The sequence below is a fragment of the Neofelis nebulosa genome, chromosome 17, assembly GCF_028018385.1.
Source record: "Neofelis nebulosa isolate mNeoNeb1 chromosome 17, mNeoNeb1.pri, whole genome shotgun sequence".
Classification (NCBI taxonomy): Eukaryota; Metazoa; Chordata; class Mammalia; order Carnivora; family Felidae; genus Neofelis; species Neofelis nebulosa.
In genome coordinates, this window is record NC_080798.1 from 1,062,949 (window position 1) to 1,172,265 (window position 109,317).

Consider the following 109,317-nt stretch of genomic DNA (forward strand, 5'->3'; position numbering starts at 1 on the left):
CAATGTGGAGATCCATCTCACGACTGTGGGATCATGACCTGAGCAAAAATCAAGAGTCAGATGCTTACCCGACTGAGCCACTCAGGCGCCCCAAGACCTTAGGGAAGATTCAGCATTTGTGTCTGAGAACAGGAATAATTAGGTTGAAAACATAACCAGAATGGTCACTCTGATGGTTCTCCAAAATGAACTCTTTCTTCATTCTTGAAAACATTGTACATTATCAGTGCAGGAAAGAAACAATGTAGACAGAGTAGACAGAATTGTAAAAATGAACAGAGAAGCTGAGGCTTACTGTATAGTGTTATCCTTTTAGAATTGTGTCCGCTCATATGTGTGTAATTCTGTTGGCATCCGTGGATTCAAAGTGGTTTCTATAAAAGGTGTTTGTTGTGGTAAAACTGAAAATATATTTTACAGTCAAATGCTCTACCCCTAAGCTACACCCCCCTAAAAACATATTTTGTGTACACATTTGCACTATGCTTTTCTCCCTTAACTAAATATCTTGGACAACCTAAAGCCACTTCCTCATTTGACACCCACTGCTTCTTATTTCCACATTTACTAGACCTAAGCCTGATTCTTTTTTTTTTAATGTTTCTTTATTTTTGACACACACACACACACACACACACACACACACACAGAGTGGGTGAGGGGCAGAGAAAGAGGGAGACACAGAACCCGAAGCAGACCCCAGGCTCTCAGCTGTCACCACAGAGCCCGACTCGGGGCTCAAACTCACAAACTGTGAGGTCACGCCCTAAGCTGAAGTCAGACGCTTAACCACCTGAGCCACCCAGGTGCCCTGTAAACCTGATTCTTTTTAAAGATTGCTGTGCACTTCATTGTCCTCCTGCTCCATGGCTGACTGGCTGGCCCAGCCTACAGATCTCTCCTATGTGCCCCCAGTGCCCTTTCTCCAAGCCCACAGAAAACTATAGAGACTTCTAGGGTAGTCCCTTGTCCACCCAGCCACTCTCAGGAGTCCCCTGTACTGAGAACTGGTCCCGGGCATTAAGGCCAGGAGGCTGGTGACACTGACACAGACTTAGGTTCCAGATCCCTGTGGTTGGGGTGCTCTGGGGTCTTGGCGCTCTCCTCAGAGTCCAGAAGGCAGAAGCAAGGGCCACATCATGCTGGCTGCCTCCTGTCCGTAAGAGGGTGTAGCTGAACCACGGGAGGGTTCGTCTGCCAGATGCACAGCAAGCCAGAGAGGACTAACACCCAGCTTTCAAAGTGAAGAAAGATGGGCTATTTATTGGTGTGGCAGTGCCCAGAAACACAGGAAGCTACTGCTCAAAGTCTTGCACTTCCTAATGGGGCAAGGGATCTCTGGAAAAGGTGGATGCTATTGATTGAAAGTCCACGAAGTCATGTTAACAGAGGTTACTTACTTCCGGTGCCCTTTCATCTGGTCTCACGGAGGCCTGTTCTATCTCATGAGATTTAAAATCTAGAAAATGGATTCATTTCTTACGTTACAGATTTCATCAGGTACATCAGGTGATTACGTGTTTAGGATAGTGCTGATCAGCTGCTCATACTTGCCTGAACTAACTACTTGTACGTGCATAAGCTAGTGTGGTTGCATCCCCTTGTGTTCCTTTGAATGGTAAGCAGACATTCCTATGTCTTGGGCCTGCATCTATGTGTTCCATGGCCAGTCCAGCTGTGCATGGGGACAATATGAGCTGCACCATTCCTTCTTTCATCAGAAAGATGGTTACTGACTTCAACCAAGATTGTCCCCCTACATGCAGGGTCATTGTCCAGGTGGCAAAGGTTGGGAGTTAGACTCCAGAGTGAGAAGTCAGGACTCAGCCTCTGGAAGAGGAACATGGGATTCAGTGGATCGTATCACCCTGTCTGCACCTGACCTCTGCTGGGAAAGAGTGATGCTCTCTGCTTCTGGGGTGAGGGGGACCTAAAGAGCCCAGACTGAGGCCATAGATCAGCCTTGTCCAGGGAGATCCCCTCCCCTAAGGTCTAAGCAGCAGGATTTCCTGTTGCCTTCATATCCTTCAGCCTAGATCTCTGTTTCCTCCACCCTCTGCTCTCTGGGCTCTACATCCATGTGTAGCTTTGGGTAGTGCCCTGAAAGGAAGATGGAAGGATGTGCAACCTCATGTTCCATGCTTTCCCTCTGCCAGAGCCCTCTCTTTTAATTACATTTTAGCTATTACACATAGCAATAAACAAGGGATTGCATATTTTTATTTTTTTTTAATTTGTTTCCACTTTTTTATACATCTACAAAACCAAGTTTCCAAGAGTTGGATCCTTTTTTTTAAAACATTTATATATTTTTGAGAGACAGAGATAGAGCACAAGTCTCTGTGCAGAGAGAGGGAGACACAGAACCCGAATCAGCCTTCAGGCTCTGAGCCGTCAGCACAGAGCCCGACGTGGAGCTCGAACTCACAAACTATGAGATCATGACCTGAGCCAAAGTTGGACGCTTAAGTGACTGAGCCACCCAGGCACCCCTAGAGTTGGATCCATTTGTCAATTCCACTGGGAGCTTTTACCCTTAGTTATTGAGCAGAACACAGCTGCTGCTCCATACCACGGGTAACCAGGTGGCCCCTAGGAATCAGTTTCCTGACCTTTGCCCTTACATCTTTGATTTCCCCAAGCCACATGTCTCTGTGAGCCAGAGCTATTCTCACAAATCCCACTTCTCTAGCAACAAGGAATGACCCTAAGTGCCTGCATAAAGTTTTCCATGGCCTTTGAGGAGGGACTTTGGAAGGACCAAGGGGCGATCAGTAGGTAGGCCCAGCTCCTCCAGTGCAGCTGGCCAGCCACGGAGCGTGCAGACAATGAAAGGCAACCAGTTTTTTAAGAGGCAGCTTCAGGTCTACTAAGTGTGGCCTTTAGGAGGTATCAGGTATAAAAGCCTGAGTAGCTTTAGGTTGTCCAAGATACATTGTTTTTGTTTTTTGTGTTTTTTTTAGCGATTATTTTTTTTTAACTTTTTAAATGTTTTTATTATTTTTGAGACAGAGAGAGACTGAGCATGAGCAGCGGAGGGGCAGAGAGAGGGGGAGACACACAGAATGTGAACTGGGCTCCAGGCTCTGAGCTGTCAGCACAGAGCCCGACGCAGGGCTTGAACTCACAGAGGGTGAGATCATGACCTGAGCTGAAGTCAGACGCTCAACCGACTAAGCCACCCAGGCACCCTAAAAGCAATTATTTTTTTAATGTTTATTTATTTTTGAGAGAGACAGACCATGAGCAAGTGAAGGGCAGAGAGAGAGGGAGACACAGAATCCAAAGCAGTCTCCAGGCTCTGAGCTGTCAGCACAGAGCCAGACACGGGACTCAAATTCACAGACTGTGAGATCATGACCTGAGCCGAAGTCGGACCCTTCACCGACTAAGCAACCCAGGCGCCCCAATCCAAGATACATTGTTAAGGGAGACAACAAAGTACTGATCTATCACAAAACATGACTTTATTTTTACTAAGGAAAGCAGCTTGTACATATTTTAACATACAGACATACACAGAGGAATCCATGTGCACAAGCCATTCTAAAAGGATACTATACTTCAAACATTTTTCGCTCCGGAAGATTTAATTATCTGAGACTTTTGACACACTACTTTATAATTATATATGGTATAGGGCTCCTTCAATAAAAGATAGAAAATATTTTATACTTTCTTGTATTAGGAAAACAAATATGTACATATCCGGTTTTTTGTTTTTTTTCTCTTTGTTTTTGCCAACTTCAGTTTCTTTTTTTAAAGTTTTTGTAATGTTTACTTATTTTGAGAAAGACAGAGAGAGACTGTGCATGACTGGGGGAGGGGCAGAGAGAGGGACACAGAGGATCCAAAGCAGGCTCTTTGCACTGTCAGCGCAGAGCCCGATGTGGGGCTTGAATTCATGAACCATGAGATCATGGCCTGTGCCTAAGTCAGATGCTTTACAGACTGAGCCATCCAGGCACCCCACCAACTTCAGTTTAAAAGGCCTACAGATGTAGACAGAATGTCTGTTAATGAGGAGAAATGTAGGTACATATTCTGGCAGAACACACAGCAGAATGGTGGAAATGTCTTCAATATGTATCAGAATCACTTGGAAGCTTGTTAAAACACACATTCCTAGGGCACCTGGGTGCCTCTGTCGGTAAAGCATCCAACTCTTGGTTTCCGCTCAGGTCATGATCTCGTGGTTTCGTGAGTTCAAGCCCAAGCTGCTTGGGATTCTCTCTCTCTCCCCCTCTCTATTCTCCCCACTTCTGCTTTTGCTATTTCTCACAAAATAAATAAATAAACTTAAAAAAAAAACCCATCAACACACACACACACACACACTCTTGAGCCTGATCCACAGTGTGCCTGATTCAGTAGATGTGGGTTCAGGATTCGGAATGTGCATTTCAAACGAGATCGTAGGTGACACTGTGGGTGAAGTCCAGGGATCAAACTCTGAAAACCAGAGGTCTAGGAAAAGTGGCATTGACTGGTTCCAGGCCCCAGTCCACCACAATGGAGATTTGCAGGTTCGGACAGGGAGAGCCAAGATTTCTCACCCACACGCCCTGAGTGTGTCTGTAGTGAGCCAAGTAAAGGAATGGCCAGCTGGGCATGAGTCCCAGGCCCTCCACTGCTGAGATCTACGAAGCCTGCACTGACTGAATTATCCAACAACTGCTTATTCTGCCTAGAACTTATCGCAAACATATCCATACAGTTCATCCCTCACAATTCCAAGTGTTTTCTCCTCTTATTAAGGAAGCCTCCCTCACTGGGCTGAGTAATATTACATTCTACATTCTAACGTAGTACCTATTTCCAAAGTTACTCGTTTTGTTCCTGGTCTGTCTTTCTTGAATACAACACGGCTCCCGTGACTGCAAGGGTCTTTATGTATCTTACGACGTAGTATCTCCCATGAAACTAAAATAAGTGCCTAAAACCAAATATTTGTTCACAGATCACGAAGGAGACAAGGGAATAAACATGACATCTCAATTTCCCTGTATATTTGGTACAGTTCTGGTTACTCTAAATGCCCCCCTTTAACTTTTTCCATGCTTGGTACTGCTCAAATTTTTCAAGAGTGGAGATTTGTATTTTGGAGACAAAATTTCAGAGTGGCCATTCTGGTCCCATGCTCAGCTTGATTTGTTCAGTTTTGAGACATCACTGCTAAAATTTCTCTGAGACATTACCTTTTCTGACCTTCAACGGATGTTTCAACAGGGCTATTTCTGCCACCCCTGTTGAGTCACTACACACACATTAATAATAGCTCTTTGTAATTTGAATTTTATAAATGTTCTCCTGAGATCATATCAATTCTTCAATCAAAACAGTCCTCGCATCACAAAAGATATGATAACACTTTTCAGCAGTGAAATAATGGATTTAGATACTCCCAGTATCTTCAGGTAGATATTGCATACAAGCTTTGCATACAGGCTCCAGCTTGGAATACTGCAGCCACTGACCAAATCAAAGTAGCATTTTCTCTCATGGATCTCTGTTTGAGATTGATGCTAGACTCCTAAACGGAAGTGAATGTATTCAGGATATCAAATAAGACATATGAAGTGGATAAAAGTGTTTCTCAGTGAATGGGACAGAACAGTTGATTCTACAGGCAGGAGAGATGTTTTCTTGGGAATACACAGATCTGTTAAAGAAGAATTATTCAGACACTTGTTGAAACAGTAATACAAACTTCAGTCAGGACAATTCCCACAGGTGTAGGGACAATGGGAACTTGCAGTAAAGGCAAGAGAGATTGGACTCAACTTCACATTTTTTTAAAAGTTGGTATCTATGCCAAAGAGCACGGTTCAGGTGTGTGTGGGAGGGTGAGTGATAGAAAATCACTAGATTAAGGGGCGCCTTGGTGGCTCAGTCAATTAAGCGCCTGACTTTGGCTCAGGTCATGATCTCGTGGTCCATGAGTTCGAGCCCCGCGTCGGGCTCTGTGCTGACAGCTCAGAGCCTGGAGCCTGTTCAGATTCTGTGTCTCCCTCTCTCTCTGACCCTCCCCCGTTCATGCTCTGTCTCTCTCCATCTCAAAAATAAAATAAACATTAAAAAAAAATCACTAGATTAGGGAAATTCCTCCTAAACTGACCTAAAAGATACTAGCTGAAAGCAGGTCACTATGATGAGAGATCACCTGTGTGATGCCGAGGATCGAGGAAATTTAATCAGGTATCAATGGTGATCAGATATTCAGGAGGGGAGATTCTTGCCAAACCAACTGAAAAGGATTCTCGTTCCTACCAAGGCCTGGATCTAGTCAAAAAAAAGTGTACAGTGTCCTAATTAAATACTATGCAAGGAGAGACAGTCACATCTGTGTACTTGGGATTCTGGCAGCTCAACATCCTTCCTCTTATCTTTACTAATGTGGCACAATCTGGAGTATTTTCTCTCTTGACCAAGGGAACTTAATGCTCTGGATTGCACAAATTGAACTGAAATAAGATACTCTTTATTACCTTCCACTAGGCGTGGACACATTTTGTGCCTAAAACACTCAATAGAACGATGTGTTTCTTTGCTTTGTAGCCTTTGGGAGCATCACCAACAATATTCTCAGCCTCAGGGAGCATGCTACCCTTTTCTGGTCTGAAATAAGTCTCCAAGCACTTGGGTGATCAGCGGCAGAGAGCCATGCACTCGTACATGGTTACATTCTGTCAAACGGGAGGGAAGCCTGCCCGTGTGTGCCTTTTTCCTTCGCCCCTCCAAGCAGACCTTGGCTCCTTACTGCAAGAGGCCCCTGTCCGCTGCAACGGAATTGTGGAGACCACTTGATCCAGAAAGCCCTGAGCCGAGGTGCTGCGTCGTCCTCTAGTGAGAGCTAGAGGAGAGACTTCCGTGTAGGCAATACCAAGGGGCGGCACGTGGCGACTGTCTCCTGAGAGGGGACATGTTGGCGCTCTTAGTTTTGCTCACCTGGTAACAGGTTCCGGAGTTCCGCTTCCACAGTGACATAACCGGACCAAGAAGGTGCGAGAGGAGGCGCCAACCCTGCTGAACCGTTAGGGGTTGGGGTCGCCACTTCTCCCGAGCTACCCCGACCCGAGAGGGACAGGGACCGCCCGCCCGGGTGACCACCGCCCACCCACAGAGTCCGATGGCGGTGGCCGCGCCCAGGGACCCGGCTGAGGTAACCGCGCGGCCCCAAGGGCCCTCCCCGCCCTCCCCCACCCAGACCCTCGAGGCCCGAACGCGGGGCGCCTGCTCGCGTCCCTGCGGCCCAGGTCCGGTGTCCAGGCCGGGAAGGCACTCGCGGCCAGGGGCCCGGTGTCTCAGCGCCGGCGTGACGGGGTGCGGGAGGGGGCTGCAGGGGAGGGACGCGTGGTGAGGGGCGATGCAGAGCACTGAGGCACAGAGGCTGAACTGCCAGCCGAGTCGAGTCGTAGTTTTCAGGGCCGGCAAGAGTTCGGGGAGCCTCGATCCCTGGAACCCGCCGTGGCCTCCCGCGTCCAAGACTGGACACGCCCCCATTTCCCGGGGCTGCAGGGGCGTTTTTGGAACCTACACGAACAGGTGGGCGGGGCCCCAGTCCCTGATTGGCCCCGAACCCCTTATCCTGGATTGTTGTGTCCCCTGGACTCTTAGGTGCCATTCCGCAAGTTAGGGATCTGGAGACCCTGGAGAAACCCCAGGCCCGTGCCAGGAGTTACATGAAGGTGTTTCCGTTTGTGGTAATTGGTGTGGGGACGGTTGTCCCAGGACCTGGTAGCGAGGTGTGCACACGCTGGAGTTAACACCCAGCCGGAACTATTCAGGAAACGAACGGTCCCTTTGTTTCGGTTGGGAACAAGGAGCAGGGGCACAGGAGTCAGGACCGGAACGACTGCCTGAGAAGTTGGGTGCCTCTTGTGGTGGGAATGGGAAGCTTGGATGTGAGCAGGGACGTGACATTACCAAGGGCCTCATGGGATCCACCCCGCTATAGCATGAAGTGTAGACTGCGAGTTCAGGGAGGAGGCTACTGTCATAGTCTCGGTGAGGGTTATTGGACCAGGGCCCTGGCTTACAGGTCGTTGGAGTCGGGATGTGTGTTTCAAGTGACAACTCTATTTTCTAATGTTTCACCCTGTCACGGGGTGAAACAAGGATTCAGGGATACTTCCAGGGTTTTGTTCACATGGACATGGGGATGAGGCTGTCAATGGAGATGAGGAAGTTGGTAGTTTGAGTGATGTGTGGGCAGGAGATGTTTTGGGAGCACTGAGTGGACGCATTAAGTAGGCAGCCAACACACAGCACCGGAAATCTGGGGGGCGGGGGGTTCATAAGGGAGACCTCTAAAAATATCGTGGCTGCTGTGTGGCCCCAGGCGAGTGAGCTGGGGGTCACATCTGTGAGGAGCAGTCTTCTGGTTATGCAGGTAAAGCGATTATGGTGCCAGGAAGAAGGGGGGAGAAAGGGAGTTCGGGCTCGATACTTGGGTGATGGTGTGACTTGAGAGATGAGGGATGTAATGGCCATGAAGGGAGAGTGTGTGGGGACAGGATGCGCGGGCAGGTGGCCACGGTTTCTGGCAGAAGAGTAGACGCGAGAGGGATGCAGAGGCTGAGGAGTGACAAGAGCAAGAGGACGACAGTCAGGCCTGAGCCTGTGGAGCTTCTCCACTCTGCGAACTCTGCCAGGATGTGTGAGGACTTTGGTGCAGCTGGGGCGAGGGGGGAGTGTTCGTTCATGCTGGAGGGTAAGGTTGCCTGTGACCTGCTGACCTGGTCACCTGTGACGGACACTAGGTCCTGCCGGTCTGAGGCAGGGTGGCCTGCCCAGAAGGATCTTGGGGCTGCCACCACTAGTGGAAACCACGGCAGGTCTAGAGTGGCGTTGGATCCTGTTTGTCTCTACCGAGCACACTCTGGAAGCTGGTGCTCACTGTGGTGTGAGGCCTAGAGCGAAGACCCCTGTGATGCCCTATCTCTGTGTGTGCTGAAAGGCGGAGGGACTCACTTGGCCTGAGGGGAAGTTCTCCTCCTCCCTCTTCTGCTGCCGGTGAGGTTTCCGGGCCACACAGCCTTCTCCTCGAAGGTGCGTGTGCTGCTTAGCCCTTCGTGTGGGTTTCAGTTCCCTGCCAGCCCGTGGAGTGACTCAGACGGGCCGATAACGTCCTCTGACAGTGCAGGAGACACCCCACCCTCTCTGTCCAATGAAGCCTGCATCCTCCGGCTCCTGGTTGTTCGCTCTTTTTTCTTTTTTAAGTTTTTTTTAACGTTTTTTATTTATTTTTGAGACAGGGAGGGACAGAGCATGAACAGGGGAGGGTCAGAGAGAGGGAGACACAGAATCTGAAACCGGCTCCAGACTCTGAGCTGTCAGCACAGAGCCCGACGCGGGGCTCGAACTCAGGGACCGCGAGATCATGACCTGAGCCGAAGTCGGCCGCTCACCTGACTGAGCCACCCAGGCGCCCCATGTTCGCTCTTTCAGAACACAACAACCACGCTCTGGGCCCATCTGGGTGCAGTGTCCTCCTCTCCCAGGCGGTGAATACCTGTGGGTAATAAAGTGCTGTCCGTCTCCTCTGTACGGGGTCGGGTGCCGTGTGTTTAGTCATCCCATTGCCCTAAGATGGGACGCCCGCCCTCACCAGTGGGGTGAAGAGGAAGTGATTACAATACAAGTCACATATGGGGAGGCCGGAGACCTTTCTACAGCGTGGGACAGTGAGGCGGTGTTGACCATAGGCATGTGGTTGTGAGATCCAGTTTCCAGGATTGTGTGTAGTTAGGGAGGGAATGTGCCTGATGGCCTGGGGACCTGGTATTGAGACTTATGTGACCGTGGCCACCACAGAAGAATGGCCTGGTATGAGTGGGTGGATCCTCTGTGCCAGGTCCACAACTTGGGTACGTACTTGTCCACGAGCCTCTTGTGTCGGCAGAACCCTGTGATCAGTGGGCCCATGAGGAGGGAAGAGGGCCGTGGCTCCCAGCACTGGGGCCTGGTTTCTCCTCTGAGTTGGGAGAATGGGGGAGGATGGGCATGGATTAGGGGTGGGTGGGGGAAGGGATTGTGGATCTTGGGAAAGGTTCATCTGTCCCCATCATGCCAGGGCAGGGTGACCTTTGAAGACGTGGCCGTGTACTTCTCCGGGGAGGAATGGGGCCTCCTGGATGAGGCTCAGAGATGTCTGTACCAGGATGTGATGCTGGAGACCTTGGCACATATAACCTCCTTGGGTAAGACCCTCAAACCCACCCCTGTGCCCTGGGCTAGTCTCTGCCCTCCCCATGTCCCCAGCAGCAATCTGTCTTTACTTTGGGACCACGAGCACTGCTTCCTTCCCCAGTTCCCTGGGTGGGTGCTGTAGTAGGTAAGGCTGGGGTCTGTGCACTGCCCTCCTTCCTGGAGTGGGACCGGCTTTCGTGCTGACGTGCAGGGAAGAGGGTGGAGTCTTGCGGTGGACCTAACGGACACCAGCTTCACTACCCTCTTCCTGCCTGGGTGACTTCGTCCACGTGCAAGGCATCTGCATGCTCCAGGTCAGCTGCCTTCTCTAGCTGACGCTTCGCCGTGCCTGCCTGTGCCCGCAATTGCTTTCTCCGCCAGAGTTACTGCTTCCACGGACCATGGGCTGTTCTCACGAGACCCCCTTCCAGAGTTGTCCGGGGACTCTTTAGTTCTCTTTCCCATAGGCTGTCATGCGCTGGGCTGTTCTAGGCTGCTGGTGGCCACTCATCTGTCCGCTCCTTCTCCTTAGTACCTGTATCACGAAGGTGCCATATCCTTGCTCGTGGTGGGAGTGGGGCTGGATCGGGGAGCCTGTGGTGGTTCACAGTAGGTCCGGTGACCCACCCACAGGATGGCTCAGAGGCAGCCAGGCCCTGCAGAGTGGCGCCTGGAGGAAGACGACGTCAGTGTTGGGTTCAGATTGCCCCCAAAGCCTATTCTCTTTGACTAGTACTTTGAAGCCAGTGGCCGTACTTCATTTCTGTCCTTCCTTGCCCTTTTATGGCTCTTTGCCGAATGTCATCCCTGTTACTTGTCAGTTCTACTCTAACTTCCAGCCCGGGGTGAGCGTCACAGCTCTGGGCTCCATATGGCACCGGTTTTTCTCACCACTCCACCTGCAGCACTCTGCACAGTGGCCGCTGTGTATTCTGTCATGAGGTGTGGCCGTGTTCTTAAGCCGTCCCTGAACTCCACCTGCCCTGTCACAGTCCTGTTTCCTTGAGCCTTGACACACCCTTCTGCACGGCATTGGTGTCATCACGATAAGTTCCTTTGGAAAGTTGTTTGCAGAGGACTGAATTGTAGACCTTTTGCCTCCTCTCTGTCCCGCCACATGCCTGGCCTTCATCTCAGAAGGCCTCTCTCATTCAGTGTTCTTTGTACCCCACTACTGCTGAGCAGCCCCATCCTCAACCTCAGCCAACTCTGTGGTCCTGCAGACAGGCCCGTGCATGGGTTCCCGGGTTTGTTGGCCACACATTCGTAGCTCGTGTACTAGCCTCCCTCCCGTCAAAGTCAGCCCGCGCTTCACCAGCATTTCCTGCTTTCAGGCTGCTGGCATGGAGCAGGGGACGAGGAGGCACCCGAGCAGAGCGTTTCTGTACAAGGAGTGTCACGGGGCAGGACTTCCAAGGCGGCTGTGGCCTCCCAGAAGGCCCCCCCTCGTGAGGTGTGTGTCCCGGACTTGGGGGAACTTTTACAGTCGACCGAGCACCACGCGACACCTGGTGGACAGAAAGTGCACAAGATGGGGGCGTGTGACACACAGGTGTATTTCGACACAGACCTGGGGCACCAGCAGCAGCGCACTGGAGAGAAATGCTTCGGGAGCAACAGGGGCGGAGCCTCTTCTTGGAAGGACTACACATTCTGTGTGTCCGGGAAGCCCTTTTCCTGTGGCGAGGTTGTGAGGGACTTGTTGACGAGCTCGAGATTCCTCCAGGATCGGGCCACACACACCAGGGAGAAGTCAGACAGGAGAGCTGAGTGCGGGGCGGCCTCTCACGGAAGGAGAACTCCGTGCACCTCGGGAGAGGGCGCCAAGGACCTCACTTGCAGACACACCCTTGTTCGTCACCAGAGACACCTCAGCAGAGAAAGATGCTTCATGTGCAGTGAATGTGGGAAATCTTTTAGCAAAAGCTACAGCCTCAGTGACCACTGGAGAGTGCACACTGGGGAAAAGCCTTATGAGTGTGGGCAATGTGGGAAGTCCTTTAGGCAAAGCTCCAGCCTCATTCAACACCGGAGGGTTCACACTGGAGCAAGGCCTCACGAGTGTGACGAATGTGGGAAATTATTTAGCAACAAGTCCAACCTCATTAAACATCGGAGAATTCACACTGGAGAACGGCCGTACGAGTGCAGCGAATGCGGGAAGTCCTTCAGCGAAAGCTCTGCGCTCCTTCAGCACCGGAGTGTGCACACTGGAGAGAGGCCTTATGAGTGCAGCGAATGCGGGAAGTTCTTTACCTACCACTCCAGCCTCATAAAACACCAGAGAGTTCACTCAGGATCAAGGCCCTACGAGTGCAGCGAATGCGGAAAATCCTTTACTCAGAATTCCAGACTCATCGAACACCGAAGAGTCCACAGCGGAGAAAGGCCTTATAAGTGCAGCGAATGTGAGAAATCCTTTAGCCAAAGCTCTGCGCTTCTTCAACATCGGAGAGTTCACACTGGAGAGAGGCCTTATGAGTGCAGCGAATGTGGGAAATTCTTTACTTACAGTTCCAGTCTCCTAAAACACCAGAGAGTACACACTGGATCGAGGCCTTACGAGTGCGCTGAATGTGGAAAATCCTTTACTCAGAACTCTAGCCTCATTAAACACAGGAGAGTTCACACTGGAGAAAGGCCTTATGAGTGCAGCGAATGTGGGAAGTCCTTTAGCCATAGCTCCAGCCTCATTAAGCACCGGAAAGTGCACACCGGGTAAGGGCTTGAGGAGTACGGTGAATTTGGGAAACGTTTACCCGTGTCTTCCATTTCCGTGACCGTTCAAATATTCACACCAGAAGAAAGGCTTTATGAGTTTTGAAGGTGGGAAATATTTACGTCCGTGTCCAAGCTCCTAGAACATCACAATGTCCCATCAGATGAAGGCCCGGGAATGTGGCCGATGGGAGAAGGGGCTGACTGAAGTCTAGCCTCGGTGCACTCCAGAGAACTCACACTGAAGAATGGCCTTAGAAATGCAGTGACTGTGAGAAAGCCTTCAGCCAAAGGACTTAGCTCATCGGAGATGACAAATTTCAAATGGGAGACCTACCTGAAATGTGCAGGTATACAGCATTTAGGTGTTCAGTGTGACAGCGCTGGAGGAGAGCCTTTCGGAAGGTGCCATTTGCCTGTGTTGAACCTCATACATCTAAACATCCACAGGAACCCCAGGCATGTGGCAGCTGCAGTGCACTTTGTTAACCTGCCCAGGGCCATGCTCCAATGTCAGGGCAGGTCCCAGATGACCATGAACTGCCCCAGCATTGCTCCTTCCCCACTTCTCCTCTCTGAGGAGGTAGGGCATGGATCTCACCCAGTTTTGGCCTAGAGGACTGTTGGTGCATTGAAAAGGTGGACTGCATGTCTCAGGGCTGTTATTGTCCTCGTGACTCTAGAGATGGAAATCCCAGCCTCCCAAGTCACCAACCCAGCAGTCACCCTCCCATTGCTCTTGTTTGTACCATAATAAAGGTCTTACTGTTAAATCACTGTTAATCGTGGGGATTCCATTCACTGTGTGCGTGTATGAAGTTAACTGTGTTTGCTAGCATGAGCATGTGAACAGATTCGTGTGCCTTAGAAGGGACAGTGTGACGGCAGAAGATAGCTCTCCAGTCAGAGTTTAGTTTGTATGGCTGCTTGAAGACTTTCAGGGAAGGCTGAAAGGCTCTGTGATCCTAATTTATACTTGGATGCCAGGGTATTTTGTAGGGTCAGAGTTTCAATCCGAAGAGTGGCAGTTGTTGGCTGTTAGGACAACCTGCAGGGCTTCTAAGCAACATAAAGTTGTTGTCTTGTTCACAAGGGATATTGATGGTATAGTGAGTGCCCGGTGCTCTTGAAGGAAATCTATTCCCCAGGCCTGGCAGCACAGCCACAGGCCTTGATGTCCTGAATTCTGTAGGTAGCATCACTGGTTTTAAGACTATGAGGGCCATGGGCATGATCACTGTGACACAAATTGGATTAATAGAGAGTGCAGGAGACCAACAAACTGGAGTGATCCTCTCTGAAAAGGGCACCCACAGTATTTAGGCACTATGACCTTGAAGGATGAGCAGGTACAGAAAATCTCAGGACCTCCAGAAGGGTCTGTCTTGTGGAGCTGAGGGCCTGTCAGAAAAAATAATCTCAAGGTTTTGTGGATTCCTGTGTCCCCTCTGGGCTGTTCAGCAAAGTCTGTTATAGATGGCAGCAAAATGAGGACAGAGACAGGAGAGAGCTCTTAGTTCAACAGTGAGGCCTTTTTGACCCAGCCAGTGTCTTTGTTGAATGACACGGAAACACCTTCATTGCTCACCTAATGTTCCTGCCGCTGACACCTATGTCTTCTGATGAGGACACACATGGTGGAGTCAGTATGGTGGCCCAACTTGATATCTGAAGTGTAGGCAATCCAGACTTTTTTTTCCTTTTCTTTCCTCTACTTTATTTTATTTTTTTAATTTAATTTTTATTTTTAAAAACTTACATCCAAATTAGTTAGCACATAGTGCAACAATGATTTCAGGAGTGGATTCCTTAGTGCCCCTTACCCATCTAGCCCATCCCCCCTCCCACAACCTCTCCAGCAACCCTCAGTTTGTTCTCCATATTTAGGAGTCTCTTCTGTTTTGCCCCCCTCCCTGTTTTTATATTATTGTTGTTTCCCTTCCCTTATGTTCATGTGTTTTGTCTCTTAAAGTTCTCATATGAGTGAACTCATATGATTTTTGTCTTTCTGACTAATTTCACTTACCATAATACCTTCCAGTTTCATCCACGTAGTTGCAAATGGCAAGATTTCATTCCTTTTGATTGCCAAGTAATACTCCATTGTATATATACACCACATCTTCTTTATCCACTCATCCGTCGATGGACATTTGGGCTCTTTCCATACTTTGGCTGTTGTTGATAGTGATGCTATAAACCATGGGGTGTATGTGCCCCTTCGAAACAGCACACCCGTATCCCGTGGATAAATGCCTAGTAGGGCAATTGCTGGGTCACAGGGTAGTTCTATTTTTAGTTTTTTGAGGAACCTCCATACTGTTTTCCAGAGTGGCTGCACCCGTTTGCATTCCCACCAGCAGTGTAAAAGAGATCCTCTCTCTCTGCATCCTCGCCAGCATCTGTCGTTGCCTGAGTTGTTAATGTTAGCCATTCTGACAGGTGTGAGGTGGTATCTCATGGTGGTTTTGCTTTGTATTTCCCTGATGATGAGTGATGTTGAGCATTTTTTTCATGTGTCGGTTGGCCATCTGGATGTCTTCCTTGGAGAAGTGTCTATTCATGTCTTTAGCCCATTTCTTCACTGGATTACTTGTTTTTTGGGTGTTGAGTTTGATAAGTTCTTTGTAGATTTTGGATACTAACCCTTTATCTGATATGTCATTTCCAAATATCTTCTCCCATTCTGTCAGTTGCCTTTCAGTTTTGCTGACTGTTTCCTTCACTGTGCAGAAGCTTTTTATTTTCATGAGGTCCCAGTAGTTCATGGCAATCCAGACTTTTAATGTGAACCTTATTGTTAAAGCTTCAGTAAGGTACAAATGACATGCAGGGGCGCCTGGGTGGCGCAGTCGGTTAAGCGTCCGACTTCAGCCAGGTCACGATCTCGCGGTCCGTGAGTTCGAGCCCCGCGTCAGGCTCTGGGCTGATGGCTCGGAGCCTGGAGCCTGCTTCCGGTTCTGTGTCTCCCTCTCTCTCTGCCCCTCCCCCATTCATGCTCTGTCTCTCTCTGTCCCAAAAATAAATTAAAAACGTTGAAAAAAAATTAAAAAAAAAAACAAATGACATGCAGTTTCCATCATTAAATTATGCAGTTTGATGTTTTGACATTCACGTAACCCATGAAGCCATCGATCATGACCATAAACCTTCCCACACCCCCATATTTATTTGTGTTCCCTGATAATCCATCCTCGAGGCAGCCATTGACTTGTCATTATCAGAGATGAGTTTGCATTTTCTAGAATTTGTATGATTGAAGTCTTAAAGTCTTTAGTCCATTTCCTCGGGTGCCCTCACGTGGCACTTATTTTGGAATTCATCAGTGGTGCCTGTACGAGCAGTTCATTTTTATATCGCTGAGAAGAGTGTCCTGTCGATACGACGCTATTTACTTATTTATTCCTGTGAGTGGATATTTGTTTCCAGGTTCAGCTGCTGCAAGTAAAAATGCTGCAGAAATTGGATACAGTTCTTCATACTGACAGGGTCCTCTCTGTTGTGTTAATCCTGGAGTCAGCGTGTGGGTGAATGTAGGGCCTCTAAGGGACCCCAGATTGTCATCTAAAATGATTCTTCCTCTTGTATTCCCACTAGCAGTGGATGAGAGTTCCATTTCTCTGGTATCTCTGCTAGGAGTGGGTACGGTTAGTCTTTTTATTTTTATTTATTTATTTATTTTTTTAATTTTTTTTTCAACATTTTTTATTTATTTTTGGGACAGAGAGAGACAGAGCATGAACGGGGGAGGGGCAGAGAGAGAGGGAGACACAGAATCGGAAACAGGCTCCAGGCTCCGAGCCATCAGCCCAGAGCCTGACGCGGGGCTCGAACTCACGGACCGCGAGATCGTGACCTGGCTGAAGTCGGACGCTCAACCGACTGCGCCACCCAGGCGCCCCCGGTTAGTCTTTTTAAATGTGAACCCAGTTGGTACACGTGTAGCAGTATCTCACCGTGGTATAGGTGCGTTTCCCTCATGTTGCATGATGTTGAGCAAAGCTCTTGGACTCAAAATACAAAATACGGGAGGAGGCTGGGCATGGAGTCAAGAAGCCGCATCTACACTGTAGCAAATTCGAATAGACATAAGGCCGAGCACTTTATCAAGTGAACAATAAAAGTTAACAAATGGTCAGTGGTACATACAGGTTAGAAGCCTTGCAGATACTTGCCTAAGGCTAAATTTTCCATCCTGATTGGAACCAATCTGCATTAAATAAGGAGCACAACTGACAAACCCCAGCACTTAAAATGATATATCGTAGGTTCAAATATTTTGATTGTGTGTAATAAAGTTTTTGGAGTCATACAAGAGCATTTCCATCTTAGAAACACATTCTGAAGGGGTTAGGTGAGTAACGACATCACGTCTGGGATCAAATTTAAACTCCTAAGTGGATGGGGGTAGATGAGTGAAGAATGACCATAAAATGATAGCCTTCTCCGTTTGGGGAATATACTTGGAAATGCCATTATAATGGGTAGAATATGTCATGTTATGAGTAATATCATATGGTGAGGAGGATAAACTCAAAAGGACAGAAGGAAGCTTTTCATACCGTAAGCATGAAAAGGACAAAACATACATTCTAGATATGAACAGTTGAGGACAGTTATGCCTAAATTAAATTGTTTAAAAGATATTTAAAACGTAAAACTTTCTTGTCTTTTTAAGTAGCCATTATTAATGTGTGTGTTATTCCATTTTATTTGATGTAGTAGACAAATCCTACAAAGATTGAGATAGCCCTTTGTAGCTTTAAAGTAGAAACAATTAGTATTACCACAGAAAGGGGGAATGCAAAAAAGCCTTACAAAACACAAGGCCCACTTCCTTCCTTTGCAGATAATTAAATTAGGGCCCAAGAAGCAGAAGTGACTTGCAAGATGGGAAGTAAAATCCAGGCTACTAACTCTCACTTCAATGTTTTGTTTCATGTTACTTGTTTTTGTTTTTAATTTAAAAACTTTAGGGGCACCTGGATGGCTCAGTGACTTAACTGTCTGACTCTTGATTTCTGCTCCAGTCATGATCACTGTCGTGAGACTGAGCCTTGCATCCGGCTCCATGCTCGGGGTGGAGCCTGCTTAAGATTCTCTCCCTCTGTCCCTCTCCCCTGCTCACGTGCTCTTTCTCTTAAAATAAGTAAATGCAAACGCATAACTGTATTTTTGCTGGTGCCTGGCTGGCTCAGTTGGAAGAGCACGTGACTAGATTTCAGGTTCCTGTATTTGAGCCTCACACTGAGTGTAGAGATTACTTAAAAACATGACTAACTTCAAAAAAAGTTTTAATTTATTTAGAGCGCTTCTAGGTTTATAGGAAAATTAGGAGGAGGGTAGGCATCTCCTGCGTATCCCCTGCCCCCATGCATGCAGTGCCTTTCCTCCTCCATTATCAAGGTCCCCCACCAGAGTGATACATTTGTGATCTTTGATTATCATTATCACCCAGAGTCCATTGTGCATATGAGGGTTCACTCTTGGTGTGTACATTAGAGTCCGAACAACTCGTAATATATAACACAGTATCACATAGAATATTTTCACTGCCCTAAAAATTCTCTGATTCCATCTATCCATCCCTCTCTTGCTCACGCATTGCCCAGGAACCACTGATCCTTTATTCTCTCAATAATTTTGCCCTTTTCAGAATGCCTTATAGCTGGAATCCTACAGTATGAATCCTCTTTAATTATTTTTAATGTTTTTCAAATTTATTTTTGAGAGAGAGAGAGAGAGAGAGAGAGAGAGAGAGAGCGCGCGCATGCGTGAACAGGGGAGGGGCAGAGAGAGAGAGTGAGACACCGAATCTGAAGCAGGCTCCAGGCTCCGAGCTGTCAGCACAGAGCCTCACAGTGGGGCTTGAACCCACGAACTGTGAGATCATGACCTGAGCTGAAATCAGACTCTCAATCAACTCAGCCCCCCAGGCGCCCCCCAGTATGAAGCCTCTTCAGATGTCTGTTTTCACTTACGCACTTAATATGCACTTTAAGATCCCTCCGTGTCTTTTCATGGCATGATAGTTCATTGCTTTTCAGAACTAGATAATATCCTTGTCTGCACATATCAATGTGATCCATTCACCCACTAAGGAGACATCTTGGTTGCTTCCAAGTTTTAGCAATTTTGAATAAGATGCTAGGAACCATTACTGGCAGATATTTGAGTGGCCCTGTTTTCTTTCTTTTTTTTTTTTAATTTTCTTTAATGTTTATTTATTTTTGAGACAGAGAGAGACAGAGCATGAACGGGGGAGGGGCAGAGAGGGAGGGAGACAGAATCCGAAGCAACTCCAGGCTCTGAGCTGTCAGCACAGAGCCCCAGGCGGGGCCCGAACTCACAGACTGCGAGATCATGACCTGAGCCGAAGTCGGAAGCTCAACCGACTGAGCCACCCAGGCGCCCCGAGTGGTCCTGTTCTCAACTCCATTGGGTAAATACGAAGGAGCACAGTTGCCAGGTTGTATGGTAAGAGTAACTTTAGTTCTGAAGGAAACCACCCAAGCGTCTTCCAAAATGGCTGTGCTGTTGTCACCAGCAAGGAATGAGAGTTCACGCTGTCCCCCATCCTCACCGGCATGTGCTGTCTTCAGCATTCCCGTTCCTCACTCTAACAGGTATGTGGTGGCATCCCGGTGAGGATTTTTGCATCTGTCTTCATGAGAGACTGGGTCTATAGTTTTCTTCGTTGTCACGGCTTTGTTTGATTTGGGTACTGGGGCAATGCTAGCATCGTAGGAGTTGGGGCTTATTCCCTCTGCTTCTCCCTCTGAAGAGATTGTAGAGAATTGGTACAATTTCTTCTTTAAATACTGAGGAGAGAGCATCAGTGAAGCCATTTTAGGGTGCTACGTTCTGTTTTGGAAAGCATTCCAAAAAGAGACTGATTCAGTTTCAAGACTGATGCAATTTGGATTTAGTTGAAATTCTTGATTCAGTTTCTTCTGTCCTGTATCTCTTTGTTCTATTATTCCTGGAACTGGTAATTGACAGCTTCTGTGGTTGTCCTACAGCTGTGTCATCTGTTTCTCTTCCAAGCTTTTCTGTTTGTTTTTTCCCAGTTTTAGAGGTTATTCTGGGATATCTTCAGGTCAGATTCTTTGCTTAGCTACGTGTAGTCTACTGATAAGCCCACCCGAGCATTCTTCATTTCGGTGACACTTTTGATCTCCAGTATTTGTTTTTTGGGGTGGGGGTGGGAGGGTTGTTCGTTTGGAATTTCCATCTCAGTTTACATAACCCGTCTGTTCTTGCATGCTGTCTAATTTATCCAGTACAGCCCTTAGCATCTTAATCACAATTGTTTTAAATTCCTAACCTCCTGGGGAGCCTGGGTGGCTCAGTCGGTTAAGTGTCCAACTTCGGCTCAGGTCATGATCTCGCGGTTTGTGAGTTTGGGTCCCTCGTCGGGCTCTGTGCTGACAGCTCAGAGCCTGGAGCCTGCTTCGGATTCTGTGTGTCCCTCTCTCTCTGCCCCTCCCCTGCTCTTGCTCTGTCTCTCTCTGTCTCAACAACAACAACAACAACATTAAATTCCTAGTCTCCCTCTTCCACATCCCTGTCTAGTGTGAGCCTGGTTCGAAGGCTTGCTTGGTCTCTGCAGACTTTTTGATTCATCATGCCTTGTGATACTGTCTTGAGGTCTATGTGTGAAGTACTCCATGAACGGGACTGATGTAGACAGGAGCGGCGTTAGTGTGGGGAGAAGGGGACTATTACGTCGTCTGTGACTAGGGGTCTGTTTGGTTTTGTCTTGTTTTATGCCTGGAACAGTGTTATGATTTGTTTGGCACAGAAATTTCCTCTTTAACCTTTGAGTTCCTTATGAGTGGATCTTCACAGTTTCTGAGATTAAGAGGTTTTGTTTGTAGGTTAAAGATTTATTTTATTATTTTTTAAAAAATTTTAATGTTTATTTATTTTTGAGAAACAGAGAGACACAGCATGAGCATGGAACGAGCAGAGAGAGCGTAGAAGCAGTCTCCAGGCTCTGAGCTGTCAGCCCAGAGCCTGACGTGGGGCTCGAACTCACAAGCCATGAGATACTGACCTGAGCCGAAGTCAGAGGCTTAACAACTGAGCCACCCAAGTGCCCCAAAGATTTATTTTCTTTTATGGAATGAATTTACTGACATAAAATAGAGGTCTCAAGTCTTATAGTGAGTTTGTGCTTCTGCACTGTGCCTTGTCAGTGTCCCCCCACACCTTGGTTGGGACAGGGTGGATCGAGTGGCCTGGAGGTAGGTATATTTCTCTTCCCTCTGTTCACCTAGGCTCTGGTAAATCCTGAGCAACTTAGGCTCTGCTCAAATAGTGTGCATATTGGTTTGGTATGATTTAGAGCCATTCGTTGATGACGAAAATGAATCTGCCTTTAGAAGTAATGTGTTTTGACAAAAGAATGAGGTTTCTTGCATCAAGACGTCATCAACTCATCTGTTCTCACCAATAATAACTCAGTAGCCCAGGTGCTGAGGGTTCCTGCCGGGACTTTGCAATAAAAACATAGGAAGGAGCAAATATGGCTACGGGCCATTTAGACCAAAACTCCTGAGAGTTGGTGAAGACCATCCCAGAGTGCTGGGTTGGGCAAGGCTAACTGCTCATCTGAATAGCTCTCCAAAGACCTTAGGGCATTAGCTCCTGCCATAGTAAAGGCCACTCTTTTACACCAGTGGGGAAGACCACAGTGGCCCTGGAAGGAGATCCACTAGCCCATCAACACTGGCATCATCGTTCCCTAGCAACATGTTCTAGGAACAGGGGACTTCCCTTTGCGCTGGCGGCTGGACATCAGCTATGGGTTTGCCGTCTCTCCATAGTACTAACTCAGAACAAGTTTTGCCTCCACTACATGTGGACGTTACTCCTTTCATCTCCTTCTGCCTGCTACAATAGTGTGATTAGTTGACTATTGATTTGGATATGTTATTTTCTTCCTTGGCTTATTAAGAGATTACCTCGTAGGTCACTAGCTTGTGAAATTCCCACCGTGAACCTCTGTTAAATAAAGACAAATTCAGTCTCAGAGCATTAATTTGCCTCAAATCAAAACAAACAGTTTTTTCTGCAAGCAGACTTTGCAGAGAACCATGCCTTGGCATATTTGAAAATGGTTTCTTTGGGGGAATCTGCCTGGCTTCGTCAGTAGAGCACGTGGCTCTCGATCTCAGGCTCATGAGCTCAAGCCCCACCTGGGACACAGAGCTTACTTAAAAAAGCAAACAAACAAAGAAACAAAGAAAACAGGTAACATTCAAAGAAAAAGAAGAAGAAAATGGTTTCTTTTCCTTTCTGCTGTTGGAGCACAGGATTTTCTCCTGTTGCAGAAGATCACAGAACATCACGGGATACTCACTGCGAGAATCAGGTAGAACTCTACAAGTGTGTGGGAGCTCTCCACAGGGCTGGGTTCCCCAGGAAGTTTTCTCTCTCAGGCTCATTTCCACTGAGACTCCAGCAATTGGGCAAGTACATTTCAGTCTCCCTACCCCTGCACGGGCTCCCACTGATTCCACATGTGCATTTCTGCTTCAGTATATTGTGATCTCTGTATCTGCTGGTCTCAACCGGGGCACAGCAGTTTTCCCTGTGACCGCAGTTATTTTTGGAATCGGAGAAGAGTTTGTTGGTTTGTTCAGCTTTTTCCTTGTTAGGATGGAGAGGCGACTTCCAGTTTCTTACACGCTAGGCCAAATCCACAAGTACCCTGTTAGCCTTTTGATTTCTTCCTTCTGAAAAGATAAAATTACCGACAAAATGGTACTGCTATGGGTTTGAATCCTTGTGTTCCCCCAAATTTCATATGCTGAAATCCTACATCATAGAAAGGTGATGGTCTTAGGGGGTGAGGCTTTGGGGAGGTGCTTAAGTCATGAGGGTGGAGCCCTCCTGAATGGGATCACTGCTCTATGGGAGGCTGCAGAGAGACCCATGGCCCCTTCCACCATGTTGAGGACGCAGAGAACGTCAGCACCCCGATGAGAGCCCTGGCCCCACCATGCTGGCACCGTGGTCTCCAACATCCAGTCTCCAAGACTGTGAGAATTAATTATGTATAAGCTACCCCGTCTGTGAAAATTTCTTACAGCAGTCTGAACAGACCAAGCCACATTTTATCATTTCTTCTGGCGATATGCAACCATACACCAAACAGGAAAACACTGTGTAATGAAGCAAAATGAAGCTTCCCCAGTCTTCCAACATTACTTATCATTTCATAGCCATTTTTGTATGATCTGTCCTCACATATACCGGTACGTTACTTAGACATTACACTTAATGCAGAAGAACTCATGGAGGATATATTTTCAACAGGTTCACAGTCCCAATAGCCATCAGACAACACATTTTTTAAATCTGGCAAATATGTTCTTGGGGCGCCTGGGTGGGTCGGTCAGTTAAGCGTCTGACTTTGGCTCAGGTCATGATCTCACAGTTCATGAGTTCAAGCCCCACATCAAGCTCTGTGCTGACAGCTCAGAGCCAGAGCCTGCTTCGGATTCTGTGTGTGTGTCTCTCTCCCTGCCCCTCCCCCGCTCACACTCTCTCTCTCTCTCTCAAAAATAAATAAAACATTTTAAAAAATCTGACATATTCCTAATGTTCAATTTCCTCAATTGCATCACAAATGTTGTTTCTTAAGCCATATTTATTGCAGCTAGGACCCAGAACGTATGCTGATGCCCTACAGTTGCTCTCTCACAAGTTATGTTAACCCACAGGTCCCACTTGCCTTCTTATTAATTGTTGAAGTTGCTGAGGGGTTTGTTCATTAGAGTTTGCCATCTCCTGGGTGTAGCCTAGTGAGTCTCTGACACTGTCCAACTGGTCACACTGGCCCATAATCCTGCACACTAGATAGCGGTGACACAAGTGATGAGGCTTTTCTCCTGCAGGCATGTGTGATGGTGACCAGTGGGGACATACAACAATCTTCCCCCGCCTACAGATCCACTCCGCACTCGTATTTGATATGTGTATTCATCAACACTGCCAAGGAATTAATTCTGTCTCTATCTAGCTGAAGATTTTACCAGATCCCACAGGACTGTGCCTTTCAGATGCCAGTCTCAAATCCAGGTTGTCACCTGTGCTTCACAGTGACTGGCTGTAAATGAGCAGATCCCCTGACCCCTCCTCTTGCTGGATTGTCTTGCCAGGGTGGCTCACAGAACTCAGGGAAATATGTTTAGAGGCAGATGAAGTACATAGGGGGACCCAGAATGTATCCCGATGTCCTATAGTCGCTCTAGGGGGACTCATAGGGGAGGTGCAGTAGGGTCCCCAGTGCAGGAGCTTTTGTCCTCATGGAACTGAGGTGTGCCCCCCTCCAGGCATGTTTACAGACCTGGAGGCTCCTCACGTCTCCTTTTCAAGAGTTTTTACAGACCTCTACATCTAAAAGGATATATAGATCTTTTTTATCCTCCAGCACACTCTCCTGGAGATTGGTGGGTGGGGCTCCAAGTTCTAACCCTCTAATTCTCGTTTCTGATGACCATTCCCCATCCTGACTGTATTTAGGGCCTCCACCCCAACACAAGTCTTTAGCATAAATTAAGGGGTGCTAAAAAATGGGCTCCTTATGACAACACACAAGATATTACTATCACTCAGGAGATAACAAGTGTTGTAGGAGCTCTGTGGCAGGAACAGTGCACAATGGAGAAAGACCAAATAAATTTCTTCATATACCACATTACTGAGTAATGTGTTTAATACTTTAAACTGGAATGTGATGTGCACCAGGAGTAATCAGCTACGAAATTTGCAAAGACTTGCAGAAAAAATCTCAATGTCATACAGAGAAGCAGACAGAACCCATTACATACATGTTTTCAAGGTAAATAGAACTCGTCTTCACGTAAGGGCACTTGACAGCATCATTTGTTACATATAGTTTGTCCTAACTTTACCTTTGTAGTTGGGGTAAACTTGTGTTTGTTTCTTGACTTCACCAGAGGAAAAACAAACTTGTTTGTATGACAGGAAGTTCTTTTTGAAATTAAATAATATAAGTCAGGAATGCAGGTATGAGGGAGCCCAGGTGGTAAAAGGCCTGTGTGGTCCTCAAAGGGATGGGTTGTTGGGATGATGTAGTTCTGACAAGTTCTCTAAGCTAGATGCTATGAGAAAAGGGAAGGGGAGAGTGTCTCCACATTTTCAACAGGGAGAATTATGCCTCTTCTATCTAATCTGTATTTGAGACACCTGAAGTCACAAGAATATAGATGACATTCTAGCAACTGATGGATCTACCTAAAAAAGATACCGTACCTAAATAATCATTCAGGGAGGCAACATAAGAGTCTAAATTGTACTAGGATATTTGTTCATAATAAGTATAGAAAGGTTATTCGTTAACCAATATTTTATTTCCTTTCTGTCCTGTATATAAACAGTTTTGAAAGGTCCCCTTTGAACTCTGACATTAGGTACTTTATGATAAGCTTAAAACTTCCTCCCTGGCATATCCTTCTCAACCCTGTCCCTCAGTATCCTATTTGTAGACCTCCTTTCTTTACTTTTTCTTCCATCGGCAGAATTCTAAGCTGGCTAAAATTCCTCAGTGTTCCTGGAGTTTATAGATTTTTGTGCAGGAGATACACTTCTGGAAAATAGACATTCAACCTGGCTTTGTTAAAGTCTGTGGCACTGTCAGGGCGCCTGGGTGGCTCAGTCAGTTGAGCCTCTGACTTCGGCTCAGGTCATGATCTCACAGTTCATAAGTTCGAGCCTGACACTGGGCTCGCTGCTGTCAGCACCAAAGGTGTCAGTGTGGAGCCAGCTTCAGATCCTCTGTTCCCCCCGCCCCCCTGCAAAATAAACGAACATTAGGAGAAAGGGGAACCCTACTGAAGTGTTGGTTGGAATGAAAACTAGTGCAGCCACTCTGAAAACTGTGGATGTTCCTCAAAAAATAAAACCAGAACCACCCTACGACCCAGAAACTGCGCTACTAGGGATTTATCCAAAGGATATAAAAATGCTGATTTGAAGGGGCACATACACTATATCCTTTATAGCAGCAGTATCAACAACAGCCAAAGTATGGAAACAGCCCAGCTGTCCATCAACCGATGACAGTTTTGTCTACTCTGTGACAAAAAAGAAAGAAATCTTGCCATTTGCAACGTGGATGGAAGTGGAGGGTATTATGCGAAGTGAAATAAGTTAATCAGAGAAAGACAAATATCATATGACTTCACTCATGTAGAATTTGAGAAACTTAACAGATGAACATAAGGGAAGGGAAGGGAAGGGAAGGGAAGGGAAGGGAAGGGAAGGGAAGGGAAGGAAAAATAAAAACAGAGGGAGGCAAACCATAAAACTCTTAAATACAGAGAAGAAACTGAGGGGTGATGGGGTGGGTGGACTGGATTAAATGGGTAATGAGCATTAAGAAGGGCACTTGCTGGGATGAGCACTGGGTGTTACATGTAAGTGTTGAATCACTGGTTTCTACTCCTGAAGCCAAAACTACACTGTATGTTAACTAACTTGAGAATAAAAAATAAATAGGGGTGCCTGGGAAGTGGACGACATCAGCTCAGGTCATGATCTCGCAGTTCACGTGTTCAAGCCCTGTGCTAACAGCTCAGAGCCTGGAGCCCACTTCGGATTCTGTGTCTCCCTCTCTCTCTGCCCCTCCCCTGCTTGTGCTGTGTCTCTCTTACTCTCAAAAATAATTAAAACATTTTAAAATAATAATAATAATAAAACATTAAAAGAAATCTGTGGCATTGTCAATGACTTCTCAAATCCCATGTGGGAAAACTTTGTAAATCATTCATTCTTGTGCTCTACACGCATATTACAGAATCAATCTCTCCATCTTTGATTGAACCAAGAGATGCAAAAACATGGTTGGAATAAATGTAAAGACCTGATCTGAAAAGGATATAAAAATATGGAAAATTTAAGGCTTAAGAAGAAATGAAGACTATAATACATTTCAAAAGTCTGCTTACTGATACTATAGGATATAAAAGAAATGATTTGTCTTAACATAGCGTAACAGAAAGGGAAGTATTAATTTTGTCATGCTTTACAAGGGATGAGCTCTTTACCCTGACAAACAGAATCATGCTTATAGTTGTTTTACCAAAAACCAACCAACCAACAAACAAACAAAACTCCAAAATTGTTAAACTGTGATTCTGAACCATGGCCTTGACTTCTAGGTCTAGACAAGCATGATCCCTTCTCACCTACTTTCTCTTTGGAATATTCTTCCCATCACTCTATACTTAGTAAGTCACTGCACAGTATTCATTCCAGACATAAAAATATATTCTCAAGGAATGTTTCCTTGAGCTTTGAGACCTGGTCTTCCACTGGGTGTACTTTATCATATTCACCCAGTCGACCTTCCAGCAGTTACATTAATTTACATTTTGTAATAATTTGTATAGATGTATGCTTACAGGCTCTGTACTAGATAAACTATTTTTTTAAAATTATGCCAAAGCTACGATGTATTTGGGATAGATTTTTCAATTTTTTAACGTTTATTTATTTTTGAGAGACAGAGAGTGACAGAGAACGAGCAGGGGAGGGGCAGAGAGAGAGGGAGACACAGAATCTAAAGCATGCTCGAGGCTCTGAGCTGTCAGCACAGAGCCTGACACGGGGCTTGACCCCATGAACTGTGAGATCATGACCTGGGCCAAAGTTGGACGCTTAACCGAGTCACCCAAGTGCCCCTTATCTTTTTTTTTTTTTAAATGTTTATTTACTTTTGAGAGGACAGAGACAGAGTGCGAGTGGGGGAGGGGCAGAGAGAGAGGGAGACACAGAATCCGAAACAGGCTCCAGGCTCCAAGCTGTCAGCATAGAGCCTGGCACAGGGCTCGAACTCATGAACCAGGAGATCATGACCTGAGCTGAAGTCAGAGGCTTAGCCGACTGAGTCACCCAGGTGTCCCTACAATATGCACTTTTTTTAATGTAGTGATATTCTGTATTTTGTGACTGGGATTCCAGTAGGAACTGGCATAACTTCAGTGAATGTATTCATTGGTGAAGCTGAGTTAGCAGGAAATCCAAAAGGCTGTATTATAACACTGGCAATAGTTTAACCCATCAAGATGAATGACCCACTTTCTTTGATGGTCATGAAAATTATGAAAAGACAATGGCTACACTTCAAATTAAGGCCAAAAGGGTTGGACTATAGTTAAAAGAGCTGGTAAGATTAGTGTGTCCCTGATGGTCCCTGGCAGCAATATCTGACCCTTATATTCTAAAGGAATATAGAAACTCACAATAATCTTTTATGTCTCCAAACACAAAGTGTGTTGTCTTCAGAGAAAAATTAATAAACATATTCTGTATTTTTGTTCCATGTGATGAATTAAAAGATCCTCTTCCATTGCTCTATTTCTCAATGTTAGTTCAGATAAGGCTTTTTGCATGATTTCAATCTTTTATTTTTTTTTTTTACCTGTATAGAAGTACAACTGGCAAATAAAATTATATTTAAAGTGATGATCTGATATATGTACACACTGACAAGGGAAGACAGGCTTTTGATTTGCAGATTTCAACTTCCTATTAGAAAAGTTTAAAATTTTTAAAAACAGAGACATGTGAATTTGTAAACTGCTGAAGAAATAACTTTGAAACAATGTTTTGACAGATGGAAGTTAGAGAAGTCTAATTGTGTTAAGCATCAAGAAGTATAGTTTATGTACATGTCTGTACTGTACACATCTGGATTATTCAAGGGCAACTCATGATTTTTAATTATAGAAGTAATATTAAACTATATAAAAATATTAACACCGTGACTAATTTTTCAGCAAACAAAATAAAAGAGGTTAAGTGAATAGACTTAAAAAAACACATGTAATAAAAGCCATAATATCCTAACTGCATTCAAACTGCCTTCAATAACTAACTCAATTAATAAAATTCAGCATTAACATATATATTCAAAAATATGTTTTGTGTATTCAAGTTATCAGAGTCATGAGAGTCCTTAGATTTGGGAAATTCTTAAGAGGTTATGCACTGACTTGTTAGGATTACAAGTAAAATAACCCACTAGTATGCATGGGGATAAATAGAAGAACGACCATGAAAATGATAAATAATGATGGAGGATTGTGACAGGTTTAATGGGACTTAACATGGGTCTTATCCATGGACATATTATAAACAGCCATTTACAATGGGATGTAAGTAGGTATGAAAATATCAAAATGTACATTTAAAATATGTGCAGTTTAAGTTAATCATACTTAAACTCTTTTTGCAAAACATGTGTTTAAAAGTTGCCACTTACTAGTCATTCTTATTGTTTTATTACCTATGTTCCTGAAGAGATTAGTGGGTACTGTATCAGTACTTTGGGAACAGAATATAATGAAAGGTTACTAGGAATATCTTACCAACTCCATGTTCAGTGACACCACTTTGGCGATTTGCATTTACCATGAGGGGAGTGTCTATGCCAGGGATTGCCAAAGACTAAAACCTAGGCTTGATTTAATGTGTCACTGAGTTAAGAAAGCAGAGATGTATTAATGCAGATTAAACGTATAAATCTAGTGCATGTGGCTTTTCAATTATGAGGACAAAAAGTTGAGGGAGAAAAATCTGGTATTCAAAAACAATTGTTCCATGTAATAAATACATAAGTACATAAAAAGAAAATAGGTTAAGAGGTTACAAGCACACATTTTACCAAAGAAGATAAACAGATGATAAGAAGATAAACTGATGATAAAAAGAATGCATGACAAATGTTCAACATCATGAAATACTTTGGGAAATGGAATTAAAACCAACATGGCTTATGGCTACACACTTATCTCAAGGGCTAAAATTTAAAAAGATAGACCACATCTAGTGTCAAGGTTCCCAGAGAACTAGAATTCTCATGTACTACTGGCGGGAAGGCAAAAGAGAGTAACCATTATAGAACACGGTTTCACATTTCTTAAAACACGAAGCGTTCACCTACATGGTAACAGTTTTAGTTACTATAACAAGAGTTATAACAAGAGAAATAAAACATATATCCACATAAAGAACTGAATGTAAATATTCATAGCAGCGTTTTTTGTAAACACCCCACGCCCAGAAATAACCTATCTGTCCTGAACAGATAAATGGATAAAGTCATTATTCATAGAACAGAATGCTACTCAGCAATAAAAATAAGCATCATTGTTGAATTTCAATAAGTATGCAGAATGAAGGAAACTAGTACAAAAAATATGCATATACTTAATAATGCCTATTTAAATTATAGAAAATACAAACTAACCTAATGTAAAGGAAAGAGAATTGATGGTTGCCTGGAAGGCTGGATAAGGCAGGGAGAGACACTATATGAGCACAAAGTAAATATATCATGACAAATATGTGCATTTTCATGAGTAATATGGTTTCATTACTTTATACATATGTCAGGGTTTACCAAATTGATAACATTAGATAAGTGTATTTTTTTGAGTGTCAACTATACAAATTATACCTTAACAGAGCTTTAAGAAGTGGTCCAAAATACAAGCCCAGATATCCTTTTTTAGGAAATTAGGTTGGCAACCCTATATGGACTCCACCATCTGTACCCTCATGCCCGGGGAGGGGCAGCCTTCCCTCAGTGGTAGCAAATATTGGCAGCATGAAGACTGCTCCCACCTGAATCTACAAGAATGATGGCTGGGTCACGAAAGACACATCCTTGGACAGTAGGCTCAGCCTTCTCTCTATCCTTGTTTTCCTGACTCCAGAGCAATGACCGGTTGAACAGCCCAGAGAGGCTATGAGAATCCACAAAACCTTTAGAATATTTAGTTCATCAATGACCTTGGCTACAAGAAATAGTTATGGAGGTCCTGAGAATTTCTGTACACATCAATCATATAAGTCACAGTTCTAGAATGTTTAGAAATGAACTTTTAGGTAAGGCACATTCCATCTAATTTACTGCAGTCTCCTTTATGCCCTATGAATCCATGTTTTTGTTCCAATTACAGTTCCACCTGTATTTCTAGTCTTACAGCAAATGACACTGAAATTTTGTACATCGTGGTACATGGCTCCTTTGCAGGACCTGGGGAAGAAGTCCCCTGAATATTCGTGGGAATTATGTGATATATACAGCAAACAAGAGAATATAATTTATGTTGTTCAAAGAAGCACAGGGAGGTTGTTACCACAAAGGTCTCCTCTTTCGGGTGACCCCTGACCTCCCCCCAAATCTCGGCACCAAGTTGCTAAGCACCACAAAGTCCTGCAGTCTTTCTTTCGAAGCACTGGGCACCAATGCAAACTAGACCAATATTGGACAACTGCTATTTTCCACCATCATACCGTCCTTCCTGAAACACAGGAAGTATGGGATCCCCACAAAATTTGCTGGTCTCTACCTGCTGATAGATCACAATTCTGCTTTCAAATCACCTCACAGAGTGACTACAACCACCAAAATCAAAGGTGCAGAAACAAAGACCTTGACCAAAAGAACATAAACCAACCAATGTGTAGCAAGCAGTTCCCATGCTGGTGAATTAGAACCGGGAAGAATTCATCACAAGCATAATGTGAGAACAGCGTTCCTGAAAAGAAATAGGTCCTTCTTAGCAAGGTGAGGATGGGTCCTCTGGACCAAAACTGGGTCAGGTCTGCTCCTTAAAGTCAGAGAGAAAGGAATGAGGCTCTCCCTAAGCGCTCAGGCTATTCACAGTTTCCTCAGGCAAATGGGAAAACAGAAGAAGCTAGCTTCTCTGCGTACTCTGGGTGATGACTGACCTACATTGTGCAGATGGGCCAGGTAGCAGAGGTGAATGCCCTCGGCCACAGAAGCTGGCGGTGACATAAATACGGCAATAGCGCTGGACAGGTGAAACCATACAATGCATCCTCCTAAAGTCTTGCATGTACCTCAGACTTAGGAGGAATCTCACAAAGTTTATGTTGAGATAAAAGATGTTTAAATTCAGGAAAATGTCTCTCACACACAGTCTCCTTTAGTGTTGTACACTGAATGAAGAAATAAAACATAACCAGCACAATTAAGGGTTTTCTCCAGTATGCACTCTCCGGTGTCTAAGGAGGTTAGATTTGCGGCTAAATGATTTCCCACATTCATTGCATTCATAAGGCCTTTCTCCAGTGTGAACTCTCTGATGTTGAATGAGGTCAGATTTGTGGGTAAAGGGTTTCCTACATTCATTGCACTCATAAGGCCTTTCACCAGTGTGACCTCTCTGGTGTTGAATGAGGCTAGAGCTTTGGCTAAAGGTTTTCCCACATTCGATACACACATAAGGCTTCTCTCCAGTGTGAACTCTCTGGTGCTGAATAAGGCTTGCACTTTGGCTAAAGGATTTCCCACATTCCCCACACTCATATGGCTTTTCTCCAGAATGAACTCTCCGGTGTTGAATAAGACCAGAGCGTTGCCTAAAAGATTTCTCACATTCATTGCACTCGTAAGGTCTTGTGCCAGTATGAATCCTCTGATGTTGAATGAGGTCAGATTTGCGGGTAAAGGATTTTCCACATTCACTGCACTCATAAGGTCTTTCTCCAGTGTGAACTCTCTGATGTTGAATAAGGATAAATTTGCGGCTAAAGTATTTCCCACAAACACTGCACCCATAAGGCCTTTCTCCAGTATGAACACTCCGGTGGCGAATGAGGTTAGAAAACTGTCTAAAGGACTTCCCACATTCACTGCACTCATAAGGTCTTTCTCCACTGTGAATTCTCTGATGTTGAACGAGTTCAGATTTGCAGCTAAAAGATTTCCCACAGTCACTACACTCATAAGGCATTTCTCTAGTGTGAACTCTCCCATGCCGAATGAGGTTAAAGATTTGTCTAAAGGATTTCCCGCATTTGCTGCAATTATATGGCTTTTCTCCAGTGTGAACTCTCTGGTGTCGGAAAAGGCTAGAGCTTTGTCTAAAGGATTTCCCACATTCGCTGCATTTATAAGGCCTTTCTCTAGTGTGAACTCTATGGTGCTCGATGAAGTTGGATTTGTAACTAAACGATTTCCCACATTCACCACACCCATAATGTATTCCTCTAGTGTGTAGTCTCTGGTGGTGAATGAGTTTGGATTTGTGGATAAAGACTTTTCCACATTCACTGCATTCATAAGTCCTTTCTCCAGTGTGAATTCTCCAGTGTTTTCTGAGACTGAAGCTATGGGTAATTAGTTGTCCACATTCTCTGCATCCATAAGGCTTTGTACCACTGTGAATTCTCCAGTCTTTAATGAGGTCAGAAGTCTGGCTAAAGCATTTCCCACATTCACCACACTCATACGGCCTTTGTCCACTGTCAATTTGTTGGTGCCACACCAATCTGTAGTTGCAGCTGAAGGTTTTCCCACATCTGCCACACTCATACAGCTCTTCTCCAGAGCAGACACTCTGATGCTGATCCAGTGCATGGTTGTGGCGGACAGCTTTTTCACATTCACAACAGCTGTAGTGACTTTTTCCACTGTGAAAGGCCTGCCCACTCTGGTTGCCCCTGTGTGGCTCCTCGCTGTTGGGAGTGGTCTGGTGCTGCAGAAGTCCCCAGGTGGCTGGGAAGTCCTCGCCAACCTTCCTACAGGTGAAAGGCTGTCCTGACACAAAGATGTTGCAGCTCTTCAAACACGAGGCTCTGTCCACATCCCTTTTCCAGGGCTTCTCCCCACTGCCATGCCTCTGTTGCTGGTGAAGGTCTGCATGGAAAGAGAAACATCTCACACACGTGCCACCCAAGCATGGCTTCTGCCAAGGACATCTGGCTTGGGGCTCAGCATGGTGCAAGATATCCTTCGAGGCTGGGATACACATCTCACAGGGGTGGATCTTCTGGGTGGATGGACCTGCCTGAGAAGCCCTGAACTGGGACTCTCCTACAGACACAGTCTGCTCAGAAGGGGCCCCTTCATCTTCCGTCCCATGCCGACAACCTGAAAGCACAGAGGTGCTGACGAGATGCTGACTTGGTGAGAGGAGAGAGCTCCATTACCAAGGTGTACCAGACACAAGTTGGGTCCATGAAATTGCTGTGAGAACAAGGGAGCTGGAGGCAGGCTGAGGTAGGGGCGGCTTGACAGTACTGGGCCTCTGAAGAAACCTGAACAGAAGAAACCTCAACAGACAAAGCACAGAAGCATAGGGTGCACCACATGGAGGAGAAATTCCTGCCTCCTCACTCCTCCTTCAGTAGGACCTTGTCTGCTGGAGACGTGGGCATGCTGTGTGGGAAGGCTGGTTGTGTCCTGTCCCCCCCCAAATTCAACTGGAACTAAGCAGCTGGTTCAAGGACTATGAAAGGATATGTGCACACCTCATGACACCATGTGCAGGTCAGTGTTGGAGAATACTGTAGAGGGAGCAGTGCAGAGGAACTGGTGGCCCATGGAGGCCACAAAGGTGGAAGGAGCCAGGAGCCAGAAGTCTCAGATGAAATGACAAGTCAGCAAAGTGTTAAGTATGTAGAAGAAAAGGTAGAAACAATACGTGGCTAGTGGTACTTGCACCAAAATACCATTGAACACATGGCAGGTTCCTGGTATGATCTGAACACAGCCCTGAGGTCATGCCCACCCCCGGTTGCCACACACCGGGGCCAGGCCTCTTGTGAGACCATCTTGCCATGTCCACCCTGTGAAACAAGCAGTGTTTTTCCTGCACTCTCCACTGTGTAACTCCTTAGAACCTGAATGATGCAAGTCTTAATGAAAGACGCACAGTGAGTGGCCACCACTGGCCCCAGGCAACTTGTCATGCAGTAATATTCAGGAGATAAATACTACAAAATACAGCTCAAGGAGGGTCTTAGCCCATGGTTCATGTAACCAAGAATAGCCCATGGTTCACGTTATGGCCATGACCTGGCACAGGCAGTCACACAGAACTCTTAGCTAGAGAAAGGGGGCAAAACTGGAGGCCATGGATCTGGAAACAGTCACCTGCCAGGGACAGGACAAGCAAGGTGGGATCCATTAAGTTGACTGCAAGACTCCAGACTCCCAGACCCTCCTCTGCACTTTCTGAGGCAACAGGTGTGAGGGATGATTAGGGAGTCCATTGCTCTGGTCACTATACACAGCTCAGCGCTGGCACCCACCACACACATTAACAAGAAAGTGTGGAAATCAGATCCCATGATCCAGCTGTGGGAAAGACAGAGCTAACTCGGGGGGTGGGGGGGGAGGGGGAGGCACGACATCACCTCAGAACACCAGGAGCAATGTAACAGTCTTACCCAGAGATGCTACAAGTGCAAAGGTCTCCAGCATCACGTCGCAGTACAGGAGTCTCTGAGTCTCGTCAAGGAGCCCCCATTCCTCCTGGGAGAAGTCAATGGCCACATCCTCAAAGTTCACATCCTGTCATAATGTGGACAGTTCACTCAGTGATCAACATCTCTCCTAGGAGTCCAAGTTCATCATGCCCCCCACCCTCCACATCCATCCTTGGCTCACTCTACTCCACGCCTCAGAGGAAATATCAGGCCTCTCCTCACGTTCCCACTGATACTATGTCTTCTCACGACAACAGGCAGATGGGCAGAGAGAGGATATCTGAACTGTGGACCTGGCATGGTAGCCATCTTGCCTCTTGTCAAAGTAGTTGGTGTCAAATGAACACAGGTTAGGGAGAGAAGTTGGCTATACAAGGAGGGTGTGAATGCTGTGACTCTGGTCTTATCAGGCAATACCGCTGAAGTCCTCTGGATCATCCCTCCAAGACAGAAAACTTGTGGCATTATCCTTCATCCTTACGACTTCAATTCCAGGCCCTGGGGTCATGCGTCCACACTCCCTCTCCATGTGCACGTCACTCTTGGCACACCTCTCACAACGGCACTCCCACAACTCCTACCCATCACTATAGTCATCTCCTTGGCCTCTACTTGTCACTCAGCATATGTGGCCCAGTTTCAAACAGGATCAAATACTACTGCAGACTCTGATGGTCCCCACTGACAGACACAGCCTTGAGTCCTACTGCAAAGGCCTCCCTCCCTGTTCCTTGCTCCAACCCCATTACCTAAAAATGAAAGCAGATTTCAGATACCCATGGCTCTCCCCCACTTGTCCTGCATGCGCTTTATGTCCCCTCTCCAGTCACATGTTTCTTCTCTCCGTCTAACCTGCGTTCAAGACTCAGCTGCCCAGTGAGTCTCATAAATGACCACCTGTGCTCCTAAGCAAATACACCAGCCTCACCTGAACACCTAAGCCCCCACCAGACACAACGAAATCCTGGTGAGTCTGCAGACGTGAATAAGCACCAGCCCCCATCTCAATGTCACCTTGTTTGAATTACTCCTATGCCTCCACATCTGTCTCATGTCCACTTTTCCCGTGGAGTCCCTGGCCACATCCCAAACCATGCAGTCTCCCCTGCCCTCTCTATGATCACTTCTCTCCCCAATCTGTGTTGTGGCACCCACAACCCACAACCAGGGAGCCAGGCAGGAAACCTGGTCCTCAGGCCTACCCTCTTCTTCCTGGGCCACTATTACCACTGTCATCCTGACCAGGAATCCCCATATTTTTTTTTAATGATTTTTAAATTTATTTATTTTTTTTAATTTTTTTTTCAACGTTTTTTATTTATTTTTGGGACAGAGAGAGACAGAGCATGAACGGGGGAGGGGCAGAGAGAGAGGGAGACACAGAATCGGAAACAGGCTCCAGGCTCCGAGCCATCAGCCCAGAGCCCGACGCGGGGCTCGAACTCACGGACCGCGAGATCGTGACCTGGCTGAAGTCGGACGCTTAACTGACTGAGCCACCCAGGCGCCCCTTAAATTTATTTTTGAGAGAGAGACAGAGACAGAACGCTGTGGGGGGAGGGGCAGAGAGAGAGGGAGAGAGACACAGAATGCGAAGCAGGCTCCAGGCTCTGAGCCATCAGCACAGAGCCTGACGTGGGGCTGGAACTCGTGAACCGTGAGATCATGACCTGAGCCTAAGTCTGGTGCTTAACCGACTGAGTCACCCAGGTGCCCCAGGATTCCTCCTATTAAGTAACCTACAGCTCCTCCCTGGTCCGCACTCTCCACCACCTTTTGGAGAAGCCTACATCCTGACCTGTCCTGAAACATCTCATACCCTTAACAGACCAAAAAGAAATCTTCTGATGTCCCCAATGAAAATTACTCTTACTAGCTTCCCCATCTCAGCTGATGGAGCTTCCACTCTCCCAGCTGCCAAAGCCAAAACTTCGTCACCTCTGAGCCCTCCCTCTCTGTCCGTACCTCAAAATTAGAAAACCCAGGCAGCCACACCTCAAACACTGACACAGAATCCAGCCACTTCTCCCACCTCCACAGCCACCACCCTGCTCTGGCTACCATCACACCGGCCCAGACTACTGCAGTAGCCTCCTCCCTTACCTTCCCAGCACCACCATCACAACTGCACTCCTCTCCATGCTGTAGCCACAGGGAGATCACCTACCTTCACTGCTCCAATCCCTCCCACAGCACCGGACACCTGGGTGTCCAGACCTGACTCCTCCCAGCTCCCATGAGAAACAAAGGTTACCCGCAGGTTCCCGAACTCTCCAAGCCTTTGCACGTCCTAGTACCTATGCCTGGGACCCCTTCCATATCTCACTGCACTGGTTGCCAAAAATAGGAACCACTCTGTAACTCTGGGCCTGGAGTTAGGACCCTGCGTGCGCTTGATGTCTCCTCCAAGTTCCCAGACCCGGCGACTGGAGGACTGGCAGAAGAGTCACAGCACACCATTATCCCAAAGCACGTGCGGGGGTGGGGTCTAGGGACGCCCTAGAATAAGCTCCACAACCCAGCACCCCTAAGCCAGGATCCACGGGCTCAGGTGGCTAAGTACCTTAGCCCAGCGCAGGATCCGGAGACAAGACGAGCGCGCTACTTCTGGGCTCCTGTTCTCAGTGCACTGTCGCCACTTAGGCGATCTTTACAGAACTCAACTTTCCTGCTCCTATCATCACCCCTCTTCCCGTCTGTCCCTCCTGTGAGCAGCTGCAGGAAACCTGTTAGAACCCGATCTCGGACACCGTCCCTCTATTGTCCCCAACTCTTCGTGGCTCCCAGCGTCCCGAGAAAGAAGGTACAACTCCTAAGGCCTTCGCCTCACACTCTGTTGCCTGTAGACACAAAACAGAGCCTGGGCTTCCCCAGTGCTCCCGGCCCGGCCGCACCTCTAAGTCTCTGCAACCGAGCGACCCCTCCCCTTCAGCCCGCTCCCGCACCCCGTCACGCCGGCGCTCAGACACGGGGTCCCCGCCCGCGAGAGCCTCCCGGGCCGGACACCGGGACCTGGGCCGCTGGGCCGCGACCAGGCGCCCCGCGCTCGGGCCTGGAAGGTCTGGGTGGGGGAGGGCGGAGAGGGTCCGGGGGTCGCGCGTTTACCTCAGCCGGGTCCCTACACGCGGCCGCCGCCATCGGACTCTGTAGGCGGAGCGCAGCTGTGGGGCGCGGAGATCACGATCCCAGGCCGTTGCGGGTCACCCCGAGGCCGCCGCCTCCAAGGCTCAGAGCCGCGTCTCTGCAGCCGGGAGAACGTCTACCTTGCCTTATGGGGCGCCAACCCAGTTCTCCGGAGCCTCTGAGCGAACAGACTCGAAGGAAGCCAAAATGACCGCCAAGAGGCAGACGCCGGAAGTCCCGCCCTAATCTGATGCGTCGCACGGAAATGCAACTGTTCTGGGCTTTCATTGGGTCAACTCCGCAACTCTTACGCGCATTGCCGTTTGGGTAATGGAGTTTCCTCAGCTAGAGTGTCTAGTTCTTGACCTCCGCCAGTGAAGTTTTCCCGGTACCACGAGTGTCTCAGAAATAAGAGGACTTTAGCCTTCAGGGAACGGAAGCTGTTTATTCCTTTAAATTTTTGTTTTGTTTTGTTGTTTGCTTCTTTTGAGAGAGAGCAGAAGAGGGGCAGAGAGAGGTTAAGAGAGAATCCCAAGGAGGCTCTGCACTGTGAGGGCAGAGCCCGAGAAGAGGCTTCAACCCACCAACCCTGAGATCCTGACCTGATCTCAACCTTTCAATTATTCTCAAATGCTACAGATTTAAATATACACAGTCTCTTTCAGACTCAAAATGCATCCACTCTTAGCAACAATGTAATAAACATTTTCTTGCTATTCAAACGCATGTAGTCAGAAGGATAAGTCGATTTTGTAACTATGTATCTATTAGTCAGGGCCATGACTTAGAAAGAAACAGTGATGTTTAGGCCGCCCTGGAAGTAGGGGACAAGGAGTTATTTCTGCAACTGGTTCCCACAGAGAACATCTTTCCTGCCTGCATTTTCAGTGATTGTGTCCAAATCACAAAGCAACAGTGTTTATCCATTTAGTATTTCTTCATTTCTTAAGATATAGTCAAATCCTTTACTACTCTGACATCTATCTCAAAGGGAGTGTAACTTATTAAATTCTGTTTTGTTATGTGACAGTTGTTATAGCATTCTCAGAGTGCATATGCAAAGGAAGGATCTGATTTAAAAAAAAAAAAAAAAGAGTTAAGCTGAACCCAATCTTGGCATCATGATTCTTTTTAATCAGTTTTGTCTTGGTGGACTGTAGTCTTTCTCATTGTAGTTTTAAATTATAATTTCATAATGACTAGAGTTGCATAACTTTTCTAGGCTTAATGACCATTGATATATGTTCTTTAATGAATATTTTGTTCAAATATGTTGCCTATTTTATTTTTTGTCTTTTTTTCTAATTGATTTCTATGATTTCTTTTGTGTATAATCCTTCAGGTTAGATATTCACAAACTTGTTTCTACCATTCTGTGTTGCATTTTTTAAATTTGCATCCAAGTTAGTTAGCATATGGTGCAATAATGATTTTAGGAGTAGAATCCAATGATTCATCCCCTACATACAACACCCAGTGCTCATCCGGACAAGTGTCTTCCTTAATGCCCCTTGGCCATTTAGCCCATCCCTCCACCCACAATCCCTCCAGCAACCCTCAGTTTGTTGTCTATATTTAAGAGTCTCTTATATTTTGTTCCCCTCCCTGTTTTTTTATATATATATTTGCTTCCTTTCTCTTCTGTTCATTTGTTTTGTATCTTAAATTCCACATATAAGTCATATGATATTTGTCTTTCTCTAATTTTGTTTTGCATAATACACTCTAGTTCCATCCACATTTTTGCAAATGGCAAAATTTCATTCTTTTTGATTGCTGAGTAATACTCCATTGTGTATATACACTACATCTTCTTTATCCATTCATCTGTCAATGGACATTTGGGCTCTTTCCATACTTTGGCTATTGTTGATAGTGCTACCATAAACATTGGGGTGCATGTGCCCCTTTGAAACAGCATTCCTGTATCCTTTGGGTAAATACCTAGTAGTGCAATTACTGGGATGTAGGGTAGTTCTATTTTTAATTATTTGAGGAAGTTCCATACTGTTTTCCAGAGTGACTGCACCAGTTTGAATTCTCACAAGCAATGCAAAAGGGTTCCTCTTTGGCGCGCCTGGGCAGCTTAGTCGGTTAAGCATTCAACTTTGGCTCAGGTCATGATCTTGCAGTTCATGAGTTCGGGCCCTGCCTCGGGCTCTGTGCTGATGGCTCAGAGCCTGGAGCCTGCTTCAGATTGTGTCTCCCTTTCTCTCTGCCCCTCCCCAGCTCACTCTCTCTCAAAAATAAATAAACATTAAAAAAAAAAAAAAAGGTTCCTCTTTCTCTGCATCCTCACCAGCATCTCTCATTACCTGTGTTGTTAATGTTAGCCGTTCTGACAGCTGTGAGGTCGTATCTAACTGTGGTTTTGATTTGTATTTCCCTGATGATGAGTGATGTTGAGCATTTTTATTTTGAATTATTCCAGTGTTTTTAGGGTTGTCTTTATTTTTCCTAGCAATTCCTCAATACTCCAATGTCTTGATTAATAATCCTTTTATTAAATTTTCCCTATTCAAATTAATGTGGAGGTTATTTCCCTTGATTGAATCCTAACTATTAATGAATTGGTTCTGTCAGTAGCCCTAGTAGATAAACCCATGAGGATGCAATCTGGGAGTTGGTTTGGCCAAGCCCTTGGGCTTCAATGAAGTGCTGAACACCTAGGCAGTAGGAAATGGGATGCTAATGACCCGTGGCGTGCAGTGACATCATCATGAATCCATTACCTAGTGTTGATTATGACGAAGAGGCAGCACATGCCTTGCAGCACATGCCTTGAGATCAAGTGGGTGTTGCAATGAGTATTAAGGCAGTGATCGTAACTACAAAGACTATGGTCTGGAAAGGATTCAAGTTCATGTTATTGCTTACAAAGAGAAAATGGTAAGCTCAAGACCATTATCTCTCAACTCATCCCCAATATGAGAAAGAGAAAATTTTTAGGGTAGCCTGAAAAGAAGCCCCGATTTCTGTAGCTGCAGCATTCCTATTGCTGAAAATCAAAGTATTAAATTAAGGGCTTGCTGAATTACAATGACTTTTGAATACACAGTCTCACAATGTTTCTCATGTGAAAGTTATGTCATTGATTGATAAAGTGGGATTCTGACTCTTGGAACGGGGCCATCTGGTTGGATGCAAAGCAACTGACAATTTGGAACCCTAAGTCAATCTGAGTCTCTTTTACCAAGTGTGTGAAGAGACTAGCCTTCCTCTGTTAATATCACCTGGGCAGATGCCTATAAAGGAATGCCAAATCTCTACAAGACTCACCACAACAACCTAAAACTAGTATCAACTGAGCATGATCCAGGGAAATAAGAGGAAATAATGGACCAAGATGGATTGTGATATTTTGCTAGTATATACTATCAGAAACCTGGGGATCAAGTGTGGGTATGGGTTCTAGGACTATTTGACCAAGGGGGGTGGAATATATGAACAGATTGGACCAAAGTCATTGATATGGTGCAGTTACTAGAGATTCTGGATTTAGTGTGCTACCTCTTGCAGCTGGAGGTGACTCTAATATCCTACTTGTTGGATTGACTGGCTTGGATTCAATGGTAGCCTATAGTTAAGGAGGCTGAGATGCCTGAGTTAGTCTGGCATGATATACAGGACAAAATTGAAAGGCTTAGGGATAGGACTGGATAGATCATGTGGAAGATGTACATCTACATCTATATTAATCATGTTCTTTTTATTTTCTGTGTTTTATAATGTTGACAACTTAAGAGCCCTACACACTTGGAAGAGACTGCCTCTCCTATGGATAGCTAATTCCTAGAGACACGAAACAACCTGTTCGAGAGCATGCCTTTCATATGCAAACCAACCAGTCCGAAGTCTTAGCCCCAACCACTTCCTTTATATAACTCTCAAACATCACACCAATACTTCCCTTGCTCTGTATCAATGCAAGGCCAGGTAACAGACAATTAGGGACTACCCTTGTGCCCCAAAGCCTGATAGAATTATTCAAACTAGCCAATCCTAAGTGATTCACCCTATCCTGCCTTGCCTTTCGCATGGAAACCAAATGAGAGGTTTGCGCCCATGTTCTGTCTTCACGCCTTTGTTCCTTTTGACCAACACTGTTGCTACCCCATGTGGCCATGTGTGGCATGGCATGTTCCTGCTCTTGAGAATTTCTTTTTCAAGTAGGCTTCAGGCCCAGCGCGGAGCCCAATGTGGGGCTTGAACTCATGACCCTGAGATAATGACATGAGCTGAGATCAACAGCCGTACGCTTAATCGACTGAGCCACCCAAGGGCCCCTCCTGCTCTTGAGAATTATAATAACTTCTTACAGAGGCATTAACCTATGTGTGTCACCATCCCATCACCTCTATAAATGAAAACCCTGTGGGTATAATGGAACAGTGTGGGGAGAGTGGTGACTGATTCAGTGTTTCACAGAGGAGCACACCAAGGAGTAATTGTCCTTGGGTTACTAACTGGACCATCAAATAGCCTGCAGTGCCTGGAAAGGAATGTCTGGCTGGTGACCCACTTGCACTTTGGCTGCCAGTTCTTTTTTTCATCATAATACTCTCAAATTTGATTAATGCTTTAGTTTGTGCATCATTGGAAACAGTATATAATTTAATTTTTTCTTTCGTTTTAAAAAAATGTTTATTTTTGAGAAAGAGAGTGAAGGAGCAGGGGAGGGGAAGATACAGAGGGGGACAGAGGATCTGAAGTGGGCTCTGAGCTAACAGCAGAGAGCCTGATGTGGGGCTCGAGCCCACGAACTGTGAGATCATGACCTGAGCCGAAATCAAGAGTCAGATACTCAACCCACTGAACCACCCAGGCGCTCCCCTTCCTTCCTTCTTTTAAATCTGTTTTGCTGGAACTTTTTGTAAAGAATTTTAGATTGGAATTTTAATAGCCTTTCTAAAGCCAAGAACCAAGCCAAATATTTGCCATCAGATTCACCTGCAATACCTGTAGATTTGGGTGAATTCCTCTCTTCTTGAGGTCACCCAAATTTCTTGAGGTCCCTGCATCTGCCAGGAAGTGGCATTCTTTACTCATCTGGTAAGGCTGTTAGGAATTCTATAAGCAAGATATCAGGCCAACATTCCCAAGAGGCTTCATTGGCTCCATAAGGCCAATCTGAGTTTCTTAAACCTGTCTGGTCATACTTGAGTCTATGTGTGTCTCTCTTAAAGATGACATTCCTGGAGCACCTGGCTGGTTCAGTCAGTAGAGCACACCAGTCTTGATCTCGGGGTTATGAGTGCGAACCCCACGTTGGTTGTAGAGATGACTTAAAAACAATAGCTTAAAAAACTGACATTCCAGTCAAGGCTTTGACATTCCAGTCCAAGCCTTGGTAATATAACCAATCTTTCCAATGGTGTCTTGTTGCAAGAACAGATTCTCATTAAACTTACACAAATAATTTATAATTGCCATAAAGGAAAGAATACTCACTGAGAGCTTCTGAATTCTGGTGGGTTACAGGTAGGGAGGAAAAGATAAATATGCTAATTTGATTACAAATTTCTGTAAGTTGTGGATCTCTTAAGAGAAAAAGTTTCCTTAAATCTGGGAAAGCAAACATTAGAGAACCAGCAATGCTTTGAGCAAGAGTCATTAAAAAAGATCATCATTTTCCTTAATTGATTAAGTTCCATGCTGTTACTTTTTGTTCTGTTTAAATGTAGCTTTTTCATTAGTTCTGGAAATTCATAGTTCAGTCTGATGATCTTAAGGTTACCAGAAACCTGTATTTCTCAAAAGTCCTTTTCCTGAATCTCCTTGAAACTGAAACATATTTTGCAAGAGCGTCAGAACAATAACTGTAAATGACATGAGGCAAAAATGGACATGACTAAAGACCTGATGAGAGCTCAGGTATAACATAGTTGATAAGAAATTTTGATTATTTTTGTGACACACAGCATTTTAACAATTTGAACGTCAGGTGATGACAATGTACCAAGACATATTAAAACTTTAGGAATTGCCTATAACTTCCTTGAACACTTACAGTTATATTACCCACATAATATTATCTAAAGAGGTTTATCATTAGTTGTTTGACAATGCTTATAAACCAAATAAACCAAATAAACTAGATTAGTCAGTCAAAACACTTTATTTGGGATTTGAATTTCTGAGAATCTGTTAAAAATAAATGAATGAAGGAATGAACACACAGAAAGCCCCAGGATTGTCTTTCCTCAGCATGTGGGAACCATTTCTTTAAAATGGAAAGATCTTGGAGCTTCTGGCTGGCTCAGTCAGTAGAGCGTGCAACTCTTAATCTGAGGGTCATGAGTTTGGGCCCCACCTTGGGCATGGAGCCTACTTAAAAAAAAAAATTGAAAGATCTTGAGAGCTGTCATTTTGAAATACAGACATCAAGGGAGATATTTGCCCTATCTCTCAGTTCCCGGGAAAAAGAGGACCCTAACCTTGGTGGGTGCCTTGTTACATTTCAAAAACTACTTCTTGTCATACAGATAAAACAAAGTTTGTTTCTCCTCTGCATAAACTCAACAAACTAACATACACGGTCACTCAAACTACAAAGGCAAAGTTGGGATAAACTATGGGCCAAATGATGCTGTCAAGTGCCCTTACTTGAGGACCAGAACTGTTTATCTTGAAAACATGCATGTGATGACAATATGCAATGATCAGAGGGGTTCTGTCTGCTTGTCGCTATAACAGAGTAAGATTTTTTCTACATGTCTTTGCAATTCTTAAGCTGATTTCTTGTGGTGCACATCACATTCCAGTTTAATACTTATTCAATAATGTGGTATATGAAGAAATTTATTTGGTCTTTCTCCATTGTGCACTGTTCCTGCCACAGAGCTCCTACAACACTTGTTATCTCCTGAGTGATAGTAATATCTTGTGTGTTGTCATAAGGAGCCCATTTTTTAGCACCCCTTAATTTATGCTAAAGACTTGTGTTGGGGTGGAGGCCCTAAATACAGTCAGGATGGGGAATGGTCATCAGAAACGAGAATTAGAGGGTTAGAACTTGGAGCCCCACCCACCAATCTCCAGGAGAGTGTGCTGGAGGATAAAAAAGATCTATATATCCTTTTAGATGTAGAGGTCTGTAAAAACTCTTGAAAAGGAGACGTGAGGAGCCTCCAGGTCTGTAAACATGCCTGGAGGGGGGCACACCTCAGTTCCATGAGGACAAAAGCTCCTGCACTGGGGACCCTACTGCACCTCCCCTATGAGTCCCCCTAGAGCGACTATAGGACATCGGGATATATTCTGGGTCCCCCTATGTACTTCATCTGCCTCTAAACATATTTCCCTGAGTTCTGTGAGCCACCCTGGCAAGACAATCCAGCAAGAGGAGGGGTCAGGGTATCTGCTCATTTACAGCCAGTCACTGTGAAGCACAGGTGACAACCTGGATTTGAGACTGGCATCTGAAAGGCACAGTCCTGTGGGATCTGGTAAAATCTTCAGCTAGATAGAGACAGAATTAATTCCTTGGCAGTGTTGATGAATACACATATCAAATACGAGTGCGGAGTGGATCTGTAGGCGGGGGAAGATTGTTGTATGTCCCCACCAGTCACCATCACACATGCCTGCAGGAGAAAAGCCTTATCACCTGTGTCACCGCTATCTAGTGTGCAGGATTATGGGCCAGAGTGACCGGTTGGACAGTGTCAGAGACTCACTAGGCTGCACCCAGGAGATGGCAAACTCTAATGAACAAACCCCTCAGCAACTTCAACAATTAATAAGAAGGCAAGTGGGACCTGTGGGTTAACATAACTTTTGAGAGAGCAACTGTAGGGCATCAGCATACGTTCTGGGTCCTAGCTGCAATAAATATGGCTTAAGAAACAACATTTGTGACGCAATTGAGGAAATTAAGCATTAGGAATATGTCAGATTTTTAAAAATGTCTTATTTATTTTTGAGAGAGACAGAGAGAGAGAGAGACAGAGTGTGAGCGGGAGAGGGCAGGGAGAGAGACACACACACACAGAATCCGAAGCAGGCTCTGGTTCTGAGCTGTCAGCACAGAGCTCGATGTGGGGCTTGAACTCATGAACTGTGAGATCATGACCTGAGCCAAAGTCAGACGCTTAACTGACCGACCCACCCAGGCGCCCCAAGAACATATTTGCCAGATTTAAAAAATGTGTTGTCTGATGGCTATTGGGACTGTGAACCTGTTGAAAATATATCCTCCATGAGTTCTTCTGCATTAAGTGTAATGTCTAAGTAACGTACCGGCATATGTGAGGACAGATCATACAAAAATGGCTATGAAATGATAAGTAATGTTGGAAGACTGGGGAAGCTTCATTTTGCTTCATTACACAGTGTTTTCCTGTTTGGTGTATGGTTGCATATCGCCAGAAGAAATGATAAAATGTGGCTTGGTCTGTTCAGACTGCTGTAAGAAATTTTCACAGACGGGGTAGCTTATACACAACATAATTAATTCTCACAGTCTTGGAGACTGGATGTTGGGAGACCACGGTACCAGCATGGTGGGGCCAGGGCTCTCCTTGGGGTGCTGACGTTCTCTGCGTCCTCAACATGGTGGAAGGGGCCATGGGTCTCTCTGCAGCCTCCCATAGAGCAGTGATCCCATTCAGGAGGGCTCCACCCTCATGACTTAAGCACCTCCCCAAAGCCTCACCCCCTAAGACCATCACCTTTCTATGATGTAGGATTTCAGCATATGAAATTTGGGGGAACACAAGGATTCAAACCCATAGCAGTACCATTGTGTCAGTAATTTTATCTTTTCAGAAGGAAGAAATCAAAAGGCTAACAGGGTACTTGTGGATTTGGCCTAGCGTGTAAGAAACTGGAAGTCGCCTCTCCATCCTAACAAGGAAAAAGCTGAACAAACCAACAAACTCTTCTCCGATTCCAAAAATAACTGCGGTCACAGGGAAAACTGCTGTGCCCCGGTTGAGACCAGCAGATACAGAGATCACAATATACTGAAGCAGAAATGCACATGTGGAATCAGTGGGAGCCCGTGCAGGGGTAGGGAGACTGAAATGTACTTGCCCAATTGCTGGAGTCTCAGTGGAAATGAGCCTGAGAGAGAAAACTTCCTGGGGAACCCAGCCCTGTGGAGAGCTCCCACACACTTGTAGAGTTCTACCTGATTCTCGCAGTGAGTATCCCGTGATGTTCTGTGATCTTCTGCGACAGGAGAAAATCCTGTGCTCCAACAGCAGAAAGGAAAAGAAACCATTTTCTTCTTCTTTTTCTTTGAATGTTACCTGTTTTCTTTGTTTCTTTGTTTGTTTGTTTGCTTTTTTAAGTAAGCTCTGTGTCCCAGGTGGGGCTTGAGCTCATGAGCCTGAGATCGAGAGCCACGTGCTCTACTGACGAAGCCAGGCAGATTCCCCCAAAGAAACCATTTTCAAATATGCCAAGGCATGGTTCTCTGCAAAGTCTGCTTGCAGAAAAAACTGTTTGTTTTGATTTGAGGCAAATTAATGCTCTGAGACTGAATTTGTCTTTATTTAACAGAGGTTCACGGTGGGAATTTCACAAGCTAGTGACCTACGAGGTAATCTCTTAATAAGCCAAGGAAGAAAATAACATATCCAAATCAATAGTCAACTAATCACACTATTGTAGCAGGCAGAAGGAGATGAAAGGAGTAACGTCCACATGTAGTGGAGGCAAAACTTGTTCTGAGTTAGTACTATGGAGAGACGGCAAACCCATAGCTGATGTCCAGCCGCCAGCGCAAAGGGAAGTCCCCTGTTCCTAGAACATGTTGCTAGGGAACGATGATGCCAGTGTTGATGGGCTAGTGGATCTCCTTCCAGGGCCACTGTGGTCTTCCCCACTGGTGTAAAAGAGTGGCCTTTACTATGGCAGGAGCTAATGCCCTAAGGTCTTTGGAGAGCTATTCAGATGAGCAGTTAGCCTTGCCCAACCCAGCACTCTGGGATGGTCTTCACCAACTCTCAGGAGTTTTGGTCTAAATGGCCCGTAGCCATATTTGCTCCTTCCTATGTTTTTATTGCAAAGTCCCGGCAGGAACCCTCAGCACCTGGGCTACTGAGTTATTATTGGTGAGAACAGATGAGTTGATGACGTCTTGATGCAAGAAACCTCATTCTTTTGTCAAAACACATTACTTCTAAAGGCAGATTCATTTTCGTCATCAACGAATGGCTCTAAATCATACCAAACCAATATGCACACTATTTGAGCAGAGCCTAAGTTGCTCAGGATTTACCAGAGCCTAGGTGAACAGAGGGAAGAGAAATATACCTACCTCCAGGCCACTCGATCCACCCTGTCCCAACCAAGGTGTGGGGGGACACTGACAAGGCACAGTGCAGAAGCACAAACTCACTATAAGACTTGAGACCTCTATTTTATGTCAGTAAATTCATTCCATAAAAGAAAATAAATCTTTGGGGCACTTGGGTGGCTCAGTTGTTAAGCCTCTGACTTCGGCTCAGGTCAGTATCTCATGGCTTGTGAGTTCGAGCCCCACGTCAGGCTCTGGGCTGACAGCTCAGAGCCTGGAGACTGCTTCTACGCTCTCTCTGCTCGTTCCATGCTCATGCTGTGTCTCTCTGTTTCTCAAAAATAAATAAACATTAAAATTTTTTAAAAAATAATAAAATAAATCTTTAACCTACAAACAAAACCTCTTAATCTCAGAAACTGTGAAGATCCACTCATAAGGAACTCAAAGGTTAAAGAGGAAATTTCTGTGCCAAACAAATCATAACACTGTTCCAGGCATAAAACAAGACAAAACCAAACAGACCCCTAGTCACAGACGCCGTAATAGTCCCCTTCTCCCCACACTAACGCCGCTCCTGTCTACACCAGTCCCGTTCATGGAGTACTTCACACATAGACCTCAAGACAATATCACAAGGCGTGATGAATGTAAAAAGTCTGCAGAGACCAAGCAAGCCTTCGAACCAGGCTCACACTAGACAGGGATGTGGAAGTGGGACACTAGGAATAATGTTGTTGTTGTTGTTGTTGTTGTTGTTGTTGTTGTTGAGACAGAGCAAGAGCAGGGGAGGGGCAGAGAGAGAGGGACACACAGAATCCGAAGCAGGCTCCAGGCTCTGAGCTGTCAGCACAGAGCCCGACGAGGGACCCAAACTCACAAACCGCGAGATCATGACCTGAGCCGAAGTTGGACACTTAACCGACTGAGCCACCCAGGCTCCCCAGGAGGTTAGGAATTTAAAACAATTGTGATTAAGATGCTAAGGGCTGTACTGGATAAATTAGACAGCATGCAAGAACAGACGGGTTATGTAAACTGAGATGGAAATTCCAAACGAACAACCCTCCCACCCCCACCCCAAAAAACAAATACTGGAGATCAAAAGTGTCACCGAAATGAAGAATGCTCGGGTGGGCTTATCAGTAGACTACACGTAGCTAAGCAAAGAATCTGACCTGAAGATATCCCAGAATAACCTCTAAAACTGGGAAAAAACAAACAGAAAAGCTTGGAAGAGAAACAGATGACACAGCTGTAGGACAACCACAGAAGCTGTCAATTACCAGTTCCAGGAATAATAGAACAAAGAGATACAGGACAGAAGAAACTGAATCAAGAATTTCAACTAAATCCAAATTGCATCAGTCTTGAAACTGAATCAGTCTCTTTTTGGAATGCTTTCCAAAACAGAACGTAGCACCCTAAAATGGCTTCACTGATGCTCTCTCCTCAGTATTTAAAGAAGAAATTGTACCAATTCTCTACAATCTCTTCAGAGGGAGAAGCAGAGGGAATAAGCCCCAACTCCTACGATGCTAGCATTGCCCCAGTACCCAAATCAAACAAAGCCGTGACAACGAAGAAAACTATAGACCCAGTCTCTCATGAAGACAGATGCAAAAATCCTCACCGGGATGCCACCACATACCTGTTAGAGTGAGGAACGGGAATGCTGAAGACAGCACATGCCGGTGAGGATGGGGGACAGCGTGAACTCTCATTCCTTGCTGGTGACAACAGCACAGCCATTTTGGAAGACGCTTGGGTGGTTTCCTTCAGAACTAAAGTTACTCTTACCATACAACCTGGCAACTGTGCTCCTTCGTATTTACCCAATGGAGTTGAGAACAGGACCACTCGGGGCGCCTGGGTGGCTCAGTCGGTTGAGCTTCCGACTTCGGCTCAGGTCATGATCTCGCAGTCTGTGAGTTCGGGCCCCGCCTGGGGCTCTGTGCTGACAGCTCAGAGCCTGGAGTTGCTTCGGATTCTGTCTCCCTCCCTCTCTGCCCCTCCCCCGTTCATGCTCTGTCTCTCTCTGTCTCAAAAATAAATAAACATTAAAGAAAATTAAAAAAAAAAAAGAAAGAAAACAGGGCCACTCAAATATCTGCCAGTAATGGTTCCTAGCATCTTATTCAAAATTGCTAAAACTTGGAAGCAACCAAGATGTCTCCTTAGTGGGTGAATGGATCACATTGATATGTGCAGACAAGGATATTATCTAGTTCTGAAAAGCAATGAACTATCATGCCATGAAAAGACACGGAGGGATCTTAAAGTGCATATTAAGTGCGTAAGTGAAAACAGACATCTGAAGAGGCTTCATACTGGGGGGCGCCTGGGGGGCTGAGTTGATTGAGAGTCTGATTTCAGCTCAGGTCATGATCTCACAGTTCGTGGGTTCAAGCCCCACTGTGAGGCTCTGTGCTGACAGCTCGGAGCCTGGAGCCTGCTTCAGATTCGGTGTCTCACTCTCTCTCTCTGCCCCTCCCCTGTTCACGCATGCGCGCGCTCTCTCTCTCTCTCTCTCTCTCTCTCTCTCTCAAAAATAAATTTGAAAAACATTAAAAATAATTAAAGAGGATTCATACTGTAGGATTCCAGCTATAAGGCATTCTGAAAAGGGCAAAATTATTGAGAGAATAAAGGATCAGTGGTTCCTGGGCAATGCGTGAGCAAGAGAGGGATGGATAGATGGAATCAGAGAATTTTTAGGGCAGTGAAAATATTCTATGTGATACTGTGTTATATATTACGAGTTGTTCGGACTCTAATGTACACACCAAGAGTGAACCCTCATATGCACAATGGACTCTGGGTGATAATGATAATCAAAGATCACAAATGTATCACTCTGGTGGGGGACCTTGATAATGGAGGAGGAAAGGCACTGCATGCATGGGGGCAGGGGATACGCAGGAGATGCCTACCCTCCTCCTAATTTTCCTATAAACCTAGAAGCGCTCTAAATAAATTAAAACTTTTTTTGAAGTTAGTCATGTTTTTAAGTAATCTCTACACTCAGTGTGAGGCTCAAATACAGGAACCTGAAATCTAGTCACGTGCTCTTCCAACTGAGCCAGCCAGGCACCAGCAAAAATACAGTTATGCGTTTGCATTTACTTATTTTAAGAGAAAGAGCACGTGAGCAGGGGAGAGGGACAGAGGGAGAGAATCTTAAGCAGGCTCCACCCCGAGCATGGAGCCGGATGCAAGGCTCAGTCTCACGACAGTGATCATGACTGGAGCAGAAATCAAGAGTCAGACAGTTAAGTCACTGAGCCATCCAGGTGCCCCTAAAGTTTTTAAATTAAAAACAAAAACAAGTAACATGAAACAAAACATTGAAGTGAGAGTTAGTAGCCTGGATTTTACTTCCCATCTTGCAAGTCACTTCTGCTTCTTGGGCCCTAATTTAATTATCTGCAAAGGAAGGAAGTGGGCCTTGTGTTTTGTAAGGCTTTTTTGCATTCCCCCTTTCTGTGGTAATACTAATTGTTTCTACTTTAAAGCTACAAAGGGCTATCTCAATCTTTGTAGGATTTGTCTACTACATCAAATAAAATGGAATAACACACACATTAATAATGGCTACTTAAAAAGACAAGAAAGTTTTACGTTTTAAATATCTTTTAAACAATTTAATTTAGGCATAACTGTCCTCAACTGTTCATATCTAGAACGTATGTTTTGTCCTTTTCATGCTTACGGTATGAAAAGCTTCCTTCTGTCCTTTTGAGTTTATCCTCCTCACCATATGATATTACTCATAACATGACATATTCTACCCATTATAATGGCATTTCCAAGTATATTCCCCAAACGGAGAAGGCTATCATTTTATGGTCATTCTTCACTCATCTACCCCCATCCACTTAGGAGTTTAAATTTGATCCCAGACGTGATGTCGTTACTCACCTAACCCCTTCAGAATGTGTTTCTAAGATGGAAATGCTCTTGTATGACTCCAAAAACTTTATTACACACAATCAAAATATTTGAACCTACGATATATCATTTTAAGTGCTGGGGTTTGTCAGTTGTGCTCCTTATTTAATGCAGATTGGTTCCAATCAGGATGGAAAATTTAGCCTTAGGCAAGTATCTGCAAGGCTTCTAACCTGTATGTACCACTGACCATTTGTTAACTTTTATTGTTCACTTGATAAAGTGCTCGGCCTTATGTCTATTCGAATTTGCTACAGTGTAGATGCGGCTTCTTGACTCCATGCCCAGCCTCCTCCCGTATTTTGTATTTTGAGTCCAAGAGCTTTGCTCAACATCATGCAACATGAGGGAAACGCACCTATACCACGGTGAGATACTGCTACACGTGTACCAACTGGGTTCACATTTAAAAAGACTAACCGGGGGCGCCTGGGTGGCGCAGTCGGTTGAGCGTCCGACTTCAGCCAGGTCACGATCTCGCGGTCCGTGAGTTCGAGCCCCGCGTCAGGCTCTGGGCTGATGGCTCGGAGCCTGGAGCCTGTTTCCGATTCTGTGTCTCCCTCTCTCTCTGCCCCTCCCCCGTTCATGCTCTGTCTCTCTCTGTCCCAAAAATAAATAAAAAATGTTGAAAAAAAAAATTAAAAAAATAAATAAATAAATAAAAATAAAAAGACTAACCGTACCCACTCCTAGCAGAGATACCAGAGAAATGGAACTCTCATCCACTGCTAGTGGGAATACAAGAGGAAGAATCATTTTAGATGACAATCTGGGGTCCCTTAGAGGCCCTACATTCACCCACACGCTGACTCCAGGATTAACACAACAGAGAGGACCCTGTCAGTATGAAGAACTGTATCCAATTTCTGCAGCATTTTTACTTGCAGCAGCTGAACCTGGAAACAAATATCCACTCACAGGAATAAATAAGTAAATAGCGTCGTATCGACAGGACACTCTTCTCAGCGATATAAAAATGAACTGCTCGTACAGGCACCACTGATGAATTCCAAAATAAGTGCCACGTGAGGGCACCCGAGGAAATGGACTAAAGACTTTAAGACTTCAATCATACAAATTCTAGAAAATGCAAACTCATCTCTGATAATGACAAGTCAATGGCTGCCTCGAGGATGGATTATCAGGGAACACAAATAAATATGGGGGTGTGGGAAGGTTTATGGTCATGATCGATGGCTTCATGGGTTACGTGAATGTCAAAACATCAAACTGCATAATTTAATGATGGAAACTGCATGTCATTTGTTTTTTTTTTTAATTTTTTTTCAACGTTTTTAATTTATTTTTGGGACAGAGAGAGACAGAGCATGAACGGGGGAGGGGCAGAGAGAGAGGGAGACACAGAACCGGAAGCAGGCTCCAGGCTCCGAGCCATCAGCCCAGAGCCTGACGCGGGGCTCGAACTCACGGACCGCGAGATCGTGACCTGGCTGAAGTCGGACGCTTAACCGACTGCGCCACCCAGGCGCCCCTGCATGTCATTTGTACCTTACTGAAGCTTTAACAATAAGGTTCACATTAAAAGTCTGGATTGCCATGAACTACTGGGACCTCATGAAAATAAACAGCTTCTGCACAGTGAAGGAAACAGTCAGCAAAACTGAAAGGCAACTGACAGAATGGGAGAAGATATTTGGAAATGACATATCAGATAAAGGGTTAGTATCCAAAATCTACAAAGAACTTATCAAACTCAACACCCAAAAAACAAGTAATCCAGTGAAGAAATGGGCTAAAGACATGAATAGACACTTCTCCAAGGAAGACATCCAGATGGCCAACCGACACATGAAAAAAATGCTCAACATCACTCATCATCAGGGAAATACAAAGCAAAACCACCATGAGATACCACCTCACACCTGTCAGAATGGCTAACATTAACAACTCAGGCAACGACAGATGCTGGCGAGGATGCAGAGAGAGAGGATCTCTTTTACACTGCTGGTGGGAATGCAAACGGGTGCAGCCACTCTGGAAAACAGTATGGAGGTTCCTCAAAAAACTAAAAATAGAACTACCCTGTGACCCAGCAATTGCCCTACTAGGCATTTATCCACGGGATACGGGTGTGCTGTTTCGAAGGGGCACATACACCCCATGGTTTATAGCATCACTATCAACAACAGCCAAAGTATGGAAAGAGCCCAAATGTCCATCGACGGATGAGTGGATAAAGAAGATGTGGTGTATATATACAATGGAGTATTACTTGGCAATCAAAAGGAATGAAATCTTGCCATTTGCAACTACGTGGATGAAACTGGAAGGTATTATGGTAAGTGAAATTAGTCAGAAAGACAAAAATCATATGAGTTCACTCATATGAGAACTTTAAGAGACAAAACACATGAACATAAGGGAAGGGAAACAACAATAATATAAAAACAGGGAGGGGGGCAAAACAGAAGAGACTCCTAAATATGGAGAACAAACTGAGGGTTGCTGGAGAGGTTGTGGGAGGGGGGATGGGCTAGATGGGTAAGGGGCACTAAGGAATCCACTCCTGAAATCATTGTTGCACTATGTGCTAACTAATTTGGATGTAAGTTTTTAAAAATAAAAATTAAATTAAAAAAATAAAATAAAGTAGAGGAAAGAAAAGGAAAAAAAAGTCTGGATTGCCTACACTTCAGATATCAAGTTGGGCCACCATACTGACTCCACCATGTGTGTCCTCATCAGAAGACATAGGTGTCAGCGGCAGGAACATTAGGTGAGCAATGAAGGTGTTTCCGTGTCATTCAACAAAGACACTGGCTGGGTCAAAAAGGCCTCACTGTTGAACTAAGAGCTCTCTCCTGTCTCTGTCCTCATTTTGCTGCCATCTATAACAGACTTTGCTGAACAGCCCAGAGGGGACACAGGAATCCACAAAACCTTGAGATTATTTTTTCTGACAGGCCCTCAGCTCCACAAGACAGACCCTTCTGGAGGTCCTGAGATTTTCTGTACCTGCTCATCCTTCAAGGTCATAGTGCCTAAATACTGTGGGTGCCCTTTTCAGAGAGGATCACTCCAGTTTGTTGGTCTCCTGCACTCTCTATTAATCCAATTTGTGTCACAGTGATCATGCCCATGGCCCTCATAGTCTTAAAACCAGTGATGCTACCTACAGAATTCAGGACATCAAGGCCTGTGGCTGTGCTGCCAGGCCTGGGGAATAGATTTCCTTCAAGAGCACCGGGCACTCACTATACCATCAATATCCCTTGTGAACAAGACAACAACTTTATGTTGCTTAGAAGCCCTGCAGGTTGTCCTAACAGCCAACAACTGCCACTCTTCGGATTGAAACTCTGACCCTACAAAATACCCTGGCATCCAAGTATAAATTAGGATCACAGAGCCTTTCAGCCTTCCCTGAAAGTCTTCAAGCAGCCATACAAACTAAACTCTGACTGGAGAGCTATCTTCTGCCGTCACACTGTCCCTTCTAAGGCACACGAATCTGTTCACATGCTCATGCTAGCAAACACAGTTAACTTCATACACGCACACAGTGAATGGAATCCCCACGATTAACAGTGATTTAACAGTAAGACCTTTATTATGGTACAAACAAGAGCAATGGGAGGGTGACTGCTGGGTTGGTGACTTGGGAGGCTGGGATTTCCATCTCTAGAGTCACGAGGACAATAACAGCCCTGAGACATGCAGTCCACCTTTTCAATGCACCAACAGTCCTCTAGGCCAAAACTGGGTGAGATCCATGCCCTACCTCCTCAGAGAGGAGAAGTGGGGAAGGAGCAATGCTGGGGCAGTTCATGGTCATCTGGGACCTGCCCTGACATTGGAGCATGGCCCTGGGCAGGTTAACAAAGTGCACTGCAGCTGCCACATGCCTGGGGTTCCTGTGGATGTTTAGATGTATGAGGTTCAACACAGGCAAATGGCACCTTCCGAAAGGCTCTCCTCCAGCGCTGTCACACTGAACACCTAAATGCTGTATACCTGCACATTTCAGGTAGGTCTCCCATTTGAAATTTGTCATCTCCGATGAGCTAAGTCCTTTGGCTGAAGGCTTTCTCACAGTCACTGCATTTCTAAGGCCATTCTTCAGTGTGAGTTCTCTGGAGTGCACCGAGGCTAGACTTCAGTCAGCCCCTTCTCCCATCGGCCACATTCCCGGGCCTTCATCTGATGGGACATTGTGATGTTCTAGGAGCTTGGACACGGACGTAAATATTTCCCACCTTCAAAACTCATAAAGCCTTTCTTCTGGTGTGAATATTTGAACGGTCACGGAAATGGAAGACACGGGTAAACGTTTCCCAAATTCACCGTACTCCTCAAGCCCTTACCCGGTGTGCACTTTCCGGTGCTTAATGAGGCTGGAGCTATGGCTAAAGGACTTCCCACATTCGCTGCACTCATAAGGCCTTTCTCCAGTGTGAACTCTCCTGTGTTTAATGAGGCTAGAGTTCTGAGTAAAGGATTTTCCACATTCAGCGCACTCGTAAGGCCTCGATCCAGTGTGTACTCTCTGGTGTTTTAGGAGACTGGAACTGTAAGTAAAGAATTTCCCACATTCGCTGCACTCATAAGGCCTCTCTCCAGTGTGAACTCTCCGATGTTGAAGAAGCGCAGAGCTTTGGCTAAAGGATTTCTCACATTCGCTGCACTTATAAGGCCTTTCTCCGCTGTGGACTCTTCGGTGTTCGATGAGGCTGGAATTCTGAGTAAAGGATTTTCCGCATTCGCTGCACTCGTAGGGCCTTGATCCTGAGTGAACTCTCTGGTGTTTTATGAGGCTGGAGTGGTAGGTAAAGAACTTCCCGCATTCGCTGCACTCATAAGGCCTCTCTCCAGTGTGCACACTCCGGTGCTGAAGGAGCGCAGAGCTTTCGCTGAAGGACTTCCCGCATTCGCTGCACTCGTACGGCCGTTCTCCAGTGTGAATTCTCCGATGTTTAATGAGGTTGGACTTGTTGCTAAATAATTTCCCACATTCGTCACACTCGTGAGGCCTTGCTCCAGTGTGAACCCTCCGGTGTTGAATGAGGCTGGAGCTTTGCCTAAAGGACTTCCCACATTGCCCACACTCATAAGGCTTTTCCCCAGTGTGCACTCTCCAGTGGTCACTGAGGCTGTAGCTTTTGCTAAAAGATTTCCCACATTCACTGCACATGAAGCATCTTTCTCTGCTGAGGTGTCTCTGGTGACGAACAAGGGTGTGTCTGCAAGTGAGGTCCTTGGCGCCCTCTCCCGAGGTGCACGGAGTTCTCCTTCCGTGAGAGGCCGCCCCGCACTCAGCTCTCCTGTCTGACTTCTCCCTGGTGTGTGTGGCCCGATCCTGGAGGAATCTCGAGCTCGTCAACAAGTCCCTCACAACCTCGCCACAGGAAAAGGGCTTCCCGGACACACAGAATGTGTAGTCCTTCCAAGAAGAGGCTCCGCCCCTGTTGCTCCCGAAGCATTTCTCTCCAGTGCGCTGCTGCTGGTGCCCCAGGTCTGTGTCGAAATACACCTGTGTGTCACACGCCCCCATCTTGTGCACTTTCTGTCCACCAGGTGTCGCGTGGTGCTCGGTCGACTGTAAAAGTTCCCCCAAGTCCGGGACACACACCTCACGAGGGGGGGCCTTCTGGGAGGCCACAGCCGCCTTGGAAGTCCTGCCCCGTGACACTCCTTGTACAGAAACGCTCTGCTCGGGTGCCTCCTCGTCCCCTGCTCCATGCCAGCAGCCTGAAAGCAGGAAATGCTGGTGAAGCGCGGGCTGACTTTGACGGGAGGGAGGCTAGTACACGAGCTACGAATGTGTGGCCAACAAACCCGGGAACCCATGCACGGGCCTGTCTGCAGGACCACAGAGTTGGCTGAGGTTGAGGATGGGGCTGCTCAGCAGTAGTGGGGTACAAAGAACACTGAATGAGAGAGGCCTTCTGAGATGAAGGCCAGGCATGTGGCGGGACAGAGAGGAGGCAAAAGGTCTACAATTCAGTCCTCTGCAAACAACTTTCCAAAGGAACTTATCGTGATGACACCAATGCCGTGCAGAAGGGTGTGTCAAGGCTCAAGGAAACAGGACTGTGACAGGGCAGGTGGAGTTCAGGGACGGCTTAAGAACACGGCCACACCTCATGACAGAATACACAGCGGCCACTGTGCAGAGTGCTGCAGGTGGAGTGGTGAGAAAAACCGGTGCCATATGGAGCCCAGAGCTGTGACGCTCACCCCGGGCTGGAAGTTAGAGTAGAACTGACAAGTAACAGGGATGACATTCGGCAAAGAGCCATAAAAGGGCAAGGAAGGACAGAAATGAAGTACGGCCACTGGCTTCAAAGTACTAGTCAAAGAGAATAGGCTTTGGGGGCAATCTGAACCCAACACTGACGTCGTCTTCCTCCAGGCGCCACTCTGCAGGGCCTGGCTGCCTCTGAGCCATCCTGTGGGTGGGTCACCGGACCTACTGTGAACCACCACAGGCTCCCCGATCCAGCCCCACTCCCACCACGAGCAAGGATATGGCACCTTCGTGATACAGGTACTAAGGAGAAGGAGCGGACAGATGAGTGGCCACCAGCAGCCTAGAACAGCCCAGCGCATGACAGCCTATGGGAAAGAGAACTAAAGAGTCCCCGGACAACTCTGGAAGGGGGTCTCGTGAGAACAGCCCATGGTCCGTGGAAGCAGTAACTCTGGCGGAGAAAGCAATTGCGGGCACAGGCAGGCACGGCGAAGCGTCAGCTAGAGAAGGCAGCTGACCTGGAGCATGCAGATGCCTTGCACGTGGACGAAGTCACCCAGGCAGGAAGAGGGTAGTGAAGCTGGTGTCCGTTAGGTCCACCGCAAGACTCCACCCTCTTCCCTGCACGTCAGCACGAAAGCCGGTCCCACTCCAGGAAGGAGGGCAGTGCACAGACCCCAGCCTTACCTACTACAGCACCCACCCAGGGAACTGGGGAAGGAAGCAGTGCTCGTGGTCCCAAAGTAAAGACAGATTGCTGCTGGGGACATGGGGAGGGCAGAGACTAGCCCAGGGCACAGGGGTGGGTTTGAGGGTCTTACCCAAGGAGGTTATATGTGCCAAGGTCTCCAGCATCACATCCTGGTACAGACATCTCTGAGCCTCGTCCAGGAGGCCCCATTCCTCCCCGGAGAAGTACACGGCCACGTCTTCAAAGGTCACCCTGCCCTGGCATGATGGGGACAGATGAACCTTTCCCAAGATCCACAATCCCTTCCCCCACCCACCCCTAATCCATGCCCATCCTCCCCCATTCTCCCAACTCAGAGGAGAAACCAGGCCCCAGTGCTGGGAGCCACGGCCCTCTTCCCTCCTCATGGGCCCACTGATCACAGGGTTCTGCCGACACAAGAGGCTCGTGGACAAGTACGTACCCAAGTTGTGGACCTGGCACAGAGGATCCACCCACTCATACCAGGCCATTCTTCTGTGGTGGCCACGGTCACATAAGTCTCAATACCAGGTCCCCAGGCCATCAGGCACATTCCCTCCCTAACTACACACAATCCTGGAAACTGGATCTCACAACCACATGCCTATGGTCAACACCGCCTCACTGTCCCACGCTGTAGAAAGGTCTCCGGCCTCCCCATATGTGACTTGTATTGTAATCACTTCCTCTTCACCCCACTGGTGAGGGCGGGCGTCCCATCTTAGGGCAATGGGATGACTAAACACACGGCACCCGACCCCGTACAGAGGAGACGGACAGCACTTTATTACCCACAGGTATTCACCGCCTGGGAGAGGAGGACACTGCACCCAGATGGGCCCAGAGCGTGGTTGTTGTGTTCTGAAAGAGCGAACATGGGGCGCCTGGGTGGCTCAGTCAGGTGAGCGGCCGACTTCGGCTCAGGTCATGATCTCGCGGTCCCTGAGTTCGAGCCCCGCGTCGGGCTCTGTGCTGACAGCTCAGAGTCTGGAGCCGGTTTCAGATTCTGTGTCTCCCTCTCTCTGACCCTCCCCTGTTCATGCTCTGTCCCTCCCTGTCTCAAAAATAAATAAAAAACGTTAAAAAAAACTTAAAAAAGAAAAAAGAGCGAACAACCAGGAGCCGGAGGATGCAGGCTTCATTGGACAGAGAGGGTGGGGTGTCTCCTGCACTGTCAGAGGACGTTATCGGCCCGTCTGAGTCACTCCACGGGCTGGCAGGGAACTGAAACCCACACGAAGGGCTAAGCAGCACACGCACCTTCGAGGAGAAGGCTGTGTGGCCCGGAAACCTCACCGGCAGCAGAAGAGGGAGGAGGAGAACTTCCCCTCAGGCCAAGTGAGTCCCTCCGCCTTTCAGCACACACAGAGATAGGGCATCACAGGGGTCTTCGCTCTAGGCCTCACACCACAGTGAGCACCAGCTTCCAGAGTGTGCTCGGTAGAGACAAACAGGATCCAACGCCACTCTAGACCTGCCGTGGTTTCCACTAGTGGTGGCAGCCCCAAGATCCTTCTGGGCAGCCCACCCTGCCTCAGACCGGCAGGACCTAGTGTCCGTCACAGGTGACCAGGTCAGCAGGTCACAGGCAACCTTACCCTCCAGCATGAACGAACACTCCCCCCTCGCCCCAGCTGCACCAAAGTCCTCACACATCCTGGCAGAGTTCGCAGAGTGGAGAAGCTCCACAGGCTCAGGCCTGACTGTCGTCCTCTTGCTCTTGTCACTCCTCAGCCTCTGCATCCCTCTCGCGTCTACTCTTCTGCCAGAAACCGTGGCCACCTGCCCGCGCATCCTGTCCCCACACACTCTCCCTTCATGGCCATTACATCCCTCATCTCTCAAGTCACACCATCACCCAAGTATCGAGCCCGAACTCCCTTTCTCCCCCCTTCTTCCTGGCACCATAATCGCTTTACCTGCATAACCAGAAGACTGCTCCTCACAGATGTGACCCCCAGCTCACTCGCCTGGGGCCACACAGCAGCCACGATATTTTTAGAGGTCTCCCTTATGAACCCCCCGCCCCCCAGATTTCCGGTGCTGTGTGTTGGCTGCCTACTTAATGCGTCCACTCAGTGCTCCCAAAACATCTCCTGCCCACACATCACTCAAACTACCAACTTCCTCATCTCCATTGACAGCCTCATCCCCATGTCCATGTGAACAAAACCCTGGAAGTATCCCTGAATCCTTGTTTCACCCCGTGACAGGGTGAAACATTAGAAAATAGAGTTGTCACTTGAAACACACATCCCGACTCCAACGACCTGTAAGCCAGGGCCCTGGTCCAATAACCCTCACCGAGACTATGACAGTAGCCTCCTCCCTGAACTCGCAGTCTACACTTCATGCTATAGCGGGGTGGATCCCATGAGGCCCTTGGTAATGTCACGTCCCTGCTCACATCCAAGCTTCCCATTCCCACCACAAGAGGCACCCAACTTCTCAGGCAGTCGTTCCGGTCCTGACTCCTGTGCCCCTGCTCCTTGTTCCCAACCGAAACAAAGGGACCGTTCGTTTCCTGAATAGTTCCGGCTGGGTGTTAACTCCAGCGTGTGCACACCTCGCTACCAGGTCCTGGGACAACCGTCCCCACACCAATTACCACAAACGGAAACACCTTCATGTAACTCCTGGCATGGGCCTGGGGTTTCTCCAGGGTCTCCAGATCCCTAACTTGCGGAATGGCACCTAAGAGTCCAGGGGACACAACAATCCAGGATAAGGGGTTCGGGGCCAATCAGGGACTGGGGCCCCGCCCACCTGTTCGTGTAGGTTCCAAAAACGCCCCTGCAGCCCCGGGAAATGGGGGCGTGTCCAGTCTTGGACGCGGGAGGCCACGGCGGGTTCCAGGGATCGAGGCTCCCCGAACTCTTGCCGGCCCTGAAGACTACGACTCGACTCGGCTGGCAGTTCAGCCTCTGTGCCTCAGTGCTCTGCATCGCCCCTCACCACGCGTCCCTCCCCTGCAGCCCCCTCCCGCACCCCGTCACGCCGGCGCTGAGACACCGGGCCCCTGGCCGCGAGTGCCTTCCCGGCCCGGACACCGGACCTGGGCCGCAGGGACGCGAGCAGGCGCCCCGCGTTCGGGCCTCGAGGGTCTGGGTGGGGGAGGGCGGGGAGGGCCCTTGGGGCCGCGCGGTTACCTCAGCCGGGTCCCTGGGCGCGGCCACCGCCATCGGACTCTGTGGGTGGGCGGTGGTCACCCGGGCGGGCGGTCCCTGTCCCTCTCGGGTCGGGGTAGCTCGGGAGAAGTGGCGACCCCAACCCCTAACGGTTCAGCAGGGTTGGCGCCTCCTCTCGCACCTTCTTGGTCCGGTTATGTCACTGTGGAAGCGGAACTCCGGAACCTGTTACCAGGTGAGCAAAACTAAGAGTGCCAACATGGCCGCCCTCAGCGACAGCCGGAAGTCCCGCCCCGCCGAACGGGCTACACGGGAAGTCTCCTGTATTGAAGCTCTCATTGGAGAGCGACGCTGCCGCTTAGGCTCTGGGCTTTCTGGGTAAAGTAGTCTCCACAATTCCGAGGCCGCGGATCAAAGGGCCTCTTAGGGAAAGAGCCACCAAGGTCTCTGCTTGGAGGGCCTAAGGGAAAAGGCATATTCTGGTCGGCTTCTCTTCTCCTTTGAGAGAATGTAATCGTATATTTGCATAGGGCTCTCTGCCGCTGATCACCTAAGTGTCTGGACACAATTTTCACACCCAGGGAAGCTCAGCCTGCTCCCGGAGCCTAATACATCGTTGCTGATGTTTCGAGGGCTACAAGGAAAATAAACAAGTTGTTCCATGGAGTCTTTGAGATGAAAGATGTGTGCATGACCAGTGGAAGCTAATAAACATTATCCTATTTCAATTCACTGTCTCATAATGGTCCCACTGTTCGTTGTATTACCCCTGAACAATAGGCACGTGAGCAGACAGCCCCTAAGCTCTTGACCTGCCATGCATGGCCACAACAACCCATGACCATGAAGTTGCTCAGATCACTTCTACGAGACACTACCATACATGGCTCAGTCTTACTCTTATGAAGGCCCTGGGGTCATGCGTTCCACACTCCCTCTCCATGTGCACATCACTCTTTTTGCCACATGTCTCACAACTGTGCTGCCACACTACAGCCCCATCCTACCCATTACCATAGTCATCTTCTTGGCCTCTGTACTTGTTACTCAGCATATGTGGCCCAGAAAATGCTTGGCAGTTTGAAAGAGGATCCCAGACTATTATGGTCCCCGCTGACAGAGGCAGCCTTGAGTCCTATTATGAAGGCCTCCCTCCATGTTCCTTGCTTCAACCTTATTACCAACAGTTAAATCAGAGTTCAGATACCCGTGGTTCTCCTCCAGTTGCACTGCACTCGATGTCAGCGCAGATCCCCACAGGGGGCTCAGGGCTCAATCTCATGAACCACGAGATCATGACCAGAGCTGAAATCAAGAGTCAGAAGCCCAAGTGAGCCATCCAGGCCCCCCTCTCGTTTTTGCTGCTTCTTAATTGCCTTAGTTCAAAATAATTTCATGTTGAGTGATTTTGTGGAGTGATGGGAAGAGGACCTCTAGTTCCACTGGTGGAGTCAGAGCTCCACAAAAGAACTACACAAATGGTGAAGAGAATGTCAAAGAGCCCTAGGGACCCTGAAAACAAAAAGCAGAGGGAAGACACTAGGATTTGGGGCAACTTTAGATTGGGCAACCCAGAAAGGGCTCTAAGAGGAGGGGATAATGCAGTGAATCTGGAATAAACTTCAGGAGTGGCCATGTGGACAACAAATGAATAAAACATTCAAATCTTGACAGTGATTAGCGCCACAATGAGAGAAAACACAGGGCCTCTTGGGTATTTACATCCAAAAGGACACCTCATTTCTGCAATTATCATGGCCAAACAGTTTAATGGATGCACTTTCCAAAATTAACTAATTGCCTTAACCAGAGAAATGGATTGTCATGTACTGGTTTGGTGCAATTTCAAATCCAACTGCTTTTGACTAAGTGAAGTTGCTGCACCAGCCCTGGCTCGCCTGTGTACAAAGACCTAGTCATATTGAAATCAGGCTGTGCCTGCGCATAATTGTTACCTTAGAGTACGTGCAATGATACGTAGAGTTTTTGGAAATCCACGCATATTCCCAGAACCTCACTTGAATATTTAGTGCCCAAATTATAACCACCTTTCAGAATCAGAGCCCCATATACACCCGGTGGGACTCCGGTCCTCCTGACTGCACATGCTCTCCCTCGTCCTTGAGGTGGTACTTTTCACCTTGCAATAAAACTTTTTCTGTTGTTTACTCTGACTCACCCTTGAATTCTTTCTTGCCAGGAAGTCAAGAGCCCGGCACCAGCTGGTGCATGAGGTTTTAGGGCCCGAGAACTCTCCTAGTTTACAATATGACACCCAGGGAGGGAGATTGCTAGCATTCCCAATAAAATAGACAGCAAGGGCAGTGAGGGGACCTGCTTCAGGTCACAGCCCTGGTGAAGGGCTCAGGTGGATTGCACACTGAGGTCTCTGATCTCTGCAGCTGTGCGCTTCTCTGCGGTTCCCTCCATGCAGATGACACAGGGACAGTGGGATTGGGAGAAACTGCACTTCATACTTCCACACTGTGTCCCATTGGACTCCTCACTGGGAACTTAGCATATGATCTCTGGCCTGGATTCAGGACTTTAGGTTGGGAGAGACCCTCCAGGGCCCTCAGACTTAACATAATGGTTAGAGGAAGATGAAGTTTCCAGGAAAAACCCTCCTCTATATTAGGACACTAAATACATGAGGGTAGGGTTGGGGGTCTAGTGGAAGATGGCCCTGGAAACCCTCCACTTGCCTGCCCCGATGTATCAGTGCCACTGCAGCCACAGGAACTAGTGGTCAGAGGGGCCAACCAGAACGGGTGGCACAGCCTGAGCAGAATCCAACCCAGGTCCTACAAAGGGATAGAGACTGGTTTGTTCTTCCTCACTCTCCTTTCCAGCTCACTCTCAAAGAGCATCCTCATTGGGTCACAATACAACAGGAGATGGGATGACTCAAAAATTTTGTCCCAAGCAGCCAGAAGGATGGATTTGCTCTTGGCTGAGATGTTGAGACTGAGTATAGAGGAGGTTTGGAGGAACTATCAGAACTTTAGAAAAATATATATTCCCTTTTATATATCTATTAGACCATGGGTTAAATTTCAATACAATTAAGAAATAGAGGGGGGCATCTGGGTGGCTCAGTCGGTTAAGCATTTGGCTTCATCTCAGGTCATGATCTCATGGTTCCTGGGTTCCAGCCCTGTAACAGTCTCAGTGCTGTCAGCACAGAACCTGCTTCGGATCTTCTGTGCCCCTCCTTAGTCTCCCACTGCTCGCTCTCTCTCTCTCTCTCAACTAAATAAATAAATAAATAACTTAAAAAAAGTTTTAAAAAGAAATGGAGGGGCACTAGGAATTGATATCAGATATCAGATATCAAATCAGGAATTGATATCAGTTATTAATTAGTTGGGGAAAATTTTTTTTCATAAGAGTATTACAATATTTGGAGATTTCACTGAAAACATTAAAGGAAAATTTCAGCTCCCATCTTAGAGCTTAATATAAAGTAGAAACATTTTTAGCTCTTAGAACTAGTAAATAATGATTCAAATGTGAGGAAAAACAAATCTCCAATATAAATGTATTATAGTAGGTTTTTATAATCTTGGACTGGACAAATCATCAGTAAGTGTGAATAGGAATAGGGGCACCTGGGTGACTCAGTCAGTTAAGCTTCCAACTTTGGCTCAGGTCATAATCTCAAGGCTCATGAGTTTGGGCCTGAGTTGGGCTCTGTGCTGACAGCCCAGCCTGGAGCCTGCTTCGGATTCTGTGTCTCCCTCTCTCTCTGCCCCTCCCTGCTCATAGTCTTTCTCTCTCTCTCAAAAATAAACATTAAAATTTTTCTAAGTGTGAATAGGAAGACATAATAATAATTGGCATATTCAAATCCATAAAAGTAAAAATATGCTTAAAAGTGGAATATAACAAAACATAACAAAAACAAATTAAAAATAAAAATGTAAAAAAAATTATGTGTGAGATCACCTGGGTAGCTCAGTCATTACACATCCCACTCTTGATTTCTGCCAAGGTCATTATCTCACTGCTTGTGAGATAGAGCCACTTGTTGGGTTCCTTGCGCTGACAGTGTGGAACCTGCTTGGGATTCTCTCTCCCTCTCTCTCTGCCCCTGCCCTCCTCATGCTCTCTCTCTCTCTCTCTCTCGGTCTCTCTCTCTCTCTCACTCTCTCTCAAAATAAATAAATAAAATGTATGTGTGAGAGGTCATAACAGACTGTGTTATCTCAGAGCTGTAACTAATCACATTGGTAAAACACCAAATAAGACTGGCAATGTATGTGGATGGTAAATCTTTTTTCTTTTTCTTTTTCTTTCTTTTCTTTTTTTTTTTTTTTTGAGAGAGAGAGAGTGAGCAAGAGTGTGAGCAGGGGAGAGGGGTAGAGGAAGAGAGAGAATCTTAAGCAGTCTCCACGCCCAGAATAGAGCCCAACTCAGGGCTGGATCCCACAATCCTAGGAATAACGAATGACCTGAGCTGAAATCAAGAGTCAGAGGCTTGGGGTGCCTGGGTGGCTCAGTCAGTTAAGTGTCTGACTCTTGATAGTAGCTCAGGTGGTGATCTTAAAGTTGTGGGATTGAGCCCAGTATCAGGCTGTGCACTGAGTGGAGCCTGCTTGGGATTCTCTCTCTCTCTCTCTCTCTCTCTCTCTCTCTCTCTCTCTCTCTCTCTCTCCTTTCCCCACCCCCCAATAAAGAAACAAACTTAAAAAAAAATCAGAGGCTCAACCTGATGGGGTTTGGGGGTGATGGTGGGGCTCAGAGCCGATGGCCAAGAAAGAATTCTTGAAAACGTCCTTGGTGCAAAAAGGTGATTTTATTAAAACACGGGGACAGGACCCGTGGGCCAGAAGAGCTGCACTGGGACTGTGCAGAGTGCTTATATACTGTGGAGTTGGGAGAGGTAAAGCCAAGAGGGAGTTTCTTAAAGGTATTTCCATATGCTAAAGAGGATTTACAGATTGGGGGAAGCCCAGCTATTGTCAAGCTAAGAATGTTTTCCCCTCTAGCAAAGCATTATCATTAAGACAGTAGGGAGTTCCTAGAGATTAGGCCATTGATGAGATATTTGTAAACTGATGAAGACTCTATCGGTTTAAGCGTTTGTTTTGTGTTCTTTCCTTTCTTCTTGGGCAGCCAGGAGGGCCTGAGGAATGTCACACATATCCCACCTGCGAGTGGGGGTGGGGTTGTGCTAGCTTGTACTTGGCCTTCAGCTTGCCTTATGGTCCCTCATCAAACCGACCAAGCCATCCAGGTGTGCCCTGTGAATGGTAATGCTTAGAGGAAAAATAATGATAAACACATGAAAAATGTCAAAGAAATGCTAACTAGAGTTAAAATAACATTGTATGTTTTATTTTTTTTTCCTTTTTTTAAAAAAATTTTTTAACGTTTATTTATTTTTGAGACAGAGAGAGACAGAGCATGAACGGGGGAGGGTCAGAGAAAGAGGGAGACACAGAATCTGAAACAGGCTCCAGGCTCTGAGCTGTCAGCACAGAGCCTGACGCGGGGCTTGAACTCACGGACCGCAAGATCATGACCTGAGCCGATGTTGGACGCTCAACCGACTGAGCCACCCAGGCACCCCAGACTCGGTAACATTTTAAACATGTTTTTCCAGGATATTAAATTTAGAAATAATTGAAACAAAGCACTAGGGGTTTCTTGAACTTATATTTCAATTATTTTCAGTATATTATATGTAATAAATAACCAAAATAAAGAGACTGTGTCTTTTGATAAGTAACCATGGGAACAGAATTGTAAATATGGCAGAACATATCCCACTAGCAATGACCTTCCATATACTGTGCATATTGACTAGTAAGATTTTTATTTTTTTTATTTTTATTTTTTTTTTATTTTTATTTTTTTTTTTTTAATTTTTTTTTTTTTCAACGTTTTTTATTTACCTTTGGGACAGAGAGAGACAGAGCATGAACGGGGAAGGGGCAGAGAGAGAGGGAGACACAGAATCGGAAACAGGCTCCAGGCTCCGAGCCATCAACCCAGAGCCTGACGCGGGGCTCGAACTCACGGACCGCGAGATCGTGACCTGGCTGAAGTCGGACGCTCAACCGACTGCGCCACCCAGGCGCCCCTGACTAGTAAGATTTTTAAAACAAATGGAACCAATAATCAATCCAGCAAACAGGTTAGATAAAGGCAAGTCAATGGATATTTCACTGAATATTTTTTTTTAAAGAGTTGATGTTTTTTAAAGTTTATTTCTTTATTTTGAGAGAAAGAGAGAGAGAGAGAGAGCAAGCAGGGGAGGGGCAGAGAGAGAGAGGGAGAGAATCTCAAGCAGGCTCTGTGCTTTCAGTGCAGAGCCCCACTCAGGGCTCCATCCTGAGAACTGTGAGATCATGACCTGAGCCGAGATCAAGAGTTGTAGTCTTAACTGACTGAGCCAGCCAGGAGCCCCAATTTTACTGAATATTTACAAATATTTATAAATTTATAACTGAGGGTGAAATGTGTCTTGTGGATCCTTATGAATTTAGAAGTGTCCATTCCCTTGGGTTGGAAGGTTGAAGGGAGGAGTGGGTGAGTATACCAGAGGGAACTGTTAAGAAAAGAGACAAGGAGCCCCAAATAGAGTCACTTGTCCTAAGCCCGTGTCATCAAACTAACACTTAATACCTAACTCAATTTTGGTTTCAACCTCTCCCAGGTGTGGAATCTTAAGCTGGTCAATCTGGAATTACCTGGTCGGCACTAGTGAGGTAATCTGCCTGATAGAGCTCTACTGTCCCCCAAAGGAAGGTCACCTTGCCTGAAACAATCTACTTTTTGTTAGTAACTTCCTTGTCCTATCCTTTCTGCCTATAAAAGTCTTCCAGTTTGTACAGCTCCTTGGAGCTCCTTTCTGTTTACTGGATGGGATCCTGCCTGACTCATGAATCATTGAATAAAGCCAGTAAGATCTTTAAAACTTACTCAGTTGAATTTTGTTATGTAACAGATCAAAACCTCAAAGCTATACACGAATGAATTTGTCTAACATTTTATAAACCCACTTAAGGTTGAAATGAGACATTGAAGAAATCATGAGTGGAATGAGATATGTAACAGACTAGAAGAGTGAAGCAAAATAAAAGAAGGGGAGAGGGAAATTGGAGGACCAAGTTGGAAATGAAATCATAGAATGAATTGAAATAAAGAGAGAAATCGGCAGATGTGGTATGGAAATTATGGAAGTTCATTTGGTTCAGAGAGCACATTATGATGTTGCCAGACTGGGGTCCTTGGACACAGCAATGGTAGAAACAAAGCTGGACCCACAATTTAAAAGCACAGAGAGGGTTCCTGGGCAGCTCCGTCGGTTAAGCATTACACCCTTGATTTCAGCTCAGGTCGTGATGTCACGTGTTGCGAGTTCCAGCCCTGGTCAGGCTCTGTGCTGGCGGAGCAGAGCCTGCTTGAGACGCTTTCCACCTGAGGCTTTCCAGGTCATCGGTGTCCCCACGGGCCGTCTTGCCCCCTCACCACCATCAGTAACGATTTCTCCCCTCGGAGGGAGAAAGCGTAAATATGGCTTCTGGGTGACACTTCCACTCTGTGCCCCCATATGAGCTGTCACCCGGTTATCATTGTCAGTATTGTGGAGGTTGTGAGGCCTTGAAGGACTGAGAACCGCCTTCACACCTCCCTGCCCGTAGCTCTTGCTGGAGACCTTAGCCCTGATAGCTCCTCCTCACCATTGTTAGTAAATTGCAAATAGTCCAAACGATGACTGCTGACCCGCTAGAAAGTTCCCACCCCTCCTGTAAAGCCCGCAACTCTCCCACCTTCCTGTCCCAGCTGGAGTGAGGCTTCTCGGCCCTGGGGGCAAGCATTTCTGTGTAAAGACTTCTAGGCCCCAGCTGGTTTCTCCCTGACCACCTGTGAGTCTTCACGCCTGTGTGGGACTCTGGGCTGTACCAAGGTGTGCACCCAACTTTCTGTTCTTCCACCAGTGCATCGTCACATCTGCAGAGATGGGATGGGTTGTTTTCTCGAAGCCAGACTCTCTTCACACCCATCCCCCTCATCACACTCGGTCCTGGGGGACCGTGCAGTCCTGTATGTTGTTTGGGCGTCCCTAGGACATGCCTGTCTCTTGAGTCTCTGTGAGTACTGGTGCATCTGTAAGCTGCCAGGCTGTGGCGAGATCTAGAAGGGTCCCCAGCACAGGAGGTCCCGACCCCATGGACTTGGGGGTGCACCAGCTTCCTGGCACGTGGCTGTTCACCAAGTTCCCCAAACTTTGTGTGGCACGATTGATCATTAACTCAATCTCTAGCCCCTCTCCACGTCTGGAGGATGGGGTAGAAAGTTCCAAGCTTCTACACATGGCTTGGTCTTTTTGGTGACCACGCCCCATCCTGAAGCTACTCAGGAGTTGCATCACTGAAATGAAAGACACTCCTATCACCAAGGAAATTCCACAGGATTTAGGGGTTCTGTATCAGGAACCAGGGTCAAAGACCAAATATGAGAACAAAAGGTGCTTCTAGTGCTGTCATCACTTAAGAAATTACAAGGATGGGGCACCTGGGTGACTCAGTCGGTTAAGTATCCAACTTGGGCTCAGGTCACGATCTCATGGTTCGTGAGTTCGAACCCCTCATTGGCCTCTCTGCTGTCAGTGTAGACCCTGCTTCAGACCCTCTGCCCCCCTCTCTCTTCCCCTCCCCCCTTCTCATGTGCACGCTCTCTCTCAAAAATAAATGGAAACATTTTAAAAATTAAAGACAAAAAATAAATAACAAGGGTTTTAGGAGCTCTGTGCCAGGAACTGGGGGGCAGAGACAAACATATATATTTTCAATATTCTTTTTTTTAAACATAGGTTCTTCTTTTTTTAATGTTTATTTATTTTGAGAGAGAGAGAGAGAACATGTACACCCGAGTGGGAGAGGGGCAGAGAGGGAAGGGAAAAGAGAGAGAATCCCGAGCAGGCCCCACGCTGTCAGCACAGAACCTGACAGTGGGCTTGATTTTACGAACTGTGAAACCATGAGCTGAAATCAAGAGTTGGCCACGTAACCCAGGCACCCCCCAGCACATACATTTTGTATTATTTCATAACCCGCCTCACAGAGGTCTTCCCGAACAAAAGCTTTCCCTTGCACCAAGAGGTATGTGCAAGAATATTGACAATAGCAGACCCATGGAGACAGCCCGGGAAAGAGGATGGGTGAATGGGGTTCCCACACAGCGGACCACTATCTGTGGCCGCGTAGCTTTCTGTGCTATAGATGCACCGAGAGAAATGTCACAGTTTACCCCACAGAGTACCCCCTTCCATGATTCAAGCCCTTTCTACATGTACCTTCTGGTTTCTCAGTGCGATGGAGCCCCAATACCTGGTCGAAACCGCCTCACGAGTGTATTCCAAATAACCAGTAAATGTGCTTTTGCCTCAGCTGTGCCCGGAATCTTTTCTTCTCCCCAGACTGCCCTTTCAAACTAGTTCTGCAAACAGACTCCCCATCCTCCCCATACCTTCCATCTCTGGAAGAAAGGAATGCAAAGTAGTTGACTTTTTTGGTAATGATTCGTCAATAAAAGAGCATTCGGCAACTTTCCATCACCAATCATATCAGGTCAGCTTAGCTGTTAATGTTCCCAGTGAATTAAAGGAATCTATCATTTGAACATAAAGTTTCCCTTTCAAAGCTTCAGTTCGATTTCTGAGTTTCTACCTCTGCTCTCCACCTTTTTAGGTACGTGCGGCCCACTGAAGGTGAAGGGTGTGGATAGAGGACAGGGGAGCAGAAGAAAAGCCTCACATGACCTCTGGGAACTGCCGTTTGTGTCATAGGGCTGGATGTTCCTGGATTTTAAGGAATAAACACCAACATTTCACCTTTATTAATTAAGTCAACAGATTACTTATTGGTCATTTGAAATGTGGCAGCCATTTTTCTAGGTACCAGAAATACTTCAGTGAACAAACAAATTCCCTGACCTCCTTAAAGTTATATTTTAATGCAGTAAGACAGGAAATGGAGGATACGATCAGGAAATTAGGAGTTATCTTCCAAACAGAGAAGTACGATGGAAATATACATACTTGCATATACATTTGTGTACATTACATTGGGGCTGCAGCTGAGGAAGCTTCTGGTGTGGAAGGAGCACTTTTGAAGGCCATTTTCTGGTGAGTCCTCAGGTGGCGGTGGTAGGTGGATGACTGGCGGTAGCTTCTCCGGCAAAGGGAACACGTGTAGGGCTTCTCTCCCGTGTGGATTCTCTCATGAGCCTGGAGGTTGGTTTTGTGGCTGAAGGACTTTTCACACGTGCTGCACGTGAAAGGCTTCTCTCTTGCATGAGTCATCTGGTGCACGCGTAGGTCTGATGCTTGGAAGAAGCCTTTGTTACACTCAGCACAAATAAATGTCCTCTCATTATTGTGTCTTCTCTGATGGGCTTTTAGCTGAGAGAAATACCTAAAGATCTTGGGACACTTTTCACATCTATATGGTTTGGGGGCTTCATGGGATCTTTCTTGGAGTCCCTCACATGTGGAGATTCCCTCATTCTGGTGGGTAGGAACAGGCTCAGGGGTGACCTTGACTGGCTGAGAGAGAAACCCTGGTCCCACCTCCATAAGGATATCTTGACAAGGGGGTCCTTTTGGGCACCCCTCCTGGGACCCGGAGATAGCTAGACCTGTTCTTCCAGAGCTGACTGGATTCTTCAAAGAAACACTGTCGTCTTCAGGCCTAGGACAGCCCTCTTCCCGGATAATGAGCAGGGAAGGGATTTCATTGCCTTGACTAGTAATACCGTCATTTACTTGGTCAATGTTGCCACCATTTTCTTTATCTTCGTCTCCTGTGAGGGGAAAAATGTGACTCAGTGAAGTTGTAGCCAGGAAGAAGTCCACATAGAATATCCCTCCGGTACCTTGGCCTGCCCACTCACCTCGTCCCGTTGCCAGAGAAGTATCCTGGGGAGTACAGGACGGTGTCCCCATGTTCTCTCCTGTTGGGGTTCCTGCTGACAACTGTTTGGTGAGATGAACAATGACTTCTCTTAAGGGCATATTCTCAGAAAAGAGGGCTTCCTGTCCCTGCATGTGGACGTGGACCTATAAACAAAGCCTGATTACTGTGGGGAAATAGATCTCATGGAAGACCTGCACTCATCAAGTTTCCCAGGATCCCTCTACTGTGTGCTGCCACACCCACTGCTCTGCTCTTATGTCTGCCGGCCTTAAATTTCATGGTAATTTCTTGGTACTGTGCCTTTCCCAATGAGAAAAGCCTAATACTAAGGCTTTCTGAGGGGAGAGCAAGCTTGTGTTAAGGTACTTCTCCCCATTCTTGAGGTTTCTGCTCTGTCGTCAACTTCTTAGTGAGCCTTCCTACCATCTCACTGGCTCTAATCAATTTAGATAGTGGCTCTTATATGTCCTCCTGACTAGATGCCTATAAAACATCTGCTTTCACTTTTGCTTTCTTAGCAACGGTAAAGCGTCTCTTTGGTGAGAACTAGTAAGTGGGTCTACAATGACTCTCCTGTCTCTACTTCCAGGCAACTCCAACAGGTTGTACTTAATCCTTACACACCTCTGCCCCTCACCCCAGGAGTCAAAACCCTTTACTCACTAATCCAGGTGGTTTCATGCCATCGTCAGTTAGATTTTCCATGAATTTCTCCATGTTTCTGCCACTTGTATTCCATTTCTCTTTCAACACGGACCTGTCACTGCAGTGGCCATTGATCATAAACTGTTCCAGGACCAAACGAGAAATAATTTCATCCTTGCTGTGTTTTTCTGGCTGCAGCCATGAGTGAAATAAGTTGTAGAGATTTTGTAGTTCCTCCCTTGCGCATGAGTTACTACTGTTTTGAAATAAACTGAGCTGAGTGTTGGGGAACTCATAGATCTCTTCCCCCTGAATGGCTGGTCCTTGGCTGGGCTTATGCTCTAGGTTTTCTGACCCAGGGACATTCCTAGATGGTTCTCCCTGACATGAAATTCTGAGATCTAAAGCCATTCTTAACAAGAATTCTCAGAGAGATTCAACTTTGGATATTCAATTCGTACTGACTTGTTTATCTGAAGATCTGTTTCACCAACTGGTAGATACTCGAAGAGTGCCAGCTAGAAATAGAAGAGGTATATAATTAATTTCAGCACCGCCATAATTAAAAAAAAATTCAGTTTCAGAAGAGTTTATGGATGAATTTTACTAGACATTTAAGAGAGAAAGAAGTCTAATCCTACACAGACTCTCCCAGAGCATAAAAAAGTGAGAACACTCCCCTTTTAGTTAATAAGTTCAGCAGCTCCCTGATAACAAAATTTTATAAGTGCATTAAAGAAAACTACACTACAGATCAGGATATCTCACGGAAAACAAAGTTTGTAAATCAAATTCAGTGACATATAAAGAGAATAATAGATCACAAAACAAGTGGGGTTAACTTTCTAAACGAAAAGTTGGGTTAAACTAAAAAAATATTGATGTAACTTACCACATGAAGAGAATTTAGGAAAATACAATATAATCATCTTCTTGGGTACATTAAAAGTGCCTCATAAAAGTCAGTGCTCATTACCAAAAAAGACATTTAGTAAGCTAGGAAGGAAGAGAACATCCCTGATATCATAAAGTTCTACAAAACACAGCAAAAATTATCCTTAAAAGTTTTTTTCCTTGAAATTGAGAGGTGGAGGGCCACTTTCAACTCTATGCAACATTGGAATACTCTTTTACCAGTAAAAAAGGCAAGAAAATGTATCAAATATCATTATTTATACATTTCCTGATTTTGTTTCCAACAAAGGATCAAATATTCTACAAATCTTAGACAATTTTTGCAAAATGAATTTTTGCAAAATGTCTGATACAAGACCAATTTACCAAAATCGATTGGATTGTATAATAACACAAGCAGCTTAAAATAAAAAAAAAAAACCTCAATGATATATATTACCATTAAACATGAAATATCTAAGAAAAACTCCAGTGAAAATGTACAAGTTCTCTAAAGAAATACACAATATCAATAAATATCATAGGCATAAAGGACAACTATGTTCACGGATGGCAAGACCCAATTCCAATTGGGAAACATCAATGATCCCCAAGTTTCTCTGTGAACTCAATGCTATACCATTGGAAATCCAGCAAGTGGCTTGTGTTTGTGTGTATGTGTGAGAAAATTGACAGCTGATTCTAAAATTAGACATAAACAGGCTAAAAATAGCCCAGACAATTCTGAAGAAGAATAATATTTCAGGATCTACATAACCACAAAACAAAACTGATTATGAGATTATATTCATTAAGACCATGATCATGGCACAAAGATAGACAGATAAGGAAACAGAACAGAATGTTATCCTGATATGATCGACATCTATACTGTCACTTGCTTTCTATACAACACGACACTGAAATGCATGTGCAGAGAGGAAAGCCTTTTTTTTCTTCAATAAATGGTGTTAGGTCAACTGAATATTCAGAAAGGGGAAAATTAATCCTGACCCCCATCCTACCCCATTTACAAAAATTAGTTCTAGATGAGTTTTTTAAATCTCTGAAATGTAAAATAAAGCTTCTAGAAGAGCACCTGGAAGAATATATTTAAGAACCTGTAGTAAAAAAATATTTTTAATACAATACAGTAAGAACTCAGCAGGAAAGCTTGGGATTCTCTCTCTTCCTCTCCCTCTGCCCCTCCCCACCTCACACACATGCTGTCTCTCAAAAACAAATAAACTTAAAAAAAAAAAAACTACAATAACACTCTAAGAAATATCTGCCAGAATGAGAAAAATCATTCTGTCAGCATGGACAGGAATGCCTAGAAGTCTCAATCTCTACTGGTGAGTACTCACTGTGGACATGTTTTGACTGGTATCTACAAAATGTGCATTTATGTATTCTCCATGATATAGCTCACCAGTATTACTCCAGGGCATATATTCAACAGAAAAATCTACTCGTGTGCATCAAAGACATAAATGAGAGTGTTTATGTCATCATAATTCACAATATTCCCATGTTGTGAACAATCTAAATGTCCAACATTAAAGAGGATAGATTATTATTAAATCACAGAGTTATATTTGATAGCGATGTAAATGAATGCAACAGAATAACCACAACCATAATGTTGAATGAAATAATGCAGAAACGAAAAAATTCATTTTGTTTATTCCCATTTATGTTATTTCAAAAGCATACAAGGGGTGCCTAGCTGGCTCAGTCAGTAGAGTATGAAGCCCTTGATCTCAGGGTCATGAGTTCAAGCCCCACATTGAGTGTAGAGTTTACTTTAAAAAACAAAACAAGGGGCGCCTGGGTGGCGCAGTCGGTTAAGCGTCCGACTTCAGCCAGGTCACGATCTCGCGGTCCGTGAGTTCGAGCCCCGCGTCAGGCTCTGGGCTGATGGCTCGGAGCCTGGAGTCTGTTTCCGATTCTGTGTCTCCCTCTCTCTCTGCCCCTCCCCCGTTCATGCTCTGTCTCTCTCTGTCCCAAAAATAAATAAAAAACGTTGAAAAAAAAAATAAAAAAAAAAAATAAAAAACAAAACAAAACAAAACAATTGGTGCCCTGGGTGGCTCAGTGGGTTAAGTTGCCAATTTCGGCTCAGGTCACGATCTCACAGTTTGTGGGTTTAAGCACCGCATCAGGCTGTGTGCCGACAGCTCAGAGCCTGGAGCCTGCTTTGGATTCTGTGTCTCCCTCTCTCACTGCTCCTCTCCTGCTTGCACTCTGCCTCTCTCTCACTCTCTCAAAAATAAATAAACATTAAAAAAAAAAACCCCACAAAGGGCGCCTGGTTGGCTCAGTCGGTTTAAGCATCCAGCTTGGGCTCAGGTCATGATCTCACGGTTTGTGAGTTCAAACCCGGTGTCTGGCTCTGCACTTGGAGTCCGGACCCTGCTTGGGATTCTTTCTCTTTCTCCTTCTTTGTCTGCATCTTCCCTGCTCTCTCTCTCTCTCTCTCTCTCTCTCTCTCTCTCAAAAAAGCATAATACTGTCAATATTATTTAAGATGTTGGTTACTTTGGGGAACCACAGTAGATACTGGGATAGGGACACACATGGAGGGCTGCATAGGAGGACCCCACCCCAGAACTAAACAGAATTGTGAGATGTTCTACTCGCAGTTTCCGCTGGCAGTATTCCACCTCTTGGTCTGTTTTTTTTTTTTTTTTTTTTTTTTAAGTAGGCTCCAAACCCTACTTGGGGCTTGAACTCATGACCCTGAAATCAGGGTCACACATTCTACCGACTGAACCAGGCAGGCGCCCCTCCACCTCTTGATCTTGGAGGTCGTTTATGCAGGAGAGTTTCTCTGTAAAAATCCACCAAGCTACCTACTTCCACTTTTTCATTTTTCTGAATGTGCATTACACTTCAATAAAAATGTTCAATTTTAGGGGCACCTGGACGGCTCAGTCAGTTAAGCATCCAACCTGATTTCAGCTCAGGTCATGATCTCACGGTTTGTGGGATCGATCCCTCCTCGGGCTCTACACTGACAGCACAGAGCCTGCTTGGGATTCTCCCTCTCCCTCTCTCTCTGCTCCTCCTCTGCCTGTTCTCTCTCTCAGAATAAATAACAAAATATTAGAAAAAGTTGAGAATAAAGCGAATGAAATAGAAGAGATAGGAATCCATACAAATGATCTCATCCTGTGTTGGAAACTCTGACATCACACACAGACATTTGCACAACCCACTCACCCACCCTCTCCACCTCCTTCCCTCCAGGTATCCCCTCTGTGTCAGTCCAAAGATACATTCCTTAGGAAACTTTCTCTTTACTGTTTTTTTCCCCTATCAATGATTCCCCTTCCTTATGAAAAACATTCCTTCCTTCGCTGCTTTTCTCAGAGCTACAATTTTATGTTGATCTATTTCTGATTCCTGTTCTCTTCCACCCAAGGGTAGGATCCAGCAGAGATGAAATTGAGTTTGCATTTCTCCATATTGATTTCTGGCTACAAATCACATTATCTGGGTAACTGTAGCCACACCATTGGGATGCTGAATGAATGAAAGATTTAATTCTACGTCCATATTGTTGCTCTATTTTTGTGTCCTCCCATTTTATGGATGGTTAAAATTTCAAAGACTTGTATTTTTATAGTTTTTAAAAAGTTTACTTATTTATTTTGAGAGAGACAGAGACAGTGCAGGTGAGGGAGGGGCAGAGAGAGGGGCAGAGAGAGAAAATCCCAAGCAGGTTCTGTGCTGCCAGCTCAGAACTCAATCTCACAAAACCTTGAGATCATCACCGGAAAGGAAGTCGGACGCTTAACCGACCAGGCAACCAGTCCGACCAGTCGGACGCTTAGCCACCAGGCGACCCCCCCCCCCAATTTGTATTTTTTTATTTAAAAAAATTTTTTTTTAATGTTTATTTATTTTTGAGACAGAGAGAGACAGAGCATGAATGGGGGAGGGTCAGACAGAGAGGGAGACACAGAATCTGAAACAGGCTCCAGGCTCTGAGCTGTCAGCACAGAGCCCGACGAGGGGCTCGAACTCACGGACCGTGAGATCATGACCTGAGCGAAGTCGGACGCTTAACCGACTGAGCCACCCAGGCGCCCCTCCAAATTTGTATTTTTTTAAAACAGCAAATTTCACACCACAAATTCAGAAAATGAGTGGTAGGGTTGGTATGTGGGCACACAAAGACCTGATTAATTTCTGTTCGTTGATGCCATTTTGTGCTTTTGTGTCAAGCTCTAATCACACTAGCCACCCTGATCCTGTCAGTTAATGAGGCCAGGAGGATTCTGGGGAAAACCCCACAGAACGGTGAATACATTCTTGTCTTTTCTTAATCCGTTTATCACAAAGCTTCTAGACAACTTTTATTAAATGCCCATATGCTCAGGTCACACTCCACCTGACTCCTTCTATGCCTACCTGTTGCATTCAAGAAAAGTACCAAGTCCTTCCTGGTCTCAGGAGGCCTTGCCTGGGCCATCTCACCCTCCAGCCCCACCTTAGGTGTGGTGGCTGGTTCTCTGTACCCAGGTACACTGGCCTCCCTCCCTCTCTCTTTTTTTTCCCTGTAGAATCCATGCCCCCTTCTTCTTCTGGGCCTCCCCACAAGTTTCATTTCCGGATTATCCCAGGCGCACACGGACCACACGCTCACACTTGTAGACATGCACTCAATCCTGCACAGACACAGCTGTGGAACACTACTATGGCTAAGACTTTGGAGTTAAAACCCCAACTGCCATGTTAAAAGTTCTCATCATAAGAGGAAAAAAAGGACACTATGGAAGGGGATGGATGTTAACAAGACTTAGTGTGGTGATCATTTTGCAGTGTATGCAAATATCGAATCATATGTTGTACACCTGAAACTAACATAATGTTATACATCAATTATATCTCAAAACAAAACAAACTCCAGCCTTCCAGGGGTCTTTTTTTTTTTTCTTAATGTTTTCTTTGTTTTTGAGAGAGAGAGAGAGAGAGAGAGAGAGAGAGAGCGAGCATGAGCGGTGGGGAGGGGCAGACAGAGAGGGAAACACAGAATCCGGAGCAGGCTCCAGGCTCTGAGCTGTCAGCACAGAGGGGCTTCAATTCACAAACCGGGAGATCATGACCTGAGCTGAAGTCAGATGCTTAACTGACTGAGCCACGCAGGTGCTCATCCTGCCAGGGTTCTTAATCTGGAATCAGGCATTTACAAGCTGTGTGACCCCAGACATATTAGCCATCAGGTTCTTGTCTGTGTCATGAGGACTCTGATCTCTGATAATACCCAGCACCCAGACTTGCCATGGGAGCTAAAAGAGTTAATACATAATAGAGCATTTGCTGGCATATGATAAGCACTCAGTAAAAGTCTGCTAAATACCTAGTACCCACACTTTACTTTTTTTTTAAGTAGGTGCCACGCCCAGTGTGGAGCCCAACTCAGGGCTCAGACTCGTGACCCTGAGATCAAGACCTGAGCGGAGATCAAGAGGTGGCCACTTAACTGACTGAGCCACCCAGGCACCCTATGACACCCATCCTTTAAATTTCAGCTCCAACCTATTCATCCCAATCTGCCATGAGCCAACACGTTCACAAGACGTAATAAAAGTAAATTACCAAGAAACATAAAATTAACAAGATAACAGAGCCACACAAAAAGACTTTCCCATGAGGGGCGCCTGGGTGGCTCCCCATCAGTTAAGCATCCAACTCTCGATTTTGGTGCAGGTCATGATCTCAAGATTTGTGGGTTCGAGCCCCTCAGCAGGCTCTGCATTGACAGCATGGAGCCTACTTGGGATTCTCTCTCTCCCAGTCTCTCTCTGTCTCTCTGCCCTTCCCCCGCTCATGCTTGAGCTTTTCCTCTCTCTCTCTCAAAAATAAATAAACTTAAGCTTTTCCTCTCTCTCTCTCAAAAATAAATAAACTTAAAAAAAAAAAAAAAGACTTTCCCAGGAGAAGTCTCCTGCAATCCACCCAGGTTTTTTTTTTTGTTTGTTTTTGTTTTTATTGTTTATTTTTGAGAGCGAGAGAGACAGAGCACGAGTGGGGGACGGGCAGAGAGAGAGATACAGACAGACAGACAGACAGAATCCGAAGCAGCTCCAGAGTCTGAGCTGTCAGCACAGAGCCGGACAAGGGGCTCGAACTCAGTCAACCACAAGATCATGACCTGAGCCGAAGTCACATGCCCAACCGACTGAGCCACCCAGGCGCCCCAATCCACCCAGGTTTTTACACAGAACTGTTGAAACAATAGACCATCCCTCACACTTGAGGGACCCCCATAACTTTGCACCTAGGAATGTTCCCCCCACCCCCCGAGCTATGCCTACGTACACATACGTGCACACACACACACAAAATCAGAAAATTTCCTTCTGTTCTGAAAACTCACCTCAGGAAGACTGAACTTCAAACCGGGCGAGCCTGGGCTAAACACCAAGCTGCGGTGTGACTCACACTCTGCACAGGGCTCATCTGATGGGCCTTCCGGAGGCTCCTCCCTCTTATAGGGTCTGGGGTCAGGGATCCATTTACAGATGTGATTGGATAAAATCTGCCTGCCGATGGAATCCCGCCCCAGCTCCAGCTCTCTGATACGTTATTAGGTTACGCCCCTGGGGCTGGGACAACCAGCCACAATCAAATCCTAGTATTTCTGCAGTGAAATGTAACAACACACACTGAGTGGGGGATGCAAAGATTAACGTTAGTCTCACATAAATTCCCGCCAAGTTTTGTCTTAAGCGAGTCTCACACAAAGTTGCTGGTGCTAATTGTCTAGATTTGTGGATTGCAAGTGTGGCAGAGAACAAGGTTAATGTTCTCTCTTCCTGTGTCAATCCCAGGCAGTGAGTTGGAGGGTGCCCCAGGACCCCAGAGGAGAGGTTCCTAGTTCAGCAAAAAGACCACAGGGACTGAAACAAACATTATTTTAGCGGGAAGGGAGCTGGGTTCTTATTTAATGTTGAGAAAGCACAGCATGGCTGAGACTCACCGTCAGGGAGGGCGGAGTTAACAATAGTGACAGGCCCCTGGTTTGAAATGTGGCTGGGAAGGCCACCGTGTACCCACTGGGGGGCAGGGGGAGGGGAGAGTGGCAGCAATAGATTTTGGGAAACTGGGCTCTTCTGTGTCCCAACTCTTTGTAGAGGAAGCAACCACCCCGGACAAGATGAGAGAGACTCGGGGAAGCAGATGGAACGGATTTTTGACGGAAGGTACCTGTCAGGCAGTCCAAACATCGTCCGTCTGTCCTCCACTTTCAAGTCATTTCCGGAGTCAAACCACTTCGACTGCTGCACAGCCCCCATCACACCTCACTGGTGGGGATCGGCTCCTGTCTGGCTTCCTCTCCACCTGCCAGTTTTCTCTCCTCAAAGCAGCCGTTCCGGGGACCCTCTATAACCACCTGACCACGTCCCCCCTCTGCTGAAGCTCCCCGATGGCTTCCAGAATCAATCTGCCAGGGTGCAGACCGCCCTTGGTGAAGGTAAAAGACCTCCCTACGCCCCAACATGTCACAGACCCACCGTTTCACAAAATGCAAGAAAAATGAATTAACAGAGATGCGAAACCAACACGAAAACAAAGGCACACGAAATACAGGGGCTTTTACGTCATCAGATTCAACAGACAGAAAACGTGTGTCACCTCGCCCTGAGTTTATACACTTACTCTCTGCATAGACAGGAGCCCAAGACAGGAGTCAGTGTGGAGGACGGCGGCACCCTCAGACCGCATTCTGAGGGTCACGGACACAGTGTGACCGGCGTCCTGACAGTGGCCTGGAGACCCTGTCGCTCTGGCTCCAGTGGCCTGTCTGCCCCTTTGCTTGCTCTGCCAAAGCCTCACAGGCCCCCACAGTTCCAGGACCTGGTGGCCTCACTCCCACGGTGGGTCTTTCATTGTCCCCTCCCTCTGCCCCTTGGGGGAGGGACCCACAGCTCTCTGCTCTTCTCTCCTAGGCTGCGCTGGACACGTTTCCTCGCGTCTCAGGACCCCCTCCCACCAGGAGGTCTTTGGTCACCCTCTGCTTCAGTTTTCTCCATAGCGACGATCTCCAGCAGACACACTATACTCTTCCCACTTGTCTTCTTATCTGTCACTCTGGAATTGAACCAACTCACAGACAGAATTTTTTTTTTTCCTGCACTGCATCCTGAGTGGTTTATGTACAGCTGGACACTTGTAAGTTCTCATTAATTATGCATCTGTTTGAAATGAATATTCCAGGTGAGAGAGGGTGTGAGCTAAACTGACCCGGCAGCCGCAGGGGGGACAGAGTCAAATGAACCACAGAAGGGTTTATAGAGCAGAAACATCAAGACAGCCTCAGGGGCCAGGAGAGGTAGGGACCTTGCAAGGGCTGCTGCCCTCCCCCCAAATCGAGGTAGAGAAATGAGAAGTTAGAGGGAAGCACAGAGAACAGCAACTTTCAGAGTCCTGTTCCACAACATGGGGAGATCAAGCACAGAGATGCAGGGATGACAAGTTAAAGAAAAGTGTTTTTGGGGTGCCTGGGTTAATGAAATCAACAATATATATGAAATAAAGTGTCTTTAGGGGTGCCTGGGGGGCTCAGTCAGTTAAGCATCTGACTTCAGCTCAGATCATGATCTCACGGTTCATGGGTTCAAGCCCCACATTGGGCTCTGCGCTGACAGCATGGAGCCTGCTTGGGATTCTCTCTCTCCTTCTCTCTCTCTGCCCCTCCCCTGCTCTCTCTCTCTCAAAAATAAACATTAAAAAAAAACAGAAACAAAAGTGGTTTCCTTTCCCACCTTCATGGCCTCGGGATAGCCATTACCTTCCTGTACCAGCTTCCCTCTGTGGTGCTGGAATAGGCACTGATACCAGGCAAGAGGATTTAAGGAGCCGTCAGTCAGGCTGGCCAGCTGTCCCTGCGCTGTTGTCCATCCTCTCTCATTCCCCTAACCTTTGGGATGACAGTTTGGATGATGCCTCCACCCTGACCGGGTTGAGATGCAAACTCCTGGTTGCCTAGTGTAGCGGGAGCTGGGCTCCCTTCCCTGCCCCCCTCCCCTTGTTTCATACTCCCTGCATCAGCACACGGACCTTGGCCTTTCCTCCAGACACACGTGAGACAGGGCAATGCACACATCCTGGGAAAAGTAATTAGATATGGAAAAATCACAAAAATCACAAAGATCGTAGTCAACGACATATGACATCTGGAAAACAGTGATGGAAGAGAAGTACAAAGAAATTCAAATAAGAAGGTAAAATAATCAAGGAGATGAGAAAAGACAAAGGTCACAGGAAGAAGATATGCTAACAAAAATTGGGAAAATATCAGTCATGGAAAATGTTTATAAAGATAGGACTGGGTAGAATAAATAGGAGAATGAGATATTGAAAGAATTAGTGAGTCAGATGACAGACTGAAGATGACATCTGAAAGACAAAGGATCCAAGAATGCAGTAGGAAGCATAAAAGAGCTGAGGTCGTGACCCGCCTGTAGGCAAGGATATTCTTCTGCTTCATGTTTCTGAAACTGTGACTAACACATAATGCCACTAAACATCATTATCGAATACATAAAGAAAATGAACGTAGAGTATCAAGATCTAGATACAAGTACAGTATGCTTGGTTTCCGAGCATAATTTGTTCTGGAAACACGCTTGTAATCCAAAGCACCCAAATGTCAAAGCGAATTTCAAGAACCATCAGCGCAGATGTGATCATGTAATGTTCAGTGTCATGGACTACTCGTATTGCAAGACATCACTCATTTATCAAGTTAGAATTTCTTAGACATGTTGGCTCATCTTGTGGAACATTTGCAGGACAAGTTACTTGCAATCCAAGGTTTTCCTGTAGTCCCCAAAGGGGGGAAATCTATGTGATGACCCAGCAGGAGATGCATGGGTGGCAGCTTCAGCGGCCTCAGTCAGGCATGGACATGAGATCCTGAAGTTACTGGGCTCTGAGGCATATGACAGGAGGTGGCAGGTGAAGTTCAGGGATGAGGCAGGAAGATACACACAGGGGTAAGTCAAGGGACAAGAAGAAGGATGCACAGGTGACCATTGTTGGGGGAACCAACAATGTGACCGGAAGGCAGGTGTATGGAGGCTGGTAGGAACTTCAAAGAAAGGCCAGAATTTCCTTACCAGGAAATGGTGAAGCTCATTTAAAGTGAAGCAGACGGGGGGCGCCTGGGTGGCGCAGTCGGTTAAGCGTCCGACTTCAGCCAGGTCACGATCTCGCGGTCCGTGAGTTCGAGCCCCGCGTCAGGCTCTGGGCTGATGGCTCGGAGCCTGGAGCCTGTTTCCGATTCTGTGTCTCCCTCTCTCTCTGCCCCTCCCCCGTTCATGCTCTGTCTCTCTCTGTCCCAAAAATAAATAAAAAACGTTGAAAAAAAATTAAAAAAAAAAAAAATAAATAAAAAATAAAGTGAAGCAGACGGGGCAGGGTCTGGGACAGGACAGGTGGGAAAAGGAGATTGATTCTTCAGTCAATTTGGCTCTTTATCCTCTTATCTCCTTCCAGTTCACATGTGAAGAGGGGTAAGGTGGGCAAGTAGCTAAGTGCTTGACTCGGGACAGACCAAGACTCTAAATCATCTAAGCTGTGCCCATTACCAACCGGCTGACCTTGGTCATATCCACTGTCCCCAGGCTTCAGGATTCATGTCTGTAAAAGTGGAAAAATGGACATTAAACTGTACAGGACAGAAAGGGAAGCAGACACTAAATAACAGATGATATTATGGAGCCCAGTAAAGATCCCATCCAGGTGCAAAGATGAGGAAGAATTCTTGGCAAAGAGAAAAGCATGTACATGACCCTGAGGCAGTGAGAGCTTGGCTTGGTGGTGGAATTAGGTGAAGGCCAGTAGGGCCAGTAAAGGAAGAGAGTGATGGATGGAGGGATGAGGGGAAAGGGGCAGATAAACATGGTTTTGTAGGCTATGACTAGAAATTTGGATTTTATTCTGACTATTCTGGGAAGTTGTGGGAGGGATTCAGCAAGACAAATACATGATTGTTTTAAATGTTTTATTTTGAAATAATTATAGATTCATGAGAAGTCGCAAACACAGTGCAGACTACCTTTTGCTTAGTTTCCCCCTGGTAACATCTGACATGATCTTTATGTCAAACCCAGGAACTGGACATTGGTTCAATCTTCAGACCTTTTTCAGAGTTATCATTTTACATGTATATATGTGTGTGTGTGTGTGTGTGTGTGTGTGTGTGTGTGTGTTTCTGTGTGATTTTATCACATGGGTAGATTCGTGTAACTACAACCACAATCAAGACCCAGAACATTTTTTTTTGGAAGAAGGTCAAAAGGTGATGTTTAGCCCCCAAATGGTGATGGGGCAGGTCAAATTAAGAGAAGTCTGAGGTGGAGCAAATATGCCTACAGAAGTGAGGCATATTTGGAAAAATGGTCCTTGGGGCTACAATCTTGGTCTTAGCATTTGACCTGAGAACCAAGAATTTCTATGCTGTCAGGAAGCATTTTGGTCGGGACATTATAGTGATCATCCTGACTAGTTGGGAGTTGTTTCTTTTCTTTTCTTTTTTTTTTTTTTTACATTTATTTATTTATTTTTGAGAGAGAGGGAGAGAGCAAGCAAGCACAAGTGGGAGGGAGGGAGGGAGGGAGGGAGGGAGGGAGGGAGAGAGAGAGAGAGAGAGAGAGAGAGAGAGAGAGAGAGAGAATCCCAAGCAGGATCCATGCTGTCAGTGTAGAGCCTGACACAGAGCATGACTTGAGCCAAAATCAAGTTGGACACTTAACCAACTGAGCCACCCAGGCGTCCTTGGAGTTAGTTTTTAAAGGGAAGGCCGGGAGAACAATCGAGGTTTAGATTTGGAAATGTGTCCAGCCAAATAGGTCAATAGGTTGTGGATACTGCTATCGCCAAAGTTTCTTTAAGATCATCTGAATAGGCTTCAACATGGCCAGGCAGTTGAGAGGGAAACTTATGACATGTCCTGCTATACAGAATTTTGCCCGTGTGATGGGAACAAAATTAGGGTGCTAACTAGTGGTTGGCTATGGCAGTGGTGTTTAAAAGGCCATTTAACTATGGGTGTCAGTGTGCCAAAATATAGCTAGATGGCTGTTGCATTGCCAGATGGAGTCTGCTCATGGCCTGCAGTGTTCCAGGGACATGCTAGTATGTATCCCAAGTAGGTATAGCCAAACTAGGAGAAGCCAGAAGGCTGGGCAATTGCATTTGTTCTGTGCGAGCGCTATAACTAAAGGCATTGAGAGCACACGGACCACATTGGCTTAGTGTGGACTGGGTGACTGTGTGGTTGGAGGGAACCTGCATTCCTTAGTGGAATTTCTTGTCAGGTAAGTCCAGTTTTAGTCTTTCTCGGCCACTCTGCTATTCACACTGTTGTGGGTGTAAGTCCTGGAGCCACGATCTCTCTACTTTGAGAGAGATTATCACAGGCATTAGAAATTAAGTATCCTTTATAGCCAGGAATATTTGGCAAAGCTTGTGGCGTAGGCTAAGCAAATCAACATTTATCAAGGTACCAAATAACTCTGACAGATAGCCAGAGGGGCATTTGATGGTGAGATGATCATTTGTCACAATAAAAATTCGAGCCTTGACCTGGCCTCCATCCCAATCAGGGCTGGGGCAAGACTGACAAGGACGGATGAAAGAAGAGGAACAAGGAATGCCTAAAGGCATTCCTAGGTTTCACTAGGTTTGGCTTGAGACTGATCCAAACTGACAAAATTGGGAGTTGCCTTATAACTATGTCAGGAAGAGAGTGGCTCTTAGACACACTAGATGAATCCAGGACTTCCACTGAGGTGGCATGACCCTGAACTTTATGGGGGAGGGCAACAGCCCATCTACTTCTGTAAGTGCAACAATGATTATTTGCATGTCCTGTGTGTCTAGTATGCTCCCTCACAGGAGCAGGTCGTCAGTGTAGTGCTATAAATGGGTGCCTGGGGACAGCCGAGTCCAATTAGAGTTCTGCCAGTATTGGTGATGTGTGATGGTTGAACTTCTAAGATATTCCATGGGCAACTGAGTAAAGGTGTATTGTGCTCCTTTGAAAGTGATTGACTGTTGAATTCACCTTTCTGGGTGGATGTGATTGAAAGGCTGTTGAAATAGACACTGAATAGGATATATACAACGGCAAAACATTTGCCAGTGGACAACTGAATGGCTTCATTCATTTCAATTACGTGAGCATAGGGGCTTTAATGGATGAGACCAAGGTAGCAGTAACCTACCATGAGCTGCCATTCCTCTGATCATTCTTTTTTTTTTTACAGTAGGCTTCATGCCCAGTGCTGAGTCTGACGCAGGGCTTGAACTCATGACCCTGAGATCAAGACCTGAGTGGAGATCAAATCAGATGTTTGACTAAGCCACCCAGATGCCCTACCTTTGAGGATTCTTTTATAATTTATAATTTATTATTTTTTAACATTTATTCATTTTTGAGAGACAGAGAGAGACAGAGTGTGAGTGGGGGAGGGTCAGAGAGAGAGGGAGACACAGAATCTGAAACAGGCTCCAAGCTCTGAGCTGTCAGCACAGAGCCTGACATGGGGCTCGAAGCCACGAACTGTGAGATCATGACCTAAGCCGAAGTCAGACATTTAACCAACTGAGCCACCCAGGCACCCCTGAACTACACTTTAAACAGGCTTTTTTTTTTTTTTTTTGGTGTGAATTATATCTGAATTTATTTTTAATTAATTAAAACAAAGTTAATGTTTAGTTTGAGAGAGAGAGCAGGAGAGGGGCAGAGAGAGAGAGACAGAGAGAGAGAATCTGAAACAGGCTCCAGGCTGTCAGCACAGAGCCTGATGCGGGGCCCAAACCCACATACTGCAAGATCATGACCAAGCTGAAGTTAGACACCTAACTGACTGAGCCACCCAGGAGCCCCTTTTTAACGTTTATTTTTGAAGAGAGAGAGAGAGAGGACGAACTAGTGAGCATGCGCGGGGAAGGGGCAGACAGCGAGGGAGACCGAGGGTTTAAAGCAGGTTCTGCGCTGACAGCACAGAGCCCAATGTGGGTCTCAAACTCACAAACCCTGAGATCATGACCTGAGCCAAAGTCAGACCCTCGGCCGACTGAGCTACCCTGCCCCCCGACCCCTGAGGACTCTTAAGTATCTACTGTGCTTTCTCAGATGTAAACAAAATTGCTTACTTCCTACTCCAAGTCAATGAACCGTATCTAATTTGTATATTAAATATATTTTTTGATAGATCTTCAAAATGATTTCTGGCCCCTTACCAGTTTATTTTCTCTTAGTTGATTCAATTGTTGTTTTGCCTATTGACTCTTGTCTACCCCTTCCTTTCATTCTTATTTCATCTTTGAACTTACTTTAAAATTTTCAAATACATGAGGATCATCACACAAATACATTTCACCCCTGCCAGATGCCTGCAGAGAGCCGCGATTATAGCTAGAAAGATCTGTTCCCTGAGCTCCACCCGTGTGCCGGAGGTAAGGGGACAACAGACTATTATCTTCTCCAAACATCAGTGCTACTTGTACTTCTTCTTGTTACAAAACATACCAAATATAGACAACTGAAACGTGAGAGACTGCAATAAACCTTAAGTTTATATGCACTGTAAAACTTTAGAAATTAGGGGCTAAGGTCTGCTCCTCAGTTAAATATGGGTGATAATATTGAGAATGTGGGGAGCATAGTAACACTTTAAACTATAAACATTTCCTCTGAATGTTTTCAAATTTGTTGAAATTCTCCAATCATTTTATAGAACCCGAAACTGAGAATTACATTGGATTACTCACAGTTTTTCTGTCAACAAGAACATACAAACTTCCAGAGGGTTTAGAATAAAAACAGGCTTTGACCCTGAAATAAACCGTTGGCAAATTGCATCTCAACTGTTAATTTGCATTCTTTCTGATCCTTTGTGAGAAAACATTTTCAAAGTTTGACTTTTTTCCAAGAATTTCCTGTACTTCAAATATCTTTCCTGCTTTGTTTTGTTTCTTGAACAACTGAAGTACCTAACTGCACTATTGTCAATATGATACATCTTCCATTATGTTTCCAATGAAATGTTTGGTTTTAGGGATGTTAAGCATGTATCAAAACATTAAAGTATACTCTGAACTATGTGCGGTTTATGTGTTGCCAACGACACCTCTATTAAACAAGTCTTCCAAACTTGTCGCTTCCTAAATCGTTTTACTGTGTTTTATTATCATCAGTGCTCTACAGGTTACATGCGGCCGCTGGCTCAGGATGGCGGAAACAATGCTGCGCCTCTAGCAACTCTCCCCGACTGTGCTCGGTGACATCACACTGGCGGTCTGAAATCAGCCACAGTGGGAGTACTTACCCCAGAGAACTTGAAAGACACTGCGAACCAGGACTACGCTGTATTATTGAAAGCCTAGATTGAAGAATATGTTGGAGAATATGTAAATAGTGCAGATTAAACTTAAAAAGTGTGTGTGGGGGGGGAGGGTGGCCATTACATTGTATACAGCAGGAAAGCACCCAAGGAACAAAAACAAGCAAAAGATACAAACAGACATTTTATCAAGAAGATCTACAGATTGCAAATAAATACAAGAGAAAAATGTTCAACATCATAAATCCTTAAGGAAATGCAATTAAAATTACTGCTTGCTTATTAAATGGGTAAATTCCAAAGACTGAACGAAAAGACTGATACCACGTACTGGCAAGGATGTGAAAGAACTGGGACTCTCATCCACTCCTGGTGGGTATGCAAAAGCAAATGATCATTTTAGATCAGTCTGGCCGTTTCTTTATAAGTTAAACATTCACTTACCCTTTGACTCAGGCATTTTACTTTGAGTGACTAACACAAGAGAAGTGAAAAATACATATATACATACAAATGTTCCAGCAGTTTTATTTTCAATAGCTAAAACGAGGTACCTAAAAGACTCCTGAAAGATGAATGGATAAACAAATGGTATATCCATAGAAAAGATGTTACACAGCAATAAAAAGAGTGAAATACTTATATAAGCATCACTGAAGAATCTCAAAATAATTACAAATCATAAATCAAACAAGAAAAAAAACATTTTATGACTCAGATAATAGAAAATCCTAGAAAATACAAACTAATTTACTATAAATGAAGGGAAGTCAGTGGTTGCCTGGACAGGGGAAAGACAGATCAGAAACATGAGGTACATTAGGGGTGATGGACATGTTCGTTATGATTATGATGAGGTTCTGTGGGTTTATGCATATGTCAAAACTTAACTGTACACCTCAAATAGGTGCAATATATTGCATGTCAACTATACCTGAATAAAGTTCTACAAGAGTTTAAAAAAAAAAAAAACACCCTTAGATCTTCCACTTTTTTCATAAAATTAGGTTTGGCGGCCCTATGTTGACTCTATCTCTTGCCTGATGACCTTGGAAAGGCAGACTTGCCTTTAGTGGTAGTAAATATTTATGAGCAGTTAAATCTATTCCACCTGAGTCAACAAGAATGCTGGCTCAGTCACAGAGCCACATCAACAGATTAAGGGATCTCCTTTCTCTGTATGCCTATTTTCCTATCTGCGTAGAAATGGCCTTTAGGTGAACGTACCAGAACGCCTATGGGAATCCACAAAACCAATAGCTTTTGTTACAAAGACCTCAGCTGCAAAGATGCATGTACCTGGAGGTCCTGAGGATTTGTGCACACTAACACTGCAGATTCAGTCATCGGGGCATTCTGATACAATTTTAGAAGGGGCATGTCCTGTCTACTTAGCTGCAGTCCCCTCCACTGCAGTGTTTCTATACCAATTACAGTTGCTCCAGGGCCCTGTATTCTTACCATGACACTAGCCTGGTGAATTCTGGGTATCAGGGCACATGGCTCCTTTGTAGGACTGGGGCAGAGAATTCCATCAACACTGAGCATTATGGGACATCCACCGTGAAAAAGAAAAACAATTCATGTTGTTCTCAGAAGCACTGGATGCTGTGAACTTCCTGACTCTTCAGTGTTCTGAGCCCACCAAAAAATCCCGATACCCAGTCCCCAAATTAAGACAAGGCCCTGCAGTCTTTTAGGATACCTTGGACAACAGCATAAATTAGGCCAAAGCTGGAAAGAGAGCTATATTCTTTCATCAAACTATCATCTCTGAGGCACACAAAGTACTGGGAACCCCATGAAAGCGGTTCACTCCTTAATGCTGGCAGAGCCCAGGTGTTTTCTTTTTTTTTCAACTTTTTTTTTTTTTTTTTTTTTTTAATTTTTGGGACAGAGAGAGACAGAGCATGAACGGGGGAGGGGCAGAGAGAGAGGGAGACACAGAATTGGAAACAGGCTCCAGGCTCCGAGCCATCAGCCCAGAGCCTGACGCGGGGCTCGAACTCACGGACGGCGAGATCGTGACCTGGCTGAAGTCGGACGCTTAACCGACTGCGCCACCCAGGCGCCCCAAGCCCAGGTGTTTTCAAATCACCTCACGCAGTGCATAGAACCCCAAGATCAAAGGTGGCTTAAGCAATAGTGTCTTTTTTTTTAAATGTTTTATTTAGTTTTGAGACATAAGAGAGACACAGCATGAGCAGGGGAGGGGCAGAGAGAGAGGGAGACACAGAATCCGAAGCAGGCTCCAAGCTCTGAACTGTCAGCACAGAGCCTGATGTGGGGCTCGAACTCACAAACCGCGAGATCATGACCTGAGTCGAAGTCGGACGCTTAACCAACTGAGCCACCCAGGCGCCCCAGCAATAATGTCTTCATTATTGCAAAATCCAAAGCCGTATGAGGCAGGGAATTCCCAGGTTGGTGACTTGGAAGATAGGAAAATCCAAGGTGAGTGTCACACAAAACTAACACATTGAAAATGCAGTCCTTCTTGGCAAGTTACTGGCAGAACTCAGATTGGGTCCACTGGGCCCAAACTGGGTCAGGGCCGTGCCCTAACTTCTACAAGAGAAGAGAATGAAGACCCTATAAGGGCTAAGACTAATCATGATTTCCTCCAGCAAAGGGGGGAGCTTCCCTGAGCACACTGTGGTGGTAACTGATGCACACCGTGTGAACCTGCTGAGTGGTAGACAGGACAAAACTCTCCCACAGAAACCGGCAGTGACATAAATCTGGCAAAAGCCCTGGACAGGTTAGAAAGTGTAACACAGCTCCTTATAGATTCTCACATACTTGGATCGCCCCACTATGAATTTTCAGACATATAGGCTTAAATTTGCCAGATGGCTTCTTCACAACTTCCCTCCTCCAGTGTAATTATCTAAAAGGAAACCACATGTCCCTGTACACCTAAGGCCTTTCTCTAGTATGGAATCTCTGGTGTTGAATGAAGTCAGATTTGGAGCTAAAGGATTTCCCACATTCTCTGCACTCAGTAGGCCTCTTGCCAGTGTGAACTCTCCGGTGTTGAATGAGGCTGGAGCTTTGGCTAAAGGATTTTCCGCATTCCCCACACTCATAAGGCCTTTCTCCAGTGTGAACTCTCAGGTGTTTGACAAGGTTAGATTTACAGCTAAAGGACTTTCCACATTCACTGCACTCAATAGGCCTTTCTCCAGTGTGAACTCTCCAGTGGTTCTTGAGGTTGGAGCTATGGCTAAAAGATTTTCCACATTCCCCACACTCATAAGGCCTTTCTCCTGTGTGGACTTTCCGATGTGAACTGAAGCTAGAACTTTGCTTAAAGGATTTCCCACATTTAGTGCACTCATAAGGCCTTTCTCCAGTGTGAAGTCTTCTGTGGTGAATAAGGCTGGAGCTTCGGCTAAAGGATTTCCCACATTCGCCGCACTGATGAGGCCTTTCTCCAGTGTGAACTCTCCTGTGGTAAATGAGACTGAAGTTTTGGCTAAAGGACTTCCCACATTCACTGCACTCATAAGGCCTTTCTCCAGTGTGAACTCTCTGATGTTGAATGAGGTTGGACCTTTGACTGAAGGATTTTCCACATTCCCTGCACTCATAAGGTTTCTCTCCAGTGTGAACTTTCCTATGGCTATTGAGGCTGTAGCTTTGGCTAAAGGATTTCCCACATTCACTGCACTCATAGGGCCTTTCTCCGGTGTGAACCCTCCGATGTATAATGAAACTGGAGTAGTAGGTAAAGAATTTCCCACATTCACTGCATTCATAAGGTCTTTCTCCAGTGTGGACTTTCTGGTGCTGGATGAGGTTACATCTTCGGGTACAGGCTTTTCCACATTTGCCACATTCATAAAGCCCTTCTCTAGTGAGGACTCTCTGTTCCTGAGCAAGTGTGTCTGTGCAGCTGAAGGCTTTCTTGCATTCTCCACAGTGGTGACCACTTTTTCCATTGTGAAAGATAGCCTCGCACTCATTGTTCAGCTTCTCCCCAGTGTGAGTGACCTGTTGTTGGAGAAATCCCATGCTGGTTAAGAAGTCCTTCCCTGTCTCCTCACAGGTAAGGGGCCTCTCTGACACATGGACTGTACAGCTCTTTATAAACGAGGCTCTGTCCACATAACTTCTGAAGGGAACCTCTCTAGTGTGCTGCCCCTCGTACTGTTGAAGGTTGGCAGCTAAACAGAATTGTTTCCCACATGTATATGGTTTTTCCCCAGGATAAGTTTCCTGGTGCTCAGCCAAGCGCAGAATGTTTCTCAAGATCGGGCCGTGCATCTCAAAGGGCTGGGCCTTCTGGGGAGATGAATCTGCCTCAAGAGTCCTGATCTGTGACACTCCTACAGAAATGCTCTCTTCCAAAGGTACATCCTCATCGTCCACTCCGTGCCCACAACCTGAAAGCACAGAAGTGTTCTGATGAAGTACAAGTTGACATTACTGGGAAGGAGGAAGACCCATCACAAAGGTACATCTGACACACTAAAGAACCAGAATATAGAACTCTTTTCAGGCAAAGGAAGTTGGGATTAGATTTTGGACACAGCTGCTTTGCACTACTGGAATGCCAAGGTCGCAGAATTGGGAAGGCCTCACTAGGCACAGCATATAAGGAAAGGGTTGGGCCAGGGGTGAAACATGTTCTACAATTTGTTCTACTGTCAATGTCTTTTAGCTGGATTACATCTACTGGGGACACGTGATGCTGTGCAGAGGTCTATGTCCGTATGTAGGAAAATATGACTGTAAGAAAGTAACTGGTTTTCAAGAATTATTAAAAGATATGTGCATACTGTAGAATACGACAATGCTGGAAAGCACTGTGGAGAGACGAGTGTGAAGAATGAGTGAGAAAAAAGGTCCAGAGAAGTGGGCATTAGCCCAGGACTGAAGAAAGAATAAAAATGACATCAGCACGGGCGCCTGGGTGGCTCAGTCAGTCTGACTTCAGTTCAGGTCATGATCTCACAGCTTGTGAGTTCGAGCCCCACGTCGGGCTCTGTGCTGACAACTGGGACCCTGGAGTCTGCTTTGGATTCTGTGTCTCCCTCTCTCTCTGCCCCTCCCCCACTCGCACTCTGTCTCTCTCGCTCTCAAAAATAAATAAAACATTTTTAAAAATGACATCAGCGGGGGCGCCTGGGTGGCGCAGTCGGTTAAGCGTCCGACTTCAGCCAGGTCACGATCTCGCGGTCCGTGAGTTCGAGCCCCGCGTCAGGCTCTGGGCTGATGGCTCGGAGCCTGGAGCCTGTTTCCGATTCTGTGTCTCCCTCTCTCTCTGCCCCTCCCCCGTTCATGCTCTGTCTCTCTCTGTCCCAAAAATAAATAAAAAACGTTGAAAAAAAAAAATTAAAAAAAAAAAAAAATGACATCAGCGAAGGTCAAGAATGGAGATGGTAAGATGGAAGTGAGTTGTGGCCACCAGCAATGGCACCAAAACACAAGTCAGATATGATAGGTTCCTGGTGTCATCTGAACACAGCTCTGATATCACACTCTCCCCCAGCTGTCATTCAACTGAGTCAGGCCCTCTCTGGGCCCATCTCATGGAGACTGGAGCTATGTCCATCCTGGGAAGCACAGAGGACTCCTCCCCTAGCCCCAGCTGAGTAAGAGACCTGGACGAGCCCAGCAAGAGACCTGGAAGATCCAAACCCTAAGGGAAAGACAGGACGGGTCAGTGGCCAATACTGGCCTGGAACAACTCGGCACACAACCGGTCACAGGAAAGATACTACAAAAAGTACCTGCAGGCCCAGCTAGAGGGAAGATGGTGGGACAACAAGCACCAGGAACCTGTCTCTTCACTGGACCACAAAGGCACTGACAGCATCAATCTGATATAACTATATTGCAACTCTAGAGTCTACTGAAGGCTTACAATATGCTAAGTTGCTTTAATTGCTCAATCTCAGCTCTGAGCATTGTATAGGTTATCCACCTCCCAACTCCTCCAGCTCTGAGCCCCAGAGCAGGCAGCCATACATATATTCTGCAGCAGCTTGCTAGAGCCAGGGTGGGCAATAGGGACCCCTTCCTCCAGGCACCACAGATCTGTGCCCAAACTGCTTCTAATGACTGGAGGTGCGACGACAGATGGGCAGCCATTGTTGCAAAGCCTCTCCCTCACTGGCTAAAATGACTTTACGGGGGATTTAAAGGACAGACATCTATCCCCTCTACTCCCCTCCCTTCATCATGTTTCTCTTATTCCCCTTTTGGGAAGCAAAAATTCATGGACTAGGATGTTCAAAATCAATCACATATATGGGGGAATACAGAAAATCATCATACATGCCCAGGGAAAGGCACAGTCTCAGAAAAAAACAGAGAAGACCTTAAGTTTATACCTCAAACTGATCTCCAGCACAGACACCCCACAACCATTAAACAAACAAAAAGCAACCTCCAAATGTCCAGTTTTTAACAACAATAACAAATCACATGACATACAAAGCAACAGGAAAGTTTAGCACATTCTAAGGGAAAAAAAATTCAAGAGAAATTGTCCTTGAGAAAGACCACATTGTGTACTTATTAGACAAAGACTAATTTTTTTGATGTTTTTATTATTTACTTTTGACAGAGAGAGAGAGAGAGAGAGCAAGCACACACAAGCAGGGGAAAGGCAGAGAAAGATGGAGACACAGAATCCAAAGCAGGCTCCAGGCTCTGAACTGTCAGCACAGCGCCTGACACAGAGCTTGAGCCCACGAACTACAAGATCATGACCTGAGCCAAAGTCGGATGCTTAACCGACTGAGCCACCCAGGTGCCGCAATTAGACAAAGACTTCAAAACAACTGTCTAAAAGATGCTCAAAGAGCTAACAAAAAAAAAAAAAAAAATGTGGACAAAGTCAAGAAAATGTTGCATGACCAAAACAGAAATATTAATAGAGATAGGGAACATAAAAAACAATCAAAAAGATATTCTGGGACTTAAAAGTAGAATAACTGAATGAAAGAAGTCACTAGAGGGATACAAAAGCAGCTCTGAGTAGGCAGAAGAAACAATCAGTGAACCTGAAGATAGTGAATCTGAGGAAAAGAAAGAAAAAGCATCGACCAGGAGTGAACAGAACAAAAGAACCTGTGGGATGCCATCACTAGACCAATATATGCAATGCATTGGTCTAGAAGAAAAAGAGAGAAACGAAAGGACACAGAGCTTATTTGAAGAAATAATCCCTGAAAACTTCCCAAATCTGACGGAAGAGACAAATATTAACATCTGAGAGGCTCAGTGAACTCCGACCAGGATAAACTCTAAGGCTCACACTTGGCTCATTATAAACAAAGTGTCAAAAGCCAAAGGCAAAGAGAGAATCTTAAAAGCAGCAATATAGAAGTGATTATCACATACAAGGGATCGCCAACAAGATGATCAAATTTCTAATCAGAATCCATTGAGGCCAGAGGCAGTGGGTTGCTATATTCAAGTGTTGAAATAAAAAAATGGTCAACCAGAATTCTATAACCAGAAAAACATCCTCCAAAAATGACACAGTAACTGAGACCTTGCAGATACATAAAAGCCAAGGGAGTTCTTTACTACTAGATGTGTCCTGCAAGAAATGCTAGAGGTGGTCCTTCAGGTTGAAATGAAAGGACACTAGATGGTAACTCAAAGCCATCTGACCAAATCAAGATCTCTGTTAAATTAAATACAGACAATTACAAAAGCTAATTGTGTTGTAACTTGACATTTAAGAGATTAATCCATACATAATAATTACTGCTCTAAATTTTTGGACATACAACATATGAAGATGTAATTCTGTGACATCAACAACTACCAGGGACAAATCTGTATAGAAGAAGAATTTTAAAAAATATGATTGAAGCTAAGCTGACATAAATTCATACTGTGTGTTATAATTTTAGCACATTAGATATAATCCCATGGTTAACTAAAAGAGAGAGAGAGAGAGAGAGAGATCCAGAAAGTACACACACACACACACACACACACACACACACACACACACACACACACACAAAACACCCAAATTAAAATATTTCACTACAAAAAAATCATCTGAACAGAAAAGAGAGTAATGCAGGAAATGAGGGACAAAAAAAGCTATAAGGCATACAGAAAACAAACAGCAGAATGACAGAGGTCCCTCCTCATCAGTAATTACTATAAATCTAAATAGATTACACTCTGCAAACAAAAGACAAAATTGGTAGAATGGATAAGAACATGATCCAACTATATGCTGCTCGTAAGACACCCACTTTATACCCAAAGACATGAATAAAAGTTGAAAGTGAAACCTTGGAAAAACATATTCCATGTGAACAGTAATCCAAAGACAGTAGGGGTGGCTATACCAATACCAGAAATAGAGACTTTACATCGAAAATGGTTATAAGACAAAGAAAGACACTGTATTAATAAAAGATTCAATAAGTAAGAAAATATAATAGGGGCTCCTGGGTGGTTCAGTTGGTTAAGCGTCTGACTTCGGCTCAGGTCATGATCTCACGGTCTGTGAGTTCGAGCCACGTGTCAGCACAGAGCGCTGCCTGCTGAGATGCAGCACAGAGCACGAAGCCTGCTCTGGATTCTGTCTCCCTCTCTCTGCCCCTCCCCCGCTCACACCTCTGTCTCTTTCTCTCTCTCTCTCTCTCTCTCTCTCAAAAGTAATTAAACATTTAAAAAAAATTTTTAAAGAAAATAAAACACAAATATGTAACAATTATAAACATTTATGTACCTATGACCAAATAAAGATCTCTGTTAAATTACAGACCATCAAAACCTATGAAGCAAAAACTGACACTTGACAAGAGAAATAGACAGTTCTAAAATAATAGTTGGGGAGACATTAATGCCCACTCTCGATAATATAGAATAAACACACAGAAGTAAGGAGATAGAGGACGTGAACAACACCATAAACCAACTAGATCTAGCAGAATATACAGAATGCACTACCCAAGAGCGATAGAATATACATTCTTCTCAACTGCACAGGGGGCATTTTGCAGGATAAACCATATGCTCAGCTGCAAATTAAGTGTCATTGGATTTAAAAAGACAGAAATCACACAAAGCATCTTTTCAACCACAATGGGATAAAGTTAGAAATCAAAAACTGAAGTAAAACTGGAAAATTCACTAACCTATGGAAATTAAATCATTTTTAAACAACCAATGGGTCAAAGAAGAATCACAAGGGAAATCAGAAAATATGCAGAGACAAATAAAAATGGAAACACAGTATTAGCAAAAATTATGTGAAGCAGCAAAAGCAGCACTAAGAGGGAAATTTATAGCTATAAACACTTATATTTAAAAAGCAGAAAGGGGCACCTGGGTGGCTCAGTTGGTTAAGCATCCCACTTTGGCTCAGGTCGTGATCTCACAGCTTGTGGGTTCAAGCCCTGTGTCAGGTTCTGTGCTGACAACTCGGAGCCTGGAGCCTGCTTCTGACTCTGTCTCTCTCTCTCCTTCTCTCTCTGCCCCTCCCCCACTAGCTCACATGCTCTCTCTCTCAAAAAAATACACTTAAAAAAAAAAAGATCTCAAATCAACAGCCTAACTTTACAACTTAAAGATCTACAAAAAGAGCAAAGAAACCCAATGCTAGCAGAAAAAAAAAGAAATAATAAAGATTAGAGCTGAGATAAATAGAGATAAGAAACACACGAAAGAAAAAAAAATTGACAAAACTGAAAGCTGGTTCTTTCAAAGCTATCAAAATTGACAAATGGGGCACGTGGCTGGCTCAGGTGGAGCAAGTGACTCCTGACCTCAGGGTTGTGAGTTTGAGCTCCATTCTGGGTTTAGAGATTACTTAAAAATAAAATCTAAGGGGCGCCTGGGTGGGTCAGTTGGTTAAGCATCTGACTCTTGATTTTGGCTCAGGTCCTGATCTCATAGTTCATGAGATCAAGCCCCGAATTGGGCTCTGTACTGACAACAAGAAACCTGCTTGGGACCTTTTCTCTCCCTCGCTCTCCACCCCTCCCCCACTCTCTCTCTCAAAATAAATAAATAAACTTAAAAAAAATAACTAACTAAATAAAATCTTTAAAAGTTGACAAACTTTACCCTAGAATGGCAAAAAAGAAAGAAAAAAAAAGGAAGACTGAAAATAGTAAAATAAAAAATTATCATGGGGACATTATTACCAGTTCAACAGGAATAAAATAGATTATAAAAGAGTATTAGTAAGGAGACTGAATCACTAAGCAAAAACCTCCTGACAAAGAAAAGTCCTGGACTTGATGGCTTCACTGGTGAGTTCTACCAACCACTTAATGAAGAAATAACACCTATCTTTACCAAAAACAGACAAAGTCACTACAAGGAAACTACAGACCAATATAATTGATTCATCAATGCAAAAAAATCATTAACAAAATACTAGCAAACTGAATTCAGCAGCCACAGTAAAGGATTATACACCACAACCTACTGGGACTTATTTCTAGAATGCAAGGATGGTTCAACATACGAAAATTAATCATTAAAATACATCCTATTACAGAATGAGGAAAAAATTATATGACCATCTCAACTGATGCACAAAAAGCATCTATCAAAATTTTAACACCCTTTGACAATGCAAACAGTCAGCAAACTAAGAACAGAAGAAAACTACCTTACCATAATAAAAGCAAAAGATTAAAACCCATAGCTAATATGGTGAACGCTTTTCCTCCAAGATCAGGAAGAAGAAAATTATACAAAATGGTATTGGAAGTTCTAGACAGAAGGGGAAAAAAAAAGAGGAAAGTCATCCAAAAGGAAAGGAAGAAGTAAAATTATCTTTACTTATGAATACATTATACACAGAAAACTAGGCCTAAAGGTTTAAAAAATGTTCAGAATAAATGAATTCAACAAAACAACAAGACACAAATAGAACATAAAAAAATCCAGCTGTATTTCTATACACTAACAATAAACAATCTAAAAAGGATACTAAGAAAACAATTCCACTTATAATAGTATCAAAAGAATAACATACTTAGAAATTAACTAAACCAAAGAAGTAAAAAATTTGAACACAATAAAGTACAAAACACTGGTAAAAGAAATTAAAGAAAATATTAATAAATGGGAATACATCCTTATTTATGGATTAAAGACTTAATACTGTTAAGATGTCAAATACTACTCAAAACCATCTACAGAGTCAATGCAATCCCTATCAAAATTCCAATTTTTTTTGTAGTAATGGAAAAATTCACATGGAGCGATGCCTGGGTGGCTCAGTTAAGTTTCTGACTCTTGATTTCAGCTCAGGTCATGATCTCACGGTTTGTGACTTTGAGCCCGGCACGGGACTCTGTGCTGACAGCACGGAGCTTACTTGGGATTCTCTCTCCCCCTCTCTCTGCCCCTCCCCCATTCACACCCTAACCCTAACTCTCTCTCTCTCAAATAAATAAATAAAAACTTTTCAAAATAAACAAAAAAGAAAAAAAAATCTCAAGGACACCAAACAGCCAAAACAATCTTAAAAAAGACTAAAGCTGACAGAGTCATACTTCTTAATTAAAATTTTACTGCAAAGCTACAGTAGTCAAAACAGTGTGATACTGGCATAGAGACAAATACAGTCCAATGGAATAAACACTCCAGAAATAAACTCTTGCACATATGGTCAACCGATTTTCCACAAGGAGGCCAAGACCATTCTAGACCATTCAGTGGGGAAGATCCATGAGGCTACCATCAAAACTACTGATCCCAGGGGTGCCTGGGTGGCTCAGTCGGTTAAGTGTCCGACTTCAGCTCAGGTCACGATCTCGCGGTCCGTGAGTTCGAGCCCCGCGTCAGGCTCTGGGCTGATGGCTCGGAGCCTGGAGCCAGCTTCCGATTCTGTGTCTCCCTCTCTCTCTGCCCCTCCCCCGTTCATGCTCTGTCTCTCTCTGTCTCAAAAATAAATAAACGTTAAAAAAATTAAAAAAAAAAAAACAAAAAAACTACTGATCCTGAATCCTTCCCTGTGAGGGTTTAAAGCAGCAGGTATTGGGGCAATAAAGGAAGAGAAATGGGTATGCACTCAGTCCAGCTCTAGTAACCACAGCACCCAGCCAGGGAATCGGGAAGGCCCAGTACCCATCGTTCAGATGCAAGACCAAGCTGCGCTTGGAAGGGAGAAAGGCAGGGCCCCGCCTACGGCACAGGGGTGGGCGTGAGGGCCTTACCTAGTGAGGATGTGAGCGCAAAGTTCTCCAGCATCACATCGTGGTACAGGCATCTCTGATCCTCATCCAGGAGATCCCACTCCTCCCAGGAGAAATATAGGGCCACGTCCTCAAAAGTAACACTTCCCTGCCAAGATAGAGACAGATGAACCACAAACGGCCTCGCTCCTGAAGACCCGTAATCCCCATCCCCACACATTTATCCCACGTTCACCCTCCTCCCAAGATCCACAATGAGACGAGATACCAGACTCTGGGATCACTGCTGTCTGCTTCTTCCTTATACTCCCACTAATCGCTGTGTTCACTCTGCGCCCCACTCTGTAACCAGCTGGAGTGTTTTTTTGTTTTTAAATTTTTTTTAACGTTTATTTATTTTTGAGACAGAGAGAGACAGAGTATGAACGGGGGAGGGGCAGAGAGAGAGGGAGACACAGAATCTGAAACAGGCTCCAGGCTCCGAGCCATCAGCCCAGAGCCGGATGTGGGGCTCGAACTCATGGGCCGTGAGATCGTGACCTGAGCCGAAGTCGGACGCTTAACCGACTGAGCCACCCAGGTGCCCCTGGAGTGTGTTAAGACCTAGATTGGATGCCAGACCTTCCATCTCCTCCAGATAGATGTCTAACTTCGAAGGCAGTCATTCCAAGCTTGACTGGCGGCCTGCCACGCTTGGCTCTCACCAGAAAGAAAGGAGGAGCCTAATTCCCCGAGCCTCACCTCCAAGCAGTTCCACATCCTGACACCTGTTTCGTAATGAGCTTCCGCATCTCTTTCCTTGGATGGCCCCGTGTGGGAATCCCACCATATAAACCCCGGCCTAGGCGCCACCCTGAGCTAGAATTCTTCAGGGTCCCCAACCCAAGGGCTGGGGGAACGGCAGGTGAAGAGTCACAGGACACCACAGATCTGGACCAAATGTGCGGCAGGGCCAGTGAGGGACCGATACACTTGCACTTACCTGTGGAGGCTCCCAAAGCACTTCTGCAACCACGGAAACCTGTGGGAAGAGGGGAGTCTTTGAGGGACGGAACCCTGGCGATTCTCCGGGGGGGCTTTCTATCCCGGGCTGACTGGTCGGCTTCTGGGCTGCCTCTCGCCGGCTGTGTGTCCTCGGAAAAAGACCTCCCTCTGCCTCAGTGCCCTCCTCGCCCCCTACAACCCGTTCTACTGAGCAGACGTTGGAGAACATCTCGAACCCACGTCTCTCTTTTCCTCGCGATTCTCCATTGCTCTCGGGGCTCTAGGAAAGGAGCTTCAACCCCACAGCCCGCCACTGCAGGTGCGGCTCAACCCAAACCGTCTCCTGCGGCAGCAGGATGGACCCCAGGTTTCCGGGTGTTTCGGTTCAAACCCCCTGCAGCCCTTCCCCGGCAGCCCGCTCCCGCACCCCGTCACGCCGGCGCTCAGACACGGGGCCCCCGCCCGCGAGCGCCTCCCCCGCCCGGACACGGGGACCCGGGCCGCAGGGACCCGAGCAGGAGCCCCGCGCTCGGGCCTGGTGGGTCTGGGTTGGGGGGGGGGGGGGGGGGAGGGTCCGGGGGCCGCGCGTTTACCTCAGCCGGGTCCCTGCGCGCGGCCGCCGCCATCGGACTCTGTGGGCGAAGTGAAGAGATGACAGCTGAGCGACCCGGACGGTCGCGGGCTCCGCAGTGTCCAGGCCGGGCTCGCGGGCAGCGAAGTCCCCGACCCCAGACCAGCCTCCGTACAGCGGGGACGAAGCCTCCTCTCGTGCCTCCTGTGTCGGTCGCCTGGGTCCCAAGCCGGTGTTCCGCACCTTCCGACCGAGCCCGGAGACCCCAGAACCGCTAAAACGACCGCCACGGAAAAGGCGGAAGCCCCGCCTCAAGGCGCTACGCCCTGCCGGAAGTGTCCCTTTTCTGCACTTTCATTGGGTTATTGCCCCTGCCGTTCAAAGCAGAGTTTTCAGGGTTATGTAGTCCCAACGGCAGGGGTTGCCGAGCCCCAGAAAGTCTCGGAGAAGGGGTCCGGCGGCGTCGCGAGGCCTCTGGGAAGTGACACCCCCCTATACTTCTAAGGTCGAGGAGCGACTTCATTTCTTCTTAACAGTGGCAGGCCAATTGCTGGGAGTGTTAACTGCACTTTAAGGTCAGGGCTACCGATCCCTGAAGTGTTTCCACGTTATTTCAGACTCTATGAAGGCAACTCTAGTGATCATGGCTGGTAGCTGGAAGCGAGGAAACATTATCTTACTGCTCTTTACATGCCTGCAGCCTGAGGTGGGAAGGTCATTTTTGTGAGCTTCACTGGCTTGGGTCAGGGACAAAACCCAAAAGGACACACAGGACCAGGACAGAGAAAATAGAGGAAGGGTACTGGGCAGCTCTGAAGCCGGTTATCCTAGTGGGCTCTGGGCCTCTGGTCCTTGGTCCCTTCTTCCTGTTAGTCAGTGCTTGTGCCCAACTCAATGAGAAACACTTTTATCTACAAAACATAAAACTTTTATACATGCACATTTCCCCCAATACACATTTACATTATTAATGCATAAAATAAAAAATTAACTATTGTTTATTAAGGAGCACTACTATATGTACATTTATAAAATAAAAGTGGAAAGTCGATGATAATTCTACCTCCTGGAGAAACGCAATGTTTGCAGGATGGTATCCTTTTAGAATTCTGTTTGCACATGGATACACCCCTCTGTGTGCCTATGCATTCCTATGTATTCCTACAAGTTGTCATACTTTGTGCATAAACCTGAGGCTTGCTTTGCTTAGTTAACAAGTTGTTCTTGTTCACCATTATATCATTGATTCTAGAAGAATACTTTGTACCTGATAATCACCTAATTATATAGATAGATATAGATAGATATAGATATAAATATAGATATAGATATAGATATAATTGATCCACTTGCAGAAGTCAGAAGAGTTTAACTGGATTAGGAAAAAAATTTCTGGTGCAGAAGTCAAAGAAGAACAGAGAGACATGGGTGTCACTGCTAATGAGCACAAAGGGGCTGAATGCTGGGAAACATAAAGCTGTCGGCACAGAGGTGTCCACCAGCCACTGCTTTGGATTCACAATTAAAGTCAAAATGGAAGAAAGACAATAAAAGCCACTCAGAAGGCAGGTCATTCTGAGAGAAACCCCTCTGGACACTCTGTAAATAGAACACAGGTTTACATCCAGCATCATCCAGGAAATATTTCAATCCAAAAGCTGCCATTGTCTGTGAGATCCTTCTGGAGAAAAGAGTCAGTCTTTGGCTCTTAGTCTTGTTGGCTAAGACTAGTTGGTTGACAGTCTGAGCTGTGGTCTCAACTTGTATCCAGTGAGCAAAGTGAAGTTATAAAGGCAAAGGAGGGCAGAACTTCCCAGCATCCCAGCTCCAGTCCGAGGAAGATAATTCCCATCTCCAAGTTGGCATGTCCAGCACCTTCATATCCGGAAGATACTGATTTTAATTTGAGACAGAAATGAATGAATAAAGATAAAACAATAACAACAACAACAACAAACATGTTTCTGCTCAGCTGTATCTACCGTTTTACTATGTAACACACATATTTCCCCTCTTTCAGTAATACATTTTCTTTTTTTTTTTTTATTTTTTTTTAATGTTTATTTATTTTTGAGACAGAGAGAGACAGAGCATGAACGGGGGAGGGTCAGAGAGAGGGAGACACAGAATCCGAAACAGGCTCCAGGCTCTGAGCTGTCAGCACAGAACCTGACGCGGGGCTTGAACTCACGGACCGCAAGATCATGACCTGAGCCGAAGTCGGACACTTAACCAACTGAGCCACCCAGGCGCCCCTACATTTTCTTACTTTAAATGGATTTTAAGAATATGTGCTTATGGGTATGGTGGTTAAGGTTTATAGTAGAATCAATTTAAATGTCCCTATAAAGGAGGCTGTTTGAATAAATGAACCATTCATACAATATATTTCCTTAGAGCCATAAATCAAATGAAGATTATTTCCACCCTGTCTGAAGTTACCTGCAGGACATATTTGTAAGGGAAAAAGGGCAGGTGGGTTAGAGGGTTTTTAGTATTCTACAATTATTTTGATGACTGTGAAGGAATGAGAATATAAATAAGTATATACACATTATTTATACAACTGCATTAAAACTTAAAGAATGAATTAGAAACATAAGAATGATGATATAGAGGGGCAGAGATGAAATAGTATGAAGGGACATAAATCAAAACTAGACATAACTGAATTTAGTTATAGGTTTGACTTTTGGACGAATACAAATACTTTTACATATTATATCAAAATGAAATTGAAACAATCAAATTCAATGACAAATGTGACACAAGATACATAAAGCAGACCGTGTAATAAATTTATAATCCATCTGAACAAAATATTAATACTTCAAGTACATTAAAAAGTACACTTTAAAAAAAGTTTATTGGGGCGCCTGGGTGGCTCAGTCCATTAAGCGACCAGCTTTGGCTCAGGTCATGATCTCACAGTTAGTGAGTTCGAGCCCCGCCTCGGGCTCTGTGCTGACAGCTCAGAGCCTGGAGCCTGCTTCGGATTCTGTGTCTCCCTTCTCTCTGTCCCTCCCCCACTCATGTTCTGTCTTTCTCTCTCAAAAATAAATAAACATTAAAAACAATTTTTTTAAGTTTATTTATTTACTTTGGTGGGGGGGGGGGGGTGCAGAGAGAGAGGGGGACAAAGGATCCAAAGCAGGCTCTGAGCTGACAACAGCATGCCCTATGTGGGGCTTGAACTCATGAACGATGAGATCATGACCTGAGCCGAAGTCAGACACTCAACTGATTGAGCCATCCAGGTGCCCCTCATAATCATATTTTAATAAAATATTGATATTCATATTTATATTAATAAGCATATTAAGAAAGAACTGATGCTTTGATCAAAGAGGGAAAATAAAAGGAAAGTAATTTAGGTAAAAATTATGTAATTTTAAATTTGTTTGGAAGAGTAAACATTAAGTGGCCCAATATTGGATTCAAACCATGTTTGTATATTCTATCTCTTCTCATTAAACAGATCTACAGATGAGTAGAGTAATGTTTCCTGAGTAATTAGCAACCCAGTTACTTAAGCTATGTTCTCCAAATGCAGTTCCTCACTAAAAGATTAGTATCTATTTAAAAATTGCCAATTCCAGATTTAGGGCAGGAACTGTTTGAGATGGAACATCTGTTCAAACCAGGACATAAGGAAAGTCTCTCGTGTGACCAGAGTCACGTTAAGGTGAGGATGACACAGGATTCAACTTGAAAAGAATCCCACTCCACACAAATTAAGCAAGTCCCACCCATTGAGCGTTGAAGAAAAGTACCTGGACAAGATTTAAACACAGCAAGTATTTTAAATATCCACCTACTGGGGCGCCTGGGTGGCGCAGTCGGTTAAGCGTCCGACTTCAGCCAGGTCACGATCTCGCGGTCCGTGAGTTCGAGCCCCGCGTCAGGCTCTGGGCTGATGGCTCGGAGCCTGGAGCCTGTTTCCGATTCTGTGTCTCCCTCTCTCTCTGCCGCTCCCCCGTTCATGCTCTGTCTCTCTCTGTCCCAAAAATAAATAAATAAAAAACGTTGAAAAAAAATTAAAAAAAAAAAATATCCACCTACTTCTAACGATAGAAAGCCACAGTGGTTAAGCTTTGAGAAAGTTAAGGAACTGACTAGTTATTCGGTGAGCCGGAAAAAAAGGGAGGGGAAATACGAATCATTTCTCCTATCCTTTCAGTACGAATTGTCCCAGGGTAATCAAAGAGAGGATGAGGAAAAATTCTCTGTGGAGAATTCTAAATGAAAATGATTAAGGAGTGCACTTACTGTGATGAGCACCGGGTGTTATAGGAAGTGTTGAATCACTGTATCGTACACCTGAAACTAATATTCCATTGTATAGTAACTGACTGGAGTTTGAATAAAAACTTTAAAAAAATAAATGAAAATGCAGAAGTAGTAATAGGATATTAACATTTTCCTTCTTCTAATATGGTAATAGATCTGCGGAATGATCACCAGATAGCAGCTGAAGCCAATGGATGCCAGGCTGGTGGGAAATTGATATTGACAGTTGCTTATACACATGGACATGTTCATCAATCCTTACGTCACAGAAGGGGTTACAGCTTGTCATAATGACACCCAGTTGTGGACAATGAGGACACTGCACCGCCCTGCAAGTATCCTTGAGGAAAAGCTGAACCTGAATTTGATTATCCTCTAGAGCTAATTATGCATTTATTGGCAAATTAAGAAAATATGTGAGACAAAATCAAATTGGCACAATTAGCTAGAATGATGCAAATGATTCTAAACAGATGATCCATATTCTTCATAAAAATGAAAAAGTAAGGAAAATAAAAGAGGGAGAGATATTAATTAAGAGAGGCCTAAAAGACAAAACAGGTAAATGCCATTCAGGGACAAAGTTGAAATCCTGATTCGAATGGTCTAAATCTTTAAAACATATTTCTTTTGACAAAATTGGGAAAGTGTGAAATGTGACTGTGTATTTGATGTTATTGTTATTTTTGCAGGTGTTAAAATCATATACATATTCTGCTCAGGAATGAATTCCATGTTTTAAAGATACATTAATAATTATTTATTATTGTGTATAATGACATGCCTGGGATTTTCCATAATCCATCAGAGGAACATGGGTGAGATATAGATTAAATGGGAAGGCTATGAGTCAATATTTCATTTTTGAGCCTCATAATTCTTTTATGGGGTTTATTACGCTCTTCTCTTCTTGAGTATAAGAGACATTTT

General features: G+C 45.5%; 6 protein-coding genes across 13 annotated transcripts; 2 read left to right on the top strand and 4 right to left on the bottom strand.

The window, feature by feature from the left end:
• Positions 1-6,903: 6,903 nt before the first annotated feature.
• On the top strand, positions 6,904-13,682 carry LOC131500385 (zinc finger protein 154-like). Of its 2 annotated transcripts, none has more exons than XM_058709551.1 (3): positions 6,904-7,162; positions 10,076-10,202; positions 11,526-13,682. In XM_058709551.1, exons 1-3 carry the CDS (start codon positions 7,130-7,132, stop codon positions 12,911-12,913), a joined length of 1,548 nt encoding a protein of 515 aa, XP_058565534.1. In that variant the 5' UTR covers positions 6,904-7,129; the 3' UTR covers positions 12,914-13,682. The 2 variants fall into 2 exon arrangements, with proteins under 2 accessions (XP_058565534.1, XP_058565535.1); XM_058709552.1 differs by having other exon boundaries at positions 10,081-10,202.
• Positions 13,683-29,018: 15,336 nt separating this feature from the next.
• LOC131500383 (zinc finger protein 551-like) lies at positions 29,019-38,534 on the bottom strand. The gene is made up of 3 exons (XM_058709547.1): positions 38,299-38,534; positions 35,155-35,278; positions 29,019-33,619 (listed from the first exon to the last, which is right to left on the bottom strand). Exons 1-3 carry the CDS (start codon positions 38,329-38,331, stop codon positions 31,950-31,952), a joined length of 1,827 nt encoding a protein of 608 aa, XP_058565530.1. The 5' UTR covers positions 38,332-38,534; the 3' UTR covers positions 29,019-31,949.
• Positions 38,535-56,065: 17,531 nt separating this feature from the next.
• On the bottom strand, positions 56,066-62,826 carry LOC131499686 (zinc finger protein 154-like). 3 transcript variants are annotated; one of them, XM_058707849.1, is made up of 3 exons: positions 62,746-62,826; positions 59,546-59,672; positions 56,066-58,222 (listed from the first exon to the last, which is right to left on the bottom strand). In XM_058707849.1, the coding sequence occupies exons 2-3, from the start codon at positions 59,577-59,579 to the stop codon at positions 56,835-56,837; spliced, it is 1,422 nt and encodes a 473-aa protein (XP_058563832.1). In that variant the 5' UTR covers positions 59,580-59,672; positions 62,746-62,826; the 3' UTR covers positions 56,066-56,834. The 3 variants fall into 3 exon arrangements, with proteins under 3 accessions (XP_058563832.1, XP_058563830.1, XP_058563831.1); XM_058707847.1 differs by lacking the exon at positions 62,746-62,826 and adding an exon at positions 62,586-62,713; XM_058707848.1 differs by lacking the exon at positions 62,746-62,826 and adding an exon at positions 62,586-62,699 and having other exon boundaries at positions 59,546-59,667.
• LOC131499690 (uncharacterized) lies at positions 60,949-69,322 on the top strand. Of its 2 annotated transcripts, none has more exons than XM_058707859.1 (2): positions 60,949-62,799; positions 69,229-69,322. In XM_058707859.1, the coding sequence occupies exons 1-2, from the start codon at positions 62,245-62,247 to the stop codon at positions 69,274-69,276; spliced, it is 603 nt and encodes a 200-aa protein (XP_058563842.1). In that variant the 5' UTR covers positions 60,949-62,244; the 3' UTR covers positions 69,277-69,322. The 2 variants fall into 2 exon arrangements, with proteins under 2 accessions (XP_058563842.1, XP_058563844.1); XM_058707861.1 differs by lacking the exon at positions 69,229-69,322 and adding an exon at positions 63,095-63,292 and having other exon boundaries at positions 62,071-62,799.
• Positions 68,796-74,548, bottom strand: LOC131499687 (zinc finger and SCAN domain-containing protein 4-like). Of its 2 annotated transcripts, none has more exons than XM_058707851.1 (3): positions 74,156-74,548; positions 73,470-73,551; positions 68,796-73,379 (listed from the first exon to the last, which is right to left on the bottom strand). In XM_058707851.1, the coding sequence occupies exons 1-3, from the start codon at positions 74,546-74,548 to the stop codon at positions 72,637-72,639; spliced, it is 1,218 nt and encodes a 405-aa protein (XP_058563834.1). In that variant the 3' UTR covers positions 68,796-72,636. The 2 variants fall into 2 exon arrangements, with proteins under 2 accessions (XP_058563834.1, XP_058563833.1); XM_058707850.1 differs by having other exon boundaries at positions 73,470-73,635.
• Positions 74,543-108,584, bottom strand: LOC131499685 (zinc finger protein 211-like). 3 transcript variants are annotated; one of them, XM_058707845.1, is made up of 5 exons: positions 108,367-108,584; positions 104,120-105,990; positions 103,525-103,563; positions 102,564-102,690; positions 74,543-74,655 (listed from the first exon to the last, which is right to left on the bottom strand). In XM_058707845.1, exons 2-5 carry the CDS (start codon positions 104,150-104,152, stop codon positions 74,624-74,626), a joined length of 231 nt encoding a protein of 76 aa, XP_058563828.1. In that variant the 5' UTR covers positions 104,153-105,990; positions 108,367-108,584; the 3' UTR covers positions 74,543-74,623. The 3 variants fall into 3 exon arrangements, with proteins under 3 accessions (XP_058563828.1, XP_058563827.1, XP_058563826.1); XM_058707844.1 differs by lacking the exon at positions 74,543-74,655 and adding an exon at positions 92,482-94,787 and having other exon boundaries at positions 104,120-105,972; XM_058707843.1 differs by lacking the exon at positions 74,543-74,655 and adding an exon at positions 92,482-94,787.
• Positions 108,585-109,317: the final 733 nt, after the last annotated feature.

Bases quoted from the DNA above. Each gene is read 5' to 3' on its own strand.
- LOC131499690 (XM_058707859.1), top strand. From the start codon at position 62,245: ATGGGGGCGTGTCCAGTCTTGGACGCGGGAGGCCACGGCGGGTTCCAG. The intron at 62,800-69,228 runs GTGAGCAAAACT...AACCTCTCCCAG, and splicing joins ACTCCGGAACCTGTTACCAG to GTGTGGAATCTTAAGCTGGT.
- LOC131500383 (XM_058709547.1), bottom strand. From the start codon at position 38,331: ATGGCGGCGGCCGCGTGTAGGGACCCGGCTGAG. The intron at 35,279-38,298 runs GTAAACGCGCGA...ACATTATGACAG, and splicing joins CGTGTAGGGACCCGGCTGAG to GATGTGAACTTTGAGGATGT. The intron at 33,620-35,154 runs GTAAGACTGTTA...CTTTCCATGCAG, and splicing joins TGCACTTGTAGCATCTCTGG to ACCTTCACCAGCAACAGAGG.
- LOC131499687 (XM_058707850.1), bottom strand. From the start codon at position 74,548: ATGGCTTTAGATCTCAGAATTTCATGTCAGGGAGAACCATCTAGGAAT. The intron at 73,636-74,155 runs GTGAGTAAAGGG...CTTTGTTTATAG, and splicing joins GCATGAAACCACCTGGATTA to GTCCACGTCCACATGCAGGG. The intron at 73,380-73,469 runs GTGAGTGGGCAG...TTCCCCTCACAG, and splicing joins TTCTCTGGCAACGGGACGAG to GAGACGAAGATAAAGAAAAT.
- LOC131499686 (XM_058707847.1), bottom strand. From the start codon at position 62,618: ATGGCGGTGGCCGCGCCCAGGGACCCGGCTGAG. The intron at 59,673-62,585 runs GTAACCGCGCGG...CCATCATGCCAG, and splicing joins CGCCCAGGGACCCGGCTGAG to GGCAGGGTGACCTTTGAAGA. The intron at 58,223-59,545 runs GTAAGACCCTCA...TCCTGCTTTCAG, and splicing joins GGCACATATAACCTCCTTGG to GCTGCTGGCATGGAGCAGGG.
- LOC131500385 (XM_058709551.1), top strand. From the start codon at position 7,130: ATGGCGGTGGCCGCGCCCAGGGACCCGGCTGAG. The intron at 7,163-10,075 runs GTAACCGCGCGG...CCATCATGCCAG, and splicing joins CGCCCAGGGACCCGGCTGAG to GGCAGGGTGACCTTTGAAGA. The intron at 10,203-11,525 runs GTAAGACCCTCA...TCCTGCTTTCAG, and splicing joins GGCACATATAACCTCCTTGG to GCTGCTGGCATGGAGCAGGG.
- LOC131499685 (XM_058707844.1), bottom strand. From the start codon at position 104,152: ATGGCGGCGGCCGCGCGCAGGGACCCGGCTGAG. The intron at 102,691-103,524 runs GTAAGTGCAAGT...CTATCTTGGCAG, and splicing joins TGCTTTGGGAGCCTCCACAG to GGAAGTGTTACTTTTGAGGA. The intron at 94,788-102,563 runs GTAAGGCCCTCA...CTGTGCTTTCAG, and splicing joins TGCGCTCACATCCTCACTAG to GTTGTGGGCACGGAGTGGAC.